This window comes from Pteropus medius, unplaced genomic scaffold, assembly GCF_902729225.1.
Source record: "Pteropus medius unplaced genomic scaffold, Ma_sr-lr_union100, whole genome shotgun sequence".
NCBI classification, from domain to species: domain Eukaryota; kingdom Metazoa; phylum Chordata; class Mammalia; order Chiroptera; family Pteropodidae; genus Pteropus; species Pteropus medius.
Window position 1 is genome coordinate 20,805,838 of NW_024351729.1, and position 103,148 is coordinate 20,908,985.

The 103,148-nt window shown below is 43.2% G+C and overlaps 2 protein-coding genes, 3 long non-coding RNA genes and 1 pseudogene across 6 annotated transcripts; 3 read left to right on the plus strand and 3 right to left on the minus strand.

Moving 5' to 3' along the window:
- Nucleotides 1–302: 302 nt before the first annotated feature.
- Nucleotides 303–52,210, plus strand: SMARCAL1 (SNF2 related chromatin remodeling annealing helicase 1). Its single transcript, XM_039844725.1, is given in 19 exon segments — nt 303–495; nt 1,638–1,672; nt 2,058–2,941; nt 3,714–3,764; nt 5,847–6,053; nt 8,351–8,401; nt 12,908–13,094; nt 16,608–16,758; nt 17,991–18,149; nt 21,297–21,362; nt 28,773–28,837; nt 28,839–28,911; nt 33,500–33,718; nt 39,178–39,248; nt 41,931–42,033; nt 46,944–47,126; nt 48,638–48,738; nt 49,700–49,796; nt 51,905–52,210. Coding segments are annotated over 17 exon segments (2,850 nt in total). The 5' UTR covers nt 303–495; nt 1,638–1,672; nt 2,058–2,115; the 3' UTR covers nt 52,145–52,210.
- LOC120587712 (tetratricopeptide repeat protein 23-like) lies at nt 30,022–31,130 on the minus strand (annotated as a pseudogene).
- LOC120587630 (uncharacterized) lies at nt 40,527–51,907 on the minus strand. 2 transcript variants are annotated; one of them, XR_005649049.1, is made up of 4 exons: nt 49,949–51,907; nt 44,620–44,775; nt 41,095–42,299; nt 40,527–40,838 (listed from the first exon to the last, which is right to left on the minus strand). It is a non-coding gene; the product is annotated as an uncharacterized LOC120587630 (long non-coding RNA). The 2 variants fall into 2 exon arrangements; XR_005649048.1 differs by lacking the exon at nt 40,527–40,838 and adding an exon at nt 44,856–44,968 and having other exon boundaries at nt 41,639–42,299.
- Nucleotides 52,211–54,123: 1,913 nt separating the features above from the next.
- On the minus strand, nt 54,124–55,043 carry LOC120587632 (uncharacterized). The gene is made up of 2 exons (XR_005649051.1): nt 54,660–55,043; nt 54,124–54,401 (listed from the first exon to the last, which is right to left on the minus strand). It is a non-coding gene; the product is annotated as an uncharacterized LOC120587632 (long non-coding RNA).
- A 1,729-nt stretch (nt 55,044–56,772) lies between these two features.
- On the plus strand, nt 56,773–59,365 carry RPL37A (ribosomal protein L37a). The gene is made up of 4 exons (XM_039844726.1): nt 56,773–56,933; nt 57,322–57,450; nt 58,014–58,096; nt 59,239–59,365. The coding sequence occupies exons 1-4, from the start codon at nt 56,931–56,933 to the stop codon at nt 59,300–59,302; spliced, it is 279 nt and encodes a 92-aa protein (XP_039700660.1). The 5' UTR covers nt 56,773–56,930; the 3' UTR covers nt 59,303–59,365.
- An 18,353-nt stretch (nt 59,366–77,718) lies between these two features.
- On the plus strand, nt 77,719–80,428 carry LOC120587631 (uncharacterized). Its single transcript, XR_005649050.1, has 2 exons — nt 77,719–77,910; nt 78,025–80,428. It is a non-coding gene; the product is annotated as an uncharacterized LOC120587631 (long non-coding RNA).
- Nucleotides 80,429–103,148: the final 22,720 nt, after the last annotated feature.

The following is a 103,148-nucleotide window of genomic DNA, read 5'->3' on the forward strand; positions in this document are numbered from 1 at the left end:
GATAGCCTCTGCAGACAACTCTCACAGCCCTCTGGAGACCGCTCTAACAGCGATATTCGGTTTAAAAGCCTCAAAGTCGCAGGCTTTCAAGATCTTGTGCTTGGCTTAACCTTTGAGGGAATTGAAGACTACAATTCCCGGGGTGCGCCACTCCAGCCCCGCCTCGCCCACGACGTTAGTCTCTCCCGATTGCCACTAGGCTTCTGGCCCAAACTACAAATCCCAGAAGGCCCTGCAGCACCGCTCTGGACACCACTCCCACTTTTTGAGGGAGTAGCCCTGGCCGTGTTGCTCGCTGGGAAATGTAGTTCCTCGGTGACCAAGCGCTCTTCCCTCTCAGGCCCCGGCGGTGAGATAATGGGGGCGAACGGGCAGCGCACGAATGTCCGTTCCTAACTGCCCTTCTGGAAGCGTAATCTGGCCCGGGAGTCTTCTGGAGACGCGCCTGGGTTCCCGGTGGGCCGTGAATGTGGTGTGCATTTTAGGCCTCACCGGGTGAGAAGGTAGACTGGGAAGAAGGCGGCGGAGGCGGACGAGACCAAATGCCAGTCTAGAGCAGGGAGCAGGCCAAGGAGAGGGATGAATCCAGGTGGAGATAATAGGGGTGGAAGTGGGGCGTGGCTCTTTCTTACTGCCAGGCCAGAGTGAAGCGCTTCCCTCAAATAGGGTTAGAACAGAGGTTCCAGCAACCAGAGGAAGTGGGGTGTCCATATGGTACGGTGGCTTTACGGTTTGGGGCTAATTAGTGGGACTTCATCCCATGGCGTTGCCACCCTTGGCTCATGGAGGCAGATGACGCCCTAGGCCTTGGAAAATTCGGGGTGCAGGAGAGCCCTGGTTGGAAAGCGTGATACCCTGGGAGCCTGAGGCCTTCAGCTGTGCCCCAGGAACAAAGCCTTTTTTAACCCCTTAACTGCTGGTGGTTGGAGGTGGTGGAAGGTCCGTGGGAATAGATGTTTGGAGTTCTAGCCGAAGGGAATCCTAGCAGGAAGGAAACCTTTGAACCCTCAGGCTCCTTTCGGAGGTCTAAACAGTGCACTTGGAGTGCCCCCTATGCCATTGTTATACGCACTACATGCCATTACATTGGGTGGGAACTATTTAGTCCTAACCAAGTCCTAGAAATGAGTGTCCAGCTCCCTGGCTCTAGAATATTGCAGAAGTGGCTCAGCTCATAGAATAATGACCTGAGTAAATTAATTGAAAAAAATAATCAGGGAACAAAACAATGTATGTAATAATTCTATTTCGTAATAAATACATATATCTCCCAAATATGTGGCATGTGTCTATGGATACTAATAGGAAAAAAATCAGAACTGTACTGGACTCTATGAACAGCGATTATTGATGGATGGTGAAATTACAGATTAATTTTACTCTTTACATCTTTATATAGCATCTAAATTTGTACAGCGAGCATGTATTACTCTTTTTTTTTTCTTACTTTTCCAAAAGAGTCCCTGGGTTGCCCTGCAGTGGTGCATTTTGGAAGGCAGGCTTTAAGGCCAACTACTCTATGGCTTGCGTCCAGCCACCTGCAGATTCATTTGCCAGGAGTGATAAGAAGATTGAATTTGAGGGGTGAATTTAGTGTGCAGTCTGTGTGAGGCTAATGTTTTTTTCCCTTCTTCCAGGTTGGAAAGAGTGTGTTAGCAAGTGTTATGCCATGGTATGTGATTGTTTTGGTCTTTGTCAATCTAATCTATTATTTTTTCTAGTTTGAAATGTTGTTCTCATTATCTGATGGATTTAGATTCCACTGCATAACTTCCTTGGGATCTGATAACTCATGTTGGCTGGGGGATGAGAGGGAGAAAAATATTGCAGCTGAAATACCTCTTCAGCTTTGGATTTGATCTTGCTTTTTGCTCTTTGTCAGGGTCAAAGAGCATGCGTGTGTGTGTGTGTGTGTGTGTTTAATTATAAAAGAAATTTAATATATCCTTTGAGTGTTCTCTTTGTGCATTTCCTGCAACAAAAGCTTTTAAAATCAAGGTAGGAACATGGCAAATAAATAAATTTCATGTTATTTCAATCTTTTTTTCCTTCCTCAGCTTTTGCCATGTTTCTGATTAAAGATTGACGTTCCTGCATAAGTATTTCTCTGCAAAAATGTCCTTGCCTCTCACTGAGGAGCAGAGGAAGAAGATTGAAGAAAATCGACAAAAGGCTCTGGCTCGTAGAGCTGAGAAATTATTAGAACAGCACCAGCGTGCAGGCTTGAGCTCCTCCATTGCTGCCCACCCATCCCAGTCCAAGCACAACCCTTCCCCAAATCTCCCCAGGGATCCTTCTAAGCCAGTGAGCCATGGTGTCAGTTTTGAGCAACAAAATCCTAGTAGTTCATCTAATGGTGACCAAAGACCTCATAATCCTCACAGTTTTGATCTTAGCACTCCAGATCAGGCAAAGGGGACATGGAAGTGGCAAGAAGTGATGTCCACAGCCTACCCTCACCAAAGCCCACCAAGTCAAAAGACTCTCACTGGGATCTCCCCTCCCTTGGCACAAAGTCCTCCAGAGGTTTCCAATGAGTGGCTTTTGGGTCCTGGGTTAGGTCAAGGTCATCCTCAGGCTTCACATGGGACCAAATCGACACCCTTTGCTAACACAACTCATGAGCCTTTGGCCAAAGGAGAGAGTTCTCAGGATACACCAACTATCTCTGGACAGACTCCCAAGGATCCTAAATTGGAGGCCACGCCAGCAAGACCCTTGTCCACCTTAGGGCAGAACGTTTCCAATGTCCTCTATGGCTCAGGGAGTGTGATGCCCAGGACAGAGGGAAAACTCCAACAGAAATCGCAGGCTTCACTCCCTAAAACAGTAAGCTCACAGGAGGGAAAATGCATAAGGAATGGAGACCGCTTCCAGGTGAAGATTGGGTACAATGCAGAGCTCATTGCTGTGTTTAAGCGTCTGCCCAGCAGAAGTTTTGGTAATGAGTCTTTATTCAGTCTAGTTCTTCAGATGTTTTATTTTTCTATTTCTAGAGTCTCTTTTAATCTAGCAGTTTCTCATAAATATGAAGAGGGTACATTGGCACATTCTGTCCATCCAGTTGTTAATTTTTTTGTCTGTTTTAGCTTGTGTTTCCTTTTGTCATAGACGTTCCCTCAAATAGCTGCCAAAATCAGGGGCTGCCAAATGGCCATATGGAGAATAGATGAATGTTTACTGGCAGGCCAGCTCCTCTGCCAGATGCTTTATATGCATTGTGGCACTTAAGCCTAAAAACAATTTTTTGATAAAAGTAGATGTTTCCATTTTAAAGGCGATGGAAACTGGCTCAGCAAGGTGAAGTAACATGCTCAGGTTGGTTTGTCTGAAGGGCAGAGCTGGAATGTGGCTTGCTCTGCCTTGCCTCGGTGTACACCTTTCTCGTGTCAGAGCTTTGCCAGATGACAGTGGGTCTCAGAGAACTTGGATTTTTGTCCTATCTCTGCCCTCCGCCCTCTTAAGTGAGGCCAGTAGCATCCTAGGGCCTGACTTGAATTTCACAATATGGTATAAAAAGCATCGTCCTTATTAATATTTACTGTTTGTCCTCTGCAAGCATTTTGTAAATCAGTGGGGGCTTGCCAGTCAACTGTTTTGAACTTAGCATTCATTCATTCACTCACTCATTCATTAAACAAGCTTTTATTGAATGTCCAGGTACAATTTATAACCTCATTGTGGACAGACCAAGTACTTCTCTTTTATTTCAGATCCTGACACCAAGACATGGAACTTCAGCATGACTGACTACAATGCCCTAAGTAAGTGGTGTGTCATCACCCCTCACCCAGGAAATACTTTGGAGTAGCAAATGTGGTCTAGCTTGTGGGCACCATCCCGAAGCTTTTCTTCTTACTAAGGCTGACCTGGTGAGGAAGCTCCTTGGGTGAGAGTCACTGGTAATATTGATAAAAGTTGGCCCTTAATGGAGCTTGCTATGTTCCAGGCTGTTCTAAGCCCCTTACATATGCTAAATCTTTTATCCCTTAGAACAGTCATTTTACAGATGGGAAAACTGAGGCCCAGAGAGGATATGTAACTACCATAGGGTCACACAGCCAATAAGTTGTACAACTGGGATTCAAACCCAGACGGTCTAACTTCAGACTGCATGTTCCCATTGGACTGCTCGTTCCAGCCATGATGGGTGGCCATGCCAGCCCCTGCTCCCAGGAAGGTTGACAATTCAGCAAACAACCTAAATCCTCATAATAGACTCTATGCAGCTAAACCTTGAACAATCTTGCAATGATTGTGGATTTGTACATTTATCCTAGTTTGTAAATTTTCAGATAGTTTCTTGATTGTTATGTCTTCCTAGTAGATTATACTCTTCATCAAAATAATATATAAAGATGACCTCTGTCAGTCTTTCTGTAATTTCGGGTGTACATCTCAGAATTTTGCTTTTTTAACCCTAATACACGCTTATCGTAGAACATATGGAAAGTATATCAATGTGTAAAGAAGAAAAACTATCCCGCATGATGTCCCCACTCAGTTAACCACTATTAACATTTTGTTCCTTCCAGCCTTTTTTCTATGCACTAAAATATACAAATTTTTACATATATAGTGTAATTTTTATCATGCCTCTTTCACTTAGTGTTCCAGCATAGCATTTTTATTTTAATGGTGAATGTTAACAGTCAATTCTGAGTGACAAAAATGCAGGTGTCCATTATTAGATCACTTTGATCTCCAAAAAAATGATTTCCTATTGTTGAACTTAATACTGTTTTTTTTTATGCGTTTTTGTCTTTTCCAGAATTTATTCCAGAAAACAATGGCTATATGACATTTCATTGTATGATTGTGTTATACATTGCTTAAATCATTTTCTTTTTGTCATTTTTATTCAATTACAATTGACATTTAATACGACTTTATATTACTTTCAGGTTCTTTATGTCTATTTCAATTTGCTCCCAGTTTTTTTAGTTTTAAAGTTGTAAGAAACACCTTTATCCATAAATTTTTGTATTTTCAATTGTTAATTGGGAGAGATTCTTAGAAATTGGATCATTATGATCACTTTTTATGGCTCTTGCTGTATATTACCACATTGTTTTCCAAAAGGTATTATTATAAACTAGCAATAGATACCTATTTTTTTAATTTTGTGAATTTGATAACTAAAAAAGAAAAATGACTTATTATTTCTGATTATTTAAAGTTGCACGTTTCTTCAAATGTTTGTCATTCCTTCCCCTCGTTTGAATTGGCCATATCTTTACTTTTGTGGTCTTGGTACGTTTTTAAGTCTGAGCTCTGTTTCTTTCTTGCAAGTATCTTTATTCAGTAGTTTTGCCTTTCAGTTTGTGTTTTTTGATAATTTGGTTTTATGTAGTCTAATCTTTTAATCTCTAAAATACATCAATGATAGATAAAAAAAAAATAAGTTTCAAAACTGCTCCTGTGGCCTGACAGTCCCTTTTCTCTTTCCTTTGTTCTCTGAGCAGAGTAGTGACCTGGGAATAGGGTTAAGTGGATAATTTCTGGTGTGTTGACTTCAGTGGTTTCTATGACACAGCAACAGAAATTATCTAATGAATTTACTCATTCTAGTGAGATCCTTCTTCCCCCTATTAATTTCTGAGTTCTAAGTGTGTTAATTTGAAATTTTAAGGAACAGGAGAGTTATGTTCAATAAATACTGAAATCCCCAAGGCCCCAGGTAAAGCACATTTGCAAACCTTTGCAATCCAGCAGTGCCTTTTCTCGCCTACCTGCCACATGCAATTTCTCTTGTCCCTGCCTTCCTCCTTTGCCTGCCTGAGCATCCCAGGGCATATGAAAGTCATCCACTTTGTCACATCTTTGGTTCTCCTCTTCTTCGGCAGTGAAAGCAGCCCAGCACCTCTCCACAGTCACCTTGCAGCCTTTGGAAGAGGCCAGCGGTGTGTCACAGACCAGCCTTCCTTCAGCTCCCTCCCTTGCCTTTGTCAAAGGGCAGTGCGTGCTCATCTCCCGGGCCCGCTTCGAAGCAGACATCGGCTATTCAGAAGTGTTGATGGCACTGTTTAAACAGATGGATTCCAGAAATTACGGCAAGTAATTGGCCTCTGCCTAAGTCCCAGGATGCATAGTGTTCTGTGATCTCAGAGTAGGGTGTTTTTCTCTCCCAATATTCAGAAATGACTTTCTTGGTAGAGCCTTCCTGTGATCTGCTCCACTTATTGTAGAAAGGTGATGCCTAAATTGTTCCAGATAGAGAACACATAGTGGGGCCTGTTTTATCCTTAAAGGCCTCTCAGAGAAGACCCCACAATTTTCCCCAGTCACCCAGTGTCTTCTTTGTAGAAGCAGATAAATTCCTGCTTCAGCCATTAAACCTGCCTGTTTATATCTTGTCCTTAGCCAAGCTTGAAAAACAGATGGTTACCATAAAAATAAATGCCTTTCTATAGACTAAGATAGCGGTTCTCAAACTTGAGCATGCATTAGAACCACCTGGTGGGCTTGGTAAAACACAGATGGCTGGGCCCTGCCCCCAGGGTAAATACTGAGGCCTGCTTCCCACCCAAAGATACCAAATTAATTGGTTTAAAGTGGGCCTGAGCATTGGTATCTTTTTAAATTTCTGGGTAAGTCTAATAATCAGCCAGGATTGACAACCACTGGCCAAAGCCGAGCCGCTTTGCTTTATTTTTTGTGAGGTTCTTCAGCAGCTGCCCTGTCAGAATAAGGGCAGAAGTCAGCTTTAGAATTCTGAGCTCCTGTCTTTCAATCTTAGCTTGGCCCACATTGTTTTGCAGAACAATGTGGCTTTAATGGATTCATATTCCCATACTTGAAATGGTTTTAGCCTTTTCCTGGGCAAGTAGAAAGTAAACCCTTAACACCTCTTGTCTTTGAAATATCACATTCAGGCAACTTCATGGAAGATGCCTGCGTAGAATTACTTGCTCAGTGAGCTTTCATCAGGGCTTGGGGCTCCTTCAGGAGGAGGGTGATACTAGCTGTTACATTTTTAACCTTTAGATGGATACAGTTTTAACTGGTGAGGGCAGGCTGGTGAGCAGGGTTTAGTTGAGATGGGCTGAGAATGAGCTGCTCACGCAAGGGCCAGAATTCCTTGCCTCTCCTGCCCCCGTTAAGATTGTCAGCTTTAGCTTGGGGTGGCCCTCAGCAGGCAAGTACAGGTGACTGGTGTCTTCTGAAAAGTATGACCTTTGACACGGTCTGCTATTTTGGGAATGTAAACAGCTAAAATACTGACACCCAGTCCTGCCAACACCCAGACATCCAAAACCACAACTGGATCTTTTGTCGTAGCTCCTGTTCACAGGCTTCCTTCCCCCTTTGCTGCTCTGACACTGTCAGGATCACGCTGTTGTCAGGAAGAGTCTCCCACACTTCTCCCACAGCGAGGGGAACCTGTCGGCTTTTGGGCTTTCCGTCAGGTTACACCTAAGCTACCTTGCTTTTTTCCTGACTCTGACTCTCCATGTCCATGATGCTTTTTCTCTGACCACCTGCTTTCTCTGTGGCCAGAGAAGAATTAACTGTTGCCATTCAGAAAGCATTTATCAAGTCGAAGCTTTCTTGATTTTCTCAGATAGATTGGTAGGGTAATCTTTCTTAAGTAATTAGCCAAAGTTGGTTAATGAGATGCTCATCCTTCTTAGTAAATATTGTGTATAGTTTATGCCACGTGGTACTAATCAGCAGATGGCATAATAATAATAAAAATAATAGTTTATGATTGCTTTTTCTGAGTGCTCATTGTTTGCCAGGCACACTTTCATAAGCATTTTTCATTTAAATTTTATGTAATTCTCACAAGAACCCTGTGAGGCAGAGGCGGTAGTATCCTCATTTTTCAGATGTGAGAACTGAGGCACAGAGAAGTTATGTGAGTTGCCCAAGGTCACAGATCTAGGAGGTGGCAAAGCTGGGATTTTAACGTAGGCTTTGTGACCATTCCACCTACATGCAGCTTGTTTCATGTGTATAAAAGGGATCGAAAAATAGTGCCCAGCTTTGAGCACAGTGAGGAACAGAGGAGAAGGTGCATGTGAATCTTGCCACCGTGCCTGGCTTGAAGTAAGCACTGAATAAGTGTGAGCTACAAATATTATCCCCTATCTTGGAAATTCAGGGCATTTCTGACTGCTGGGCCATCCCCAGCCACGTATCCCTGGAGCAGTTTGTCACCACCCTTACAACCCGGTATTGTCGCTGAGTCTGCTTGACTTCCCTCCCTGAATTCTGTGACATCTCGTGGGTGGGTACTCTCACTTTCCATATCCCCAGTGCCAGGCACAAACCAGAGAATGAGGGAGTGATGATCTAGGAGAAGGGCAGAGTGTCATATTTGCTTATTTGTTTCTTCTCATTGCAGATGTCAAGACCAGGAAGTGGAACTTTCTCTTGGAAGAGCACAATAAACTAAGTGAGATTCCCACCTTGCTTGTCTTATATCACGCTATTGTTAAGCTTTAATTATCTGCCTTAAATTTAACGTATTTTAGAAGACTCTCCTCCCTCTGCCTCGGTAACATCACACGCTGTGTACAGGACAAGTAAAAATGGCGATGTTCTCAGGTAGCTGTGTCTCTGTCCACTGAGATGGTGGCTTTACAGCAGCCCAAGTGAACGCAGGGCCTCTTCTTCCATCAAGGTGAGAGATGCTCGTCAGATCCTCGAGGCCATGAAATCTCCCGCCATCATAGAAGTATTAGCAGGGAGGGAATGTGGACTTTGGAGATCAGAGGGGATCTAGGGTTACTTAGCTAGGAAGCCACTTTAGAGTCCAAGAACAGCCTCTCCCTTTACTTCTAGAACCAGATAATCAACCAGAGGCAGATGCTAGGCCAGGGCGCATAAGCCTTTAATGAGTACTTTGGAGACTGACCAAGGGAAGGGTTATATGTATCGATAGAACTACAGGAAGGAGAAGCTCATTTGGGCCTGTCATTTTTCTTCTCTTGTCCCGCTTGGGTGAGGCAAAAAATTCTAATATGCCTGAGAAAGGGGGATATAGTCACATCTCAGCCTGGCCTAGAATGCCAGCGTGTCACCCATCTTCCGAGCTGTCACGATTCTGCAGTGGGTGTGCAGCGGCACAACTTACGTTCCTCCCTCCTGACCTCCTTGGGGACTCATTGGCCAGCCAGTGGTGGTGCCACCGAGAACTGGAGAGACACGATCCAGCCCGGGAGCTCCAAATCATTGGCCATCTTGCCTACCGGGCTAGGGCTTTAAAAGCTGGGTCTCTCCCCTTTGTCTCCTCATGTGACTTAATATGTGACCTCAGGTAGATAATTCAACATTCTTGGTCCTGTTTGTTCTTTTAGTAAAAAGGAGGCGGCGAGTAGATAGGTCTTTAATCTCTATCTACCCTAACGCCAGAAATTAAATATAAAGGAAGAGCTTTGAATTCCTTGAGGAAAGACTCGTTGCAAACTCAAGGTTAAGTTTGAATATGATGAGATACTTAGTATCAGGAGACATTAGCTGAAGCAGAAAGAATTGCTGACATTGATCTGAGACCCCGTGGCTGCTGCTATGTGGGTCTTGTGATTCAGAGTGAACTATTAGCCAAAGCTGACTTTTTGATGAGCAATAGGAGTAAGTTTTTCCCTCTACTTTGTCTTTCAACCACAGAGAGACATATAAATATGTTAGCTATAAAGAATTGACTTGCATGGAATGACAAAAAGCAGTATACATACAGCGTTAGCATATGAATGTAATTTTGAAAACCATGCCTCATGACTCACTTAGCATTATATAGTGATTCCAGCTCTTTTGTGGGCTATAGACTCTGAAATATCTGATGAAAATAATGGATTCTTCATCCAGAAAAACACACATAATGGCCGTACTTAAGATTTTGCATTTGATATTAATCCCATGGATCTGGAGTTAAGAATTCTAGATTTTAGAGTTCATACTTTTTACATGCTCTCTTGTCATTACAATGTCTTGTGGAAGGTAAGACTGATTCTCTCCATTTTGTAGATTGGACCCAGAGAAAAGAAACTGTTGTTTTCCTTATTGGGAGCATCACAGGGTCACGACAAAGTCAGTGACAAAAATCAGACTAAAATTGTGATCTTGAGTTTGTAACATGATTCATGAACTAAGCGGTCAGGGAGACAAGACAAGACACTATGGAGTATCACAGTTCTGGTTTAGCTCTGAGTCCATCATTAGCAGACTAAATGGGGGAATTTGCCCCTCTCCTCATCCCTAGGGCTGGTTCCCCATGTGTGAAATTAGATTATTGACCCCGAGCTGGCGAACATGTGCATGCTAATTAAAAATGACAGTAAGATGTTCCGAGTACGTGAATACTTGTCGATGACGTAGTGGCGGTTATGTTCTCCAGGTTAGGTGAATCTAAGAGCTTACCTCCTCTCTCTTTCCTAAGTGGCTTGAGGCCTTTTGCCCATAGTGCAGTTGGCATAAAGCCTTTTGTTTTCCCCGTCACAGTCCGGAAGGGTTCTGTGTCCCCCTCAACGATCTTGTCAGCCACTACTTGAAAACATTGACATCTGTGCTGCGTGGCTCAGTGGTGGGCTGCCAAAGAGCTGTTTTACAGAAACGACTTCTAGATGACTCGTGATGTCAGACAGCACATTCCTGTCAGCTCCCGGCACAGGGCAAGGACAGCAGCCACAGTCACTGCCAGCGAATGGGGGCTATCTCAGAAACACAGCTGCTGACTGAACTAGCAGCGTAGGATTTTGGAGGCAGCAGTTTGTAGAAAACAGAGTGGAGGTTGGTTTTTCCCTCTTGAGTGGTGAAAGAACACAGTGCTTACAAAGCACCGCATTTCACATCGGCTGGATCATCAGCCACGTCTTAGTTTTCATCAGGTATTTGAGTTCTGAAGATCGCCAGGATTAAAATGAAAATGGTTTCCGAAAGCACATAGAGTGCTCAGTCTCCTGAAGTGTGCAGAATCAGCATGCTCAGGTTTAATTTGGCAGCATAAAATGGATTTCTGCATCAGTATGGGCAGTCTCTTTTGAATTAAAGCCTTCAACCTTACCTAATTTCTTATCCTGGTAATTCTGCCCTTACAGACTGTTTCCAGAAATAACTGGCACATATATTTAGTGAAAGACAGAAGTGGATTTAAATGTATTGCAAATACAAAGCAATTTAAAGTAGCAGTAGATGGCTCAGCCCTCCATATTCACATTAGTATTTGCAGTGATAGCCAATTGATGGTTGTGGCAAAAGATTTTTGTAATACCTTGTAAGATATTAAGAAAAAAATACCCTATGGAATAAAGAACTAACAACCTTAGAATTTCAAATAATATTGGATGGAAATAAAATATATCCAGTTTCTCTCTACTGGATTCCCTGAGGACAAATAGCCCCTCCATGAGTTTCCATAACTCTCCCAGGGTGCCCCTGAAAGGGTAAGGGATAAAGAGCAACTGAGGATCTGTAAACAATGGCCATGCTTCTAATTAGATTTTTTAAAGGACAATATTAAAAGAGGAGAATATCTAGAAAGCTACGACCCACTGACAGCAGGCTGTGATGCGTAGTTTAATGATCATTTACCACCAGCAATCTCTAGGTCTATCATCTTTTCTCTAACTTTGTAATTTTTTAACTAGTCTTCCCTTGCCCCTTCCCCGCCCCCAAATTGTATCTTTGGTTTTATCTTCTGTTTGTCTATCGAATAAGTTTTTTCCCCCTCTTAATTTTAAAATCATATGAGGCTAAATTCTTTCAAAGAGCAAAATCAGTGAAATTAATTTGCTTTTATTTCCATGTAGATATCAAATAATATATTTTTCCCACTTGGGTTAATGGCTTCTGACTAGAAGAAGAGAATTCCCCATCTATTATGTGGAGGTCTGCAGCCAGCACCCTTGGAAGGAAAGTGAAGACGCCCTACATATAAGCTTTAATGGGAAGACTCAGTCATGGTCACTTTTAGTAATAGCGTAGACTCTGAACTTATCAGGGGTTGGTAAACTTATTTTGTAAAAGGCCAGATAATAAATATTGCAGGCTTTGTGGGCCATGCAATCTTTGTCCCAACTATACAACTTCACCATTATAGCATGAAAGTAGCCACAGATAATCCATAAACAAATGGGCACAACTGTGTTCCAGTAAAGCTATTTACAAAAACAGGCAATAGGCCTATTTGGCCCCCAGGCTTTCACTTGCCAACACTTGCTTAGAGGATAGGTAGGGAGCCAGCAGGTCACCTACAGACTAATGGATTTTCTAGCTGCTTTACTACTGAGATCACTGCCATAAAACTCGCTTTTCTCAAAGGGAGATTATTATTCTCTTACGAAAAGGGTCACAAGTGTGCAGGACCAGGTGCATTCCGAGTTGGTAGCCTTCACATGGACTCTGCCTTTGTTGTTTGTAAATTACACTATTGTCCCACTCATCTTTCTCAGAAACACCTAATAGCTTCTCTGTACAGAGCACGGGTGCTTCCTTGCCCGTTGATATCAGGTGACTTAGAGTTCTCTGATTTCTCAAACATCGAAATCAAATAAAACCTAAAGACAATGGAAACAAGACAAGATTTAAGTCTTGCTATTTCTGGGTTGATTTATTTAGGAATATGGGTCTGTATTTATTTGAATGGGAATACCAAGATGATTTTAAGGATTACTATAGGTTAAAGAAAGATCGGTCACAAAAATACTTTATAGTTCTTTCCGATCTTTGTATAATATAGAAAAGCAGTTTTGCATTAATGATTGTCCTGTTATTTACGTAAGTTAAGTAACAGGGAAAATAGTTCTCCCAGATGCATCTGTCCCCGATTTTCTCTCCAGTTACTTTTTTGAGAAGATGGCACACAGCAGAATTTCATTGAACTTTGTATTTCGAAGCCCCTTCCCTTTTACCAGATCTCTTGGACATAACACTCCAATTCATATGCCTCTGTTCTTCTTTCTAGTTGAAAGGGTACGCTGCCTTCCACAAGTTCAGCTGAATCCTCTGCCCAAGACGCTCACCCTGGCTTTCGCTTCTCAGCTGGAGAAGACGTCTCTCTGTCCCACGGCAGACATCCCTGAGGCAGACCTCTCCAGAGTGGACCCCAAGCTCGTGTCTAGCCTGCTGCCCTTTCAGAGAGCTGGAGTCAAGTAGGTTCTTGATCTTCCTCTTGCTCCCTCTTGCTCAGAGTTCATCACTCTCCACCAGTGGTGTTCAGATGCTCTTTCTTTTATGAATGCTCATCTTTCTCTAGAAGGATCTAGGCATTAAACAGCTGGATGTACTGTTACCAAAGCCTGACTGTAACCATTGATTCTAAATTCCATAAATTAATCAGGACTCTATTGCAGGTTTGCAGAAACCCAGCTCAAGCTGGTTTAAGAAAAGAGATTTCTCAGTGCATGTACTAGAAAACCCAGGGTCTCTAAAGACCTTATCAGGACTCTGTCCCTCTCAGCTCTGCTTTCTTAATTTGCTTTGTTCTCGGCCATACGCTGCTCAAGTGTGGCAGCGGGGGATGCTAAGGACTCCCAGGTCACATCCATCAGCTCAGCAACCCAGCAGAAGCGCCTCTTTCCTGTGGGTCTGACACTGAAATGTGTGAAATCTGGTGCTGACACTGGAACCAGTCAGTCACTGTGTCCAGGGGGCTTGGAAGTCTTGTTGGTGAGGCCAGGCGATGGGCCCACCCCTGGAGCAAGAGTGGGAGGTGGTAGTTTTCTAAAAGAAAGTCAGGCTGCTCTTACTATAGAAAGAAAAAAGATTAGCCCATGTGCTGGCTTGTCCTTTTTTCCAGAGTTTCTTGGGAGAAGCAAAATGACAGGTTCGAACTTGCCTTCTAGTGAAAATACGGGAGGTGGAGGAGAGGAAAGAGGTCTTGGTCGTCCTTCCTGAAATAATGAAATCGGGATCCGTTACTCAGTGGTGTGGTGGGGAAGAGCCCCGGTCAAGGAAAGTGACTAAATTGTCAGTGGAACTGGCAAATGAAAACAGCTTGTCTACATGCGGCCCACTGTGGCATTTTGATTGAAGTTTGGCTCCTGTCTCGGACAGGATTTTGTTCAATGTGTGGTTTGGGCACAGTCACACCATACCGCGTTCCCATGGTCCCAGCTCTGCCCACTCCCCTTTCTTCCTTTCCTTCCAGCTTCTCTCTCTCTTAGGTGGCACGCTTTGCCATTTTAGGCCATCGTCTGTCCCGATGTCCTTTGGGCCTCATTCTACTCGGGCTCAGGGCAGTGTTTTCCTCTGGCTCCTTCATTAATGCTAAGAGAGGCTGCCCACCCAGCCTTCACTGTCAAGTTCTTCCTGTTTCTGGTAGAGATCCGTGGGCCCAAGTGGTGCATGCAGGCTTTGCCAGTTAATCCTGTCACCGCCGAGGGCCTTTGTGTGCGAGGTACCCCACGGCCAGTGTGCATCAGAACCACCTGGCCGGCAGTTGCCACCTTTTTCGCTATGGCTCTGAAAATGCTAATGGTACTTACAGCTTCTTCAGCACTTTCTAATTAAATCCAGATTTTTACCTTCATTCTTTGGAGAGGATGGGTTTGATGTTGAGGGAAGAAGGCTCTCAATTCTATGCTTTTTTTTGTTTCATTTTTGTATGTAGGAACTATAATCAAAAACTCCGTTAAATTTATGGAGCAAAATCTTTTAGATATATATCAGATTCCTCTAATGACTAAATAAATGGTCTCTCTCAAGAGACAAGTGAGTCGAGGCTCAGAAAGACAGCCATCTGCCTAAAGTCACTTAGCTCTTAAAAGTGGAGCTGGGGCTTAAATCCACGTCTTCTGGTGGCGAGTGCATTGTTTTATGTTATGCCAAAATACGGCATTCAGTTGTGGGATTGTTTCTCTGCTATTGGGTATTTGCTTTGTTCTCATTTTTGGCCATTTTGTTCCTCAGTTGGGCCACCTCAAGGCAGGGAAAAAGGAAAGACTGAAATTCAAGCGTCTGTTTGCTTTGAGAATGACTCAGATGGGCTAAACCATATTGTAAATGGTTGCGCTGAGGAGGCCAAAACAAAAGGCCCTCTGTGGGTTTTGCTTGGGTGCTCCCTGTCTGCCCTGGCCACCAGTTTTGTAAATCAGAAAGTGTAAAAAATAAATTTTTTCACACTCGCCCTCCCTCCGTCTGTCTGTGTTGTGGATTGATCCCAGAAATGGTCCAGAAGATGTAACCCAAGCATGTGTGCCAAGAGGGGGCTGGGCCTGTTCAGAGAGGTGAGGGGCATGCCACTGGGCTCCTTTCCTTTTCGCTGAAGGAATGTGGTGGCCATGGCCTGGGGGATGCAGGAGGGATGGGATGTTGTCGCCGCTGAGAGGACAGAGAAGTGCCATGCCCAGGCACGCCTGCCTCACGCCACTCACAGATCTGCTGCTCTGTTTTTCCAACTTTGTCGAATATTGGCCTTTGAAGGCTAGAAACACGATTTCCAGGCAATCCAGAAAGGCCATTTGCAGCCTAAAATTCTTGGCAGCCTTACCAGCTGCTGATTAGAAGAGGTTACGTTCTCTGTCTTTACTGTGTGAGAAGGAATGAAAAAGAGCCAGTCGCCTGGCTTCTCAAGTTTCTGAGCAAATGATCAGGTTTTCAGGAATTCAGGCGAACAAGGACTGGTGTTTGGAGCAGGAGACTGGACATCTGGCACTCAGGATCCTTTTAGCTTTTCATTGAGTCATTGGGTGACTCAAGCAAGTCATTCTTACTGTTTGTGTCTTGATTATTTTTCTCTTTTTTTTTTTTTGTGGAATCGCAGCCATAAGAGGAACATTCATTTCCCTGGCACTTACAGGATGGCGTCAAGCGCTGTTTTAGGTGCCTTACATAGTAACTTTATTAATTCTCGCAGCAATCTCTGTGGTAGATCTTGTTATTTCCACCTACAGCTGCAGCGCAAGAAAGTTAGAGAACTTGCTTCTAAGTGGTGGAGCGGGGATTCCAACCCAGGCCAGGCGGGGTCCAAAAGAGTGGAATGCGCCCTTATTCACAAACTATCAGTGAGTTGTCTCACTGGCTGGAGGGCTTTGGGACCCTGAGGCTGCCAACGAGAACCTTTGCTGAGGCTGGTGCTCCCTCTTGGATGAATATCCTGTTCCACCCTCTCCTCTGACCATCCTCCCCCTCTTCTCCAGCATTTTCTGTCTTTGCTGGCTCCTTCCCTTTGCCCTTAAGCACACAGTGCCCATTCTGATCTTCAGAAAGCCATATTTTGACCATCATGTCTTTTTTCTTTCCTCCCCTTCGGGGCAGGTCTCTCACCTGAACAAGTGCACCCCTCCCAGCCCCTCATTAGAGACTGTTTCCCACTGTCCACCTTTCATATCCCACTGGGCCTCACCTGCATCGGGCTGAGGGTGACGCCTCCTATTGCCAGCTTCCTCCCTTGGCTTCCATGACCTAAAAGTCCTCCCTACCTTTTGACCACCATTTCACAGTTTCCCTATTTGGACTCTTTTTAAAATTGCTATTATTCTGCCCCCTCATTGGCTCTTGCCCTTCCTTCTTTGGGGGCAGGTCTCTTCCTGTGAGCAGGGCCCATGCGGGCTGGCATGGTGGCCCACACCTACCCATGTGTATCACTTTACACGGTGGCGTGGTGGCAGGTTAACTCGTGCCCCTGGGAGATGTGTTGTGTCACTGTCCTTGTCTGCTTTCAGTTTTGCCATAGCAAAAGGAGGCCGCCTGCTACTTGCCGATGACATGGGCCTGGGAAAGACCATCCAAGCCATCTGTATCGCGGCCTTCTACCGGAAGGAGTGGCCGCTCCTGGTGGTGGTGCCGTCATCCGTGCGCTTCACTTGGGAGCAGGTTGGTTCTCTTTGTGTTGTGATTTTAACAAGGTTTTCCATAGGGTTCGAGTAATAGCTTGGGTACAGGGCCTGTGATCTTTAACGATTTTATTTCAGCTTAAGGCAGGAATGGAGATGAGATGCCTCCTGAGGCTAGACTCATGTGTTTCTGAATTAGAATCAGGTTATACCTTTAGGATGTTCGCTGTCTATCAGGCACCTTTATGACCAAAGAATCTGACATGAACTCAGCTTTACTGTATACCGTAAATCCAGAAATGAATAAAAGTCCACATAAGCAGACTTGATGAAGAAGGAGACCCCAGTTCACCGTCTGTAGCTTTCCCCAGCTTTATACTGCCCATGGTGGCTGTTGGCTTCCTCACACCTTCACCTCTTCCTAAGTACCCCCGGAGCCACTTGTGGAGAAGAGGCAGCTCTGTCTGCAGCCTGTCAGCCTGATGCCCAGACATGCCCTTCTGACTGAGGAGAAAACAGAACTTTAAAAATATGCATTGAAACAGTACCACATTCTTTTCCTGTCCTCATGATCTGAATTCTGCCAGTACCTCTAGAAACTAGTGATTCAGCACATATTTATTTTGCATGTGTTAGATTCCCACCATACCCTCAAAAGTTCTGGGAACTAGTCAGATAGTCAGATGAGACTGAAGAAAGAACCAGTGTTCCCCAAAGCAGAATTGTGTCACCCCAGGCATACTGACATGGAAGAGTACCCAGATGGTCTTCCACTGACTCTAGGTATTGGCTTTGGCCAGAATGGCAAGATTTCTGGAGAGAGCAAGTGGCTTCATAGAAAATACTGATGTAGATATTTTCATCGTCATCAGTGCCTCTAGCGTACCAAGTTCTGCTAAAAATTCCTTTTAAATTTCTCTTAGAAGAGTCACATTCTTTCCCTGCAGAAACTTACCATCTAGTTAGAGATCACAGAAATGAAATCTAGAGACACCACAAAATGACTGCTATGACTGCACTTGCTTATGGAGGAAGGAAGTGTCCTTTTAGTGGAAAGTGAAGGGGAGTGGACGGGTAAGAGGAAGATGGAATCGGGACAAGGGTTATGGCAAATGCTGTAGGACATGGAGGGACAGAGACCGAGTTTATTTTTCGGGGAGTGTTAGCATGGTGCACACGGAGAGAGTGGAGATGATGGGTTGGCTGAGGTCCCAGCTGGCAGCTCTTGGGCCTGATCGTCATTTTGGTTTTGTTCTCTCCTGTCGTCCCCAGGCCTTCCTTCAGTGGCTGCCATCTCTTAGCCCAGAGAACATCAATGTCGTCGTGACGGGCAAAGACCGCCTGACAGCTGGCTTGGTCAACATTGTCAGTTTTGACCTTCTGAGCAAGTTGGAAAAACAACTGAAAACCCATTTTAAAGTTGTCATCATTGTAAGTGACTTGGCAAAGTCTTTAAGTACTTTATCTTCATGGAAACTTTCTTCCTAAAAGCCCCAAGAACTTTCGTATCTATAATCTCACAGAGCCCCACTTGGACTCTAGGGGATTAGAAATCTTGTCTTTATTTTGTAGGGAGCTGACATTTTATTTCTCTCAATTAGTGGTTCTCAGCCCTGGCTACATATTAAAATTTCCTGAGGAGCTTTTTGAAAAGTGAGATTTACTAGGTCTGCTCTGGGCGTTTCTAGCCCATCTCTCCTCATGTGAGGTCATGGATAGAGGCCATCCTGTGGGTCCCAGACTGCCCAGGGCTCTGGTAACTGCAGCCTGGACAGCAAGGCCATGTGCCGACATCTGATGCTCTCTTCTCTGCATGTCTCGGGCACACAGTTCAAACAGTTAATAAGTTTTACTCCAGCCACTATAAAGACTTTTCCTGCCCCACCAGAAAAGCTCTTTTTACTCCATATATATTTTTTTTTTTTTTAAAGATGTCTGTACTCAACTCTTGCTCTGGGATGTGACAGCTTACTGGCTTGCCTTATTTTAGTCTCTGAAGAGACTTGCTACCAGCCATCTCTGTCAGCACTCAATGTATAACATGGCTTACAAATAAAAATTATGAAAGGCGTGCAGCTTCTCCCACCCTCATCCTATCTGTCCAGTGCCCACCCCCAGGCCAAGGAACCACGAACAGACATTCAGGGGTGAAGTGTGTGGTAGATGATTCCCCAGATTGACGTTTACCCTCGTTTTTCTTTTTGGCAAAACAGCGAAACCCGATGCCTTCAGACACTATGAAAGGTTCTCCATTATTCAGACATGTGAATTTAAAGAGCCACTGATAGTTTTCTTCTCTTAAAAATAGAATTCTCTACTGACAGTGGCTTCTTGAATCTTGATGCTCAAATTCGAAGTGCATACCTTATCTAGAAGAGAAAGGAAAGAGTTTTTAGGAGGCCCAGAAAAAGTAGAGGCTCTGAGTCCCATAGGTCAACAAGGTTGTGATCGAGACTGTGCCTTGGGTTTCCTAGCACCAGGCTGACTGTCGTGGCGGGTGGGGGTGGGGCGGGGCGAGGGGGCATTCATCCATGTGTTCTAACTAACAGTTGAGTCCCAGTTCCGCGCCCAGCACAGTGCTGTGAACTAGGGTGTGGAAAGAAGACAGTCATTCCCCGTCCTCCAAAGAACCACAGTCCAGTAGGGCAGAAAGACACATGCAGAGATCGTCAGAATACATTTCAGTGCTTTTATAGACACGTGAACCGAATATTATGGGAGCTCAGAGAAGGGTAGGGGAAGGCGCAGTTTCTGACCTCCGGGATCTACGATTATGATTTAGACATGAGAACCATATTCGTGTTCGTAGCATAAGCAAACTTAAATGTTTATATTTTTTCAAAGTTAGAGTCTTTCGGGGAGTCATTTCTGGTTTGGCACAAATTCAAGTGTGGCTTTGAAAAAATATTAGCATGCATGTGAAATGAAACATTCAGAGAACTACCCCAGGAGGATGGTGATGGTTCTACAATGTGCAGAAAGAATGCCACCTTCATTTCTTGAGTGTTTTCCAGTATCAGGTACTTTATACATAATCACCGATCTTCCCAATGGCCCCTAAGGCAGATATTATCCTCATTTCACAGCCGATGAGACTGACAATGAGAGAAGTTATTGCATAATTTGCCCATAGGCATGAAGCTAGCAAGATGGAGAGTCATTGATTAAAGCTGGATTGCATCTGGCTTTAGAATTCATGTTTTTCTGTTTCTGACTCAGCACTTAATCTGCCATACGAGTTTGAGCAAGCCACTTAGCACTGTCGATAGTTCGTTCTTCAGTTAATTAAGTAAGATCCCTGTCCTCTTCTGACTTCAGAGAAATGTCTGAATTAAAGTGGTGGTTCTGAGATATCACACTTTTGTGTATTGAAGACATAAGCCATTCCTTGTGATTAGTTATAATAGTGATTAGTTGTAATAGTGATACATTTTTACCCAGTGGTTAAAAAGATCCATTCCCTTCTATATCCTCTGGACTTTGTGCTGTTTCTCTCACTAAACCCCTTTTGATTGGCTGTCATATGGGCTCATCATCACACAGGAGTAAGAATGTTACACCCCAGGTTTCTGGGAATCGATACAGTGACATTTTGGGATTCATCTCACAGCCCCCTGGTTCGTCTTAGCTGAAACCGGACCGGGGTTTCTTATTGATCATCTTTAGCGATTGAGCCAGGATCTCACCAGTATTCCCTTCTTAGGGCAGCTGATAACACTAAGCACTAAGTGCTTACTAAGCGTCAGGACTATTCTAAGGGCTTTGTGTGTGTTAGCCTATTTAAGACTTATGACAACCCAATACATTAGGTACTGGTATTATACCCATTTTACAGATGGGGAAACTGGCACTGTAAAGAGGTCACATAGTTGCTCAGAGTCACATAGCAAGTAATTTGAATATGTACTAAAGTAGAAATTTTCTCCCCGGATGCTAAGAATGTATTAGTTACTTATTTGGCTTTAGAAAGTATGACATTCTAGTTTGCTTATGCAGAACAGAATGCAAAGCTATAAATAATCAAACTCTGTGTTCTGAACAGGGCAGTCAGTCCCTTAAAGACAGGAAGCAGTTCTTCTCGTCTCCAGGTTCCCACAGTACTTTGTCACAACTGCCTCAGTGACAGCATTTATAACATTGTCTGATCAGTTGTCAGTGTAGCAGATGTTCTTGCTTAGTGAGCCTGTGGGGGAAGGGGCTGGGCCCCAGTGTGGGGCACACAGTGGGTCTTCAGCACACTTTGCTTTAGTACCGTACAGAGGTCAGGTGTGTCTTGAAAAGCAGAAGCCACCTTTCAGCAGTTTGTTCAGTGCAGCCTGTGAGGTGGGCAGAGCAGGGGTCACTAACCCCATTTCATAGGTGGAAAACTGTCCCAGAGAGATGAAGCGAACTTCCCAGAATGTAGTGGAAAAGCTGATCCGGAACCTGGGCCCTTCCCCAGGCCCACAGCTGTCTCCGTGAACAAGAAAGTGCTGATGGAGGCATCCTCAGTGTGATGCCCAGGCAGGATCAAGCGTAACGTGGGCTCTGTCTCTGTCCACTGACCTTGTTCATCTAGGCAACTGTTTTTATTTTCAGGATGAATCTCACTTCCTCAAAAACACTAAGACCGCCCGCTGCCGTGCAGCTGTGCCCCTCCTCAAGGTGAGTCTTGCTGAGAAGAGACTTGGAGCCCGAGCCCACTCGGCACTGCGATCCCTCTGTGGTTTGCTCAGGCTGGCAAGGGGTCCGAGGGGAGCAGGGGCTGCAAGTCCGGACCTGTGGGCTGTGGACATGACTTAGCATTAACTTAGAGCTGTGCTGCTAGATTTTGTTTTTTCCTAACATCCTGCTAAGGAACTCCGGGTCATTGCGGTCGTCTCTGTCTCTCGAAGATGAAGACCTGTCGAAGGTCACAGGCCTGGTTGGGACGGTACACCAGAGCCTCCTGGCTTTCTCCTAGACAGGGCGGAGAGAGAACCTCTGGCAGCATGCCCTACACAGCTCAAAGAAATTGTCTATCTTCTAAGTCGCTTGTGGGGCAGAACTCCTGGTGCTGTAGAACCAAGGGAGATGAGTTGTACAGACTTAGAACCAGGCCAGTGGGTATCAGCAGGAAGCGATGGCAAAACGGATGTTCCTTACAGGCCAGTGTCCTTTTCTTGGGCCACCCTTTCTAGGGTGGCTTAAACTTGTGCCTGAGCACTGTGGCTGGTTGGGGCCTGGCTTCAGAGCAGGTGCAGGTGTGTATATGGGGTGGCTTCAGATCTTCATCCAGGAGTATTCTGTTCTGGTGCGCAGCATCAGCTCCATGTGTCATCTGCGCACACACTTCCGTGCCTGTGTTTTGTATCCCAGCAGAGGGACAGCCCCCTGGATTTTCTTCCGTCTTTTTGAAGTGAGCTTTTTCTTAATGTTGGGGGAAAATAGTACAATTGGAAAAGTAACTGTTTCTCTCATAACAAGGTAGAAATCTCAGAGATGACATGTTAGGGGAATCCACTTTGGTTTGTGTAGACAGAGCAAACAAAAGCGTGTTTATCTTGTGCCCTATTAAAGCAGCCTTGTTGTTGCCCCAGCATTTTAAAACTGCAGCTTTTGTTGTTTAAAAATAGCTTTAAGTTGTACCTAAACTAGGGAAAACAAATATGCTAAAGTGTCGGTGAAGCTTATTAGCATTTGAAAATTAATTTTTTCTCCTCCCCACAAAACACACACAACTGTCTACTCATTTCAAGTTTTGTTTTGTTGAGGAATAACAAGTAATATGACACATCTTCCAAAGCAGGATTATGTCATATACTTCAAACTTAAAAGTTCTTTACTTAAGAACCTTGATCTTCTGTTCATATTACTCATAAATATTTATTGGTTGGGAGCCATTTATGGACACACTTAAATGTTTTCCCCAGGGTGCTGACCCTTCTTTTGGGAGGCTCTAATATGTTTTCTTTGGAAAAATGTTAATAGACCTTGGTATTGTGGTTCCAATACCACATTCATAACTAAAATTAAATCTGTAAGCCTGATTGTTTAGACAAAAGAAACTGCACAATGGATAGATGATATCATTAAAGGTATAATAGGGAAGCTTCTTAGCAACCGTCTCGTTAATGCATCATCTCCCGGTCAGGCGTGCTAGACCACAGGTTGGTTTCTGAAATACGTGCTTCTGAGCCAGACCTTCGAAAGCAGAGTTTACGTCTTCAAAGTGACATATTTAAAACAAATCTTTTAATTCTTAACTGGCATATAGAACTCTGCATTAGCTGGAGAACGTGGATGAATTAGCATATAGAATATAGTCTGCTGTTTGAGAAAGTCTCTCAAAGCCACTGTCTTCCATAACGTTGCCTTCGCCTGATGCTGGACTGTTGGCAGGATTGAGAGGAGACGGGGCGAAGCATGCTGTGTTTTTCTGTTAACCAGACCTTCCATCTTTCTGTTGTATTTTCATGTAGATTGGAGTTTCTCAATCTTGGCACTATTGAGATTTTGGGCTAGATAATTCTTTGTTATACGGAGCTGTCCTGTACCTTGTAGGATGTTTAGCAGCATCCCTGGCCTCTACCCACTGAAGGCCAGTAGTACCCCTGGCTCGTGACAACCAAAATTGTCTCCAGATATTGCCAGATGTCCCTGGGTGACAAATCACTCCTCCCCATCTCTGTTGAGAACCACTGATCAGATACTTTAAGGAAATGAATATAAATAGTTTGGGAATAAGAAGAAAGTTGGGAAGAAGCAAAATATGCCTTTGAAAAGCTATATAGAAAGGGGTGAAGGGAGTCAGTTGTATGGTGATGGACAGTAACTAGACTTTTGGGGATGATCACATTGTAGAGTATACAGATCTCAAATTATAAAATTGTATACCTAAAACTCATATAATAAAAAAAAGCCATACATGGAGGAAATTTAATACCACTTAATTGTTCCTCTAACTTGTATATCTCTTAGAACTATATTCTGATAATTAATATTTTAAGATTTTTCAGCAAGTGTGCATGATGAGATAACTAGGTTATATCATACAGTCTGAGATAGATGGGCCGGATCATATCCAGAAAATGGATTTCGTAAATGGCAACAGCAGCCATGTACAGATGACATGTTGCTTAGGTTGTAAGAAACTGGTGTCATTGTCCCCTGGGAAGTGTGATACCTCTATTTCCCCATAGCACTATTTTCCTAGGCTTCTAAGCCAGGTTCTATTTTTCTATAAATGTGATAGGCAAGAATGAAAGCTATAAAGAACGTCTTTATAATCATCTCCAATCCCTCGAACAGTGAAAACTACTATGAGCAGTTTGGTTCTTTTTCTAACATGTCAGTTATAGGGCAAGATCATAATTTTTAATGGCTCTGGAGCGTTCTGTTGCATGAACACATTTCATAATTTAACCCTTAGTGTTAGAAGTTTTTTGCTATTATAAATAATTGTGCAAGTGAACATCATCTGTATATTCATAGCTTTCATACTCTGTCCTTGTAAGACAAATTCCTACACTCAGAATTACTGTCCTCATTTTACCTTTTGATAGATGCCCCCAAAGTGCAGTCTTGCCAGGTGTAACCGTCTTTGGTCCCACTCAGCAAGAATCACAGGGTCTTTTTCTCCACATGACTCCAGCCCTGAAGGTTATCAGCATCTTCCCTTTGAGCAGTGAGCTGTGAGTTTGGGTTTACTTTGGCTAGTTTTTATTTACAGTGCTTTTTATTGTTAAATGGTATAATAACATTATAAACAGTATCCAGTTATTTCTTTAGAGGGAGAAAGGCCCCCAGAATCCCACCATCCTTTTCTAATAAATACCCTTCTCTTTTTATGTGAGCAGAGTCCTTATTATATCTCTGTTGATTGGCTAGATGAGATGAGAATAGTGGTCTAAGATGTATGAGCTTTTTTCTTTTACCCTTTTCATTAAAATAGTTTAAATAGATGATATAATCAAATAGTACAAAAGGGTGTATAGTGAAAAAATAACTCTTTCTCCCACCCCTGGATCCCCAGTCCCTTGATCTTTCTCCCCAAAGGCACAGCCATAGTTACCAGATTTTCAGATTTTCCTCTAAGAATTAGCTTCTGTCCACGTAGGTACGTGCATGTATATGCTCTTCCTTTCTCCCTGCTCAATGTTCGACAACCACAGTTTTGCGCCTGCTTTTCTTCCCTTAATAGTGTATCTTGGGAAGCATTCCACATCATTCCAGATGACTGGGCCTCATTCTCTCAAACATAATTCTGTTGTATAAGTCTGTCATAAAAACATGGATTACCTGTCCCCTTTCGATGGATTTGTAACCAGGCTTTGGCTGTTGCGTACTGTACTGCAATGACCATCTTTTCATATGATACACAAGCAGGGAGTAGGAAACCCAGTTTCTCTGCGTCTAAAAGAGATGGCTCTTCACTCCTCTCAGGCCAGAGAAGAGAGTGATGTCAGCTGGAGGGTCTGCTCTCTTCCCCCAGGGTGACCAGGTTGCAGGAATTGTCCCTGTGGTCCAGCTGTTCTGGTAAATTTTCTCAATTTCATCACAAAGTCAATCTTAAAATGAAATTACTAGATTATAATATTTAAGTTAAAATAGACTGTTTTCTCCCACTTTAGTGTTCATTTTGGCCTGTATGCTATGTTAATAATACCTATATATGTGTTTTACATACCTTGAAGGTCAAAATGGCGTACTTGTAATTAGCCGTAATTACACCACTTGATGTATTCTCATAACATGTTGGTATTTTTTAATCGGTACCGCTGTAGTCACAGTCTGCATTCTGTCTGTTCTTACCCAAGAACTAATTGCCTTATACATGGCATCAGAATTTCATTAATATCAAAGCAATGCTATTTAGCTTGAAAGCACAGTGATTATCATGAGATCAGTTTATTAAGGCGGTGACTGGAACTTTGTCTTTTTTTGGAAAAAGGCTAAAACCTAGAAGGAACTGCTTTTATGTAAAATATGCTGACCTAACCAGAGACTCAGAAAGGCCATTTACTGGTAGGTGGATCTTTAGGGTGGCCTCTGGTCAACAATGGTCATAATTATGCCATTTTCTTGGTTGGGTTTCATTTGTCATGGAAGCAGAGTCAGGAACAGATACTCTCGGACAGAGTATGGAACGGAACCACAGTCTTCTCCCCAGAGTCCAGTCCCTGGATTTCTCCTAACACCGAGTTTTCCCTCTTGTTCTCAAGCTTTAGATTTAACTACAGGTGTTGACTCTTTTGTTGCTGCCTGGGGAGTGGCCAGGATCCTGCATTTGTTCTGATCTCTGTACTTTGGTCACTGGTCCCCACACCATGCTTGCCGCTGTTCTTTTTTTTGAAGATTCTGTAATGACTTCTGAACTAACTGAAACATAGCTCCAATGTCCTTGCCACATCAGGGCTAATGAGTATCAGGACACTTGGATGGTATGGACTTGACCTTCACTTTGGTATCACCAGCCTTCTCATGTCCTGTTTCTAAAGCGTAGTGGACTTTGCCTGTAGCATAAACTTTATTGAGAGTACCATTAGGAATAATATTGGGTACGAGAATGGAACTAAGCTTGGGTAGCATGACTTTTTTCCTAGTCTGGAGTCTTGATGAAATATGATATAGCCAATCAGAATAATTCAGTAAAGCAGGTTATTGGCTCGGGAGAAAAAGAGATAACAATGGAAAGTGATGAAAAATTCCCCGACCGCTTCTTGTATGAACTTAAAACAACAGTTCTTTTCTACATTTTCTCGCATACTTTTGGCTCATGTTTTAAAATCTATGTGTAGGTTATCTACTTTGAATTATTTCATTGGATTCTCCTTGGCAAATTATACATACCAACTTGTCCTACTATCAATCTGCAGGGCTTCCCCACCCGTGACCCATGAGGCAACCTGAACATGGCCTTGAAGGTTGTCTGCCCTTAACAGTGTCTGCTCATGTGAATCACATAATTTCTCTCAGACCAAATAGAAATTATTTTTTACATCGTTCCATTGTAGCTTTCCTTCCTTAGACAGGAGTTAACTGTAAAATGTTCATTTTAGTGTCGATTTGTGTAGTTTTTACGCATTGATGTTTTCCTAGAGTGGAAGTTCTCAGAAGTGGAGGGTGACATATAAATCATGTGCAGCTGGGCATAAATAAAGGCATTATGGATGACAGTGATGACAATATAGACTTGTTAAGGCTAAGCAGGGAGCAGGCTAAGTCAGTCCATAATAGATGAGATGCCTTTCTGGGTTCTTTTCAAGGCTGACCTTTTCCTTTTCCATAATCCTGCTCCTGCTTTCTAATACCTGCACACGTCCTTTTCCAGCGGTTCCCTCACCTGCTAGTCTGGACAGCATGCAGAACTGACTCAGTTCACAGGGTATAAACTCTACCCTGTAAGTATCTGACAGAGGACCCCCGAAGTGAATTTCCGCTACCTGGTCTGTGAGCTGCTGCCCAGGCTTCATCCCTGGGCAACAGATAGCAGCGGCCTGGGGAATAGGTTTGGGATGATGGGCCAATTTTCTCTTATCCATAAGACTTCTCATTTTCCCTATTTCATTGAAATGGTCTTGAGCCTAGGCAAGCGATATAGACATCATTCAAGAAGCTCATTGTTATTTTAATGAGTCTGCATTAAACCGTTCAGGAAATTAGAGGGCCTGGGTAATTGAACTGTGGAAAATTATAGCTGGAGAAATTCATAGCTCTCCTGTCATAATGGAATTCGGTACCGGCGGCTGCTGTGAGGGCAGAGGTGCATCTTGAGAATTGTATATACTGTATATTTATAAAGAATCATTCTTCTTTCCTCTGTTGCACCTTTACTTATTTATTTTTATGAGGCGAGTGTATCCATTTGAAAACCTAATTTCCTCCTCCAGGTGATTTGCTGTATGGATTGCCTTATACCGCTGTCATTAGCTCAAGGTTACAGTGGTTAACAAGCTGTTTCTAAACAACCGTGCTCCACAGCAGCGTCTCTTCCCAGAGCTGAAATGAATTTTACCTCCAGTAATCTTTGGTGATTAGTGTTCTAATCAGTGGGAAGTGTATTAGCTCTTTTTATTCTCACCTTCTTTTCCATCTTAATAAGAAGTGGGATATTTGGGTCTGATCCCCTGGGATCAGGTTGGAGTCAGGGTAGTGAGCAACCTGAAGTTCATCATTGGCATCGACTGACTATTTATTTCCAACCTGCCCACTGCTGAGTAGGCTGCTGCATACCCGGGCCGAGTTTAGGGTAAATGGATCCAGGTCTCACCTTTAAAATCCTTATTGACTGCAGTGGGAGCTTGAGTCAGGGCTAGCTAGGTGCAAAGCATCATGCACTAGGTTATCGATGGCCATTTTTTCCCTTATACATAAAATCAAGTTGTGGCTTATCCACAGGCAAAGCCTGACACTTCCTCCTGGGAGTGGGATAGGGGTTGTCCTGGGTGTCATTACTGGACGTCAGACATCCATGCCAGAAGTTCAGACCCATTGCTCTCTCCCCCACTTCTGCTTGGTCTTCCAATGCTGGATTCTTTAAGTTTACTCCATGGTCCCCAATACACTAATTAGCTTCTCTCTGAATATTTCTCAGCATACGGCGAACATTTATTAATTGCTTTGTGCCAGGTACTGTGCTACAGAAAATGAAGGTGAACACAGACTAGTCTTCGATGTCAAGAAGCTCAGTCTGGTAAGGGAGACAGAAAAGACAGAATTCAGCAGCATCTTGTGTCATGTGCCAGTGTAGAGATGGGCAGAGCGTGCTACAAAGGCCACTTAGGAGATGACATCCGTCTGCTTACATGCATGCTCTTCTCTGGTCACAGCACCTTCACTTAGCAATCCCACATTGTGAGCCATAGAGAGCTCTGGAGCGAAGCCAGCCTCTCGTGTCTTTGGAATCTAGGCCTTGTTCTGAGACGATTAAACTTGAGAACTGCTAGCAGTCAGCGTGCCCAGGAAGTGAAAGATACTCGTGCTCATTTCCAGGGGACTTTGCTGTCCCTGGGGCTCCTGTATCACTGGGAAGTTGAGATATTCCCCATGTGCTTCTCTGAGTGTTCTCAGCACCGTTGGCTGTTTGTTTCCTAGATTGCCAAGCGAGTGATCCTACTGTCGGGCACACCAGCCATGTCACGGCCTGCCGAGCTCTACATAGATCTGTGCGGTCAAGCCAACGTTCTTCCCTCAGTTTCATGCCTTTGGCCTTCGCTACTGTGATGCCAAGCGGGTATTTATTCTCTCTTCTTTCACCAGCCCACCCATCCCTCACCCTGGTTTTGACGCTTAACGGTTCTGTCCTTTCTCTCTGGTCGTGATGTGATCAGAAGACCACGGCCAGGGAGCGGGACCAAGATTCTAGCTCTGCCCAGGCCTGACTCTGCCCTCAGGGTAAGTAGAGAACAGTCACTCCTAGTTTTAACACTTGTGAGTAGTGTTTTTCAATAAAGGGACCAGTGGCGAACGTGTAGGAACGTAGGGTGCTGATAGTATGAAAACGTCCTCTGAAAAAGTAAAAAAAATGCTCTGTACGAAAAAGGCAAAGGACACCTTCGAACAGGTGGAGAAGGTAGTATGATCTCTGGCTGCCAAGGTATACTCTCATTCGTGAGCCTTGTCTAGTAAGTGTTGACTCACTGTAGTGAGTCGTGCCTGGTCGGTAGACCAGAAGCCTCTGACCTCCACGTTATTTCTATGAATATGGTGCCGGTGGAGCAGGAGCCTCAGGAACTATAATCTGTGCAAATTGAAATCTCAATTTCTAAAACCTCATTTTTTTTTAACTGAAAAAAATGTTTATTTAATGACATGGGGAAATACAAGACTGGGAAAAGTAGAATGCAAAACTTTCCCATCCTCTCTCCCTCCATTCCTTCCTACCTTCTTTTCTTTCCTCTCTCATTCTCTCCTCTCTCTTTCTCTCTCATATATGACAGGAAGGTAACGTATGCCAAAATGGATTACTTTTGTAAGCAGAGAAAAATCAACATTTTAAAAAGATTTAAATTACATTATTCATAAATCCCAAATTTCCCCTGTTGGGCCATTGAATCCATTAGTGTTCATTAATCTCATCAAGCCAGCTGAGCATAGGACACTGTTCTCACAGGTTCCTTTGTGTCTCTTCCAAAGCCACCCACTTCAAAAGGATGACCTTGCCAGGCAAAAGGCTACTGTTGAAGGATAGATTTCATCTCTTGGCTTTCCTCTAGGTCCCGCAGTACCTCACTTCTGAATATAGGTCATAAAATTTCTAGCTGTTACAAATATTCTTTCTTGTAAGCCAGAGGGAAAGACTCAGGGAAGTTAAGAGGAGGGGAGGGGCCCATGTTTTCCTCTTTTATCGCTGGAAATCCTCATCATCCGATAGATCGTAGGTCACATGCATAGTGTGTGTGACCTCCACTCTTTGTGCAGGTGAATTTTGCAGAGATTGCCTGTGCTGGGCCTCTCCAGACATGGCATAAGCCTTGGCTACTAACACACTTGCCTCTGCAGTTGGGGGCTGACTTCATGAACAAAGAAACACAGATGGAATGGGCCTGCTGCAGGTGCTGGGGAGCCTGGTCATGTTTCCTCTGTATCTGCAATTTCCTCATATGGTCCGATCAGATCTGACACCCTGTTACCCTTGACAGTAATAAAGTATGCCAGTTGCTAGGTTCGGCCCATTGGATGGCCAGGGAGGCTCTGCCCCAAGCAACTTTGAGGTCTTTCTCTGAGACTTGTAATCCACAAATGCCTCCCTCATATAATTCTTTCAGCTCCTTCTTGCTTCTCTCTGCCTTCTGCTGGTTGAACTGGGCCTGTCTGCCATGGTTCTCCAGGAGGCAGGCCATCCCCAGAGTGTGGTAGAGCATGACCAGAGCTTCCAAGATGTCCTCTCTGTCCTTGTCTGGTTGAGTCTCTCTCCTTTCCAGGTCAGCAGTGTGGTCTGGGTGGACCCAGGATGTTTCTTGGCCCAAGCTGGGCGGCCTCTCAGTGTCGGGTAGCTGTAGCCAGGTTGACCACAGCCTGCGCACGTTTCTAGTATCCTTTCCCAAAAATAACCTGAGAAAGGGTGGCCCAGTGAATCAGGTCCTTGTTTGCATGGATGTCCAGTCCTTCCTTAACCAGCTGCACTGTTTTCTTCTGGGGTTGACTGCTTTCCCTTTGGGAAGAGACGCGCAGTCTAGGGCTTCCTCTTCCTCCTTGGCTGTAGTGCCTTCAGTCTCTCACCCCCACCAGTGGAATGCAGCTCCTCTGTGGCTGGTGTGGTGGGATCTTGGTTTGCTGTGACGGATGGAAGCAGTCAGCCTCACTGCTGACAGCTGGGGTGCCCACGGGGCTGGCTCCCATCTTCTTCCTGAGCCCTGAGTGGCTCTCTCTAATCCAGGCTCTGGGACATCCACGATCTGAAAACCAGAAGGGAATATTAACTAATTTCTCTTTCTAATCTCTACTTTCAAAACCAAGGCCAAGGCAGTGAATTCATTCTTCATCAGTATAGCAAGGTCAAACTTTTCAAGTCCCTAAACTCTGTTTCCATGAGGTGTCATGTGCCCTGCATTCGAACAAAGTTTGGCCCCTCTCTCAAGTGCAGATTGAGCCTCCTTCCTGGTTCTGCTGTAACTTCATAAACCTTGAAGCCACATTTTTATGACCATCCCCTGGCTTCTTTCTTGTGGGCAGTGCCCCTGCCACAGAGGACTAGGTGGACTGTAAAACCTCATTAATTCAGACCTTAAGGTCTCCTGCTTTGCAATCAAATCACAAATATACCGAGCTGCTATGTCCATCGAAGACGCTGACACTTTGCAGAAGTGGCTGTAGCTTACCCATTGCCCATGTCATCCATGAGGAGCTTTGCTATATAAGTTCATTTTATTTTTAAATAATTTTTTAAAAGAAAATAAAACTTTTTAAGTACTTTTAAAATATCCACTTAAATTCAAACAAAGTACTTATAATGTAAATTGTAGTGCTCTGTGAAGTTAATTGCAAACCATTTTTAGCTTGTTACTGAGACACAATTTCTGTTATTGAATGTATTTGAAGCCATATACTTATTTAACAAAATCTGTAATGCACTTTCCCTGTGGATCAACCCAGATTAGATTGATTATGTATAGTTTTCATGGTCCCTCAAAACCCTTCATGTGTGATTTGTACCTTTGTCCTGTTTGTAGATGGTCCACTTTCTGAAACGGATCTTCTCGTCCTTGACTGTCTGGGCCCATGGGGTAACAACATTACCCCAGTGATGCGAGGGGTTACAGATGGAATTCATTACCTTCACTCCCCAAACTGTCCCTTCCTGTGTGTCTAGTCTCCGACCACTCTATCCTCAGTTTCTCATGCCATCCTCAAATTCGCCTTTGGCCTCCTTCTTGCTGCCCGCCCCCCACAGCACCCAGTAAAATAAACATAGATAATGCCTTCTTTATCTTTGTGTCCTTCCTTCTACCTAGCCCAGTGCCTGGTGCCTGGTAAATTTTCCACAAAAGCTTACTGGATTTTGATTATTCCAAAGTCCACTTTAAAATCTTCAGTATTATTGGGTTTTAACCTGCAAGATTAAGAGCTGATAATATTAGAACTTAGGAGTATGATATCCAAATTAATTACGATACCCACTTATTCTCAGCATGATTTTTATTTAATGCAGCTGATGGGCCAGGGCTACTTTTTTTTGTATATGTAGCCAGCTTCTTGCATTAATAAAAGCTACTGAAGAGCATGCCCCATGCTGAACTCATTTTTGTCCCCATAGCATGAAGGCATTTGCTGAGAACTTCCCGTTGATTTCAGAGTATTTTTTTTTTTGAAAGAAGCAGTTTTTGATCATTTTATTTCTCCACCTTTGACTCTCTCTTCGTATTCTCAGTTAGCAAAGGTGTATAGGAAACCTACCGTGTCTCCACAATTACACTAGGTCCACTGGCCCTCGAAAATGAATAAGGCTCGCCCTTACCCTAGGTACTTCACAGTCCAGGGGAGGATGAGGCAGGAGGGGAGATGAGTGTCTAAAAATGTAAGGAAACAGATACCCTCGCCCCCCAAATTTTTGTAAGACCGTAGAAATCAGTCCTGTTTCCAGTAAGATCGTTTGTGAAAGATAGGGTTTTTGTTTTAATCGATGACATCTTCTCTCTCTGTGTGACAGGGAGTACACATCCTTGCTCACTGCCTCCGATGAGCTACTAAATGAGGGAACCAGGTTTTTGAAGGACCGCCTGGGCACTTCGACACCCACGTCGGGTTTCAGCCAGACTGGCAGGAGCCCGTGTTCTGGGCTCCTCCCTTCAGCCCCACCACCAGTGCTGCAGCTGGGTTCGCTACGCTGCTCTTGGTGTTGGTGTCACCCACGCTGCAGAACAATGGGCTTTTTTAAGTCCCCGCACATCTAATTGAGTAAAGACATTACTGACAACATTGGTTATTACATTGCATAAGGGACTCCTTACTGTAAGCCTTAGGGAAGACCGTGTCTGTATTTATTATACAGGAATAGTCCGGCAAGCTGACGTCTTACTTGTTTTTTCATGTAATGGACACCGAACCGCTGATATCTCGCATTTGCTGCCAGAAAGCTTAGTGTCAGATCGTGGAAGGCCGTCATACGTGTATTTTGTTCACCTTGTTCCTGACTTCTCTTTCCCTTTTCCTTCCTGTTCTCTCATGTGGGGTTTATTCATCCTTTAAAGCCCCTTGACATTCTCTGAACAAAGCCAAGGGAGGAGAAGGTTGTGAGAAGAGAAACCTACCTGGAGGTGACAGCCCTGTCAGCGTGGTCCTGGGAAAATCTAACGGGCTGTGTCTCGGCTCCTCCTCCACAGCATGCCTGGGGATGGGATTATTCGGGCTCCTCCAACCTGGGAGAGCTGAAGCTCCTTCTGGAGGAGGCGGTCATGCTGCGACGCCTCAAATCTGACGTCCTTGCCCAGCTCCCAGCCAAACAGCGCAAGATGGTGGTGTTTGCCCCAGGTCAGATCAATGCCAAGGCCAGAACGTCCCTGGATGCCGCCGCCAAGGAAATGACCACCAAGGGCAAATCTGTGAGTGCGGGGCTGGAGACGGGGGGTTGGGAGTTGTGCTCACAGGTCTTTCTTCCCGGAACGGGCTCTGCGGACATTTCCCAGCGATCTCTGAACTTGCCTTTCTGTAACCTCTTCCCTCCTCCCTGGGCAAGGACGGTGAGCCCGTTTCATTTCTCAGCCTACTCAGTCTACTTCGAAAATCTCCTGTGAATTTGCAGGTTTATGCTTGTGTAGATCACTGTTGTTCGATGATTCTAAACATAAACTGCAGGATGGTGATATATATTCTGAATAGCTCAAAGAAAGTTAGAATTTATCTTTAGTGTATTTTGAGAATTCCTCAGTCTAGGAACAGTTGTTAGAAATCAGTTTATGTGTATTTGGTAGATATGTTAACCTTTTAACTATCCCCTGTCATTTGCTTTAGTCAGAATAACAAATTGACAGTTATTTAATAAACTTGAGTTTTCAAACCTTCTTAACACTTTGCCTCCTTACTATAATCATTCATGGTTGGCAGTACGCTGGCAGGATCTCCTTTTTAATACAAGGAAACTGAGGCTCATAGAGACTGTGATTCCACCAAGGTCTCCTGGCTTCTCCATGGCAGAGCTGAGGCTGTATCTAAGCCTTTTACCCCTATATTTTAGGGCTCTTTCCACTATGGTATTTTTATTTTTTCGAAACACTTTCATTTCATATCTTTCATTAACATCTTACTATGCTAAGCACCATGTATAATTTACACCAGCTCCATGTCTGTCCTGTTGAGACAAAACCTTGCAACTTTTATTGCCAAGAAAGTAATAGTCATTGACATTTTTTTGGCATTATCATAAAGCATTATCTGGGCTTTATCTGATATTACCCTGTACAAAGAACCCTTAGATTTAGAGGAAATCTCAGCCTTCTGGAAGATTACAAAATAAATAAGAATGACAAGAGACAGAATGCTTGATATTTTTGCATGTTATTTTACCTTGTGATGAGCCAGAGTAACTGGTAACTTTTAGAAACAGAGGGTAGAGTAGAGAATGCACGGGTCTGTTATCAAGTTGTGTTTGATTTATGCCATGTTTCATATAATAATATGGATGGTCTGGAGGAAATGAGCAGGCAAAATCTCTTTGCTATGGAGTTTTCAAACAAAATTTGTGCAACATTTTTGTGGATATTCAGATCAACAGTTCTAAAATTGTGTTTCAGTAGAACCATGAGTGGAACTAGGGCACTCCATGGCTAAAAACAATCTTGATGGTCTTTTCTGATTTCTAAAGATAAAATTCAATGAATGGACAGTTTCTTCTCTGTTTTTAAGTTTTTCTTATAACCTTAAACCTGGAATGTCTATTAACTTTTGCTCACTGGTGAACTCTACCAGATAAGAAAGCCAATGGGTAAATATAGCAAATATAATATTAATGGGAAAAATTCAGACATGCAATATTTTTAGATGCAAAGATCTGAATATTTATCAAATGCTATGTTTTAGTCCCTTGCATGTCGATGGAAGTAAGTCTATGGGTATTTCGTGGGATTCCCCAGAGAACACCCTTGCCCGTACCTGGTCTACCTCCTGAACCAGATTGAGAACAGTTACTGTAGACAACTGAAAAATCAATCAGTAGGCATTTGAATTGAGGACGAAAGTACCATTAACTGGCGTAGAGAGAACCATAAATGATGCAATGTGGCCAAAAAGAAAAAAATAGAAGGGAATTTCAAATTAGTGCAGCAAGATTTGAAAATATTTGGTAAACTTCTGCCAACTTGCATAGTTCCTCAAGTTAGGTGAGTGGCTCTTTCCAAAGATGGTTTCAGATGTAACTTGAGAGTTTGATTTTCTGAGTTTGTGGGCAGTGATGTGAAATCAACTAGGCTGAGCCATGGAAATCAGGACTGTTGGGTGTTTTATAGCTTCGTGTAGCTATGCAAATCCCTTAAATTATTTGGGATAGTTTGATATTTTCTTACCTAAAAAAGGAAGCCACAACCTGCCTCATGGGTTTGGTGCTGGAAAAATCCATAAGGAGAGAGCCAGCTGCTCAGAAAATAATCCCTCCTGTAGGGTGATGATCATCTCTGCCACTTCAGCATTCCAGAGTCTTAATGCTATTTTGCAGATTATGAAAATGAAGCTGAAATTGCAGCATAATTCTTCAGGAATCCAGCAGAGAAAGAGCCTAGAGCTCTTCTCAGTCTCAGGCTTGATACTCCTTTCTGCTTCCATGGAGTCTTAGGAAAATTAAAAGTTTGTCCCTGAAAGAAAGAAATTGAGTTGGTACAGATTACCTTCAGCGTGATGCAAGCCAGATACTATATAATCAGATTATCAGATTCTTTCTGATAATAAGATAATTCCTTGAAAATGTGGTTCTTCTTTGCATTCTTTAATGTAAACTCATTTTTACAATGGAAAATCCAAGTAGAAAACAAATTTATGAGCTTTGCAGTTTGGACCATCAGAACCTCTCTTATTCTAAAGCCACTGATTTGGTGCTTCTGTAAGCTGGAGATCCGACTGGGAGCACCACCCTAATTTAATTCAGGACGGGGAGCCATGCCAACTGAGAGTTGGACTAGATGGCCCTTGACACCCCTCCTAACCTTGACCAACTATGAAATCTTGAGCTAAAGAGTTAAAATGAGGAATCATAGTTTTATGGTTTTTGTCGAATAAGGAAGCCTGTGAATCTATAGGAAGTCAGCCTCCCCCAGCCACCTACATTTTTATAGTTACTATTTAGGCCCAGTTTCCCTGCAATTTTGCACATTATGGTGGCTCCAGCAAAGCACCGGTGACCTGTCAAGAAGTGAGTTTTTCTGTGTTCCCCCACACCTTCCCTCTGGAAGAAGGCTTTTTTTTTTTTAAAGCTTTAAATCACAGAAGCCAAGGTAAAGCAACCAATTTATAAAATATAATGTACGACGGAGGCTTTTTCTCATTTTCAGTTGAAATAATAGGTATCTCTTCACAGGCTAAAAAAAGCCGTCTCTAATCATCTTTTGTCTAAAGCTATTTTTTGATCAGCAAGACCAGGAGCAGAAAAATAGAACACGTTCATGCAGACTTCCTGGTGACAATATCAGTTCACCTTTCTGCCATTTGACAGTCCATTCAAATTTCCAACATAGAAAAATAAATTCGAAACCCCAGTGGGTCTAATTTAATAAAAGCCTAAGAGGCAGGAACAGAAAAAGTAGGTTATTTAAAATTTCCTGGTCTAAGGCTGGCAAAAAAAAGTCAGATTGTTAAAGGACTAGTATCTGTCTATCCAGTTTGGGGAAGTTTTTTTTTTTTAAGATAAAACTATTGATTTCTCCCACATTAAATTTCAGTGGATGTCTATTGTATAAAATCTGAAAAATAAAGGGAAGTACTTAAGTAATATTTGTTAAACATTTTTATTACTACACTATAGAAAAGATTCACCCATTTTTTTATCACATAATTTCAGCATTTATCGTTGGATGGTTTTTCTATAAAATGTATACATATTTTGCTTTAAACTATATTGCTTACGTATACACTTAATATAAGAATATATGTAACTTATGTATGTGATAAGCAATATATATATTTTAAAAACAGAACTGGGATCATATAAACATATACTAACTGAGGAAGAAAACAGGTTACAAAACTGTATCGTGAATACTTTCCTTGTTGTTAAATGTTCTTTTAAAACATGATATTTAAAGTCCGCATAGTATTTTCTCACATGGCCATTCTTAGTTGGACATTTAAGTTAATTCAGCTGTTCACTGTTCTCAGTAATACTACACTGGGAAAGTTAGGCCCTCTAACCTAATGCAGTCCCTGGAAGGATATGCCGAAGGGACAGAGCCAGGTTCCTTATGATGACCTCACCCACAGTGCGTCTGCCTCAAGCAGACTGCACCCCAAGCATCCTGTCTACAATTTTACTCTGGTGTGTTACTCTTGTCGGGTCCATCCCTCCCACCCACACTCACTCACTCCACACTTGCCAGTTAGAGAGGGCAAGGAAGGGCAGAACAAACAGGAGGTGAAATGTGAAAGGCACTTTCAGAAACCTTGCCCCAAGATTTACTATACATGAGAAAATGAACACCTTTATTGCACACGATTGGTGGGATGGCTTTCTAGGCTGACATATTTGGGAATGATTTCTCAGTGTGTACCAAAGCCTTCAAAATATGCCGAACCCTCTGATCCAGCAACTTACACCTTAAAATTTGTTCTCATGATATCATCAGATACACACAAATTCACATTCTGTGTGTCCAGAACCTTGTCAGAGTCTAAACTGGGCCTGTAGCTGAGAAGCAAGTTATGATACACTGCCATGGAGTTGCATCTTCAGCATGAATTCTCAGGAAGTTTAAGTTGATAAATTGGACTACTGCCACAAAATAGGAGGGACAGTAGCCTCCCTGCCACGATCTATGTGGAAGTGAAATGGATCCACTACCCTGTCAGTGTCCCTAGGAATTCCTGTGGTTCCTAGGTACCTTTCTTCTGTCTCGTCAAGATCTGTAGGAAAGATGCTATTTAAAGCCAAGAGGCAGTCTGGCTGTGGCTACTTTCCTGAGCTATTAAGGACCCAGGAGTAAGGAGTTTAGGGCCATAGATGTGATCACTGCTGGTTCACTTCTTTGTTCCATGAAGAAGCTATTGTGTCAGTAACTGGCCTCACAGGCCCAGGCACGAGAAGGTGGGGGCATCTGGAAACCCATGCTTGCCAGTGGTAGGAGATGGCTGCCCTACCCGTGATGACGATTACCTTTCATCTCTGGGAGCCTACAGTGATAGCGAATGTTGTCTCATATTATGAAGCTATTTGAGCATCTCCTATGTTAGCATTCTTTATTAGGATTTATTTACGTGCAAACTATAGAGAAGACATGGTCTCTTGTCCTGGGTAGTCATTTACCTTATGTGGGAGACAGACCAAAAATCTGTGAGTCATGATTTTGAGATGATAAACTATTTGGGATCAGTAGGAATTGATTTAGCAAGTTTTGGATAGAAGTGAGTTTAGGCAGTCGGGTATGGACACAAGTTGGCAGAAGAAAAGGGGAGGCAAAAACCACAGTGGGCCAGAATCACGTTTAAGTTGTTCTTAGGCTGTATGTAGTAAACACAGGTGCTTAGCAAGGCCGCATTTCAGCTGATCACATGAGCTTGGTGTACATGGTAAAGCCCTACCTGAAATGCCTTTCCAAAGAGCTTTCATGTTCCTTGCCTCATCGGATTCTCACAATAGTTCTCGGTGGGTGACAGAGTAGCTGTTATGCCATGACCATGTCTCCAGTGACAGAACCAGAGTTCAGGCAGTTCCTGTGACTTGTCTAAAGCGAGCGGATAAGTCAGGGTTTCCTGACCTGGTGACTGGTGTTAGCATTTGTAAAGCTCATAGTGGCGATAATTATGTCAGTTTAGCTCAGAGTTCTCAGAGTGGGAGACTTTAAACCTTCGACTTCTCTTTCCACAGAAAGGACAGCAGAGAGAAGCCCTCATTCTCTTCTTCAACAGAACAGCCGAAGCTAAAATCCCATCTATCATGTAAGTAGTCACCAAGTGTCAACTTGTCTCTTTCTCTCTCTCATCTTTAAAAAGAAACACCTATTATTTTAGTCTGCCAGAATAATTTTACTGCTCTGTAAGAAATGCTCAGAGATTCCAGTTACCGCTGCCTTGAATATAAGGTGTAGGCCAACACAGCCTCATCTCCCACGAGGCGCGTGGAGGCTCGTCCCTGGAGTGCTGCCAGGAGTTGCTGGGAATGAATCCCCGCGAGGTCCTGTCTTGACTCAGGTGAGCTGAGCCACTGCCGTTTGCGAGGAGGGTGGAGAGACTCCGACACTAACGGGGCGTTTTCCTCTTCCAGGGAGAACTGTGCTCACTTGCCTAAAGGAAAAAATTAGGGCTTTCATGAAAGACCAAGCAGCCGCCCTAGGTGATCCCCTGGCCTTCTCCAAAGGCATGAAGTTTCAGCCATTATTGACCTACATAAAAAGGAGCGTTTTAAAGTTTGTTCAAAAGATATGGGCGAGTGGCTATTGTCACACTTATTCTCCTTCCGCCTAAAAACCAAAGTTGAGATCATTTCTTTTTTTTTTTTTCAGTTCTATTCTTAAAATTATTCACTGACTTGGAAAAAAATCTCAGTTGTCTACCTTTCTTAAAGAAAGAAAAACCCACTCATGTTCAAATGTCACCGTGATAGAAACTTGACACAATTCTAATGACGTACAGTTTGCCTGATTTTTTTATTGTTTAACATTCATGTGAGACTCGCAAGATAATGGTCCAAGTGGTGAAATTACGATGAGAATGAATTTGGCGAGGGTTGAACCGTGCCACATTGGCTGTGGGGACAGAGATTTGCAGATACATTGAAACACACAGCTTACCCCACCCTCCCACTGAGCCTCCAGACCTCTCAGCCTCACCACTTTTCCACTCTGACCCGTTAAATGTGGTAGGAGAGTGAGTTTGCTGCGTTATTCATGTCTAAGATTCTCCACAAAGGCTGCTGAATGCTGGCCAGCTCTCCTTCACCCTCCGGGAACTGCCCTTTTCATTTATGATACTGATAGGAGACTTGTGAACTCCAGATGTGGTTTTTATGGCCTGGAAACTTCTCTATCAGAAACAAATCTGAATTGCCCCCACCGATCCATTTCTCATGTCCTGCCAAGTGACAGATGGCAAGGGTGCTGGTCTCCTCCCTCGCTCTCTCAGCTTGTGACCTACAAAATTCAGGGTTTGTTGAGGGTTGGATTCAGAACCAACATCTTCCCTTAGAAATTGTAAGTGTAATCATTTTTCTATCTCATAAATAAACTTGGTAATACTTTGTCTTAGTCTGTTCGAGGTGCCATAGCAAAAATACCATAGACTGATAGACTGAGTGGCTTATACAACAGACGTTTATTTCTCACAGCTCTAGAGGCTGAGATGTCCAAGGTCAAGGTGCCAGCAGATTCAGAGTCTGGTGAGGGTTTTCTTCCTGGCTTGCAGGCAGCCTTCTTCTCACTGTGTCCTCACATGGTGGAAGGGACAGGATGCCTCTGGGGTCTCTCTAATAAGAGCCCCGACTCCATCACCTCTCATAGGCCCTACCTTTCGATACCATCACGTTTATGAATACTGGGAAGTGACATAAACATTCAGTCTATAACATACCTTATACATACTTTTTCAAAATTCTGTTATAAATTATATAGTGCTTTATTATTTCCAACAATTTTGACATTTGTTTAACTCATTTTACATTTATAGCCTCTTCATGAAATCAGTAGAATAAGTCACATTGGCCCCATTTTTTTTAAATGCAGAAACTGAGTAAATCTCAGATGTCCTCGGGCAGAGTAAATGCTCCTTGTGTCCAAGGAAGCTAGCTCACCTTCCCACTGCCCTGAAGGAGCAGTGACCTGCGCTGGGGTTGTGGGCACTAGTCCAGGGGAAGCCAAATGGAAATGCTGACTGGGTGACTCTTCCTTCCTACAGTTCCCAAGGGTAGCTGCTGTCCTTTGAGGCCACTGCTAAAGATAAGGGGCAGAAACTTAAGAAAAAACACAGTAGATAGAGGAGAGAAGTAAATTAAAGGGAGAATAAATAAGGTCCTTCACCCCATATTCCTTTGCCTCAGGAAAGAATGCACTTACTACTCATGTAACTGTTGGCAGTCAGATGTGGGTGGGAGCCAGAGAGCCTGCCCTGACCATCTCTTCAGTATTATTACTTAGGTTTCAATATTATACTTCCAGAAATTTGATTATGTCAAGAATCCCTTAATCCTCTGCCTAGGTATTTTCAGATCTACAGACACTTCAATTTATATTGAAAACACATTATAAAGATAATAGCAGCCAAAGTGTGAACTGTTAATTATCTTCTGTGATCCCAAGTAATAATGTTTCGGTAACATATCAGAGACACAGAAAACATAAGGATACTTCAATTTATTTGTGTATGGAAGATGACTTAAAAGCGTAGCAGAACTTTCTGCACATAGCAAAAGATGGCTTACTTCCCCAAAGCTCTCAATTTTGCTGCTTCTATTCAAGTGGCCTGGCGTGAGGGAAGGGGGAGGAGATCAGCTCTCAGAGAAGGGAGCAAATGGGCTGGGGAGGGCAGGCACCCCGAAGATGTCTGCTACAGATGCAGTCACTTTTCAGGAATTAACCTCAACCGGATGAGTGTATGTTTAATTTATCGTGTCGTCATTGTCACATGCAGTGAATATATCCTGGACCTGCTGGAAAGTGGAAGAGAGAAGTTTCTGGTGTTTGCACACCATAAGGTGGTTCTAGATGCAATTACTAAAGTGCTTGAGAAAAAGGTAAGCTCCCTTTGAAGTTTCACCTGGATGCTTTTAATTGTTTGTGTGTCAGCTGCTAAGTTGTTCTGAGCAGGCCGAGGTCAAAGTAGTGAGATGATGGTTTCCAGAAACATTGCTAAAGACTTTCTGAAGAACGCTTCTTGCTTGTAAAGCCACACTGAGATCCGAGCATTTCCCCAGCAGTGCCCTTTAACTTCCTCTGTGCTCGATACACATGGCTCAGGAATCTTGCTTCGGGAACCTCTCTCAGTGGGTCTTCCATGATCCTGTGTAGATAATTAGAAAATTAGCAAGAGAAGAGGTGGCAGAAATTGTTCTCCTGTGCGGAGACAAGTATTTATATGAATAGCCCGTTCACTTTCCTCCTTTTGTTCCCCTGATTACTGTCCAAGTGGCTTATTAATTGTACATGGCCATGCCCAAACTTCAGTACAGTTACATGGTCCTCATTAAATTGAGTGAAAAATATCTACAAGGATTTCCTAGAATGTTCATTAAACTAAACACACCATATTTTCACCCCCTTTTTCATTTTTGGTTAAATTTAGGACCATGCATTACCTTTTGTTGTCCTTCATGCTTTACATTTATGTCATATTTCAATTATACAGAAGAGTACAGAAAAAAGAAAACCATCCACGTGTCCCCCATCCAGATTTAATAAGTGGGAAGTGTTGCAGTATTTATTTCAGTTTATTTTTTAAGTCATAAAATATGTGGGCCCTCCCTTAGTACTCCTTTAATAAATCCCCCTTCTTCCTCCCCAGATATAACCACTATACTGAAACCTTTCCCTCCACATCGTCATACTTTAAAAGTATGTATCCTTAAACAGTAGTGGTCTCCTTTCGTATACTTTTCAATTTACCTAAATGTAATTCACTTTTGCAGCGTTACCAGTTTACTTCATCCACTGTAACTGCTAAGTAGAATCTCCTTGGAGGACTGTGCCACAGTTTATCCATTCCCCTACTGATGAGTGTTGAATTTATTTTCAGTTTTTGCTATTATGTGCATAGTTTTGTATATGTACATACATAGGTGTGCCGTGTGTGTGTGTGCATGCACACACGCGCACGCACACTTGGGCATGGCCAGGCAGGATCTTGCATGATCACTGGATAGACTCATCTTCAACTCTACTAGGTATTCTCAAATTGCTCTCCAAGGTAGTTATTCAAGTTTATAAATCCCACCAGCAGCATTGAGGATTCCTGCTGTTCTGTGAGTTCAGCAACACAGTGTTAACCAGACATTTTACTTTTGCCAATCCATTGAGATGAAATCTCATTTCATTTTTATTTTCATTTGCATTTCCCTGACTACCAGTAAAAGATGGATCCTTTTATGTGTTCATTGGTCATTTCAGTCTCCTCTGTGAATTTTCTGTTTGTGTCCTTTGTCTGTTTTTTCGTTGGGTTGTTTGTCTTTTTCTTATTGATTTGGAAATATTCTTTATAAATTCTGGGTATTTATCCTGTATCATTCATGTTTTTATCTTTTCATTTTAGTTTCTATTGAACCAAAATTAAAATTTTTTATTTTAATTTTTAATTATAATATATTTCAAGTTTTTCATTTTTTTCTATATGGGTTTTAATTTTATGACTGTTTTCAGAAGCCTTTCCATAGGTCTTAAACATTTTCTCCTGTGGTTTTTTTTTCCTGAAAATTTTAGAAGTGGCTTCTTAATCTACCTGGGTTTGAATTTTGGATATGATGTGATGCAGAAATCCAACCAATAAAATTCAAAGCTATAATCTCTGGAAAGGAAAAAAATCAGAACCATGACTATTTTTATGAAATTCAAGACAATTAATTGGAAAACTGTTAGAATACATGAGTTTAGTAGGGTGCCTGGATTCTAAATAAAAAAAACGAAAATAAATTGCTTTTTTTCATGTATGAGTTATAATTAATGTAATAGGAAAAAGATAAGTTTACAACAAAAGATATAAATTACCTAATAATAATCTTATCAAAAAAAGTGTAGAAGCTATTGAAAAAGACACTTGTGCCATGCTCCTTTCTGAAAAGGCTAAAAAGTGTAAAAATACCTGTCTTTCCAAAATTAATTAATTGTAGGTTTAATTCAGTTATAATAAAAATTCCATCTGGATTTTTTTAAAGGGAATTTTATACTGTTATTCCAAAAGATGTCTCAGAAAATAAGCAGAAGCAATATCTAAGACAACTTTGAAAAAGAAGAGCAATATTGAGACTTGTCCTTCCAGATATTAAAATCTATTCTAAAATTCAGTCATGTTGGTTGAAGAACTGGTGGCCAGATGGGTGGAACAGAATGGATAGCCCCATGGTATAAATTAAAAACAAATATCCGATCAAGGAATTGTTACAAAATCAGCTTTAATTTATTCAGCAAAGAAAGTTTTGGCAATCAGGGGGAAACTTAAATGTAACTTCACTCTTTAGTGTATTAAATTCCAGATTAATCAAGGGTCTTTGAAACCATAAAGTATTAAAAGAAAATATAGATGAACATATATCATCACTGGACAGGGGGATAGCTTTCTACAGCATAAAAGCAATGAAAGAGATTACAAAGAAAAAATTGATTCAAATTACCTGAAAAATGGATCCAGTCTGTCACACATATACGCAGTGGTTAAATCATGGTTCTTTTACACATTTGGTACTTTTTTTTTTTTTTTTTGCAGGGCAATTTGGCAGTAATTTAATATACACATTAATTTTTCAAAACTCCTCTTCTAGGAATTTATCCTAAGGAAATAAGCAGACCATAGTTTTATGTACAGGAATATAAGTCATGTTGTTATTTATAATATTGAATAATTATAAACCTAAATGTTCATCAGCAGGTAAACCGTTACGTGATAGTCCATTCAGCCATAAAAAATAGTGATGTAGATCAGTGGTTCTTAACTCTGTGGAGATCACTGGACGCTTTAAGAATCTGAAATCCAAAAAAAAAAAAAAAAATGCAACTTTACTAGTAATCAAATAAATGAAAACTAAAACAAGATACTTTTTTAATCCTATCAAATCAGCAGAGGTTTTAAAAATGTGCCATGCTCACTATTAATAACAGTACAGTGAGCTGGACGTGCTCATCCGTTACTTATTATAAAGTAATATCGGGAGCCTTAAATTAAATTTTTCCCTTTTACCAATAGTACTTCGATTTTTAGTAGTCTAAAGGAAATAACCACATGTGGGCAAAGAACTATGAGCAGGTTTACTTTAACCCATCCTTTAAAATTTTTTCATTTTAAAACCTCTGTTGAGATATAATTCCCATATGTTTAAAGTGTACGGGTTGGTAAGAATCAAGATAGTGAACATATCCGTCCGCCCCAGAAGTTTCCTCACGCCATTGTGATCCCTCCTGTTTCTCGCAGCTCTCCCATCTCCAGGCCACCACGTATCTACTCATCTACCCTCTGCCACTACAGTTTAAGTGGAAATTTTAGAGCTTTATATATGTGGACTCATACAGTATGTAGTCTTTTTTAAAAATATGATTTCTCTCAACACATTTTGAAATTCATACATGTTATTGCATGTATCAATAGTTCATTCCTTTTTATTGCTGAGTAATAGTCCACTGTCTGCATAGATCACAATTTTTTATCCATCCACCCATTAGTGGACATGTGCCAACTCATCCTTTTTCAGCGAGAATTAGAAACCCCCAAATGTGAAGAAATAGATGAATGGTTAAATTATACTATTTCCATATGATGAAATATTGTACAGCTGTGAAAAACCGTGTTTTAGAAAACTTTTTAATAATACAGTTTATTTACAATTTAATGGTTATTGGAGAAAAGCAGGATATAAAACTTTATTTAAAAGCTATAGCATACATTGAGAAAAGAGTGACAGGAAAAAATAGATTGGTAATAGTGCCAATATTTTTATTTTCCTTATAATGTTGTCTTTATCATTAGGAAAAATTTAACTAAATGCCCCTTAAAAGAAAATAAGCTAAACTAAACGTGCAGCTACCATACAATGCAGCAGCTGTCTCCTGGCATTTACCTCAGAGGAATGAAAACTTGTATTCACACAGAAGCCTGTACACAAATGTTCATGGCAGCTTTCTTTGTAGTAGCCCCCAAACTGGACCAACCCAGGTGTCCTTACAAAAGTGAATGGCTAAACTGTGGTACATACAAACCATGGAATACTACTCAGGCAGAAAAGGGAATGAGCCACTGATACACATGCAGTGACTTAGGTGAATCCCAGAGAATGATGCTGAATAAAAAAAGGCCATCCCAAAGGGTTGCACAATGTATGACTCCATTTATGCGACTTTTTAAAAATTAAACATTTTTAGAAATCTACATTAGTAGAGATTGGGCAGGGTGGGTATAGCAGGAGGGAGGCGGGCATGGTTATAAGGACTATGAAAAGATTTTTTTGGTGTTTGAACTGTTCAGTATCTTGACTGCAAAGGTGGGATACATGAAAACCCACATGGGCGATGAAATTGTACAGAATAAACACACGACTTTAAGTAACTGGGGAAATCAAAATAAGTTCAATGCATTGTATCAAAGTCACTGGTTGTGATTTTATACTGTAAAATACAAAATATTACTATTGTGGGTAACTGGGCAAAATATACAAGCAATCTCTGTGTTATTGCCTAAACTGTTTGTGAATCTACAATGGTCTCAACACAAATTTCAATTTGAAAGAAAAGGAAAGATGAGACAGGAAGCTCCAAAGCAGTATGAAATGACATCTTTGATGCTCTGGCTACATTTGAACCAGAGCAGCAGCGTGGTCCTGTCCTTGGAGCCATGGCCAGTCCCGGGGCATGTGGTAGCCCACCTCGCTTCCCTCCCTGGTTCCCAAAGCAGGTGCGGCACATCCGGGCATGTGGCAGCCCACCTCACTTCTGTCCCTTGTTCCCACAGCAGGTGCAGCACATCCGCATCGATGGCTCCACCTCCTCTGCAGATCGGGAGGACCTGTGCCAGCAGTTCCAGCTGTCCGAGAGACATGCTGTGGCCGTGCTGTCCATCACCGCCGCCAACATGGGCCTCACCTTCTCCTCCGCTGACCTGGTGGTGTTCGCTGAGTTGTTCTGGAACCCAGGGGTAAGGGACACAGAAGTCTTGAAGTCCCCGGGCATGCTCATGGCTGCGGGGAGGAAGGAGCTAGTGTCAGGGAGACAAGGTTTCTGTGCGCTGTCGCTAGTGCCAGTCTCCTCTTCTTCTGTCTATTTCCATTAGCCCTCACAGACATGTTCATACTTTCCACAGAATTCTTTTCATTGAAGACTCGCACATCCATTGGCTGGATGTTCAATTTTCACAACAACCTCCTGAGTAGTAGGATTCTCAACTCCATCTCATCAATGGGGAAAGTGAAGGCTTAGAAGGCTAAAAGGAATCTTAGAGGTCATCTCTCTATGAGGGAATTGGGGAACAGATAACTCAGGGACATAGCTGTCAGCAAAAGAGAGCTCATGGCAGCACCAGGCCACAGCCCAGCCCTCTGGCTTTCCACCCTGAGCCTCTTTTAATTAATCATCACTGTGAGCTGCTTTAGCCCAGGGTGACCACTGTGGGTGTTCCCTGAACATGGCCATGGTGCCCACTGGCCTTATCTGATCAGCCAAAAGCTGAGACAGCAGGTAGAAGACATTGTTGGACTCATCAAATTTTCTCCTGAGCTCCAGAAGGAGTTTATTTCCCTTCGAATGTTCTCACGTACTGTGGCTGTCATTGGCCACACGTAGGTGACTGCTTTAATGATGGTTGGACTTCGAGGTGGAAGGCATTTCATAACGGAAACAGCACTCTTGGTTTTCATTCTTCCTTTTAGGGCTTAACCACCCTACTCCTAGTCACATATGGCCTCCCCCTTTGGTGCAATGGGTTTCTTTAGCTATAAGATAACTTTGTTTCTGGAGAGAAGAACAGAAGTATGCCAGGTTTCCTTCATTTGCCCTTCATCACAGCCTGATGGCAGAGCTGGAGCTCACTGCCCCTTTGCAGCACCTAGCACTGTACCTGACACAGAAAGGCCTCCCAAAGCTGTCCAGCTGCAGATTTATTTTATTTTTTTCATTTCTTTCTTTCTTTCTTTGTTTCTTTTTGTTTCTTTCTTCCTTCCTTCTTTCCTTTCCTCTTTCGTTTTCTTTCTTTCTTTCTTTCTTTCTTTCTTTCTTTCTTTCTTTCTTTCTTTCTTTCTCTCTTTCTTTCTCTCTCTCTCTCTCTCTCTCTCTCTCTCTCTCTCTCTCTTTTTTCTTTCTTTCTTTCTATCCATCTGTCTATCTATTTATTATGGTGACATTGCTTAATGAAATCCAATAAGTTTACAGTAAGGCATATATATATATTTACACTGGGTGTTCACCTCCCATAGTTAGAGTTCTTTCTGTCACCACATTCAGCTCCATATTTAATTCTCCAACCAGTGTTTTATTTGGTTCTGTCTTTTGTCAGATGATAGGTCATTTGTAGATCGAGGCTCTTGGGCCCTCCACCATGTGACATTGGCAGTGAAGTCCTCTGAGGAAGAAGGGCTGTGGTGGGACTTGGGGGCAAGAGGCTGCCTGCTTCAGGCCTTGACCTACATACAACCTGATCCCCGGGCTTTGCAGGTGCTGATGCAGGCTGAGGACCGGGTGCATCGCATTGGACAGTCAAGCTCCGTGGGCATCCACTACCTCGTAGCGAGAGGCACAGCCGATGACTACCTTTGGTACGGCTGGCCGCTGGCCCTGCAGTGGGGGTTGAGCAAGGGCTGACATCGATGATGCATTTTCTTTGCTTCCTAAGTGCTTCTGCGTTTGCTCTGGGCTTCAGGGATCCCCACAGAAGACCCGTTTGTAACGCCCTCCCACTTTCTTCATGACCATGTTTGGCTCCTTCACTGTGTTCACTGGTGGCCTGCAGGGTACATGAAGAAATCCTGTGGGAATAAAGGGGCGTGATTCCTCTCCCACTGGGCCGAGATGAGGGAGGAAAACTGATTGAGATGAAATGTAGATGGAATTTATAAAACACTTTGTTCCCAGCCATGAAGACACTTTTGAAAGAGGGTGACTCCCCTCCCCCCTTGCCCGTTTGTGTTGTGCGTTGGTATGACAGAGTCACATCTTATAGCTGCTGGACCATCAGGAGAAACTGGCTCACCCCGGGCCATGTAGTGCTTCATTAACAGAGCTGGGGGTTCTTGTGTTACCTAAGCAAAAAATCCCAAACTGCTTCTTCTTCCCAATCCCATTTCCCCCTTCCTTATGTTAAATTTCTTGATTATCTCAGTGTCCACTACTCGTATCTGTTTCCAGCCTTGTGACCGAGGTAAAACCGAGGGGTCTTACCTCTGCAGTGTGTGCCGGTTGGCCCTACTTCCCTGTCTTGGTTTAATGGACTCGATAATTGGGCAGCTCATAATAGCAGCAGGTTCAAAATTGTGTTGTAACGAGGGAACACTTATTTCCTACGTCTTCCCATAGAAAGGATTTAGAACCTGATGGTATGATTGGTTTACAATTGAGAGGAGGCAAAATTTTCAGTTTGGGCATTGTGCCTTGAGAGAGACAAAGATGTGGACCAGTAAGCAAGTCACAGCCCCTGAGGACAAGGAGGGTGGTCTTGTTTTAATCAGTCTGCTGGTTCTGTGCAGGCTGGATTCACTATGGCTCATTTCTCTCCACCAGGCCCCTGATTCAAGAGAAGATTAAAGTTCTGGGTGAAGCTGGGGTTTCTGAGGCCAATTTTTCAGAAATGACAGAAGACACTGATTACATCTACAAGGTAACAGCAGCACATGGCTCCTGGACACTGGAGCATAGGGAGGCATTAAGCTGCTTGCCCAGCCCTAAGGTCCTGAGCAGGAAAGTATGAATCACTCCTGGGGACTTCCCTCAGCCCAGGAGCTGAAAACGACTGCCTGCGGTTATTCTCACCTCAATCCATGTGTTCATCCTTTATGGCGAAGCGATGGCACTGATGACTCCTGCTTCAGGCCTTCCCTCAGAGATTCTCATAAAACCAGGGCTTCCAAAACCAGAGGCATTTTCCATCAGGCCATTAGGAAGTGACAGAAAACTTAACCATGGCAACTGTTGAATTGTTGGATAAAGTACATAGCAACACCATACAGCAAAGGCTGCCACTAAAATGTGCCCAGCACAGAATGAGGAAAGTTAAAAATAGAGTATTGCTTTTTTATAACATTTTCCCCTCTGTCGGTGCAGTTTATTCTCAGTGTCTCCCATTTTATAGAAGGGTGAACTGAGACGTGCAGAGCAATGAGACTTGCCCAGTCACAGGCCTTGTGAAGCCAGCCCAGAGTAGATGGCTTCTCCACTCAGTGCAGCATTCCTTCTGTGACAGCCCCTCTTATTATCAAGGAGAGTAAGAGGCCAGTGAGAATTCTTCCGTGGCCCGTTGGGCCTTGGTAGAGGTGCTAAGAGGCAGCTTGTTGGTCTGCGGAGAGGACGGCCGGGGCCCACCAGGCCTGCCCTGGCCTAGCATCCCGGCCTGGTTGCTGCCATGGCTTCTTCCTCCTCCGTTTCAGTGAACTCAGTGGAGTAGAGCAAGAGGCACAGAGATTTCCAAAGGCTGGTCTTTCACCCACTCAGGTGGTTGACTTGGGCGGCGAGGACTCTGGAGGTCCTGCTGCTGGAGGGCGGCTCCTGAGGGGATCGTGTCTAACCGGAGAGCGTGGACAGAGGTCTGAGCCTGACGCAGAAGGGCGGCCGTAGGATTGCTTGTCAGGAAGCCGAGTTGCCGTGTCCGTCCTGTGGAATTGCCAAGCATCAGAAACCAAGTTAAATCGATAAAATCTTGAAGGTGACACTCAGGCTTAAGAGTCTGAGGGTCTGATCTTTCATTTACATTTACTTAGCAGTTGAATCCTTTCTTCAGAATGTAATTGGGATGAATAAGACTTAGAGATCATATGCCTAAATGGAGAGCATAAATTATTCTTTCAGATATAAATGGTTAATAAGTCAACTTTTAAATGACCTCATTTTTAATCTTTTTAAAAAACAGTCTAATTCAGTTGAATGGTAAATATTTAACAGAGCCTTGGTTATTATATACCTTGTGAAAATAAAGAACCTTATTTTTAAATGATTCTCAACCATTGAGAATGAGTTTATGAGTTTATTTATTTACTTATAAATTAAACCTGTTCATCCATAGTGGCTTTACCCTCAGTTACTCTGAATTTCTGCCTAAAGTACAGGTGCAAGATAATATAAATGGAGTTTATTAATATTTATTTTGATTAATAATTATGTCCATTAAATTTTTTAAATTAAAATAGGGCTGAAAATTTCATCAGCTGCTAGAAGAAGAAAATGTTGCCTCCTACATCGGAGACAAAAGCAAAAGAGGTTATGTCTCACTAAAATATCCTGCCTCTGAGAGGGGAAGTAAAATATTAATCTGATCTTAGAGCTTGCTTCCATTAATCATGGCTGCTGTGAATTAGCACACAGCATTACCATTGTCATAATCAAATGTGCATTAACAGTTATTTCTACTTGGAACAGGCTGCTTTGTGTGATGGCATTTCCTTGGCCTTGCAGTTGTTCAGAGGGTGATGAGGAGATCCTAGAGGACTCATGGACAGTGTGGGGCTGAGCTTAATGGTCTTCAGTATCACTTCCCACCTAAAGGACAGTTACTCTTTTTTTTTTCTTTACCCAATGAGCAGAAGAGAAGAGAAGATGCAGACACTAAGGCCGTAAGGCTGCTTTAGTGATAAAGAGTTTACAGAGCTGGCTTGCACTCGCTATCATGCAGCACCTGATGACCCTCACCTGTGTGTTTTCTTACCAGCCACAGTGGCAGGGTGTCGGTGTTGGAGCCTAGGTTCTTTTATCTTCCCTTTTCTTTCTCTGATGAAGGACCCAAAGCAGCAGAACATCTATGACCTATTCCAGAAGTCCTTTGAGGAAGATGGAAGCGATAAGGAACTCCTGGAAGCAGCGGAGTCCTTCGACCCTGGAAGTGCTTCAGGAACATCTGGAACTAGTTCCCAGGACATAGGAGACTTGCCGGATGAAAGCACATCAATGGACAGTCCAGTGAAGAAAAGGAGATTTGAATTTTTTGATAACTGGGACAGCTTTACCTCCCCCTTGTAAGAAGGGCGAAAAAAAAAACCTTTTAAAATCATGGAATACATTAAAGTAAGGCATTTTGTTTTTAAAGCCTGTGTTCCTCTTGTTATTACAGGGGTGCTGGTCTCTGTGTCCAACCACAGTGAGTTACCAGACCGGGGGTCAACGTTTCTTTTCCCGCCTCATTATGTGTGGGTTTGCTTGGGTCTTAACGAACCTTAGAATTTCTGGCTGAGAAATAGAGACACTAGATTGTAGTAGTGGTAAATTCATGTTCTTTAAATAATGAGGTGCTTTCTACACAACCCCAAAATACGGTTTTTTAAAATTTATTGATGCAACAAATATTTATAGAACACCTAATATGTGCCAGGCACTGTTCTCGGTGCTGGCAGTAATTTCCCAAACACAAGAGAAAAAATACATACCTTTGCAGAGGTTATCATATCACAGGAGAGGCGATGGTTATAGCCTATGAAGAAAAATGAAGTAAGGAGCTAAGGGTTTAGGGCAGGGCTGCTTTTTCTGTGCATAGCCAGATAGTAAAAATATTTGGCTTTATGGGTCAGAATACCTCTGTTGAAACTACTCAACTCTACTGCTGTCTTGGGAAAACAACCATAGATAATCCAGAAACAAATGATTACGGCTCTTCTCCACAACAACGCCATTATGGACACTGAAATTTGAATTTCATATAATTTTCATGTATCACAAATTATTCTTCTTTTTATCTTCCCTTTTCTTTCTTTTGATTTATTTTTAATCAATTAAAAATGTAAAAAACCATACTTAGCTCACAGGCCAAACAAAAACAGGCAGTGAACAGGGTTTGGCCTGCAGACCATAGCTTGCTAACCCGTGGTTTAGAATGTCACTGTCCAGTGTAACATAAGCCACATATTTGATTTTAATTTTCTAATGGATTATTTTAAAAAAATAAAGAAGGTCAAATTAATAATATTTAACCCAGTATATTCTAAATATTGTCATTTCAATGTATAATCACTATTAAAAATTACTGAGAAACTTTACATTCTTTTTTTCATGCTAAGTCTTCAAAATTCAGTGTGTATGTATTTGACATTCATAGACACCTTCCTGCTGCTCACTCAGCCCCCATCAGGGTATCCAGAGACGTTTGGGTGAGGCTTTAACATGGAGCTTGGTCTGGGTCTTTAAGTGTCTTAGAGAATGAGATCATAGGATCACATCGCATACTCTATTAATAGTTCCCCTTACTCCAGGGATGTGGCTAGGATACAATGGGTATGCTTCAAAAGTAGAAGTGAAATGCATGGGTGATTTTGAAACATACATAACAACCCATTGTTGCTTAGGAGAATCGCTGACCGTTGTTAAATTAATAAGTCCCCGCTGTAGTCACCTCGGGGCCTGCCACACAGAGTGGCCCCTGTGTTACTGCAGGGTGTTAGAGCTGTCCCTCTCATTGGGAGGGTTTGCCCTTGGTCCTTACAGTTCGGTGCTCCTATCTGAAACCACTAATTCCTCTGTGGTTTAGTAAATACAGCCTGTTGAGCCTGCATCTGAGGCCCGTAGTTAAACCTCAGTGTCAGCTGCTCTGGAGAAGTCTGTCTCTCTAAGATGTCCCTGGTGTCCTCCAAAGCAAATTTTATTTATACCACATAGCCTGTATATTTTCAGTTATACCATCCAAAATGTACCTCTGAAATTTATTGAGAGCCATCCGGCCATTTCTGTGCGATTTAGTAAAAGACACTTGGATTTATTTATACAGAAAGCGAATACCTTTGGGTTTAAGGAAAGATTTCCACACTAACTCCTTTTCCTCCTGTACTTCGCAGCTCAGTCCAGATGCACACACCCCAGCAGCCACCTTATTTTCTGGAAATGTCAGTTGGAAAAATAAGAAAATGTGGGCCCATCTCATCCCACTCCTGTCTTTGCCATCAATTATCCCCTTAAAGAGTCTTACTAAAAGTACCCCTAGGTTCACTTGCACTGTTTCTGCCTCCCCTTACCAGGGTCATTAAGTGAAGTCTTGTTCCCTGAGTAGCCCTGGTTAGTTTCTGCCCCTAGGGCGGGGTATAAGGAAGATCCTGTTAGCTTTGATCCACTTGTGCTTGAATTAAACATGTTTTCTTGGCTTCACACAAGCCTTCTAGGTCAGAGGGAGAGCTGAGGATCAGAGCTGGACGTGCCTTCCCTTCACTGCCGGCCCTTGAGTTTTGCTTTGTCCGTGCATTCTTGTCTGTTGAACCTTGATGCTTTCTGAAGCTCTATTTAGGTGAAATTTAAACTGAAAAGAAGATAAAAAGAAGTCTTAACCTTGTTTTTTACCCCATGCTCACACTTCATACCAAGTTCAGCATTACGAGGTAAAAAAAAGTCTTAAAAGCTTAAAAGAGTTTCATTGGAGCATTCTCTCATACTTACGTTTTATTTTGCCTATGTCAATGCTTTGTGAAATCTCCATTTAAAAAACAACAACAACAAAAATGCATTTAAAATAAATGTGTGGAGAGAAGGGAGGAAGGAAAGAATCCATTTCAGATACCTGATTCTAGATGTCAAGCTTGGTCTCAGCAGGTCTTGCCTGCCTCTTGCTGAGTCAGCCCTTCCCTACAGAGCTTGGACAACAGTTCTATGCAGATATCGCTCTTGTCTTTGGCCACCAGGCACTTCAGTGAAGGGCAAGGAAGAGCTCTTCAGGCAGGAAGTGAAGGAACAACATGGAGCCTGGGTCTCCAGAATAAACCCTTTCTGTCTCCAACATGAGATGAATTCACAATGATGTTTGCACCTCAGATTTCTCTCAAGAATAAAATGTTCCATATGCCCCCAAGAGAACTGGTTGACTCAACTCTTCTCTGGAGGCAACTTGTAGCTTATTTATTTTTCTAAAGGCAAAAGTGAATTTTCAGTGCTTCTGAGGAGCAGGGGTGACTCAACAGATTTTTACAGAGACTATAATAGGTACACATTACAGTTAACAATCTCTGCACCTGATGGTCCTCTAATGGGGTTGGAGAATTATTAGCCAACAGCTAAGACAAATTGAGATTTTATGAGAGGCACAGTTCTCTGAAGCCACGAGAGCTGATTTCATGAGAGTGCTATTTGTACATCTTCAGGCTTGCTATTGAAAAAGAATTGTTCCGTTTTGACAAAATTGCTTTGAATGTGGAAAATTTCCTCCTATTATGGAGTGTCTCATTTTCAACCACTATATTGCATTCTTACTCATGCCGAGGATGGGCGCGGGGATGTAGTAAATGCTCTGAATGATGATCTGAACTAGACTCTAGAGCTAGCCTAGGAGAGGTCACCTCACCTTGGGCTGCCCCAGCAGCGAGGCTGGCTGTGCTTACCCACTCACCCAGGACAAGTGTTTCTCAACCCTCCTTCCACTAGTCCTATTTGTTTACACCAACGTGAATAAATTATAAATTTAATTTATAATTTTCTGGAGGCAGGGCATAGTTTTGGCAGAGGTTTCCAGAAATCACCCCCCAAATGCAATGTGTTTCTCTACTGGAGAAGAAGGGACTTGCTCTCTGGGCCCCTTGCTATTCATAAAGCCTGTGATGGAGACATCCTGCTCCCTCAGGGGATCTCAGGTAGCAATAGCTATTATTGTAACAGGCTCATTGTGTCTAAGGTAAAGAAAATAAGGAGAAAAGAGATGGACATATTTTTAACGGAAAGTAGAAAGCAGATCTGTTGTAATCTGAGTATGGCAGAAGAGGAAATAGGATTGAAAAGGCATTAAGAGACATAGAAATCAGGTCTTATCATCTCAGTAACAATAATAACCATCACTTAGAGAAATGCCAACTAAGCACTTCATAAAAGTTATTTCATCTTCCCAAGAACCTTATAAGGTATATGGTATACCCACTTTGCAGCTAAGGAAACAGCTTAAATCGTGTGATACAGTAGAGTACTGGTCTGGAAGTCATGTATTGGCTATATGACCTTGGGCAAGTACTTTGGCCTCCCTGGGCCTCCAATATGGGCTAGATTTCTCTAAAGCCATTTTTAGTTCTGATATAAATGGATTAACCTTGTAAAGCCCAGACAAATAAAACCCTTTACAAACCTATATCACTATCATACCACGCAAGGTACCATTTCCCTATTCGACAAGTACCATTACCACAGACAGACATGCCAGGCTCTGTGCTCAGTCCTGGGATGCACTTAGGCCAGCCTGCCCTTACGGAATTGACTTGCGGTGCCCCTGGGTTGTTTTTGTTGTTTAAAATACTTTGTTTTTTAGAAGAATTTTAAATTTATATAAAAGTTGAGGCAGTACAGACAGTTCTTATGTACCCTCTCACCTAATTTCTCCCATTATTAACATCTTACATTGGTATGGTACATTGGACCCTTGGTTTTTAGTCAACCCTATGCCAGAGCCCTGCACAGGGCCTGCTGTTTTCAGAAAGTATAATGTAGGAAGCAGTGCGATTGGGAGTCATGAGATTTAAGCACGTCTCTAAGCCAAGAACCAGTGAGCAAGTCACTTAAAACTTGAGTTTTTCCTTGTCCATAAAATGAAAGAAATACTCCTAGATTTGTAGCATCTTGTGAGATATGCGTAATATGAATGTGTAAAGGTGCTTCTATTTGTAAATCACGGTAAACCTGGCGGACAAGACTTCCTGCCACATACCCCAGAAGGCCAAGCGTTCGTGGCAACCTCCGGACCATAGAGCTCAAATTCTAGCTGGGCCACTCGTTCGCCACTTCCGCTCGTTCGCCTAAAACCGCGCCTGCGCAGTGCGCCGCTTCCTCTGTGAGTTTCGACCTAGTTGGTGTCGACATGGTGAGTGTTGGTCCTGGTGAGGCCTAGGTATCTATCCGCCCGCATCTGTTGTTCTGTTGCTTTCTTCGACCTCACCCACCTCTGCTCGCCCGCGTCGTTCTGTATCCTCAGCCTCCGTGCCTTCGCCGCTCCTTTCAGACGCGGACTTCGGCGGAGGGGCGGGGCGGCTTGGTGGGGCCTGGCCCATTCGGGCCAGTTTAACAGGGAGCCCTCGGGGAACCAGACTCGCCCTTGGCCCTGGTTTACCGGGATGGAATGGGGGGCGCGGGGAGCTGGATACAGGCAGGGGCTGGGTGGGTGGAAAATGGTTACGGAAGCGCCGGGACTTGGTGTGCTTGGGGAGGTCTCCGTTCCTGGGTCCTAATATCGCTGGTTTCTCCCTTAACAGGCTAAACGCACCAAGAAGGTCGGTATCGTTGGTAAATACGGGACTCGTTATGGCGCCTCCCTCAGGAAAATGGTGAAGAAAATTGAAATCAGCCAGCACGCGAAGTACACTTGCTCCTTCTGTGGCAAAGTAAGACGGTTCTACTGGGGAGGGGGGCGGAGCGAAGATATCCTTCCATAATGAGGCCTCTGTTGAAGAAATTTGATAAACAGGTGCTGGTTCGAAATTGTTGAGCAGTTAGAATCGCACGTACTGTTGATGAGTTGTGGGATGACGATGTTGCTAATTTTAGTTTTTGTAAAACATTTTTCGTTAAAAAGAAATTGGAAACTAAAGGATAAAACATTATTTGACAAAGAGCCCTGGCCGAAGCCAAACCTGTTTTATGGGAAATGATTCTGTCACTTTTGTGTACCGGTGCTGCTAGATAATTTCATTCAATATATGTTTGCAAAATACTGTGTTACAGCAATTTTTTTGGGTGGGAGGGTGGAGTGGGGTCTTGCACATCTCTGGCAGTATCACCGTGGTGAATGCAAATTTTGCATTAGAGAGCTTTGTGGTATTAGAACCACAGTACAATCTCATAAAACACGCCAACTTTAATTATCTAGTGTAAGTTAGACTCCAGCATGTTCGTCAGGTAAAAGGCTTACATTTGGTTCATAGGGAAAATTGATTGTGTTTTACAGACCAAGATGAAGAGAAGAGCTGTGGGAATCTGGCACTGTGGTTCCTGCATGAAAACAGTAGCTGGTGGTGCCTGGACCTACAAGTGGGTTCATTTCTTTGTGGTATTTTGGAAGTATGGACCATGTCACTTTCCAGCTTCAATGCTGTATGGGCTAGTTTTAACTCTACAAGACTGAGAAAGTAGGAATGCTTTTGTATTTTCAGGACTTGAAAATACAAGTGAGTTTTCAGTTATTCAAAGAGTAGAAAGGAAAGCACTGAGATAAAGTCTACGTTACTTTAGAGTTTTATAGTTTAGGAGCATCGTCATGAACGTTGTCATATTGTAGAGGTTCGTTAATGGGACTGAGTCTGTACTGAACCTTGATTTGGCATTGCAAGCTGCTTTCATAAAAAGAGGTCAGTTAGCTTATTCCTGTATGTGGAAACTTGAGGCCATGTGGACCACCACACCTTTGCTATTCTAAATAGTATTGGTTGGACCTTTTAAGCTTTGTGTTCTGGACAAGAGCCAGGTGATATTGCTGAGATTAACCTCTCTATACTGGTTATAGATTGGGTCACCACTTAATGTTCATCCATTTCTGTAAGTCAAAGCCTCTAATCTTGGAATTCGGAATTCGTTGCTGACCCTGAAGGCCGAGGCGTTCTTCTAGCCGGTGTTTACATTGCGCTATCTTGTATACTGGCCACACACATGTAAAATGGCTAGTGTGGTTGAAAACTTAAATTTTTAATTTAAATTTAAAATTGAAGCACTATAAAACATTGGGAAATGTTGTATTATCGTGGATATATAGATATATGCGCCTCCGTAGGGTTTTATGAGGGCAGAAGGGAAAAAGACTGGGGTGCTCTCTTGGTTGTGATAGTAAAATGAATTAGCATTCATATACTTACGATACGAGGAGGAATGATGGTTTTTCAGGTACAGTTCCTGAATCTCAAAACTTTCGTAGTCATGTTTCTTCTGACATTTTTTTCATCCCCTTTTAACGAGGTTAGGTCAGCCTCTTGCAACCATTTCTGTTAATTTTTTTATGCTCTGTTGTCTGAGAAGTCAGATGCATGAGCTTGCCTGTCTAATTCTGCAAGAGCATACATCATGACTCTAAAAAGATGCCATCATTAAGATTATAATGTAAAAATGAGGCAAATGTATTCAGGCATTTCATATGTTAACATAGTTAATTATGTTGGAACCAAATTTGTTTTTCTTTCCAGCACCACTTCTGCCGTCACAGTAAAGTCTGCCATCAGAAGACTGAAGGAATTGAAAGACCAGTAGAAGCTCCACAATTTGAAATATTGCTAGCCTGTAATAAATGGGTTAATTTATGTAACAAAATTACTTTAGTTTCTTAATTTTATTAATTAGACATTCTGGGTTGCATTGCACTGATTTTGCTTTCTCAACAAAGACTTGGAAATGCAAATCTTTCTAATTTTTCAGTAGCCAAATAATATGTGACATACAAATATAAGCCTTAACAGTTTAGGTATGTGTCTTAGCTAAGTTTTTTTTTTTTTTTTTGCCAGTTTAACTTCTTGGAGATACGTTTGTTCAAATTGTGCACTTTTATTTTTAAATCGCAGTTAATTTTTAAGTGTTTCTAAAGGTAGGATGACACATACTTCCTCCTGGTGTTTTGTCAAACCATGTATCAGCATCTTCAGAAAACAATTAGAATTTCAGAACAAACTTTGCAAATATCTACATCATTCTTCATTTTTCAGTTTATTATACACATGGATTCACAGGATTGAATTATTTAAGTTGCTATATATGGTCACACTAATAAAAAATGAAGTTCCTTGGAGGTATTTAAATTAGAGTTGTAAAGGATAAGATTATGATAAACTTTCATCACCTTTATTCAGTCCATCACATAATTGCCAGTTTTTCTATACTTTGTATTTGGCACATTACTGGCTGTAAATATTCTATAAAATCTATGCACAGAGTTTTGCTTTCTCTTTAGCATTGGCTCTGGTACGCACATTATCAAAGTAACACCCTGTGCCAAGCTCTTACTAGACCAGTATTAGTAACTGTAGGGTTTTTCATTTGAGTTATTGTTGCCCCTAACACTTGTTCACTATCATATATGTCCCCAGTACCCAGGATAATTCCTGTACATAGTTGGTTTAAATGTGTCATGAGTAAACGTGGATCTCAATTTTGTAACAAAATGGTGCTGATTTTGTACTGTGAAACATCAGTAAGTACTGGTAGTCAATAGGAGTAGTATCAGGGTTGACAATCAGGATTATAGAAATGTTTGGCAGGTCTTCAGGAATCTCCAGGTGAATAGCAAGATCTCCCTTCAGCCTAGGGATTTGAATAAGCATTAGGTGGCTGTGGTTAAGAGGTATCAACTCAGCCAAACTGCCTAGGCAGTTGTGTGGTGTAGGTTAAGTTACTTAACCTCTCTGCTAAGTTTCCTGAGCAATGCCTGATGGTGGGATGGAGTTTATTATAGGAGCTGAGATACTAATTTGGAGTCTTACTTGAAAGCTTTTGTGTTGCTTAGGAATTTGAATGTGATTCTGTAGGCAATAGAAAACCATTAGAATTTTGTAAGCAGTGAGGTAATTAACATTTAAGCCTAAATATTCCAAGCATTGAGTAGTATTTAATCCCACAACTTTTTGAAGTGTAGATGATATCCCTGTTTACACATGAGGAAATTATGAAACTTGGGAATGTTGGAACTGACCTTCAAACTCATGTGTTCTTGGCTCCAGAGCTGATAATCTTAGACATTGTGTATTGTTTAGACACTTTAACATGTTTTTTTATTATAGTTGAAGAGGAGTGGATGAGGGACAAAGACACCAGCTAAAAGGCTGTCGAAATAGTAAATATTTTCTGGCTGTGGAAATAATGACTTTCTCAAGGTTTGCAGGAGGCAGCTGGTGGAGTTAGGGCTGAAAATTAGGTTTCTGGCTCCTAGTCCGTGTTTTTCCCACCACACTAGGCTGCCTTATATTTTATCGGCTCAGAGTATGTTCCTCCTCAATCTGTCTCATAGACTAAAGATTCCCACTTTTATTCTTAGAAAAGCAACCTTACCCCCTGGCTTGTGTTCATGGTGGTTTTCTGAGCCTTTGATTTTAATTCATATAATTGACTTTGCATCAGGGTATAAAGTGTTCTTCACTTGATCGTAAGCTTATATCATTGTACCCTAAATATTTGTGTGCTCTGATAAATAGACAGGTAGCCAGAAAGCCAAAATGGTCACATTTAATTGCAAGTTTTGTTTGGATATGGAGATGGGGGATAGGGATAGTTAAGCTTGTTTTAAAGGATTATCAGTGAGTGAAAAGGATTAGGAACCAAGTTCTGGAACCAAGAACAAGCTGAGGAACGGATGTTGGGATGACCCAACTAAGTCTGGAAATAATACATCTGCAGCAGCAATTTTGAAATGTAGCAACCAGAACTAGGAAGTTAACATTACTGTTTCTTTCTCTGGAAAGCCAAGTGCCATTTTATTGTTGGCATGTTGGACCAAAATTCAACAGGGAAAGGAAATTTTGATTGTTTTGGATACACAGAATGAGTCAAGGGTCAAATTGGTGTCATGCCACAGTCAACCCTCTAGGCTAGGGCCTTTGAGAGAAGAGTGGGTGGTATGGCTGACACTGAAAACCCATAGGTATTTTTGTGAGCTCAGCTAATGAAACATTGGTTAGTTGAGGGTAGAGACCATTAAACCAGCATGTACCGACCACCCCGAAATACAGAATCACTAGCAGGGTCAAAACAGCATGCCTCATAAAACTTAAAAACTCCTGGTTTGGAAAACTGGCAAAAATGTTCCAAAGTAATTATATGCCAATTCCAATCAAAATGCTAGTTTTTCTTTACCTAGAACTGCAGAATGTTTCTAAAATTTGGAAGCAACAGAAGTCAATGTAGCATAGTTAAAAACATTCTAGAGTTCAGAAGTAGTTTAAATTTATTATTATCTAGTGACTTTGGTCAGGTTTCCTAAATTTCGGAACTTCAGGTTCCTCATCTGGAAAGTGATTATAATAGTTTTTCCCTTAAGCAACACATTAGATAAATTTGGTTTCATAACATGACCACTAACAAGGACCCAGGTTGGTTAGAGTTCTGGGTCTTTGAGAGGGGAAAGGTACTAATCTTGGAAATGCTGGTTCTATTTTTTAGTTGGGATGTTAGGCTAAAGGAGAGAATCAGGAGGGAAACTGCCTTTGACAAAGGATGGGTTATGATGTTGGGGAAGGAGGAACAGATGTGAGGTTCTGGCTGTGGAAGCTTTTTCAAAGGTAGGAGCTAAAGCAAGATTTCTAGTAATAGCATCAGCATACCTTGTGTGCACATGTACAAATGACCACATGACATGTCCATAATATAGAGCACTATGGTTCAGATTTCTTCGGGCTCGGGCTCTGGTAGTCCTTGTAAGGGGAAGGTTTATTTTGCTTTTTTTTTTTTTTTTTTGCATCTGATCTGCTTGTGCTATTTGTGTTGTCTGCATGAGGTCGTGTAGACCTGTATGTTATGGGTTAATTTCTAGCACATTGGTGTTGAAGATCAAGCAATAACTTTCTAAGTGCTTTACATAGGTATTTTAATCTAATTCTAGGTTACTTAGTCACTCTTAGCTTACTCCAGGCTGTGGAGAAAATGTTATGGGTTGGCTGCATTTACACGGGAACTATAAAAGGAATACCCCCAAGCACTATGGGAAAAGGGATGGACAATGGAACCAATCAGTTCTCTTCAGAGAATTTGAATCAAATAATACAGGAGCTGAGTATTACAATAAGGCAGAGCACTAAGCTTTGGAAAAAGTTCATGGACTCCTTCCAAGAACTACTCCAGTTTCTGTTTCAGCTAGAGTTTTTTGATTGCATGCAATAGAGACTGAATCCAACTAAAGCAGAAGAGATACTTATTGGAGGGTGATAGAGTACTTCACAGGATAAAAGTTTAGGTTTGTAAAGGGAAGAAAGCAGGGCATCTTCACAGTTATCAGTGAGAAGAGCTGAGAGATCGTCCTCTTAAGGGTTCCTCAGTGAGGTCAGATCTCTTCTAATGTCTTTTTGACACTTCAATAACCCAAAACCTGAAGAGATTATCTAGTTGGCCTAATTGGGGTTAATTTCCATCCCTTGACAGCTTAGTGTCACCAGGACTACACATGACAGAAAAAATCTCCAAAAGAAATCAGAAATTGGCTATAATTTTAGGAGGACAAATGTCCTTAATGTGAAAATTGAATTATTTGGATTGTATTTTTACTTTTATAAACCACTAATTTAAAAGTAACACTTCTTGCATTTTGTCACTCAAACCTTGCAGATTCACAGTTAATGGAAGAATATTAAAACATGACCACAAGTACACACTGTATATTGTTCTCCAACTTTTAAACCTGGAAACATGAGGCCATTGACCATGGTCAGAGTAGGAACTTCTAGAGGTCAAATGATAGGCAATGTCTTGGATTGAGTCATCAGTGGATAATGTGTAATGATGGCTCCCATCCTATTACCCCATTACCAGAATATAGGATTAGGCTAGATATCCTTAGTAACTGGTGAAGTACCTTCATTTGTCTCTTGGCTAATCAAAGGAGGAATATTAGGTTTGGAAAGGTCAAATGCAAACCTCTAGAATTGTACCCCCCACCCTGGCAGCTCACACACCAAGGTAGAGAAACGAATCCCTGAAGAATCCTAGATTAATGGTGCCACCAAACATGATCATGAGCAGTGGTCCCATGATCATAACCAATTTAGCTATTCTGAATATAGTTCTGAATTGTAAGATCAACATGTTTGGCCTTGACATGGTGCTATTAACCTAGCAAATGTTTTTTCTGCTCATTGTTGTCTGCCAAGTAATCAAAATTAGTTTACAGGAACATACTTTCTTTGCTTCAGCGCTATCAACTCATTCTCTATCATAATCCTGAAGGATCTTGATCATGTTGATATCTTAACAGGTCATTTTGATCCATTACACTAACGACATAGTAACTGGACTAAGTATAAGCATATGCTCCTACTGCCTCACTGTTTCTCCCTTAATTCAATTGGCCTCATTGGAGAGTTCCCTGTGTCAGCCAGTGGGAGAAGAAAATAATGGGTGAGTGCACATACTGCTGGCATTAGCTAAAAGTGGACAGAAGTAGCCCTGGAAGACAGTGAAGGGAAATCCTCCCAGTGGGCAGAACTTAAGGTAATATCTACTTTGCTATAAGATAGATGGCTTGGAGTATAGATTTTTTTTACTGATTCATGGGCAGTGGCTAATGGGTTAGCCAGCTGGTCAAAGAGCTGGAAAGAAGAATCAAAGACTGGTGACAAGGATGTTGCAAGGATGGATGGATAGAATTCTTAGAATGAATATAGAGTAGATATTTATATCCCACGCAGATGCCTGCCAGCAAGCATACACTGGATATTGCTCTCTTAAACCAGATAAAGTAACCCATTCTGTGAGTGTCAGCTAGTTTCCCCAGCCACTACCATAGATAGACCCATGAACAAAACCATGATAGCAGAGATTGAGTCTGTGTATGAGCTCAGAAAGATAGACCTCCCCTTATCAAGGATGACCTGGCTATTGCCTCTGCAGAGTTGCAAACTACAAGAGAGGCCAATGCTGAGTTCTATTATGACACCATTTCTTAGGGGTACCATTTAGCCAAGTGATTATTAAGATGCCTTCCATCATGTAAAGGATAGTAGTTTGTCTTAAGGATAGATGTATTATGAATGTGGATTTGTCTCTTGCCCATAGTATGTCTGCCAGTATCTCCATACAGGGCCTTAACAGAATGCCTTGTCCATCACTGTGATATCTCATACACCAGGGATCCCCAATCCCCTGGCTGCAGACCGGTACTGGTCCATGACTTGTTAGGAACCAGGCCGCACAGCAGGAAGTGAGCAGCAGGTGAACAAAGCTTCATCTGTGTTTGTAGCTGCTCTCTAGCGCTAGCATCACCACCTCAGCTCCACCTTAGATCATCAGGCATTAGATTCTCATAGGAGCACCAGTCCCTGGTGCCAAAAAAGTTGGGCATTACTGTATAATCTCTGACAGTGAAAGAAGTGAAGTAATTGTAGCAGTTGGCCCACACGAATAGAAATCTTTTGTATTTACCATGTGCCCCTTCATCTAGAGGTAGCCTGTTTAATACACAATGGTTCGTTAAAGGCCAGACCAGCTAGGAATTAACTCACTATGAAATCAAGTACTATCCTACAAGGTGACTCGAACCTATTGGTACATGGTGCCTTCTCTCCTATAGCCGGGTTGCATGGGTCAATAAATGAAGAGATGGAAGTGGGACTCAGACCACTGAGAATTGGGCCAGTTGACTCATCGAAGGTATTTTTGCTTCCTTTGCTTGTGACCTTGCCTTTGGTGAGTTTGGAGGTCTTAGTGCCTGAGGAAGTAATGTTTCTTCCAGGGAACACAAGCTTAGTTCCATTTAAACAAATTTTGAGACAGTTCTTCAGGCATTTGGGGCTTTTTATGCCACTAAACCTACAAGCAGGAAAGGGAGTCATCTGCTCTCAAGTTCTGTGCTCCAGGAGATTCCCTGCTTTATATGGGATATAGCAGTGGGTTCTCTGGCTTCTGGTTACGTTCAGTAGTGCAAAGGCACCAGCATACTTGGCAGTTGAAAAGAAAGTGGAGTCATATTTATTTCCTCTGCTGCTTGCACAGTTGCTTCAGGTAGACTGTTTCACTGAAAGTTATAGCTCTGTTATATCTGCAGCTACTCTGAGATTTAGTACCTACTTTCTCCCCTTACTTCTGTAGGCCTAGAGTGGTAATGGCTCCCCACTGTTCCTAATCCTGGAGGACCTCATCCATTGTCGATTTCCTTTAATACTTACCACACTGTCGCCCTTATTCCGTTTATTTAACTTCCTTCATTTAACCCATTTGAGTGTCCCATCTGTTTTCCACCAGGACCCTAAACAAACCAAATGTTTAACAGTAACCTGTTTTGATATTTCTAGAGCTGAAATCATACTCTAAATTTGTTCCCCATCCTGTCATCTATTATTCCTTCCTTTTTCGTTTTGTGATAAGACATTATTTTTGTCTTCCCAAATCTCTTCCTTTGAGCAGCTTATCTCCATTCCATTTGGTTATAGTGGGGTTACCAATAACAGGATCCTTTCCCTTGGCCACAGAATTATCACATGACACAACTGCTATAAGTTATTTCATCTAAGAATTTATAAATTGCGCAGGGTCACACAGAGCGAGAGGTGGCTAGTTGGAGCTGAGTCTTAGTGGAAGCACCCGATGAGACAGACCGTGAACACTGCCTCAGAGCCCCTGAAGTTGCCTAGTTCTTGCCTGAGCATTAGCTCTTTGATTTGGTGAGACCCCAGTATGCAATAAGACTCCAGCAGCCTATACCCTGAGAGAAGTGAATAAGAAATAAGCCCTCACAGAGACTGAAGATAAGCTCCAAATCATCAATACATGATTGGATTTAGTTACTTTAGAATTATTAGTGTTCTAGCTGCTTACAAGAAGCAGTGTAAATCCTCTGTGGAAAAAGAAGAAATCCTAAGCTTCAAGTTATTGCTATATTTTTTTATATACAGTGTCGTACATCCAAGTAAAGATAACCAAATCAAGGAGGCAATATACTTTGCTTTAATATACTTTGCTTTAAAAAACTGGAGGAACAATAGATAATAGCATCTAAATAATAGCATCAGAAATTGACTTTCAGAAAACCTGCTTAATATGGACAAGGAAATAAAAGACAAGACAAAGAATTTCATTTCAAGAAAAAAAACGATTCTTGTACTAAAAAATTTAAAAACTAAAATTAGAACTCCATGGATGGATTTAATAGCAAATTAGATACAGATTAAGAGAGAATTAATGACTAGAAAGATAAGTCAAAATAAAATTTCCAGAAAGAAGCAGAAATAAGATTGAAAGAAATGAATAGATTGAAGAAACATAGATAAAATCATGAGTTCTAAAGTGTAATTGGAGTCGCCGAAGGATAAAGACGAGGGATGATAACAGCTCAGATTCTCTAAAACCTATAAAAAATATCAAGCCACGGATTTAAGAATCCCTGTACGCCTTAGGCAAAATAAATACAAAGAAAATCACACCTAAGCATAATATTATGAATACCAAAAACAAAAGGAATACCTTTAAAGCAGCTAATAGGAAAAAAGCATCTAAGACAGTCAACTTCTGGATGTGATTCCATAGTGTGGCAGTTAGCACGTCTGCTTTACATGCAGAAGGTCCTGGGTGACCGTGTCCTTAAAATGTGAAGATGAAATAAAGACAATTTCAAACAAAAACAGCATTTATCACCACAGACCTTCCCACTGGACAAAGTAAATCTAAGGTGGAGACTTAAAGATGTAGGAAGGGTTGAAAGTCATGAAAAAGGAATATGTAAGTAAATATAAGTGAATATAAACTATCAAAGCAATAAATCTGGAGGTAATATTAAAATTATAGCAGCAGGTTGCAAAAGAAGGCAAAGAGTTAAAATGTTCTAGGGTTCTTACATTGTTCCGGAAGAGGTAAAACTAATCAAATACATGTTGTAATCGTAATCATTAAAATAATATTAACTAAAATTAATAGAATTAAAATAGAGTTAAAAAATCAGAAGAGATAGGAAAAGAACTAGTAGGACAGATAGAACACAGTAAGATGGTGGATTAGGTATATACATATATATACATATGTATCAGTAAGAACATTACATATAAATAGACGATGCCTCAATTAAATGTAAAGACAGTATATAAAACAAAGGTTTAAAGTAAAAGAATGAGAAAAGAAATAACTTGCAAACACTAGTCCATGAAATGAAAGCTATATTTGACCAAGTGGACTTTAAGGCAGAAAAGCATAGCTAGAGACAAAGAGAGTCATTAATATTGTTAAATATATAGAAAAAAATGCATGATTTTTCAGCATTTTTAGGCTGTTTACAAAGGTACGAAACCCTACATAAGCAGGTGATGATGGCTCCGAAGATGTTCTTGAGCAAGTTGAAGAATTAATTGAAGAACTTAGAGAAACACTGACTAGAGAAAATCAAGAACTGACAAATTCTACAAGGTCAATGCCAATGACCAAGAAGACTCAGCAAACTGGAATCACTGTAAGCTGGAAAACATGTGAGTTAATTTCTAAATAATAGATACTTCTATGGAGCAAAAACTTAAAATATGTGAAATGTTTCAGCAGCTCAAGATAGAATAGTAATAAATGCCAATCATTTTTTTAAAAATTAACCTTTCAAGTTGAATTAGAGCCACCCATTTTGTGGTTTATTCTGTTACTGAAGCCTGCCAACCTGTTTTGTTTCCTGGATTGGCATTAAACATTGATGTATCCCTAAAAATGTCAATGGGGAATACAGAATAATCATTGTTGTGTATATCACTATATTCACGATTGGTTTGGAAAAGAACATTCATAGGCTGTCACAGTATAGCCGATAGTTCTGTAGATACTTTTGAAGGTTCATATAGTGCATTTGGGTCTTGGAACCCAATGGATTTACATATATTGTTTGGGAACCTAATCTGTAGATCAGCAAAGTACTTATCTACAGATATTCATTCCTTCAACAAAGCAGAGAAATTTACCAGCATGTATTGGCTGCAAGTATCATATATAACACTAGGGGGTGATCCCCTATAACTAGAAGAAAGGAACACAGCCTGACAAGTGTAAGCTTTGGAAGATTGATCTTGAGGGCAAATATAAGATGGTTAAAAGCGTATGTAAAATTACAGTTTAGTAAGCACCAATTTATTTTTAAATTTCCATAATGCCATAATGTGACCAAGTAGACTAAGGTAAAGAAAAAAGGAGACCCAAGAAGGTTAATAATTATAAGTCTTTTGAGACAAACGGCCCATTAATATATAATCGAGATGAACTTGGGTATATTTTCTAACATCTGCTAGTTAGAGGAGAACACTTAAATTTAGTATTTTCATTTTGTTAATATTAAAAATTATTTTTGCCAGTCATAAAAACAAAACTCTTCTGCAGTGATAATGCAGCTTTGAAATATATTTAATTGAATAAGATTTTATTTATCAAGCCCTCGAATTAGGGTATGCAGGTCTCTGACCACATTTTCAGAGTCTTCAAAAATTTTTTTCTCTTTAAAAAGCTTAGTGCAGGAGGAAAGTATTAAACATGCCATCACAAACACTTTGTTATTGAGTAAGTAGAGCAATTAAGAAATGAACCAATGGAAGAAGCTGAGAGCGTGGCCCCCCAAAAGTGGGTCAAAAGTTTACACTAGTGCAGGGAAATGCCCTACCGGTGCTACTGCTGAGCAAAGCCAATGGGAATGCCGGGTGGAAATGTAATTTGGAAGGGAGCCAGTAGGAGAGGGACTTCTCTGTTGAGAGGGAGCTCGTGTGCGTGTGTGTGTGTACACACATGAAATGGTGTAATTTGTTAAGATTTGAAGGCCAGTATTACAGGGGTGAAATGTGGTTTTTCTCTTTCCTAATATTTTTTATTCTAATCTTTTTTTCCCTCCCAAGCAAAAATTCTTTAACTCATCTACGTAAGGCTGTCCTGCTCATAAGTTTTCCTGTTTTAGTTTTTAAGCCATGATCAGCAGTGGACCGGTTTTATTAGGAACACCTAACACGTGCGCCTTGCTGTGAGCCTGGCTGTGTTCCAAGGGCTTGACCTGTATAAACTCGTTTAATCCTCATGACAGCCCTGCACTGGGGTAATCACGAGACCATATTTTGCAAGGCTCTTCATGACTTTACTCCTGCTTACCTTTCCAACCTCATCTGTTGTCATGTCCTGTTTCCTCTGTGCACCTGCCACACTGAACCCTTTCCGTGGCTAGAACACACCATGCTTTGAGATCACAGCTAGTATCGACTGTGCTCTTCTATTGCCAATCCTCCATTCCTCCTGCAGCATCTCCCCTTCTCCTTACACCAAACTCATGGGGTTAATACGATTGTTTCCTCCATTTACAGATGAAAAAGCAGCTTAGAGAACTTGAATGTTATGCCTATGGTCACACCCTTAAGAGAGGGAGAATAATGTGGGAAAAGGATGAGCTTTGGACCTAGAAGTTATGTTATCCAACTTTGGCTTTGTCATTGACTGGCTTGAACTTCAGAGAATCATCTGTTTTTATAGATAAAGAGATTGAGGTTCTCTGAGAGTAGCACATTGTGAAGCATTTTGGTGATGGGAGTGCTAACCTAGGCATGAGACAAAGACAGAAAATAAGGGAAAGATCAACAGAATGAAAAGGAAACTTTTCAAGAGATGATGTTAACAAAGTACAAACAGGACTCCATTGATTAAATTAGGTTTTGTACACATTCTGCTCATCAGATTAAAGAATCTGGGCATGTTGTATTTTATGTAGGAAGATGGGCATAGAGAATGGACAGCAGAGGGAGCCCTTGATATGTTTTGCTCATCAGGTCTGAACTTAAGTGACACTTTCCCTACTGCTCCCCAACTATGAGTTTATTTCTCCACTTTCTTGTCTTTCCTCATATCATTTATTAGTATATCATTTCCATGAGAGAAGTGCCTATGAAGTGGTAGCAGTTGTGCCTCTTCTTACAAGGCCCTGTGAGGTTGCTACTTTAATCCTCTTTACTAGATGAGGAAACCAAGTCTCAGGAATTAACTACCCTCAGTTCAGTTACACAACTGGTAGGTCATTGAGTCAAGGACTCTACACTTCTCTGAATCTGCATGCTCTTCTCTTTAAAATGATGGAATTGGTTGAGATAACTCCAACCTTAGGACTATGAGATTCTAAAATGTAGCGTCCTCAACCCAAAGTCACTCCTATGTGCCCTTAAAATTCTTTTATGGGCCTGTATTCTCCTACTGCAAAAACAAAAAAAAAAACAACCCTGATACAAATGGGGTTAAAAAGAATTTCTCAGAATAGCAGAGTTGGTTTATTTTAGCAGAGACATTTTAAAATCATAATGCTTTAGCTCAGATGAGGTGCCCTATACCCAGCAAGCCTATAGGAGAGAAAAGTGGGGGCTGGCAGTAGTAGCAGTACCAAGGGTGTGGATTTGGGTTTTAAAATCCTCTCATAATTTCCATTTGCCTCCTCTCTCTGTTTCTTATAAACAACTGACATTATGTTAATCTTACATCCAAAGCTTTGCAAATGCAGCCTCAAAACCCTACCCTGGCTGCCACCTTCCAACCTTCCCTAAACTCTACTATGGCAGCTGTTCGTGGCAGTACTCAAACTTCCCTCCTGTGAGTGATAGTGGGATAGCACACTAGGGGACCCCCAAAACAAAACAGCTCCAACTTCACATCTTTAGTTGCTACAAAATAAAGACTCCTGTCTTCTCCCTTTCTGGCACCCTATCGTGTAGCTCAGCATGGGACCAAGTCCTCTGGGAGTTCAGCAAAGACTTGGTGACAGGCTGATTGATGGGTCCCGCCTTTACCTGCCCTCTTGTCCACCCCTGCAGGCTCTGGCTCAGGTCCACCATTCAGCTGCCTGAGGGTCTGCTTTTCTTCGTTGAGTCAACACTGGTGAGTCAGGGCCAAGATCAGCTGGGGATAGGAGAATACCACAGGATACTGGGAAAAGAAGTGAGAATTTAGTGGCCCAAAGGAAGACATGGCGAGGAACATCTGAGCAGGGTGCACTGGGGTTGTGGTCAGAGAAGCTTGAGCAGGGAGCTGGCCTGTTGATGCCCTTGATCATTGGCTATGAGCGGAACACTGTCTTGTTGGAAAACACTAGGGGTTACTCAAATCATATTGCTTAGGAGCCTAAAAGTCCTAGTCTCATCCTTCTTGTGCTTCAGCTCTACTCCTTTAGAGATTCCAAAATGGAACCACATCTCTATGAACTCTACTAATGGAAGATGAGAAGACGAATGAGTGAAATTCTCAGATAAACCCAATAGCAATTCAGCCACGTCCTTTTGCCAGAACTGCTGAGGATCAAAACAAAGTGGCTGATGACATTTGGTGACAGGTAGGTAGAGTGACAGAAATTAAGAGAAATCAGCCTTCCAATAACACTTAGGGAAGAGGGAATGGATGGGAAGAAGTAAACCAGTGATGTTATCCTTGCTAACGGTCAGGCAAGACAGTTATGCCAATGATGTCCCCAGAACCACGGACCTCACAACATCCTGTTTTTGCTAGGGGTATGCTTAGAGGTTATCTCAACCAACTCCATCATTTTAAAGAGAACATGCAGATTCAGAGAAGTGTAGTGACTTGCCCACAGTCCTACAACTAGGTGGCGACAGAACCAAAACCTAATTTAAGGCTCTCTGACAAGAACCCAAGATCAAATCGTAGGCCTTGGGAGGAGTTCAGGGTTGTTTGGGCACAGGTTTGTGGATGGCACTTTCATTACTGCCCGGGAGCTGAGACTCTGGAGGCCGGTTTGACATTTCTGTTCCTCTGAAGGAACCAGTGTCTTTTTAGGTCAGTTGGACTCGAGCTTTTTTCATTCTCAAGAGCAAGGTCATTAAAAGACAATGCCATAGAGAGTAACAATGTCTTTTCAAAAAAGCCTTGGGTTTCCGCCTAACAGGAGAAGGGAAATGGCTGCAGGAGGGTCTGTTCATTGCAGGGTCTAATTGGGCTCAAGATTGGAGAATTCAGTGTGTGTTCTGCCCATGCAGTTCTACGGAAGGGGCAGGGCCTCCCTTCTTGGGGAAATTCCTGTGTCTTGCTGCTTTCTTCAGGGCTGAAGAGTGCCTGTTGCCAGGATTAGTAGGATAAAATGAACAAAATTCCCTAGGACGGAGTGGGGGTGGCCGCAAACCTGAGTTCAGAGCCGCAGGATGGGGTCACACCCCCTCCCCGTGACCTCCTCCAAGAAAGGTCTCACTCCCTGGCCACCACTTCTCACTTAAGCTGTTTTTATCTATATATGAAAATCTGGTAAGAGCAGGGAGGATTTCTGCTTTGGTGGCACATTTCTCACACAGCAAGACAGTGACTTTGGAGAGGAAAGTGGCTGGAGGGGCCTCCTGAACCGGGGATGGTCAGGGAGAGCCACATTCTCCTCTCTAGACTGGGGGACTCACTGCATTTCTTCAGTGCCTTCCTTCAAGATGTTCATAAAACAGTACAAATTATTTTCTTAACCCCACAGGAGTAGGGCAGTAGTGAAAATGGGTTTTGGTTTCAAAATTGAGAACCAGGGGAGTTGTTACCATATGGCAATGTAACAGAGTCGTAGCGGGTCCAGAAGGACCGGGTCTTAGAGATGACCCCACGACGTAGCACAGTGGTCAAGAGACTAGGCCCTGGTGTCAGCCCATTTGCATCCCATCCTTGATTATTCTTAGTGTCTTTATTTCCCTGAGCAATGTTCCTAACCTCTCTAGGCCTCCGTCTCCTTCTCTCTAAAATGAGGATAATGATAACAACAACAAAACAAAAACAACACCACCCACCTGATAGGGTTGTTGTAAAAATGAGATTTTTTTTTCCTAAAGTGCTTAGCCTGACACATGATAAGCATTCCATTAACATTCAGTATTGTTATTATGTCGTTATTCTTTTACTTCACAGTAATGGAAACTAAGACCCACAGAGATATATTTAGGAAATATGTTTTCTTAAAATCACAAAACCAACCTAATCGTGTGTGAACATTGTCATTGACTTTAAAAAAAGGGACGTGGGCATTTGGACATGAGCCAGGAAAGGCCAGGCTATGTGGCAGTAATAACTTCCCAATATTAGGGCTTACAGCAAAAATGTTCACTTCTGGTCTGTCCACACTCTGTGCCTACTGAAGGGCTGAGGCTCTTCTGTCATTATCATCCTTCTTACACCTGGGCATTCAGCACACAAACCTATTTCTACAGCATCCGTCTGGAAGTGACTCTGGTACTTCTACCCGCATTTCTTGACCAAAGCAAGCCACTTGGCCATAGGGAGTTCAACAATGTGAGTAGTAAGCATGATCCTCTTACAGGATGTAATCAGGCACTGGTGAGGAATTATACAATTTATGATGATCTGCCGCATAAACAAAGATAATCCTAGTGAGAATGACCCTCTAACATGAGTCAATTGAAACATGCACCCTATGATGTGATAATTGGCATGAAAAACTAAGAGACCCTTCCATAGCCTAAAAGGAACATCTATTGATGCCCACTTGTGGAAGTAATTTCTCAAAACCCCCAAACCATGGATAAAATTAAAATCTCCATTCCTCGAAAAAGACTACACACAGTCATGTGGCTTCTCCTAGGACAAGCGAGTTCGTGTACTAGAATATCACAGACAGTTCTCTTCCCTCCCCCATCCTGAAGTACCATCATCCCATCCATTGCATACCCGTTGTGGTTCATTCCATTAACCACTGCTGATTTAATGCTGACCACTGGTCTAGATAGCAGACAGAGAAGGGGACATAGTCCTTTCGTCCTCAAGGAACAAGGCAAACTTCCTACTAATGGGGGAAGAGTAGCAGTAAAGTCAACAAATAGAATAGTGTAAGTGCTGATCTGGTCTGAGAACTGTGGGACCACAAAGGAGTGACAGAAAAGTTCATATAGGAAAACTGATGTCGCTGGAATTTCCTTCTTAAGGAGGGATGGGAATTATGCAACTGGTTGAAATTGTGAAATGATATTGAGAACAAAATGTACATTTTCCCCCCACCCCTACCCCAAATGTACATTCTTTAAGAAGTAAGTGTTCAGACTTCCTGGCATCTCTTATTTATCAGTAAGCATCTTTGCCGAGTGTTGTGCTTTGACGATATACTGGACAGATGACACAGTCTGTGCCCTCTGGGACTGAACCGAAACAGAGGTTCTGAAAGAATGGGTCTGGAGTCACCCACAGGTGCAGACCTGTGAAGTCCACCCCAGAGTCAGAGGGTGTAGAACCCAGAAACTGGCATTTTAAACAAGTGCCTACAATAATTTTGTCACACTCAAAATTTGAGGGTTACTGCTTGAAAGGCAGCCATAATATCGATAAATGTGGAGAGGACCTAGGGGGAATGGGATGAGTGTATTGAACAAAGAAGTACATTAGAGTAAAAAATATTTGTGTTACCTGTGAGTCAGGGGCCAATGCCCTTTGAAGTGTGGTGCAAAGGTTAGAGAACTTGGCATTTCTTGTCCAGGCTGCTGTTGACTTCAGTTCAGGACTGTCTCTTGAAGCTAACATTGTTTTGCTAACATTTTTTTAAAAAAAATTGTGTTGCCTTTTTATCTCTTCTAATAAAACAATTTAATGGCAGAATCTTGTACTCACTTCGTGTGTAACAGCCAGTTAGGGGTAAAGTGATTCATAAATAAGGAATAATGACATCCCTTTGTTGGCTTGGAATTTATAAAGAACTTAGAGATTGTCTCATTTGATCTTCAGCCAATACTGTGGTCTCTTACTACCTTCATTTTCCAGTTGAGGAAACTGAGTTTGGAGAGCTTAAACAATTTGCCCAAGGTCATATAAGGTAGTTAGTAAACTAGCTGTGCTGAAAAATTACAGACCTTTTTGAGAATTTAGCCTTTAAGACTATTCCTTTGACTCTAAGGATCTTGGGTAAACAGTTTGCCTCATTTGCAGCCAGACTGCCTTTCACAGAGAACTCACTCTTTAAAGAAAGTTCCATAACCCCACCCTGATCACTTGATCCACCCATTGATTGCTGGCATCTCTTTAACACTGCTCCATCAACAAGAATGAAGTGGTCCAGGTAAGTGTGAGGGAGAGAAAGCAGAGAAGATCAAAGAGAAGGTCAGAAAATGGAGGCCTCCTTCTACTCCCTGAACTCAGCAGGCCGTCTGTAAAATGCTGCACCAACTTTGGCAAAACTACGACGTTTTATATGGCCTATAGTTCCTCCTCACCTCTGTCCCCTTGCCTAACTTTCTGTCCCAAAGGGACTGTGAACTCAAGATGAAAGAATTAGGGATCTGTTGTGTTACTTTCCCCAGGGGAACGTGTGTGCTTTGAGCATAAGGCCAATTTTGAGAACTGCACAATCCACAAGAATCGATGAGTAAGGGGAGTGTGTTGGCTGAGAAGGAATCTCTGTTGTCAGTCATCACGGATAATCTCAGAGCTGTTTTCTGACCTCTAAGTGAGAGGAGAACAAGCAGTAGAACTACAGACCCTGGAGAGTTGTCTTCCCTTCCTCGTCATGACCTTGAGGTGTAGTACCAGCTGGAGATGATGTTTTTGGCTTTAGAAAACTGGGCTAGAATTCCAACCCTACTAAATGCTTGCAGGGACCTTTGACAAGTCCCTTCACCCCTTTTTTGTTCAATTCCTCCATATATTGAGTGAGAGTAGAAAAGGCCTACCCTGCTCAGCCTCATAGGGCGGCAGAGACACTCAAAGGAGAGGATGTGCGAAGCTAAGCTAGTTCTGGCTGTAAGGTATGCAGGTGTCACAGGGGAGTGGTGCAGAGTTAGAATGAAGGTGCAGTGTCCCTGAGGACAGGTGGAGGATTCTTATCATGATGGGCTTGAGCACAGGTCACCAGCTGACCCGTAATATCAATCAGAAGTCAGTTAAAAAGGCAGTAGAGGGGACTGGTCACAGAGTGGGCCCAATCTCCACTACCTGGGTTTTTCTGACTCTGCTTCTCCTTAGCTGTGTGACTCTGGGAAGATATGTAACCTCTCCAAACCTCAGTTTCCCCATCTGTAAAGTGGAGAGAATAACCATCCCTATCTCTGAGTTGCTCTGAGATTTAAATGAGACAAGATTGGCACACTTAGTAAAATACCTTGCACAAGAAAGAAGCCAGTAGTGTCAGCTGTTATTATCGTTATTATATTTGACTTCAGGACTAAGGTAAGTGCTTTCTGGTTGCTGAACAGGCCTGAGGGACACAGGCTAAGCATTGAGTAAGTATGAGAATTAATTAAGTAGATAGGGGATGCAATCAATGAATAATGCACTGACACTTGTACATGGCAAGCGTGGGTCAGCGCATATCTAATTGGGTTCTGTCTCCTGTGTGCTCTCTGATGTGTAGGAGTAAAAGCAGTCAAACAGCAGTCCCTGTGCTGCCACATCCTGTATAACAGACTCTTTGTCTTGCTTAGCAGTTCTCCCATGAGCCTCTAAAGGGAAAGAGAAGTTGTGACTCTTAGGACTGGGAAGCTTTTCATCCTGGCCATCTGGGTGCTTATAGCCTTGACTCACCTTCATCTGTATATGTATTCCCAGCACTGAATGGCCCGCCCCTCCCCAAAGCATTCTCCCTTCCCCACCCCCAACCTCAAGTGGAAATGAAAATGAGGCTGCAGGAGAGCAGTGGTGCTTTGTTATGGAAAACAAAGGCCTGGCTGGCATCTGCTTACAGTCCCTTACACTGTCAGTTTCTTTCTGCTTCTGTCTGGGTCAGCCTGCAAGAAGCACAACCCTCCCCCTTTTGTTTTACTTAACAGCGATTTTTTTCTGGGAGACCTTGGAAGGGAGTATTGCGCAGAGTCTTGGTGATTTATGGAGTCTCCGGAAGGGTTCGTGGGAGGTGCCAAAAGAGGGAGAGGGTAGCCCCTTGCACAGCAGGTTATTTCAGGAGTGGTGTGGTAGAGCGGGGGTGGGGGGTGGGGAGGTGAGGAGGGAGTGGTGTTAGATCCCCAGCTCCCATCCCCTCCTGTGGAGGTGGGAATGGGCAGGAACCAGTGGCTGGGGTCGGGGAGGTTGGTATAGGGCAGCGCACGCTCTCTGCCCTTTTAAGACTGGTATTCCTAATCTACAGGGCGCTTCGGATTGAGGAATCGTGAGGATGCGTTTGACCTCTGCTGTCACTAGCTCATGGTACCTATTACTTCTGAGCTTTGCAGGTGTTAGGAAACTTAAGACTCGAAAAATGAAGATACCAAAAGGAAATTGTAAGATCAAAATATACGTTTATGTAAAACTTCTCATCATCTTCATTAATTAAATTTAGCATTTAAAATTTTCTTATGAAAACAACTTTCAGTTGAGGTTTTCATATTTTTCAGGAATTCCAGGGAACACAATTATTAAAATACCAAAGAATCATAAGCAACCATAAATTTAATAAGTTACGGGTAGTCAAACCACTTCAAAAGCTAAATTGGAAATATGCTGTGGAGATTATGCAGACATTTATTCGAGCATTTGGACATGCTCAATATGATGGAGAGCCTCCCAGAGAGCAGGAGCCCAGGGCGCTGCCGGCAAGTCTCCACGAGGCACTTCCTCCCCACTCTGGTGAGCGCCTCGAGTTAGAAGCTCTCTCCTGTTCTTCTCCACCTGAAAATCTGTGAATAGTTTTGCTATTTTTTTCTTTTATCACTTTATTTTTCAGCCCATAAGATTTAAAGGATGATCAATAATCAAGCAATTAATTAATAGGAACCAGACCAGGGCTCCACCAGGAGGCAGTTGAAAGAGCTATGTAGTGTTTCTCTGCACCATTTGCAGTGGACCTTCGTGACGTCACTTGCCTGAATCCTCCCCATCTTTCAGTCCTCAGTCCTCCTTCTGCCACCCCCACCTCTACCCCAGCTTCCTTTTCAACATCCTTGTCTCTTGTCTCCTGCTGCAGGAGGCTCTGAAGACTCAAATTCAGCAGAGTTCCAAGTTACTCTTAGAAAGAGAATTCCACCAGAGCCAAGCAGATGGAACTAGGAAGGGAAGGCAGCATCTACATAACATTAATCTCCATTAAAAAATTAGTTTTGTGGTTTATACCCGTATAGCTCAATACTCTGAATTTTATTAGGCTTCTCTGTCTTTTTAAGGTTCTGTTATAGGTACCAAGTTTGAGCTTTGCAACTCAGGGCGAGAGCTGAACCAACGAATCCTGTGCCCAAGCAGCCCAAGCGCAGCATCCGTGAAGCAAGTACAGTGAGAAGCAGTGAGTGTGATGATGCTTCGAGATCACTTTGTCCAGTTTCTCCACTGTAGTTTCATAGATGGGGAAACTAAGACCCAGGAAGGGAAGAAAATCTCACCCAGGGTAATATGACTCATTCAAAGGCAGAGCTGAGCCTAGAAGAATTTTTGATTGCTAGTCTAGTGCCCTTTCTGCTGGTTATGAAGATGTTTTTTTCCTCAAAGAAATTTGTCTAAACATCCCTTTCCTGTACCCACTCAGGCAGCCAACTACACCCTGATTGAGAGGGGCAGACCTACAGACCTATTTTTTTGAAGATACATAGATTTTGGAATCAGTGAGACCTGCAGTGAAAGCTTCATCTCTTAACAGCTTTTTGATCTCAAGCAACATCTCAGAGTATCAGTTTCCTCATTTGTAAATAGGTCTAATGATGCCTGGGCCACAGGAATGTGTTGTGGTTTCAGTAAAAGCATGGATGGCCATGAACACACGTGGAGCATGCCAAATGTACAACTGGCACTCAGCATTGTCCATAGAGTCTGGATTTGCTGGGATTGTCCTGTAGCTTCTCATCTTGTATCCTGAAACAAATCGAAAGCTCTGCTGTTACTTTTACTTCCTTTGTATCTCCACAGAGTTGGACACACAGCTGGTGCTCAAAAACTTTTGCTGAACGAAAGAATGCCACAGAGAGTGAAACCTGCTCTTTGGAACTCACCCCATAGGAGAAGCAAAGGCTGTTGTAGAATCTCCTAGAGTGTGTATGCAATCTGAAGGGGAAGGCCTGCTTTCTACAGGAGTGTGGGGCAGTGGAGACTGGAATAGCCAGACCAACCTCTCATTTTACAGATCAGGAGACTGAGGCTCAGACAGGAGGAAATTGCTTGAGGCCCGGCAGGGAGGGTTCTGCTGAGATGGGCCTCTGCAGGCTGGTCAGGGTGGAGGCTGGATAAAACATCATGGGGCATGAGGCCCCTGTACTTTCATTGGTTCCAGCGTGCCTGACCCTGCCTGGGGCCCAGGCATGTTCACAACTGAACAAGATATAGCAGGAAATCATGAATCAAGGGGTGAAGGCGTTAAAGGAGTTGAGCTAACTTTTGGGTCTAAATCCCTTTCTCTCTCCTTCCAGGCTTGCTCTGGCCTGTCCCTGCCTGGCAGAGTCTAAAGGCTGCCCTCAGCTCTGCCTTTCAAATTGCATTGGGAGCCAGGTGACAGCTGGGAGAGCCCACTGGTTCAGCACACAGAGAGAAAGAATCTGAGACCAAGACTGATTGCTACAGAGGTAGGCGCTCTTTCTGTAGCAAAACTTCTGAAAGGGAAGCTGTCTTTGCAGGAGGTTTATCTGTAAGAGGCAGCATGGTACTGAGCAGGGGTCAGCAAACTTTTTCTGTAAAGATAGTAAATATTTTTGTCTTTCAGGGCCATGCAGCCTCCTGCAAATATTTCAACTCTTCTGTTATAGCACAAAGCAGCCAGATAATACATTAATGAACAGATGTATCTGTGTTCTAATAAAGCTTTGTTTACAGACACTGAAATTTGAATTTCATATTTTTGTACATCAAAAAATATTAATCTCTTTTTTATGCCTCCCCCCATACATTATTTAAAAATGTAAAAACCCTTCTTAACTTGATGGCCTTACGGGAACCAGGGCAGGTGGCAGGAGGGAGTTTTCAGACCCCCGGACATGGGAGCCTGGACTTGGGAGTCGGACAGCCCTGAGGTCAAACCCCAGCTCAGCTGTACATTTGGCATCTGGCCTTTGGCAGGTGACGTAATCTTCTCTGAGCCTCAGTCTTTCTATCTACAAAATAGGAATAATAATGTCTACCTCACAGGATTTTAGTAAACGTTAAATGAGTTTGAGAGTGCAAGGAACCTGACATGGACTATTTGAAGTCCTCACTAGGTGGAGGTTATTATTATTACTGCTTTTATCATCCACAAGAAAACCAGTAATGAGAGCTGAGAGTGATAGCCCACTCTCCATTTCTACCCTGAACCTATTTAGAAAGGCAGTCACTACAGGCTTTTTACAAAAGCTGTAACCCTTTGCTCTTGGCTACAATGAACTCATCATGTTTGTGTCCAGTTCAGTTGAATACATGCTCACTGAGCACTGACTGTGCAGGGCTCAGGGTGCAGTGGGAGTGGAAAGATAAACCTGGCCTAGTTCCTGACAACAAGATAGGTATCTCCTTAGGAGGAGGGATCACGTGCAAACCCAAACAACCACAAATCAAAACAGCATGTGGAGTAAGACCTCCCAGGGAGGCAATCATGTCTGCCATTTATGGAGTTCCAGGCTCTGTGCTCTATGTTAATCTCATGTATATATAAACCCTGAAGGAGAGGATTGTTATTTTCTCCATTTGATAAGCAGGAAAATGGAAAGAGAGCGACTATTAAGGTACTTGCCAAAGTTATGCCCAGATGTGCAGAGGATGGAGATTCATACCCAGGTCCGGCTCATGTGGGTGTCTCTGGAGCCCAGAAAGTCTATTCTGGGTGTGAAGGTTGGGGTTGCTTCAGAGAGAGGGCAGCTTTTGACCTACCCCCTTGAAGCTAGGGAATGTTTTTTCAAGTATTGATGGAGGAGCAGGCGTCGGGGTGGGAGGATTCAGGCAGAGGGAATAACGTGAGCAAATGTCCCTGGATGGGAATGTGGAATGCTCTATGCGTGTCTGGGAAACAGCAAATGGCCCAAGGAGGGTGCGTTCTGTACCAGTGTCCTGTCTCCTCTATGATCTCCTTGTGCCTTCAAGCAGGCATGGGGGAGAGGCACGGCCTGATGACTTCAGCAGACTCAAATAGGAACTTCCTTGCAACAAAGACCTTTTCATTGTAAAACAGTCTGTCATGCTATGTACTCAGTTCTTAAAACTTGCTTTTTCATCCATAATTCCTCTTTCAACTTCTAGATATGACTTTACTGGTGTGAAGAGGCCGTAGGGTATAGTGAAAACAGTGCTGGGCATGGGTATGGGCTGTCTCAGCAGGTGCTGCATGACCCTGGGCTGCTCAGTTCCCCTCTCATGTCTCAGTTCCCTCAAACATAAAATTAGGGGTTAAGTGACCTCTGGGTCCTTTCCAGTTCTGACCTTCTACATTATGGCATGCCGTCCCTGTCTCAGCAGGGAAGCAAACTTCACCTCTCACTCAGAGCAGGGGAGGCCACTGCAGAGCAACATTAGATGACCGGCTGGGCAGCCTGGACGCCAGCATTCGAACTTCCCACCCTCAGGTTGCCGATGGGCTACTTACTGAAGCTCATGGAGATCTATCCATCAACCAAGACATCCATCAACCAAGACATCAACTGTTCAATTAGGTCATTTATTTATTCACACCTAGTTTCTGGAGCCAGACTGCCTGAGTTTGAATCCAGGTGCACCAGCCCTGTGACCATAGGCAAGTTAGAGAACCTCTCTATGTCTTAGTGTTATTCTCTGTAAAGTGGAGATAATATGGAATTTGCCTTACAGGGTTGTGAAGGATTAAATTGGTCACATATATGAAGTGCTTAAAAGCATTCCTGGCATGTAGTGAGCACTATATAAAGTGTTCACTATAAGTATTATCATTCAAAGTATTTCTTGAGTGGGTGCTGTGTGCCAGGTACTGTTAGCAGCTTTTCCTACGTAACACCTTCTTAATCCCAACAGCCCTACTAGTTAGACATTAATTAGCCTGCTTTTCATAGGAAGTAACTAAAGTGTGAAGAGTTTATGTGACTTGCCTGAGATGGGCCACCACCCTCACGGGCTGCAGAGGACACATCAGCAGGGCTAAGAAGGGAGACAGCTGGGAAGAGCGGGCAGGTCATCTCCTGCCCTTGTCACTTAACATCTGTCTCACGTTGCCTCCCCACTGCACTATTCGGTTCTCACTCAAACCTGGACTCCTGCTCGTATCTTGTCTTGAACTGTACAGCCTGTCAGCACACGAGGAACATTTGCAGGGACTGGGGAGAAATGTGATTTCGAGCAGGGAGAGAAGCTCAGTGAGACCGGAAAGCGGCCCCTCCGAGCTTCATTTGGAGCTGCCTCTCTGCCAAACCAATGCCCCGCTTTGGAAAATCAGGACGTTACTACTTAGATAAGTGAAGACACACGTCTCAGCTAATACCCCAGGCGTATCGGACTGATTATGCTGCACCGTAGTGCAATTTCCTCTTGGGTTTTATTTCTTTGGCCCAACATTGTGCAGATGGCGTGCTCCGCTTACTGGAAGTAAGTGTGGAAATGATAAAATAGCAATACAAAACATTTGGATATCACTTGAGCTGAAACTTGACACTATAGGTCTGATTGAAAATCCAGCAGGCTTCTTTCCTGACCCTGTATCCCTGCTCCCCCTTCACTCGCTGAATTCCCCCAGCCCTCTCCACGGGCCGCTGTTGTTAGCTCTGGCTCTGTTAGGCTGACCTCTTCCTGGAGATGTGTGACCAGGTCATTCATCTCCGCAATTAAAGTCCCAGGACTCACGCACTTGCACGTGCACACGCCCCTCTCAGGCGCTGCCCAGGGCTCCCCTTCCAGCTTTAAACTCTTCATTGATAACTTCCTGCTTGCTCCCACCAAACTTGAGTTTCTCTCTTACACTGTCTATGGGGAAAAGCATCTTCTTCTGTCCTTAGAGCTCCATATCCTTCCTCCTTTGGAGCCCAGCTCACAGAGTGCCTCCCCAAGTACATCCTCCTTATTTCAGATCGCTGTCTTTAGCCTTTTCTTTGTCCTAACATATTTTAAAGTCTGCTCTCAATGCAGAAATCCAACTTTCTTAAAGTTTCAGGATGCATCCCCACATCTCAGGCCCCATCATCCTGTAAACCTCACTCCTTCTGTACTTCTGGTGATTTCCCTAATGACTGCAGATTGCAGGATGTCTTGGGTCACCTCAGTAGCTACGTTAGGGGTAACTGGAATTCCTGAAGCCTTCTTTCCCATCCTACACTCTGACTAGACATTTTAGTTTAACCAAACCTACTATATTTTTGCCTCTTGCCTTTAAAAATGAACTTGCTTTCAAGAATCCAGGAGCCCAGACAGAGTGACTGACCCATTCTAATGATGTCTCTCATGGGGTCCACCCTCAGGGCTCGGGTCCATTTCATAGGAGAACGTGGATTCCTTTGGGGCACTGGTTTTGCTTCTCAAGCAGGTGGAAATATTGGCTTTCCCTTTGACTCTACCTCTCGTGGAGATCTGGTGTATAAAGATCTATAAAGATTATGATGGCTTTGTTTTGTTTTAGGTCTTGTGTTTTAATCTCTTTAAACCCCAGTTTTCATCCTATTGGTTTCAAGCCCTGGTCTTGTCATAGAAAAAACTATCAACTGTGCTGCTGCTGTACCAACAGACTTGATTTTCTTGGTTTCTGTAAGGCACTCCTGGGCCACGGCTTCCTGTCTGAGTCACCTTGCACTGCTATAACAACCTGGAGACTTGGTGGCTCAAACAGCAGAAATTGATTGTCTCACAGTTCTGGAGCCTGGAAGTCCAAAATCAAAGTGTCGGCCGGGTTGGTTTCTTCTGAGGCCCTTCTCCTGGGCTTCTCCCTGTGTCTTCATTGGGTCCTCCCTTTGTACCCATCTGTGTCCAAATTTTCTCTTCTTATCAGGTCACTAGTCACATTGGATTAGGACCTACCCCATTAACTTAATTACTTCTTTAAAGACTCTATCTCCAAATATAGTCACATTCTGAGGTACCAGGAATTTCAACATATTCATTTGGGGGGAACACAATTCAGCTGTCCATTTTTTAAATATACGCTGCCTGATTTTAGGGCATCCTCGACCTTTGTTTAGAAGACATTTCTGTCTCTATAAAATGGGATCGGTAAGGATACTAATCTCTTGAGGTTGTCGTGAAGATTAAGTGCCTATGAGGCTTAACATAGCCTAGCTCATAGTAGATGCACAGTAAACATTAGAGCCATTTATATAAATAAAGATGGCGATGATAATACCACAGTTATTAGCATATATCTTGTTCATAACAGATTTCCTTTTTTATAACACCTGATGATCGTTTTGCTCATGTCACTTTCATTTTGTTCATTTCTTTCCAAAAGAGGCTTCCCCGTGGCTGCTCAGCACCCCAATATGCAGTCAAAGCTACTCTCCACCTCTGCCCTGAGGACTTTGAAATGCTCTGTCAGGAGGAGGCGCTGGGCCTGCCTCACCTCTTCCGTCCCCTCCTGGTGACCAGGAGACCCTGGGGCTCCCATAATCACAGCTTGCTAGCTCAGGCAACTGCTTTTGACCTTGGCACCTTCCCCTGCACTGTACCAAGTACCTAGGGGAACTGCCAGCTCTCTCAGCCTGCCAAGTGACTCTCTTCAACCATACGAGTGATCTGGGAAATCTCATCTCCCCTCCAGCAGGGGATCGATCTCCCTCGATTGATCACAAGAAAGGCGCTGCTATGTGGATACATAGACCCGCCACCCTCCCCTGAACACACGATACTTGGCTCACACTCAAATCCCTTATGATAAAGGCTTTCTGCTCAAGACTTTCTTTCTGTCTACATGCATCCAAGTGTCCATTTCTGTCAGCATTTTTAAAAATGTTAAATTGTAAGGCTGGGTTTATTCCATTCCCTGTCTTGTGCATTACATGTGCATAAACGTATTCAGTGGAGAGGCTGGGTCTTTACACTTTACAAAGCAGTTACTCATGAGTTCTTTCTCCCTTCCTCTACCCCATCTCATGTTCCTGTGCTTTTGCGTCTGCTATTTCCCTCCTGCCTGGAAGCATGTTTTCTGCTTTATACCCTGATGAGCGCTTGTCCTAAGTCAGGCCTGAGCATAGGCTCTAGGAGATGCATTGCTGACCTTCTCTTGTTGAGCTGATGACCCCCTCCTTGGTGGCTCCATTGTACCTTTGATGGCATCTTCTCCATATTTATCATCCTGGACTGTGGTTTCCTATTTGTGTAGCTTCCCTAACTGGACTAAGAGCTTCTCAAGGGCAAGCATGATGATTCATTTAACTTTGCATCCTTGGTGCCCGGCACAGTGCCTGGCTGCACATGAATGAAGCCAGTGAGGAGGGCTCTGGGCCCTGGCTATGCTGGGCAGTGCCTTTCATGGCATTTTCCATTCAGCCTCACCTCTTCCTTTGTCCTGTTTTTAGCCTAATTCCTTTCAAGGCTCTGGCGAGAGACTCTGAGCTCATTTTCATGATTGCTTTAAATATTTGGGGCTGTTGGTATGCCAACATGGAGACCCATGCTAAGGAGGGAAAGGAATTTTCTAGCTCTCTGGGTCCTGCCCAAACACAAAAAATGTGCCAGAGGCAGGGGAGGTTCTGAGAATGTGCCAGATTGGGTCAAACTAAACCACTTTCCTACCTGGCTTAGGGAGCCAGGAATTTTGGCAGGAAAGGAGAAAGCGAGAGGACACAGAGGCCTGGGGGCATAGGGTGGGGACAGGGGAGGGGTGGCATTCCGGGAAATTCGGGAGGAGCCCCAGGGGGAAGTGAAAGGGCAGAGGCCACACTGATCTGAAGATGCAGTGTCTGTGAGGAGCCCCCTAGAGTATGCTCGGACAGTCCTGGGAGCCAATATTGAAAATCAAATAGACAGGAGGAGACTCTGAAAGTCTTGTCATGGAAGAACTTGAAAGCTGCCAAAAAAAAAACCAAACAAACAAAAAACCCAAACCCCAAAACAAAAAACCTTGTGATTGTCTCATAATGGGAGGCCTCAGAGGTCACCTCATGCAGCCCCTGCCACTATATAGATCAAGAGACGGAAGTTCAGAGAAGAATGGGGTGACTAAGATTCCACAGTTCATGGTAGTCTCACCAGGACTGGAATCCAGATCTCCTTAATCTCTTTCCAGAGCTCCTGTCTGCCCAAGTGCTGGCAAGGAGCCAGAATTATGTTCTTCGAATTTCCTTCAACAATTGTTAGAAATACAATAGAAAGTCAGGCTTCTGCTTGGTGAGTTCTTGCTACAGCCAGGTACAATGTTAAGTGGTTTACATGTTTTATCTTATCTCAGAGCAGCCTTATGAAGTAAACATTTGTAACCTCATTTTAAAGATAGGGAAACTGAGTTTCAGAGGCAAAGTGATTTGCTTAGGTCAACCAGCCTACTGAGCACTAAAGTCCAGATTCTAATTCAGAGGCTGCCTGATTCTGGAGTTCATGCTTTTAATGGCTGCTTTCTAAAACCATCTTGCCTGACCTTTACAGATCTCAGGAGATTGGTTCAAAAGAAAGATGGCCTAAAGCTTCAAGATGAAAATGCAACATCTCAGCCCTCCTGACAGTGAAGTCTGAGGCAGATAGGTGTGGGCATCTGAAGGAGACAGGACATTTTTCTTCCCTAAAGATTTTCCAGTCAAAAAGAGGTCTGTGGTTCCAGGGGTGGAGATGGACAGATGACCTGTGATGGGGCTGCTGATTTAAGAGTGGATTGTGAGATGAGCCAGCCAGAAAGAGTAGTGAGAGGAAGGAGACAGAGATTCCTTACTTACTTCCAGAACTGGCTGCTGGCTTTATTGTCTAAGAGTGAACTTGTAAAGGAGAACAACAGCCCCTTAAAATTCACACACTTTACATTTATAGAGTGACTTTGGGCTCTCAAAGTGCCCAAATTCTTATTGGATTCTTACATCAAGATAGGGTTCCTATTCCCAAGTAAAAGATGAGCACACAACCCAGAGAAATTAAATGACTTGCTCAAAGTCACACAGCTGCCTGCAGCAGTTCTGGGACCACGACCCAGGTTCTGAGCCCTACATGGAAATTCTTCATCTTGCACTACTTCTAGTCGACAAGAGAGCCGGTGGAGATGCTACTCGAAGCTGCATTGTCTCAGGGGATGATGACCCCTGATTGGGCTACAAAAAATCCTATTTCCTTTGCTTTTAGTTGGTTCCAGAAAGACCGTGTGACACAATTCTAGTTAATGAGGCAGCTCATTGGAAACCTCTTGCTCCTAAAGAGTTACAGAGAGGGGCAGTCTCTGATTGTCATGGGCCTGAAACATGATAGCTGGGACTGCTGCAGCCAACTTGCTACCTGGAAGAAGCCAGCACATGGGAGAGAGATGAGCAAACAGATAAGAGTCTGGGTCCTCGGTGACATCACTAACCAACAACGAGGCCCAACCCCCTCGGGCTACACATCCCAGACATCAGACTTCGGATATGGCACAGTTGAGAAAATAAAAGGATAAGGAAACTTTGTCTTCTTCTTAAGAATTAGGATAATCTCTCCCAGAGGGTCCCCAGCAGATGGCCTTCATGACTTTTTGGCCAGCACTGTATCCCGTCGCTACCCCAAACCCAAAACCAGACGATGGCAAGTGGCCTGGGAATGGTTTGATTGTCTTATCATGTTAGTTGGGGTCAAAAATAGCAAATGCTCTATAATACAACTTTTATTATGTGCCAGGTACTGTTCTAAGTACTTTAAATATAATGGTCTGGGAAATGTACTATTAGTATCCTCATTTCATACAGAAGGAAATGGAAATACACAGTTTAAATAATTCGCCCTGGGGGCCACACAACTAGGGAGTGGCAGAACTAAGTTTTGAACTCAGGCTCTAGCATCTGCGTCCTTAATCACTACTTACTCAAGTTAAGAATGAGGTCAGCCTCCCTGGAGCACATGGCTATGTGAAGGAGAGGTGGAGACTTGAACAAACTTGAAGTTCTCTTAGGAAAGGAGAAGAAAGAAATAGATGGTTAGCAAGTGTTTGCTACAGCCAAACCCATTTGTTACTCTACCTACAGATTTCCTTTGATGGGAGCTAACAAATATCCTTATGGTTGAAGCCAGTTTGAGTGTTTCTCAAACAATTAGCTGTAGCTCAGTTGTCCTAACTAAAACAAGTTATTATTGTGGACTAGAGTGATCTTCAGGGAAGAGAATGATTCGAAGGATGGATAAGATTTAGAGCAAATGGACATTCCAAACAAAGAGAATTGCAAAAGAAAATGTCCAGAAGACGGGGCTGGGAATAGAGGTAGGGTAAGGTCTTTGAAGTCCTTGAATGCCAAATGGAGGAGTATGGGCTTTACTCAGGCAGTGAGAACTGCAGAGGATCCTTGGGTAGGGGAGTGGCTGGGCATTTAGAGATCCATCCTAAAGCTGATCAAAGGAAGGGTGTGCAAGGGGAGAGAGCTGGTTGGCAAGAAGATCTACCTTATGATAAAACTTTGAATAACAGTGATAGCGTTAGAAATGGAAAGGGAGAGACACTCCAGGAGGTATTGAGAAAAAATTATGTATTGACCTGATGACTGCTGAGATGTTAGAGAATGAGGAGTCCAAGGTACCAAGAAGTTTCACACTTCAGTGACAAGAAGGTGGAAACCAGGAGCTTGCCTGGGGGAGGTGGAAGTGGAGGGGCAGGATATGGTGGATTTGGCATTAGACTTGGAGATTTGAAATTGTGGGACACCCACATGAAGACATAGGATTAAGATATTAGCCAGGGGTGAGAACTAGAGGTGTCGATTAGAAAGCCGAGGGGATAGCTGGAGTGGATGAGACCTCCGAGAAAGAGAGTGTGGAGAAAGAGGGGGACACTGCCGAAGCCTGAGTCTAAGGAAACATCCAGCATTACATGGTCCAGGAAAGGGCATGCAACAGAAGAAACGGAGGAACAATCAGAGATTCGAAGGCGAACCCAAGAGACAGAGAGAACTAGAAAACTGAGGGTTTCAAGAAAGAGGGGTCAATAGTAATAAATCCTACCACAGCAGAGAAATCCAGGTTGGTGAAAGCAACATCTTGCTTTTAAAAGAAGAGACCAGGAAGATTGTAGATAACCCAACGTCTTTACAAATTGCTCCTGGGTCTGTAAATTGGCATAAACCTTCAGAAGGGCAATCGGGCAATATTTGAAGGTGTTAAAAATGTATACATTGTTAATCCAGAAATTCTTCTTAAAGGAGTATAACCCCAAAGACATAATAATTCAAGTTTATTGAGTACTTTCTTAACTGATGACAGTGTCAAGGATGGCATCATTTTAAGCACTTTACACTTAATAATTTATTTAATCCTCAGGACAACCCTATAAGGTGAGTATTATTAATACTTTTATAAGTAAATTTTCATTTTACAAATAAAGAAAATAAGGCTCAGAGAGGTTATGTCATTTGAAAAAGGTCTAACAACTGAAACGTCGTGACATTGGGATTGAGATCCAGTGAGAACAGCTGCAAGGCCCTCGTTCTTAACCATCAGGCCATCTTGCTTCTTGAAAAGATTAGAAATGAACACAAAGCTATGTCCTGAGGGTGTTCATTTTAGTGTTATAATAACAAGAAACAATCTAAATGCTTAACAGCTGGAAGTTGGCTAAATTAAGTCTGACTTCCAAATGAGAACTTGCTATATAGACATTAAAAATCACGTTGTCAAGGAATACTCAATGACATGAGAAAATGTTGATGATACATTTTTAAGTGAGAAAAGCTGTTTTCAAAACAGTATGATCCCAAATATATATATAAAAAAGATACTTTTGCTCATTCACATGTGTATGCGTTGGCAGACAGATCTGGTTTCTGTACTGGATTGCCTATGCCACCACCAGGTAACCTTTCTCATCCTCCCCCTGCTTCTCATGAGAGCTCATCCTCATACCCCAGTCAATTTAGGGTGATCATCCCTATGCCTCTGATAAGTGGAATGAGTGGTGGAGTTCCATGCCCCAAATGCCAATTTTCTCCCTCAGGTCATTCTGGGAACACTTACTCTATGAAGCAAGATTCTTACAGAGTGTCAACTAATGGAAATGTTTGCGTAGAGCTCATAGGAAGAATGTTTCAGATATGTGGTTGCACTTAAGAATAGGTGTAGAGGAAAAGATGGGTTTCTCCAATGTAGGGGATTCTGGAGAGTACCTGGAAAAGGGTCCTATTTGGACCATGGATGCTACCCCTAGGGTCATCAGCTTTATGTTGCCATTAGCTGAGCCCCCAAGATGAGTCAGAAGCCCCACTCAGAATCCTCTTGGCTTTCTGTCCTATGCTTCACCCCAGCTCTATATCCATGTTCAGGCAAAGCCCAGAACTGACTATTTAGAAAAATATTTAATTGAGATTCCTCCTACAGTGCTTATTTCTGTCTCAATAAGGCCTTGGCGTGCCATGGGTAGCTAAATATATTGGCTGTTTCCTCTCCAATGCCAACCTATTTTTTTTAAATGTTTTCAAATCTGTCTGCCTAGCTTTCCCCTTAGAGAGAACTTAGAGCATTCACCCTCTGTAACCCAGGAGAGAAAAACGGTGGATGAAGTTAGCTTATTTACAGAAGAGAAACCAGGGGATTATGCTTGTGCAGGAGAAGTGTCTTCTTCCCTTCCTTCCTCCCAACCTTTCTTGCTGTAACTTGTGAACTGAGTTATTGGCACTGTGCTTAACATGGAGACTACACAGATTTATGGAATTAGAAATGGTCCCTGCCCTCAAGGTGTTAATAATCTAGATCTACCAATAGTGCAGAGTGTTGACAATGGGGAATGCACAAAACAGAGCTGAGGGGAAGGTCTTCGGTTTCCTAGGGGGAGGATATAGAGGGGACATTTTTCTAAATAGCATCTCTCCCTGTCCTAAGAGTACTTAGGAATTGAAAGAACGGGGAGAGCTAAGAAAGAAATAGGATTATAAGGGTAGATGGGATTATGTGTGTGTTATACTAGTTTGGAGTCAGCAGCTTAAGCACTTTTCCCAGTAGAATTCTGTGGAATTTGGTGTCTGATTCTAAAGAAGTCTTGAGTACAATTAATTTTTCCTCTCTAAGCTTTAGTTTCTTTATCTATAAAATATATTACTATAGAATCATATAAACATAGTAAGAGCCACAGAACCCCTTTTGCAAATGCAAAGTGTATACAGCACCCCAGTATGCACATAGCAACATCAGGGCTGCTGCAGTTGAGGCAGGGATAGTTCTGGCCTCCCCCAATCCCCGTTGAGACACCTTATTGAGATTCAGGGCCTCTCTAGGCCTGCACTAGAAACCTGCCAGTTGAGATGGTGCTTCAGACTTTCCTGGCTCTAAGCCAGTCCTCAGTGTTCCCTCCTCACTTCCATTTGGGCATGTGGTGGTCCCTGCCTCCAGGGGGATTTGGCACCTGTTACTTGGGAGCTTTGAAGGAGGCTGCTGGGCAGTGGTCTAGGAGTGGCTGGAATCACAGAACCTTGGGAATGGTCAAGTCCGTTGGTGAGAAGAGTAGGTTGTCATCTGAAAGCAGGAGGAGCGTTGACCGCTGACAGGGTAAGCACAGTTTGGTAGCGCATTACGGATGGCTCTGGCTCCATTTACCATCTTGTGCTTCTGGAAGATGATCTAGGGGTGAAAGGTCGTTTCGACATGTCAAGGTCTTCAGCATCTTAAATGGGCTTTACTCTCTGTGATATCAATAAGGCAAGACAGAGAATGATCTCTTCATTTTATAGATGAGAAAACTGAGGCCCAGTGTGGGTATCTCTTCCACAAAAGGACGCTGAGACTCACTTTAGAGAGTATGGTCTGTACCACACACCCTCTAAGACCCCTGAGGAGTCGTTTCTGTTCTCTAACTTTATTCATTTTGTTGGTGTAAATCTTTGCCTCTGTGTTTTATCTTTTTCCTGCTGGTTGTCTAGAAAAATCTGAAGTTGGATTTCCTATCCTTCTTGACATTGCATAGAAGGCAATTGAGGTATTAGGGGCTCTTGAATAAATGACAAGAGTTGTGGTGGATTTCTGTCTCTGTTCAAGAAACACTGCTTTGGTAATCTTGGCAGTAGGCTAGAGGGTGGACATGGGAATTTTAGGGTGAGGGCGATTTCAATCCTGGGGAGTCTATAATTCCCCAAATCTTATTAACACAGGGACTGAATACCAGACGTTCCTTTGGGTCTGCGTGCTGATGCTCTCAGCCTTTCCTAGCAGACTTTCTCCACTGGTCTGGAAGCTTTTAGGGCATTCCAAGCCCCCGCACCTCACCCTCCCCCCCGCCCCCCCGCCCCGGGGCTGGCCTCCAGTCAAGCATCTTCACACTCTGCTGCTTCCATCTGGAACTCCCTTCCTCGATTCCTGATGCTGGCTGTCTCCAGGCCTGCTGGCTATGCCGGTGCCCAGAATCTCGCAATTCAGCTCTGCCAGCCGAAGCCATGGTAAACTGCAGCGCGTAAGAGTGGCTTTCCAAGAGGCAGAATGCATGAGCGGGAAGGTCCATCCCAGTTACCTCTGACGATTCGCCCAAAGGTACCTTAAAGAAAGAAGAAAGGCAAGTTACCAACTGGGAGGAGATATTTGGCATATGCATCACTGAGGAAAGATATTATTAAGGGCATGTAAAGAACATCTCCGAGTGACCTTAGGAGTCTAAGATTTTCTATGGCATTGACTGTCCCTAAGACATGAGACTTTGCCTGATATGGAGTCACGTTCTTTCCAGAAACTCTTATTTTTCTTTGGCAAAAAGGCGAGAGAGTCTGAACGACATTTGGGGGACTACAAGCTGACTATTTCAGGGACTCAACTAAGACTTAGGAAACAGGTGTTAAGCATGCCTCTGGCTCCCTCTGCACAGCTTGCATTACTTCCTGCCTCCAGGAGGACGTAGTTATGAATTCAGTGGAGGTTGCAGGAAATGGTGCTGGAATAAAATGTGAGGAAGGGGAAGACTTAAAGTGGAACCAGGCCCTGCCCTCCAGCAGTGTACACTCCCTGGAGACAGCTACGCCCACAAGCTCTTATTTAGCTATCTCGCATAAACTTGTCCAAAAGTGGCCAGATGGCCTTCTTCTTCAGACAACCCCGTTTTTAACTTCTCAGTCTCCAGTGTTGACAATAGATTTCCCTTGCTATCCTGACTCAAACCAGGAGTCACCCCTGATTCCTCCTCCCTTCCATCCCCTACATCCAAGCGCTGGCAAACCTCCTTCCCCATCCCCTCCTTTGTTGATTCCCCCACTCACATCTCCTGCGTGCCTTTCAGCATTTCACTCCATAAAACTCTGATCTCATGATATCAGAACCTACAATTAGGCCCATTTCTGATGAAATCATGCCCACCTGCCTCTCCCTGGCTTCCCACTGTCTCCACAGCATGCCCTGCACTGCCCCCGCCCCCCGCCCAGCACCCCGCACCCCTGCCGTATCATTCTGTGCGGCTTTATCTTGTCTTCCTACTCTCACACAAACATGTCAGTTAGGTTCCTCCCTCCATACCTGGGCCTGAAATACCAGCCTCAGCTCTGCTCCAAGCTACCAACCCTTCAAGGCCCATCTCCTCTGTGAAGCATCCCCAATCAGGCCATCCCCCTTATGCCCTTACTATTTGTGTTTTGATTATTTCCAACCCGGCACCAACTTGGCAGTTTATTATATATTGCTAAGTGTTGTCTTTTCAACTAGGTTGTAATCTTCCTGATGATCAGGGTGTGGTAATACCTGTTTGAATCATCTCTCTCATGCACCTAAGGCAACAATGTAGAAATGAGGGAAATTAACCTTTATCAAGGGCTTGACGACATTACATCATTGAATCCTTTCACCCCTGAGAGCTGGATATTTTTGTCTCTTTTTTATAATTGAGGAAACTGAAGCTCAGAGAAATTTTTTTCTATGCACAGCTGGTAAGTGGCTGAGTCGGGATTCGAAACCAGGGTCGTTTGATAACAAAGCGTCTTTCACTACTCTATGTCTATTCTAAGGCGGGCATAGGGTGCTCATAAGTGCATTGAATCAGAAAAATAATTTAACACATGAAGCTGATGCATGCTTGAACCATCGCTAACACTGGACTCACCTGTTTGTTTGTTTTTTAAAATCCTACCCTGGAAGCTTGAATCCCAGATTGACTTACTCCAGTGCTCTTTTTTTTTCCAGAGAAACTAAGAGCAAATTTTATGATTGATGTCTATTTAAAATTATCCTATTTATTTTTCTGGAAGCATGGTGTTTCTAAAATGTTTGCTTGGTGATGCCTGATGTTGCCTCTGAACCGAACAACCAAGGAAGAGACTATTATAGCTGGGAAGATGTCTCTCTCAAGGCTGATGCCTCAGGAGAAAGTATTCCTGCCCTTGCATATGATTAGGTTGTAATCAAAGGAGCAGGATGATGAATTGAGACGGAGCTCAGTTATTAGAAATGCCTATACCTCAGCCAGGTTCCCAGATGCCAAATTCCCTCATGAACCTCAAAGAAAAATATTCACTTGCACTGACTGTGAAGAAAAGAGAGAAGGCGTGAGCACAGATCAGGAAATACTAAAGGAAGAAAAAGAGGAATGGAAGAAAACTAAAAGAAAGCTTGGTAGAAAGTTTTCTGTATACATAGATGGAGAATACATCTTGAATCTTGAGAACTGGCAGGGAAGCAATTTTGTCTTAAGCAACAACCTTCCCCAAATCTAGCCTGACAGCATGACTACAAGGCCTGGTGGTTTGGGATTTAAAGAAATTTGGCTTCAATCTGTCCTTTCTGCCCACCATGCTGGAACTTTCTGATTAAATATGTCAAGGCCTGGGCTCTACATGGCCAGCCCCTGTGCTGTTCTGGCCTGGCCCTCAATCCTTCCACAGTAGGAAGAAGAGAGAGAATATGGTTGGCTAATTCCATCTCAGTCACTTGGTGGTGTTTTGATCTTGATTTTCAAGGATGATCACTCTAAAAAACAAAGGTTTCTGGGGCATGACTGTACAATTAACACAGAACTCTGCACTTCTGAAAACGACGCCATGCTTTCTGCTCTGTCTCTGGGTAGCTTTTCATTTGCCTTCTCAGTCTTCCTTTCGTTCCAGGAAAGAGGGGACTCAAAGGCCCAGGGACCTGAGGAAGTGAGATTGTAGACCTGTCGAGCAGCCCCATTCCTCTCTGTGCTGGAGTCAGGGTGTCTCATGGCCACGCAGACCTCAGCCCTTCCACACCCTGGGTAGAAGGCACAGGTGAGGGATCGGCCACAGGTTAGAGCCAGTCTCTGTTATCTATACGTGTCTAGGCTGAAGCCCAAAGGGCAGGCATTTGCCATGGTTTTTGTCCAGTGCTCAGACATCAGGTCAATGTGCCCCATTCAGTAATTCAGTAAAAAGTTCTCTAGAGAAAAAACCTGTTTCACAGAAGGCAACATGCCCCAGCGGAGACAGAATGGGTTGTGAAATCATACATTCCTGGGTTCAAATCCCCATTTCACCACGAAATATTGTATAATCCAGTAGCTTTTCTGAGCCTACGTGTGCCCACCTAGGGTGGTTTTGAGAATTGAATAAGACAGGTGCCTGACACGTAGTCGGCACCAAACAAATGCCAGACACATCTTTCTCCTTTGAGATTCTACGCCAGCGGTCCCCAACCTTTTTGGCACCGGGTACTGGTGCTTCTATGAGAATCTAATGCCTGATAATCTGAGGTGGAGCCGAGGCGGTGGTGCTAGTGCTGGGGAAGTGGCTGCAAATATAGATAAAGCTTCACTCGCTCGCCCACCACTCACCTCCTGCTGCGCAACCTGGTTTCTAACAGGCCACGGACCTGTACTTGTCTGCACCCTGAGAATTGGGGACCCCTGTTCTACACCAGTGTAGAGAGAGCAGGAGCCCTTGGTTATTTCTCCAGGTTCATTTCCTACTTCTCTTCCTTTTTGCTGAAATACCAAACTCCTCCCACCTAGAGCATCGACACCTGACACCTCCTCGGCTTGGGTCTTGCAGCCACCTGGTCTCCTCATGGCTTCTTTGCTCCATTCCTGTCTCCGTTCAGATGTCACCTCCTCAGAGATATCTTCCCAGACCAGCCTGTCGAAAGCAGCCTGCCAACGCTCTCCATCCCTTCTCCACTTTTTACTTGTCTTCCTAGCTCTCCCCACCCCCGCACATTGTATTGTCTCCTCAGGGAGATCGTCAGCTTCGCAGGGCAGGGATTTTGTTTGCCTGGTTTTTCATTTTATTTCCAGTGTCTATAACAGTTCCAGGCACATATTGTACAGTTGTCCCTCCGTATCTGCAGGGGATTGGTTCCAGGATCCCCCACGGGTACCAAACTCCGCAGATGCTCGAGTGCTTTATATAAAATGGCGCAGTATTTGCATATAACCTACGCACATCCTCCTGTATACCTTAAACCATCTCTAGATCGCTTGTAATACCTAATACAGTGTAAATGCTATGTAAATAGTTGTTACACTGTATTGTTTAGAGAATAATGACAAGAATAAAAAAGTTCTTACATGTTCGGGATAGGCGCAACCATCCTAGTCCTAACTACCTGGTATGTGGTAGCAATGACACAACATTTTTTTTCAAATATTTTTAATCCATGTCTTGTTGAATCTGTAGATACGGAACCCACAGATGCAGAGGGCTGTCAATAGATACAGAGTTGTTAAATGATTGTAAACCAGAAATATTGGGAGAATGGATTCTGCTTGCCAGTGGGAAGGGCGTGGGGCACAGGGTCTCTGCTGCCTGAGAGGGACGTGCCTGGGCAAGTCTGTCCCAAGCAGAACCTCAGCCCTCACTCGCCCTTCATCTGGGTGCCCTGAGGCAGGTTACGACTTGCACAGCCCAGTGGGGTGACCTGGGGGACGAGCTACGTGGTCATAGAACTCTAAGACCCCTGGCTCTTACGCCCAGATGCCTGGATTCAGGGGCCAATCTTCCCACCATTGTGCCGGCCACAACACTCAAGTGAGCTAGCAACTCTCCTGGCCTGGAGGCTGTGCTTCTTACCCTGGGCACGGGGCACGTGGTGTGGCGCGTGTGTGTGAGAGGGGGCACAAGTGGCCTCCCTGTAAACGTGTCACGGCTCCCCGCCTCATCCTTTTCACCTGATTGCCATTCCGTGGAAGCATCATTGTTATGACATATCAACCTTGGCTGTGTCAATTCACAGGAAGTGCAATTCCCACCTCTATAAAAGATGGCACTGGTGGCTTTGGAGAAGTTTCACTTTTGGCGGGGCTGGATGGGATGCCGACCGAGCTTGGGAAAGGACTGGATTGCCTTGGCTTTGCAGATCTCTCCTTCGCTCCTAGCTTCCTTAGAGGAAATGTTTAGATGCCCTGTTGGGGGTTTCTGGTGGAGGAGCTGGATTGGAAATATTTTCTCATCCAAGATGAGCTTCTCTGTGTCTAAGTGCCTCACTCACAAATGTGCCCGAAGAGATGGGCTGATGGAGAGGGCACTGGCTTGGGGTCAGGAGAACTGAGTTCTAGCCCCAGCTTTCTCAGGCCAGCCTCTTCCTTGCTCAGTGTGCTCTGAGTATGAGGGGCTGGACTCCACTGTAGGGTCCCTTGTCAGAAGCTTATGGGAGTTTAAGTCCCAAGAGAACAGTCCCACAGAGCTGAACACTGATTGAACAAAGCACAACTAGCTCCCTCCTCCCCCTCCTCATTCCTCTGTCCCTTCATCATTCCCATGGAGAAAAAGCAGCCTGATTCTCCTGCCAGGGACATCTGAGTGGCCCCTGACATCTTCTCGTTTTTAGAACTGGCTCTGAGGAGTCTCAGCACGTTCCATTTGTTTACACAGGCCCCGAGGACTATCAGGGACAGGAGATTGTTTGGAGTCCTTAGGGACAGAGTGGGTGGGTGGGAGCTCAGAGGCTGGATTGTCCATGCCATGGGGGCTGGGAGGTGGGCCGAAGAGAGAAACTGGCCTTCTTTTTCCCAGGCCGGAGCAGGCTGCTGCTTTGTGGATGGAGTGCGATGTTGCTCACTCACCACATACTTCTCATCCCATCCAACCTCATGAGTGGCACGAGGCTGTAACCGGCTTGGCCTGGAGGAGCCCTCCAGAATTGACCTTGTCGGTGCCCCTCTGTGGCAGTTTTGAAACGTGGCCCCCAGATTCTTTGTCCCTTTTCCCCTTGAGGGATGAGATCTGCCTCCCCTCTCCCTGTGACTGCTTTGGGACTGTTTGACAAATGAATACAGTAGATGAGGTGCTGTGCCAATATCTGGACCCAGGCCCTGAAAAACTGGCGCTTCCACTTCCTGTCTCTTGGAACCCAGCCACCATGCTAAGAGAAAGCCAAAGCAGCCCATGGGGAGGAGAAGCCCACGTGGAGAGGAATGGACATCCTGAGCCCATGGCTCTGGCTGAGCGCCCAGCACCACTGTGCCAACGCTGTGAGGGAGCCATCCTGGAGCCCTCGGTCCAGACTCCCTAGCCGACAGCATGTGGGGCAGAGACGAGTGCCCTGCCCAAACTGCAGGCGCATGAGCACAGCAATGCTTGTTGCTGTTTTAAGCAACTAAGTCATGGGGCTGTTTGTTATCAGGCAATAGAAAACTGGCACATTTGGTGCTGGGGAGCAAACCCCCAAGTCCTCCCAGACAGTTGCTTGTATTTTTCTTGAAGCAGCAACCATTCCAACCACCCCATAGACTCTTCTTCCTCTGACAAAGACTCTCAGCTCATCTCTCCCAGGGAAGATGACGATTAGTAGGAATTTTATTCCCGAAGCCCATTCCTACTCCCACCTCATTTCACAAGTCCCCATGATCCCCTCCCCCCACCTCCTTCTATATTTTTCTTTTTTCTCTTTCTATCAGGCACCTTTTTCTGACCTCAGGCTCCTGTAACTCCCCCAAGGGACTTGAACGTGTGGCTTGGTGAAATATTGGGGTGTGCTCTGTGCCTGTGTGCACTCATGCATGTGTCTGTTCCTGTGAATGTCTTCTGCATGTATGCATATATGTGTGTGTGTGTGTGAATGTGTGTGTGTGAGTGTGTGAGTGTGTGTGTGAGTGTGTGTGTAGGTATGGACAGAAGATAGCACCGCAAACCTTGGAGGTGGGGAGCAGGTTGTAGAGGAGCTGATGTTTTTGGTGGGTTGATTGGAAACCAACCATTTTTTTAAGAGATTTTAAAATTAAAATCAGCCTTTTCTGGTTATACCATTCTGCATATTTCAAATTTTCTACGCCGAACATGGATTACTTTTGTAATGAAGAAAATAAAACTCACATCCAATTCCAACACTAGAACTGACCAGAATTCACATTCTATTGGATATTTGAGACCATGCCATAAACATGGTTCTGTGTCTTGACTTTTCACTGTACTTTATATTTTACGAGTCTCACTTTCTCAATATTTTCCCAAATTGAATTTTTAGTGGCTGACAGTTTTCTAGCATAAATTGTTTATTTAGCATAATTTATTTGACACAACATATGTATCACAACCTAAATGTCAAATAAATATTTGTCAAATATATGTGTGTAGGGGTATACACACGCATCTCATATCCTTGCATATAAATCTTTAAATCCTTGAATCTTTAAATCTTTAAAGGTTTTCATTTTGATTCCTAGAAGTGAAAGTTCCAGGTTAAACACTGTGAACATTTGGGAGGCTCCTGATCTGAAGTACAGACTGGCAGAAATTATCCGCTCTGAAGTGTCTGCTTGGCTTCAGGGCCCATGTCCTGACTGTCTGGGCATCGCTCACTCTTTTATTTTACTCTCAGGGGAGGACCAGATGTGGGGAAGCCAAGGAAAGAAAAGACCAGGTAAAAATATTGCAGAAAAATGTAACAGGCAAAAAAAAAAAAAAACGCCCAAACTTACTCTATGAATATTTTAATGACTAGGGAAGCAGTTTTTATTTTCTTGCCCAACTTAATGTGATGGAGGAGAGAGGGAACTAACGATAGTTCCACAGGTAGAAGCCTTCCATTCATTGCCTCATTTAATCCTTACGAGGACTCTGAGTTATTATTATTCCTATTTTATAGACGAGGAAACTGGGCTCTGAGAAGTTAGAGTGAGACAGCTGAGAAGGCGGGGAGCCCGGATGTGCATCCAGGACGGTCCAGCTCCAGTCAAATGAGCCGCCATCTGGCCCCGGCATCTCCATAGCAATATAGGGGAAGGTGAATGGGCTTTGCCCCTCCTTCCCTCCCTTTCCTCCCTGTCCCAATTTGCTCTTTCTCCCTTTGAATAGGAGGCACTGAGATGAAGACTAAGAAACCCCTTTCCAACTGTCACAAGATATGGGACACCATCCCCCAGAAGTTATTGCATCTCTTTCCCTGTAGAATGTCTGGGTCCCAATGGAAGCCTCTCACCCTCGATCCTGCCTGGATGACCTTTGGAGGACCCTGGTGGGCAGAGGATTTCACAAGTTGCTGGGGAGCCCTCTGCGACTGTTCTGACCTGCATTCTTGTAGCTCCTGTTGTCTAGGAGCGTAAGCCCTGAGCATGTGCAATGAGAGGGGGGAGGGCGCCTGTGGCAGGGGAACTGCAGGGAGTCGAACAGATCAAGGAGTATTAATAATGTGGCCGCTGGCTGCGAGGCCTGTGCTCAGAGTCTGTCTCTGGGCGGGGCCCAGAGGGCAGCCGAGGGCAGAAGGATGTGCAAGGCGCCTGAGCCCTGTGTTTAAAAGCCGGCATGCTGCAGGAGGATTGCCCCTTAATCAGAGCTTTAGTTCAAACCCTCACTCTCCTGGCCACTAAATTGCATCCCTTACCTCTTCAGATTTCATTTGCAGGACTTCTCCAGGAGGGGGCCCGGTCCGGATGAACCCCATGTGGCTCTGTTTAGATGCCTCATTCCATTTGAGTAGCTTCGTCTGGGGGCGATATTCGAACTATTTAAAAACAGGAAGAATGACTTTAGTCTTAGACCGGTCTTAACAGATAGTCAACTCTGAAGGTGAGAGCAGGCTTCCAGAGGCCCTCTGCTGGGGTGTGTGTTAACTCATTAGTTGCTGGACTAAGGGAGGTTCGAACATGCAAGGAGAGAGAGTGGGGTGGCCAGGGGCACTAGTGGGTATTTACCAAGTGGTACAGATGGTTTTCTATATTTTTAAGAACTGGTATGGCTGTACCCATATATACAGGTATGGCTGGGCTCTGCCTAGATGGGAAAAAATAGAGCCCAGCCCATGTTTTCTTAGGGTCTTTGCAAATGAGTCTTTCCTGATCCATCAAGAGACATGGGCACAGGTCCCTCTTCCTCTGTATCTCCATAGAGAGCCTAGTAATAGTTTCTGGAGTCATGTTTCTGTAGTTGCCACATTCCAACTCAACAAAGATGAGCTTCGCATGGCCAGAAGCCTGTTCCCATTTCCACTTCATTCCCCCAACACACACACCATGGCACATGCACGCCCTGATGCCTCCCTCGTGGCCAATACCCAATCAAAGGTGATTACGAATTTAGGGGGGTTTTGGGGGTGGGTTAAATTCCTGTTGGGCATTTAAATTAAGACCTGTGATTCTCAAGGGCAGTGTGGCTGAGCAGCAGGCTCTTCCCCCAGTAGATCTGATCATTCCTCTTTCTTGGTGGCAGGATACTGACCCAAAATTCTGCAAAACAGGTCTGGAGCAGCTTATCTTTCAAGTCTTTTCAATTTCTAGGATATGATTTCGTGTTTCCCTTTCATTACTGCACTGATGGAACATTCACCATGGTTCAGAAAATAGGCTGGGGAACCAGATGGCTGAGTTCAAATGCTGGTTCAGCCACTCTATGACTTTTGTCCTTGGGATGACAGTAGGATAGTTGTGTGGGTTGTATAACAGCGGTAAAGTGTTTAGAACACTTGATCCTTCGTAAACTCTCAAACATTATCTATTTTTGCTGCTTCTGGTTAAGTGCAGGTTTTATGAAGCCTGAGTCTTACTTCTTTATTAACTGATACCCAAAGCCACCATATTCTGAACCTTAGTTTAGTAACTCCGTGAGCAGATTACTATCAGGGTCTCTGTCCTGTTTCATAAGGAACAGAAATAACATTCATTAAGGTTTTACTCTGGGCCAGACCTTATACCAGATACTTAATGTACACTTTTTAAATTTCATCCTCACAACTACGGCAAGAGATAAGTATTATTCCCACCTCATTTCACTCACTCCAAAGGAAATGGAGGCTCAAAAAGATGAAAGTCCACTACCGATAGTAATTACAGATTCAGACCCAGATGGGGCTCCAAGCCCATGCCAGGATGAACAGAGGAATTCTTCTGGAAAGACAATTCCGTATCAGTCCGAGCTTTTCCCAGGACAGAAAGCTGACACCTGCATGTAGAGAAGGAAGCCATCCTGTGGGCAGAGGGCCCAGCGTTTCCCTGAAAGCCATCTCCCTCTTCTTTCAAGCCGGGCTTAACCATCCAAACCGCAAAAGAAGATGAAAGAAGCTTGTTGATGAAGTCCTCCACCCTAGGAAAAGGAAGATGAGAGAGAAAGAGAGCGAGACAGAGAGAGAGAAGAGAGACAGACAGACAGAGAGAGAGACAGAGAGGGAGAGAGAGAGAGAGAGAGAGAGAGAGAGA

Excerpts from the sequence above, each read along its gene's own strand:
- RPL37A (XM_039844726.1), top strand. Across the intron at positions 57,451-58,013 it reads CTTGCTCCTTCTGTGGCAAA|ACCAAGATGAAGAGAAGAGC; the intron begins GTAAGACGGTTC and ends TGTGTTTTACAG. Across the intron at positions 58,097-59,238 it reads GGTGGTGCCTGGACCTACAA|CACCACTTCTGCCGTCACAG; the intron begins GTGGGTTCATTT and ends TTTTCTTTCCAG.